Here is a 121,033-nt window from a genome sequence, read left to right as displayed (position 1 = left end):
TTGTATTGAAGAACTGAAATAAATTAACTTTTTGATATTCTAATTTTGTGAGAAGCATTTGTACATGTAAGTTTGACCTCAGCTCATCCTCCAAGCGTGAGAAACACATACCATACACAGTAAATGTGTAGTCCCTATATCAGTGTGATGGGATTGCAAACCCAGTTTGCTGTATCGTACCAGCCATAGAAGATTTAAGTGTTTGTATGTACAGTACTGACCAAAAGTTTGGACACACCTTCTCATTTAAAGAGTTTTCTTTATTTTCACGACTATGAAAATTGTAGATTCACTCTGAAGGCATCAAAACTATGAATTAACACATGTGGAATTATATAATTAACAAAAAAAGTGTGAAACAACTGAAAATATCTTATATTCTAGGTTCTTCAAAGTAGCCACCTTTTGCTTTGATTACTGCTTTGCACACTCTTGGCATTTTCTTGATGAGCTTCAAGAGGTAGTCACCGGAAATGGTCTTCCAACAGTCTTGAAGGAGTTCCCAGACATGCTTAGCACTTGTTGGCCCTTTTGCCTTCACTCTGCGGTCCAGCTCACCCCAAACCATCTCAAATGGGTTCAGGTCTGGTGACTGTGGAGGCCAGGTCATCTGGCGTAGCACCCACTCTCCTTCTTGGTCAAATAGCCCTTACACAGCCTGGAGGTGTGTTTGGGGTCATTGTCCTGTTGAAAAATAAATGATGGTCCAACTAAATGCAAACCGGATGGAATAGCATTCCCCTGCAAGATGCTGTGGTAGCCATGCTGGTTCAGTATGCCTTCAATTTTGAATAAATCCCCAACAGTGTCACCAGCAAAGCACCATCACACCTCCTCCTCCATGCTTCACGGTGGGAAACAGGCATGTAAAGTCCATCCGTTCACCTTTTCTGCTTCGCACAAAGACACGGTGGTTGGAACCAAAGATCTCAAATTTGGACTCATCAGACCAAAGCACAGATTTCCACTGGTCTAATGTCCAGTCCTTGTGTTCTTTAGCCCAAACAAATCTCTTCTGCTTGTTGCCTGTCCTTAGCCGTGGTTTCCTAGCAGCTATTTTACCATGAAGGCCTGCTGCACAAAGTCTCCTCTTAACAGTTGTAGTGATGTATCTGCTGCTAGAACTCTGTGTGGCATTGACCTGGTCTCTAATCGGAGCTGCTGTTAACCTGCGATTTCTGAGGCTGGGACTCGGATGAACTTATCCTCCGCAGCAGAGGTGCCTCTTGGTCTTCCTTTCCTGGGGCGGTCCTCATGTGAGCCAGTTTCTTTGTAGCGCTTGATGTTTTTTGCCACTGCACTTGGGGACACTTTCAAAGTTTTCCCAATTTTTCGGACTGACTGACCTTCATTTCTTAAAGTAATGATGGCCACTCGTTTTTCTTAGAATTTGTATTATGGCAAGAAAAAAGCAGCTAACAGTCTATTCAGTAGGACTATCAGCTGTGTATCCACCAGACTTCTGCACAACACAACTGATGGTCCCAACCCCATTTGTAAGGCAAGAAATCCCACTTATTAAACCTGACAGGGCACACCTGTGAAGTGAAAGCCATTTCCGGTGACTACCTCTTGAAGCTCATCAAGAGTGTGCAAAGCAGTAATCAAAGCAAAAGGTGGCTACTTTGAAGAACCTAGAATATAAGACATTTTCAGTTGTTTCACACTTTTTTGCTAATTACATAATTCCACATGTGTTAATTCATAGTTTTGATGCCTTCAGAGTGAATCTACAATTTTCATAGTCATGAAAATAAAGAAAACTCTTTGAATGAGAAGGTGTGTCCAAACTTTTGGTCTGTACTGTATAAGCAGGCCCTGTTCAGTTTAGAAAGTAACATCCATGTCCTTCTACCCAAGGAGCAGGTAGAAGAGTGCGAAATCAAAACCCCATGAAGGCAGGCAAGTCTGTGTCTCACACAAGTTTTCAAAAGGAGTTTTTGCAAGCGTAAATTCTGAAATGGAAAGGACGGATGTCAGAATATTTCAGAGGAGGATGACCTACAAACAACTGTATCAAATGTTGGCCCTGGAACTGGTTACAGCAGGGGTCCTGAACTTCGCAGCTGTCTCCCAGTTGGTCCATTAGCACCGGGTCTAGCAAACAGCTATGAATAGCAGGTCTTCAGATGTGACTGAGTAGCCCTACACAAAAGAGCAGATCTGGATGTGCATATACTGGCCTTTGGGGCTTTACAGAAAAAATAAAGGGAATCTGTGAGTAAGATCAACCCTCCGAAGCCCTTTATATTGGCATGTAGGTCACAGAGAGTTGAGTAAAATGATACTTTGATATCTGCAATCTGATGCCATATTACTGAGAAATTCATGGTTTTCTTACATCTAAAAGCTGTTAAGATCTATGGGCCAGACCTAAATTTTGAGAATCTGCCTCCAGAGCCTATTTTAAAAGAAGGGTACATAGTTAAATCTGTTAGTAAAGAGGGGTAGTCCACTACTAAGATAGTCCCCCCTTGCAGTAACGTAGCTACCGGGGGGGGGGGGGGCAGGAGGGGTGGACACTTGCACACATTACTATATTCTAGAGGGTTGCTTTGAAATGTAGAGATCACAGAACCACACAATAGGTGCAGTAATAGGGTCACACACTGTATGGCAGCAGCGGCTCAGCATTGGGGTATCGGTAGGATGAGGAGTTTGTGCAGGTTGAGAATAGTCCCATTGGTGACAGTGCTGAAAATATGAGAAGTGAAACGTGTCTTTGTTGTATTCTCTGCAGCCGAGTCCTGGCTGGAAGAAGTTGCAATGTCGGTCTGGGCCAGATGGAAAAGACGTGAAAAGTGAACGATTCCATCAGAAAGAACATCAGCTGTATGTCCCCATCTGTAACTGTACTGTGATCTTACATGTTCTGTAGGACTGGTATCTACCACTGACCATATGCCGGTAACATTCATGTTGGTCTTTATATAGAGATTATTTTCCGTAACATCGCGGTCATCTACTGAGGTTCTCCTCCACTATTACGGTGCATCACCCAGCTGTATTCAAGGTTACCTGGTTAGGGGCCCACTGAGCCAAAACCCTAGCTACGCCTCTGCCTTCTTGAACTAAATGTTTGGCCCCGATAAAATAAAAAAAAAAAAAACTATACTCACCTCTCATGCTGACTCCATTCCCACGGTGTCTGTACTCGAGGTCCCGGGGGCTCTCCTGCAGTGTTGTGATAGGTGAGGCCGGCACCCAATCAGCACTGGCATCACTGTCCCTGCATTGAACATGAAGAGGAAGTCTGAGATCAGCTGCAGCCCTAACTTCCTCTTCACGTTCAATCAGTACAAAGGCGGAAACAGTGAAGCCAGCACCAATGGGGCACTGGGTACCATGTGTCAACAACGCAGCAGAGCCCCAGACACAGGAGGGGAGTATAGACTTTTATCAGGGCCAAATATTAAAGTCAAGAAGGGGTTGTCCTAGTAGTGGACAACACTTTTAAGGGAATAACAAGGATGGAGATTGCAAAGGTCAGGCCTGGGTAAAATGGTAGGCGTCCACTTTCGCAATTTTAATAACCTAATATATTCTAATGGTTATCTGCATCGCGCACAGCATGAAAAAAAATGTTGCACATTTCAGTCATCAGCAGAATCCTCATCACTCAGACATTGTGGGAGAATGAACTGTTTTTACTTGTAGATAATGGCTGCTGTATTTCCCGTCATCACAACAAGGAGGACTACTGGAATGGATGGATGCAAACAAGTCACAGGTTACATAGTACAGTCAGTACAGTTTAGAGGAACTTCACATTTATTACCATGTATACTGATACCAAAATGGTGTCAAAGCTTGAACTCGCTAAAAAACAAGCAAAAAAACTTCTGAAGGTGAAGAAACACATGTTCTATAAAATAGTCTTACATTTTATTCAGCATAAATACATAAAGCCAAGAACCTCAAAACAAACAATAAAACAAAAATATGGGACCATAGTAATGGTACTTAGAAAATAAAGCTATTCTGTTCACATTGGAGGGACGCGATCATATTTTTTGAACATGCGTCCTCGGATAACACGTTATCCCAGCACATTTGCTCATCACTATCTCCAATCAATAGGATAGAAGATAATTTACAGATCCCAAGAACGGAGTTTGAATGAAGATGAGGTTGAGCTTGGGCACCATCGCTGCTTATTCTCTATTGAGGGTTGTACTTGGGCTGTATTCTTCAGGAGCAGAACAGCACATTCTAGACCGCTCCATTTAGACAGTCAACTGCAGAGGGATCTATGAGGTTCCCAGAAGTCAAACCTCCAAGCAATCAGTAAGCAATCTTCTATGCTAAGGATAAAGGACAACAAAAACCTTGGACAGCCAAGACCGGAGATGGTAAGTAAGCAGGTATCACTAAATTTGGGGAAAGCGGTCAGAGTTCCTACTCTATGTGCAAACTATATAAGTATTATGAGTTTACAGAAAATGTCACAAAACAATGGGACAAACAGAAAAACCCAAGTAAATAAGTCATAGCAAAACAGCTAGTGATTTAGCATGTTCCTTTTTTTTGTACCAATGAGAAGCAAACTCGCGTTGTCCTTTTTGTGATGGTGTAAAGCATATGACATAACTGGGGTACTATAGAAAGCCAAGTTTGTAAGTAGAAACACAAATGTTTGAGAAAAGAGAAGTCGAGAAACCACAGTGAAGCTCCACATACAAACACAATGAGGAAGCATTGCCTTGATTTCACTGCATCGTCACAAGTAAAAACATAAAACAGACCAAAATGGGTTAGCTTGACGCAACTTACATTTTCTATACGTCCACAGATATTATGAAATTCTTTTCTTCCTAAAACCAAGGAATAGAAATTAAATTTGTAATATTAAAAGAATTATGGTACTTCACGGAGCACAGGACCTGATGTCATGTACCCAAAGGGTGTACCCACTATATGGAAGAAAAAAAAATATACAGTTTTGTTCAAAATAATAGCAGTCCAATATGACTAACCAGATTATAATCACTGTTTTTGTATAAATTACATTACCATACGTCAAACAATTTACCAGTTGGTGCAGTAGATTCTAAGAAAACCAACAGACTCAGCATTCATGATCTACAGGTTTTTGATTCTGTGTATTAGAATAATTAATTGGAAGGTGGTGTGTTCAAAATAATAGCAGTGTGGGGTTCAATTAATGCAGTCAATCATAAGAAGCTGGTGGGAATCAGGTGGCCCTTATTTAACCCCTTTACCTCCAAGGGTGGTTTGCACGTTAATGACCGGGCCAATTTTTAAATTTCTGACCACTGTCCCTTTATGAGGTAACAACATTGGAACGCTTCCATGGATCCCAGTGATTCTGACTTTGTTTTCTCGTGACATATTGTACTTCATGTTAGTGGTGCAATTTTCCAACTTTGAATTTTTATGCCCTTAAAGCACAGTCATATCGCCCAAAATGCTTAATAAGTAACATTTCCCACATGTTTACTTTACATCAGCACAATTTTGGAACCAAAATTTTTTTTTGTTAGGAAGTTATAAGGGTTAAACGTTGACCAGCGATTTCTCATATTAACAACACTATTTTATTTTTAGGGACCACATCACATTTGAAGTCACTTTGATATGATAGAAAATACCCAAAAGTGACACCATCCTAAAAACTGCACCCCTGACGGTACTCAAAACCACATTCAAGAAGTTTATTAACCCTTCATTTGCTTCACAGGAATTTTTTGAATGTTTTTTAAAAAAAAAAAAATGAACATTTAACTTTTTTTCATAAAAAAATTACATCAGGTCCAATTTTAACTTATGTTCACAAGATTAACATGAGAAATTGGACCCCAAACGTTATTGTGCAATTTGTCCTGAGTACGCTGATACGTGGGAGGGAACCACTGTTTGGGCGCATGGCAGAGCTCGGAAGGGAAGGAGCGCGGTTTGACTTTTCAATGCAAAATTGGCTGGAATTGAGATCGGACGCCATATCTCATTTGGAGAGCCCCTGATGTGCCTAAACAGTGGAAACCCCCCACAAGTGACCCCATTTTGTAAACTAGACACCTCAAGGAACTTATCTAGATGTGTGGTGAGAACTTTGAACCCCCAAGGGCTTCATAGAAGTTTATAACGTACAGCCGTAAAATTAAAACATAATTTTTTCCATAAAAGTGTTTTTCACCCTCAATTTTTATTTTCCCAAAGGTAATAAGACCCAAAAAGTTATTGTACAATTTGTCCTGAGTACGCTGATACCCCATATGTGGGGGTAAACCACTGTTTGCGCGAATGGCAAAGCTTGGAAGGGAAGGAGCGTCGTTTGACTTTTTCAACGCAAAAATGGCTGGAATTGAGATCGGACGCCATTTCGCGTTTGGAGAGCCCCTGATGTGCCTGAACAGTGGAAACCCCCCACAAGTGACCCCATTTGTAAACTAGACCACCCCAAGGAACTTGTCTAGATGTGTGGTGAGAACTTCGAACCCCCAGGTGTTTCACTAAAGTTTATAACACCCGAGCGTGAAAATAAAAAAAAATCATTTTTTTCTACAAAAATTATATTTTCGCCCAATTTTTTATTTTCCCAAGGGTAACAGAAGAAATTGGACCCCAAGAGTTATTGTGCAATTTGTCCTGAGTACGCTGATACCCCATATGTGGGGGGGTAAACCACTGTTTTGGCACATGGCAGAGCTCGGAAGGGAAGGAGCACCGTTTGCCTAAACAATGGAAACCCCCCAATTCTAACTCCAACCCTAACACACCCCTAACCCTAATCCCAATCCTAACTTTAGCCCCAACCTTAACCCTTATGGGAAAAATGGAAAGAAATACATTTTTTTTATTTTATTATTTTTCCCTAACTTTAGGGGGTGATAAAGGGGAGTTTGATTTACTATTTATAGCTGGTTTTTATGTTTGGCTGCTGTCACACGCTAAAAGACGCTTTTTATTGAAAAAAATACTTTTCACATCACATTTTGAGAGCTATAGTTTTTCTATATGTTGTCCCAGAGTCATGTGAGGTCTTATTTTTTGTGGGACTAGTTGATGTTTTTATTGGTACCATTTTCGGGCACATGACATTTTTTGATCGCCTTTTATTACGATTTTTGGGACGCAGAATGAACAAAAACCAGCAATTCATGAATTTCTTTGGGGGGGGTTTATACCGTTCTGAGTGTGGTAAAATTAATATAGCAGTTTTATTCTTTGGGTTAGTACGATTCAGCGCTACCTCATTTATCATTTTTTGATGTTTTGACGTTTTTATACAATAAAAACAATTTTCTATAAAAAAATTATTTTTGCTTCGCTTTATTCTGCGAGCTATAACTTTTTTTTGCTGATGATGCTGTATGGCGACTCGTTTTTTTGCGTATAAGATGATGTTTTCAGCGGTACCATCTATAATAATAAATGCCCTAAGCAGCTTCCGGGTTGTAACAACTTCCGTCCAGTTGTAACTGGTGACGTCACCGCACACCTCTTGCCATGTTAACCCTCAACACACCACTCCTCAACACACACTCCTCTCACCTTTCACTATCTCCACTCACGTCCCCCCCTTTCACTCCACATACGACCCTTTCTCTCACTCCGTCTCTCATACTCACGCCGTCATCGCCGCTGCTCCACGATCCCCGACAACTTCTTCCGCCGGCGCCATCATGGATCCAGACGTTGTCCACGCCGGCGACATGTTCTTGTGGTGACGCCATCTTGAGTATCGTGAAATCCCACGATACTCAAGATGGCGTCGCCGCAAGAACATGTCGCCGGCGTGGACGACGTCGGGATCCAAAATGGCGTCGGCGAAATCTCGCAAGATTTCGCCGACGCCATTTTGGATCCCGACATCGTCCTCGCAAGATTTCTCCGACGCCATTTTGGATCCCGACATCGTCCACGCCGGCGACATGTTCTTGCGGCAACTCCATCTTGAGTATCGCGGGACTTCACGATACTCAAGATGGCGTCGCCGCAAGAACATGTCGCCGGCGTGGACAACGTCTGGATCCAGGATGGCGTCGGCGGAAGATGTCGGGGATCGTGGAGCAGCGGGGATGACGGCGTGAGTATGAGAGACGGAGTGAGAGAAAGGGTCGTATGTGGAGTGAAAGAGGGGGGGGACTTGAGTGGAGATGGTGAAAGGTCAGAGGAGTGTGTGCTGAGGAGGTGTGTGTGTTGAGGGTTAACATGGCAAGAGGTGTGTCACTATCCTCCCAATGCGATAGCATCGGGCCTTAATCTAGTGTATATTCATATCAGTCTTTTTGATTGTGTGTTTTTTTTTTGCCTTTAAGGGGTTCACTAAAGGGGTAAGGCTAGTGGGACAGTTTTATAGGGCGGGTCGTTACGGACGCGTCGATACTAAATATGTGTACTTTTGTTTTTTTTATTTACATAAAGAAATGTATTTTTTGGAACAATATTTATTTTTTTCTTTAGGAGTTTTTAAAAAATGTTGACACTTTTTTTTTTTTTACTTTGTCCAAGGGTGGGACATCACTATATAGTGTCAGATCGCTGATCAGACACTTTGCACAGCACTGTTTCAGATCAGCGATCTGACAGGAAGTGCAGGAGGCTTGCCGGTGACTGCTCTCAGCAGGCACTGACAAGCCACCTCCTTTGCAGGACCCCGTGACCATCTTGGATCCGGGGGCCTGCAGGGAGGAGGCCCTTGGAGCAACTCGATCACATTGCGTTGTTCGGAGGGTCTCAGGGAAGCACACAGGGAGCCCCCTCACTGCACGATGCTTCTCTATGCCACCGAAAAGCTGCAATCATGTTTGATCGCAGTATGCCGTGGGTGAAAGTGCCGGAAACGGTCCGTGACCGCTCCTGGCAGCTAATACCGGATGTCAGCTGTGATAATCAGTTGACACCTGGCTGCCATCAGCCGAACTCCCCCCATGAGCGCTGCTGTTCATGTATGACGTACTATTCGGTCCATGGGCATTAAGTTCCAGGGCACATGGACAGAATAGTACGTCCAATGTTAGGAAGGGGTTAAGGGTGAAGCCAGGACATGTCGTACATGCATTTCTCCTTGAAAGCCTGAGAAACATGGATTTTTGTGAGTACTCACCGTAAAATCCTTTTCTCCGAGACGCTCAATGGGGGACACAGAGACTGTGGGTGTGTGCTACTGCCATCTGGAGGCTGACACTAAGTATACAAAAAACAAGTTAGCTCCTCCTCCGCCGCATACACCCTCGTCCCGATAGCGGGCGGAAACCAGTTTAGTGCAAAAGCAGTAGGAGAACATAACAATAAATTAGCCTTAATGCAGAAAATCATATGTCTGAAAAAAGGACCACCCTACATTAAACAAGGAATTATACTAATCAAATAAACAAGAGCCAACTGGCTATCAGGGTGGGTGCTGTGTCCCCCAATGAGCGTCTCGGAGAAAAGGATTTTACGGTGAGTACTCACAAAAATCCATGTTTCTCCTTCGTCTCATTGGGGGACACAGAGACTGTGGGACGTCCTAAAGCAGTCCCTGGGTGGGAGCAACTCACCGATCCAAACCGCATGCCCACCTGTTTAAAGGTGTGCCACTGCTGCCTGGAGAATTTTCCTACCGAGGCTCGCATCTGACGAAGCCTGAGTATGCACATTGTAGTGCTTAGAGAACGTGTGCAGGCTTGACTAGGTCGCCGCCTTGCATACCTGCTCCGCTGAAGCCTGGTGCCGAAGCGCCCAAGAGGCGCCCACTGCCTGAGTCGAGTGCGCCCCTATTCCAGTTGGAATCGGCGTGCCTCTGATACGGTAAGCCTCTTAAATAGTTAGGCGAATCCATCTGGCTATGGTCGACCGTGAGGCTGCGAGCCCTTTCCTGCGCCCTTCGGGGATCACAAACGAGTCTGTTTGGCGAAAAGGTGCTGTCCTTGACACGTACCTCCTGAGGGCCCTTACTAGGTCCAGCGTGTGGAGCGCCTTCTCCACTCTGTGTACCGGAGCTGGACAAAAAGAAGGCAAAACAATGTTCTCATTAATATGGAAAGAGGACACAACCTTCGGCAGAAACGGCGGCGGTGGTCTAAGGACTACCTTATCCTTAAAAAAGGTCAGAAACGGAGCTCTACAGGATAGGGCTGCCAATTCCGAGACCCGCCTAATGGAAGTTATGGCTACCAAAAACACGACCTTCCTGGAAAGGTATGACAATGCGACTTCCTGCAACAGCTCAAAAGGAGCTTCCTGCAGGACACCCAGAACCAGATTAAGGTCCCAGGCGTCTATGGGCGCTTTAAAGGGGGGCACCAAGTGAGAGACCCCCTGAATGAATGTCTTGTGTCTTGACCTGCATATTGGTAGCGATCTTTCGCTGGAAAAGGACAAAGCCGATATCTGTCTCCTCAGGGAACTCGGGGCCAAACCTGCGTCTAGGCCTGACTGCAGAAAAGCCAGGATGTTGGGAACCGAGAAGGACAAAAGGCGCAACCCCGTGCTCTCGACACCAGAGAAAGAAAACCTTCCAAGTGTTATGATAAACCCTCGCCGAGGCCGGCTTCCGGGCGCTAACCATTGTAGCCACCACTTCACGCCCAAACCCCGCCTGGGTCAGAATCCAGGATTCAATGGCCATGCCGTCAAACACAGGGCCCCTAAGTTCGGGTGGTAGATCGGCCCCTGGGACAATAAGTCTGGCCGTTCTGGTAGACGCCATGGCACGTCTGCAAGGAGCTGTACTAGATCCGCGTACCAAGCTCGACAGGGCCAGTCTGGAGCCAGCAGAATTGCCGGGACCCTCTCTATCTTGATCTTTCTGATGACCCTCGGTAGAAGAGGCAGAGGGGGAAACAGGTATGGGAGCCGAAACTGGCCCCATGGAAGGACCAACGCATCCACTGCGATTGCTCGCGGATCCTGGGACCGGGCGACAAACATGCCCACCTTGGCGTTCTCCCTGGAGGCCATCAGGTCCAAGTACGGAGTCCCCCACCGTTGGCAAATCTGCTGGAAGACCTCGGGATGCAGGGACCATTCCCCGGCCATGACACCCTGCCGACTCAGGAAATCTGCTGCCCAATTTTACACACCTGGAATGTGAACTGCTGAGATTACTGAGTGGTGCCTCTCGGCCCACCGGAGTACATGCTCTATCTCGCGCATGGCTGCCTTGCTGCGCGTGCCTCCCTGGTGATTCACTTACGCCACTGCCGTGGCCTTGTCTGACTGGACCCGGACTGGGCGACCTGCTAGCCAGTGCTGAAAATGCTGCAACGCCAACCGCACCACTCGAATCTTCAACCAACAAGTTGATCGGAAGATGAGCCTCCTGGGGTGACCACTGCCCCTGTGATGACGAAATACTGCTCCCCAACTGAGAAGACTCGCATCGGTTGTGATCACCAACCATTGGTCTGGAGGAAATGGTTTCCCCTGAAGGAGAGAGGAGTCGCGCGTCCACCATTGAAGAGCTCGTCGGACCTGATCGGACAACCTGCACTGATGATCTAGGGAGAACGGACTCCTGTCCCACGCTGCCAAGAGAGCGTGCTGCAGGGGCCGAAGATGAAATTGAGCAAACGGAATTGCCTCTATTGCCGCTACCATTCTCCCTAGAACCCTCATCCCAAATCGAATCGTGTGAGGGCCTGGTTGCTGGAGACTCCGAACTCCCTGCCGGAGCGCCCGAGCCTTGTCCTGAGGGAGAATTACCAACCCTCGGGAAGTATCGAAAATCATCCCTAGGAATGGAATCCTCTGAGCTGGGATAAGAGATGACTTTTTTCCATTGACCAACCAACCTAGGCGAGATAGGGTATCCAGCGTGATTGCTGACATTCTCCTCGCATGCTTGAAAGGACGGCCCCTTTACCAAGAGGGCGTCTAAGTACGGCAAAACCACTATGCCCTGAGCATGAAGAATGGCCATAACGACCGCCATTACCTTCGTGAATACCCTGGGAGCCGTGGCTAACCCGAATGGCAGAGCCACAAATTGAAAATGCCGGCCATCGATTGCAAACCGAAGGAACTTTTGATGCGGGGGAAAAATAGGGATGTGCAGGTAGGCATCCTGAACATCGATTGAGGCTAAATATTCTCCCTGCTCCATGGCTGATATCACTGACCGGAGGGATTCCATCCGAAAGTGCCTGACTCTGATGAACCTGTTTAGCTTTAGGTCCAGAACCGGCCTTACTGTTCCGTCCTTCTTGGGGACCGCGAACAGGTTGAAATAAAATCCTTGAACCTTTTTGCCCTCTGGTACCGGGACAATGACCCCGTTGTACTGAAGAATCCTGATGGCTCCTAGCAACGCCTCTGCCCGGGACTCCGATTTGGGAAGCCGGGAAAGAAAAAAAATCGCCTTGGCGGATGTCCGATAAACTCCATTTTGTACCCGGATGACACTAATTCCGCCACCCATGCGTCGTGTGCCACCTTGACCCAGACGTGGCAGAACCTGAGCAGACGACCGCCTACTCTGCTGTCTTCGGGTACCTGAAGCCTCGAGTCATTTTGCTGAGGGCCTCTGGGACCTGGTCCCTCTTGACCTGGGTGGACGGCCCCGCATCCTCCCCAGCGGATTGGCTTTATACGTGACCTGGCGCTCTCTGTCTTGGTTGTAGCGAGCTGGGGCGGTAGAACTGGCCGCTGTTGCCCATCCGGGGGCGCGAAATGCTCGAAAACACGCAAAATGCTCTTTCCCCCTGTGGCATCCGAAATGAGCTTGTCTAATTTCTCTCCAAAAAGTCGGTTACCCTGATATGGGAGGGACGTTAACGATTTCTTAGAAATTGAATCAGCCCGCCATAGCCTTAGCCACAAGGCTCTCCTAATGGCGATAGTGTTTGCCGCCGCTAGTGCCGCGCAATTAGCCGCATCCAAGGATGCATTAGATAGTCACCCGCCATCGCGATCTGATTTGCTATCTCAGACACCTCTATCGGCAAATCTCTCTCTTGCAGGACTCTATTCAAAGACTCTGACCATGACATCATGGCCTTGGCCACCCATGTTGCCGCAAATGAAGGCAAAAGTGCTGATCCCGATGCCTCATACACCGAGCGGGTTAAACCTTCCATGAGCCGATCTGTGGGGTCCTTAATGGAAGAACCACTAGGCACTGACAACAATGATCTTGAGGCCAGGCGTGACACTGGGGGATCCACAATCGGAGATTCCGCCCATGTCTTACAGAGCTCTGGTACAAACGGGTACCTCGTCTCTAGCGTCTTCTGTCCCGAAAAGCGCTTGTCTGGACGTTCCCTGTGCCGTTGTACCATGTCCTCGAATTCTGGATGAGTGCTAAACACCCTATGAGGTCGCCTGGTCTTTTTAAAAGATATCTTATGCCCTGCGGTTAGGGAGACATCCTCCTCAATACCTAGAGTCTGATTGACAGCCTCAATGAGACTGTCTACCGTCTCCCGACACCCTGGGGTATCCAGGTCCAGGGATTCCTGCATGTCCTCATCCGAACTCTGCTCGCTCCCAGACAATGGTGACGGTGAGCGAGACGCCGGACTCACGGATGCTGAAGCACCGGAGGGGCCCGGAGACGCCATATGGGATCTCTCCCTGTACGTCTGTTTAGAGAGAGTGCGGCCCCTGCAGGCCGGCGGCTCTTGTGAGGTGGATGAACCTTCCCAAACAGGCGAGCCGTCATCTCTACCCTTATCCGGGGCCTGAAGGGTCTCAATCGCCTTCGTAAGCGAAACCATAGACCGAGAAAGTGATAACGCCCATTCCGGGGGGGGTCCGAACCCCTGGGCTACGTTGGAGGGGAGGGCTCCTGGGCGCATTCGGAACTATAGGCTTCACATAGCTTAATAGTCTGCGCTCGCGTGAACACCGCCCCGCAGGAAAAGCATGCGGTATAAAGGAATGTGTGCTTTTTCCCTTTTCCAGACATACTGCAGAAAAGGCCAACTTTCTCTCTCTCTCTCTCCCCTTTTTTTTTTTTTTTTCTAAAACTTAAGGGGGAATGAGAAGGAGGAACACTTGCCCTAGTGTGGCTCCGGGACGGGGTCGCACTTACCCGACTCCTGCCGTCTCCTCGCGCTCCTGATCCTGCTGTCGCTTCCTCTCTGGGTAGGCTGCGATGCTCTGCTGACCGCGGCCTACCCTGTTCTGAAGCCAGGGCCTCAATTTTATCCAGCGCCCGCCCTGGACATGGGGGCGGCGCCGGATCTGACGTCACATCGGGGGGCGTGCCGGATCCGACATCACGTCGGGCCCTCCCCCCATGGCCTAGGCATCCCCCCACGGCCTAGGCCGATGCCGCGGGCTAAATTTAACACTGCCCGCCAGCCCGAGCAGGGGCACGCTTGTGTACCGGAGCTGGATCTTGCGCTCCCCCGTTACCCCCCTGAAGCGCCCCCTTCCCCAGCTGGGGGATTTCCCTGCGCCCACTGGCTACAGGTATGGAAGGGAGGAAGGAGAAAGGGAGGCAGGAAGCGGAGAGGGGAGAGGAAGGAGGGAGCTGCTGCCCTTTGGTTACTCTGCAGCTCCAGCCCTGAGTTGCTGGGGCATACGAAATGTATTAAAGTGTTTGTCGCTCTTCCTAAGCCTGGAGCCTCTCGCTGCCCAGGGGCCCTCCCAGCCCAACCATACCTCCTTGAGGCCATGAGGTAATCCATTTTCGGACGGTGCAGGCACCCTAGCTCCGTCCGCCTTGCCTGGGTGAGGAGAGGGACCGTCTGCCGCCATGCAGCACCGCCGTCATGCGTTGGTGGAGCAGTGGGGGCGCAGACTAGTCTTGTGCCTTTGTGCAAGCCCATGGTTTCACTACCTAGGGGTGGACAGGGCTAAGTCTGGCATAATGTCCCACGTCGCGGGAGAGGAAACGTGGAGGGACACTCGCACGTGGTCGCCCGTTGTTGGTTTGGGGAAATCGGATCCTTTCAATAGGATGCATTGCCCCTGTCTTATCTTCTCAGAAAATAAAAAATAAAAATAGATGTCTGGGGAAAAGTCCCAGAGATGTCCCTCGGTGCGGGAAAGGATACGCGGAGGCGATACTAGCGCGTGCTCGCCCGTTGATGTTTTGGGGAGATCGGACCCTTTCAATAGGGTCTGTCGCCCCGTCTCCTCTTCATAGCGAGAAATATATATAAAAAAAAAATAATAATCTGGAGAGACCCAGACTGCGTGTGCCTCCATCAGACACTAAGCAAAAACTGGTTTCCGCCCGCTATCGGGGCGAGGGTGTATGCGGCGGAGGAGCTAACTTGTTTTTGTATACTTAGTGTCAGCCTCCAGACGGCAGTAGCACACACCCACAGTCTCTGTCCCCCAATGAGACGAAGGAGAAATATGGGTCGTTCGAGACATTGTTAAGAACACCTTACTTTGATTAAAAAGTTGATTGGAGAGGGTAAAACTTAAAGAAGTGCAGACAGTGATAGGATGCTCAGCTAAAATGATCTCCAGTGCTTTAAAATGGAAAGCCAAACCAGAGAGATGCAGAAGAAAAAGGAAGACTACCATTCGAATGGATGGAAGAATGGCCAGAATGGTTGATGAACAAAGACAGTCTCAAGTTACCTATACTGTGACAGTTAGAAGATGCCTGTGTGAAGCTAGTCTCTTAGGCCGGTTTCACATTTGCGTTTAGGGCCGCAGCGTCAGCCTGCGCATAGCCGCCGCTAAGCCCCGCACCCTGCCGCGCCTCCTCCGGTAGCTTCGCCTCCGGGCGCATGACGCTGCATGCGTCATGCGTCCCCTATCTTTATCACTGATGATGCAGGTCGTGCGCAGTAAGCGTTTAGCGGCGCCTGCGTCCTTTTGACGGTGCGCCGAGCGCAACCAAATTGCATCAGGTTGCGTTTGGCTACCGGAGGAGGCGTGGCAGGGGGCGGGGCTTAGCGGCAGCCGTGCGCAGGCCGACGCTGCGGCCCTAAACGCAAATGTGAAACCGGCCTTAGCAAGATGCCCCCGCAAAGTCCCACTGTTAAAAAAAAATTATAATAATAAAAGACGTACCGAAGCGGAAACAATTTAACAAAGAACACATCAACTGGCCTAAAGAGAAATGGAGAAAATTTTTTGGACTGATGATGAAAGTAAAATTGTTCTTTTGAGCCCAAGGGCCAACAGACCTTTCAGACATCCCCCAAACTCTGCATTCAAGCCACAGTACACTCTGAAGACCATGACGCATGGTGCAAGCATCATGATATGGCCATGTTTCTCTTACTATGATGCCGGACCTATTTACCGCATACCAGGGATCATGGACCAGTTTACATATATTAATATACTTGAAGAGGTCATGTCACCTTACCCTTGAAATGGGTGGGTTTTTTTTGTTTTTTTTAACATCATTTTTGTTATTATTTTTTTAACATAAAATCGGTAGGATAACGTAGCATAGAATAGGACGACCCTAAACACACCAGTAGGCGAGCAAAATATTGGCTCCAGTCCAAGAAAATTGAGGTTATGGAGTGACCATAAAAAATGCCGCTTCTGATGCAAAGCCAACAAATGCTAAAAAAAAATTGTGTCATATAGTCCACGCCTTCTGGGCTGGAATAACAGTTGACAGAAGTTGGTTGACTATGCATCTTAGATGTGAAGCAGTTCACAGGAATGCCAAATCTACAAAAAAGCCGGATTACTTACCGGTAATGCTCCACGACAGCACCCACTTGGAGAGAGGGATCCGCACATAGGAACAGGAAACCTACAGAGATAAAAGAGGGCGGTCCGCTTCTCCTCAGTTGGATTTCAGAGTACCCGGAGGACCGCCAATTATTAGGCCATTATATTATTCAGTATTCAAATTTTATTAATTTTACAACTAAGAAGGTGTACATACATTATGTTAACTTCTAGGGAGGGTTAGTGAACGGGTGCTGTCGTGGACTCATTAAAAGAGCATTACCGGTAAGTAATCCGGCTTTTTACTCTTCGCCACGACAGCACCCACTTGGAGAGACTTTCAGAGACCTTCACCTGGGAGGGACCACCGTTCCGAGGACCGCTCTACCAAAGGCTAGGTCAGATGAGCATGATAAATCAAGCCTATAGTGGTTATAAAAGGTAGAGGGTGTAGACCAAGTTGCAGCCTTACATATAGACTCGATTGCGACGTCTCCCCTCTCTTCCCAAGAGGAAGCCATAGCTCTGGCGGAATGTGCCCTGATAACCCTCTGGAGGATCTTCATTGCTCTCGGAGTATGCCAGACCAATCGCGTCTCTGATCCACCGAGACAGAGTACCCCTTGTGACCTCATATCCCTTCTTTTGGCCCTGGAAGGAAACAAATAGAGCCCTACTCTTCCTCCAGCTGCTAGACCTCTCGATGTATTGTAATACAGCTCTTCTAACATCCAGTGTATGGAACTTTTCTTCCTCTGGAGTAGAAGGGTTACTACAAAATGAAGGGAGGTGGATCTCTTGTGATCTATAAAACTTCCCTGCTACCTTTGGTAAGTATGAGGGGTCTGGTTTTAATATTAACTGATCCTGGAATGTCAACAGAAAAGGGGGTTCTATTGAAAGTGCTTGTATGTCGCTAACTCTTCTGGCTGAGGTTAGTGCAACTAGCAGTACTGTTTTGAAAGATAGGTGCTTAAGGGATATTGAGTCTAACGGTTCAAAAGGAGGACGTGTTAGGGCCTCCAGCACCAGATTCAAGTCCCAAGGAGGAACTCTGGGAATGTGCACCGACTCGCTCCGCTCACAGGCCAAGATGAATCTGGCTATCCATCTATTGCCTGCCACGTTATAACTATAGAGGGCCCTAGAGCCGACACCTGGACTTTTAGTGTGTTAACAGATAGTCCTAAATCTTTCCCTTTCTGTAGAAACTCTAGGATTGCTGTTATCGGAATTTCTCCGGAATCAGGAGCTGTGTGAAACCCTAGGAATTTTCTCCATACCCTGGTGTAAATTTTTGTCATAGCCAATTTTCGACTTTGTAGGAGAGTATTGACTAACCCCTCCGAGAATCCTCTTGCTCTCAACATTTCCCTTTCAAGTTCCAAGCCGTCAAGTGGAGATTGTCCACTTGAGGATGGAAGAATGGCCCCTGCGAGAGGAGCCTGGGGGTTGAAGGAAGCACCCAAGGGTCTGTCACTGACATTGCGTGCAGGCATGAAAACCATGGCCTCCTGGGCCAGAATGGTGCTATTAAGATTATTCGTGCTTCCTCTGCCCTGATCTTCCTGATCACCTGTGGTAGTAGTATGATTGGGGGAAATGTATATGCCAGTTTGAACCGCCACGGGGCTTGGAGGGCATCCAGAATTTCCGGATTGTCTGTCAAGTTTAAAGAGGCGAACCTTCGCACCTGCCCGTTTTCTCTGGTGGCGAAGAGATCTATTTGGGGAAGACCCCATAGTGACACGATGCGTGTGAATATCCGCTGGCTCAGGCACCACTCTCCTTGTCGCAGTGTATGGCGGCTTAGAAAATCTGCTTCCAAATTGTCTCTTCCCCTTATATGGAGGGCTGAGAGAGACAAAAAATGTTCTTCGGCTAAGGATAAGATCCTTCTTGCGGAAGACATTAAGGCGACTGATCAAGTCCCGTCTTGTCTGTTCAGATATGCGACCACTGTGGTATTGTCTGAAAGGATTCTCACGTTTTCCCCTTGTAACTGTGGAAGAAAGTGATATAATGCATGACTGACTGCTTTTAGTTCTTTTAAATTTGATGAATCCTGATCCTCGCCTATATCCCATAGGCCTTGGGTAAAGGTGTTCCCCATATGAGCTCCCCAACCTGTGGGGCTGGCGTCAATAGTAATTATACGGGAGGGTGTTATAACCCAAGGTACTCCTCCCGATTATCATCCTTTAGCCACCATGCCAGGGAGGTTAGGACCTTCTGGGATAAGGTGATTTTGTTTGTCAGATTCCCCCGGTCATGGGACTCCTCTAAGAGAATTTGGTGCTGTAGTTCCCTTGTGTGGAACTGGGCCCACCGAACTGCCGGGATGCAGGAAGTAAGGGATCCCAGGAGGGACATCGCCTCCCTTAAGGATATGTGTGGCCCATCTATTGCTAACCTGACCTTTTAAATTGCTGAAATTTTTACCTGTGGCAGCAGACATTTTTGGTATATGGAGTCTAGCTCGAGACCCAGGAAGGACTGAACGGACCGTGGCTCGATTCTGGACTTCTTGAAGTTTATTATCCACCCTAGAGCCTGTAGGGACAAGATTGTATCAGCAACTCGTTTATTACATTGCCGAGTTGAGTTCCCTACTATCAAAAAATCATCCAGATAGGGTACTATCAGTGTGTCCTTCTGGCGTAAAAAAGCCATCACTTCCAGCATCACCTTTGTAAATACTCGTGGTGCGATGGAAAGGCCGAATGGCATGGCTGTGAACTGGAGATGATGTATCGTGCCATCGAGGAGGACCGCCACTCTGAGGTATCTCTGATATCTGTAATGGATGGGAATATGATAAGCATCCTTCAGATCCAAGCCTGCCATCATACAATTGGGGAAGAGGAGCTTAATCGTAGATCTTATGGATTCCATCTTAAATTTATGATTTATTATAAATGAATTTAATTTCTTCAGGTTGATTATCGTCCTGAATGATCCGTCTGGTTTAGGTACATGGACCAAAACTTTTTTGTCCAGCAGACTCAAAATCTCAGCCTCCAGGGCCTGCTGTTGGATTGGCGAGCTGAAAGATGTTATGATTAGTGAATTACAGGGTACGTGATGGAACTCTATCATTAACCCTTCTTTAACAATGCCCAGAACCCAAGGGCTAGCCGTAACTTTCTCCCATTCCCGAAAAATTATTTTTAGCCTCCCTCCTACTGGAGGGACTGGCTCCTCAACTCCTGTCCCTGCGGAAGGAGGATCCTCTAAAACATGGCACCTTTGCCCTTTTCTTCCTTTGTGGCCCAGCGGTTTTGATTTTCTGCTGGTCTTCCTCTGCCAAATGGTCGTCTCCTAAACGCCCTCCTATAAAATGGGAGAGGAGGGTTAGGGAATCCTTTTTTCCTTTCTTTTGCCTTAGTAAGGATTTCATCTAAGGCTTTCCCAAACAAGAACTCACCCTCGCAAGGAATGGCACAAAGCTTTGCTTTGGATTGGGTGTCACCTCTCCAGCTTTTAAGCCATAGGCTACGTCTGGCGTTATTAAGCAACCCTGCTGTTCTGGCTGCCATGCGTAACGAATCAGCAGAAGAATCTGCTATATACGCAGCTGCGCCATGGATTAGTGGTATGGCGGCTCGTAGCTTGTCTCTGGAGATCTTTTGGTCTATTTGCTGGTCTAGTTGATCAATCCAGACCAGCATAGAACGAGCTGTGCAAGTACTAGCTATCGCCGGTTTAAACGTGCCGGTAGCTGCCTCCCATGCCCTCTTTAATGAGGCATCAGCTTTTCGGTCAAGTGGGTCTTTTAGAACCCGTGTCTTCCACTGGTAAGGTCGTTTGTTTTGAGGCGGAGGCAACTGCTGCGTCCACTTTCGGGACCTTAGCCCATGTCGACAATTCTTCGTCGCTGAAGGGGTAGCTTCTTTTTGAGGTTGAGGGAAGATACCCTCTCTGGTCCTGCCTCTCCCATTCCTTCTTCACTAGAGCTTTTATCGCTGGTATAACTGGAAAAACTCTCCTCTTTCTGTCTGTCAGACCTGCAAACATAATTGCTTGTGTCGTTTGCGGCTCCTTTGTGTCTGTGCACCCAATAGTATTCCTCACGGATTTAACTAAATTGTCCATATGATCTAAAGGAAAACAGGAACGCCCCTCCATATCTGAGGAGGATGCTGATGTGGATGCATTGGAACTATCAGAGGCTATTGCTTCGTCCTCATCAGTGTCTACGGTAACCGCCGTTGGCTTGTTAGTTTTGGTATTAATAGGCCTGCTAGACTGGGTTAGGGCCTGTAATTCTTCCCTAATTATAGCCCTTATGTCTGTGGCTGATGTTGATGCCTGTTTTGCTGTTTCATTAATGCATTTTTTGAATAGCCTTTTTGTGTAAGAGTCCGGTAGGGGACGTGTACAAAGGGCACATTCTTTATTTTTCTTTTCTCTTAGCCTGAGGTAGAGACATAGCGAAGGAGGGAGAGAGACACATTTTATCAGCTTGATAGGCAGTCGTCCACTCACCCAGAGAAGCTGTAGGTACCGGCTCAGGGGGCTGAGGAGGCTTGTTGGCGTGGCTTCTGTGGCTTCGATCCGAGGAACCTCGTCGTGCATGGTCCTCCTTGGCTGCCGCTGCATCGCCTGCCTGGGGATGCGTGTCCTGCCTTGGTGAAGACATGATTGCACGCCATATCCCTATACCCCAGGCTTTTTGTAAGCCCCTCCATTATCTGTTACCTCCCCCTCCAGGTGCGCCTGCTTGCGGCTAATTAGCATGCGCTTCGGTGCTGAATCCAGCCGCCCGCGCTCTAGATTAAATTGTCCTTTTTTTTTGCTCTCGGAGGGGGCGGGGAGCGCCTCTGCATGCCCGCAATGCTGTCCCAGCCGCGCATGCGCTCTGAGCCGAAGAACCTCTGGTAACCCGGAAGTTCCTCCTTACCACTTCCTGCCACGCTGCATGTGCGTCCTCCTGGACGCTGAAGCCTTTTAGGAATGCTGGAGGCTGCTGTTTCCTCCGGTTCCTGCGCCCCCACACGGACCGGAATGGATCCTTCCGCAATTCCGGTGTCGTGTAGATTTCTCAGAGGAACTCCCGGTCGGCCCCACCCGGTACCGGTGTTTCTGCCCGCTCTGTGCTATATCAGCCGAGGAGGGAGCTGGACCCCAGCACTCCCCCGTCGCTGCTTCTGGACCGGAACCCCTGCCATTCTCGCAGACACTGCACAGGCGGTTACTTGGCCCAGGTAAGACTGTAGCGAATCCTGCGGTTCCCATTAGGAACAGGAAACCAACTGAGGAGGAGAGGCGGACCGCCCTCTTATCTCTGTAGGTTTCCTGTTCCTATGGGCGGATCCCTCTCTCCAAGTGGGTGCTGTCGTGGCGAAGAGTAAAATACTACATATTGTGTTTGTAACGACAAATGCAGACACTTTTTTAGAACAGCCCAATGTTCATTTTTGTTGTTTTCTGTAAAGTGCCATATTTTACACATAAGACTTTTTTCCCCCAAATTTGGGGGGAAAATGGGGGGTGTGTGTCTTATAATGCGTATATATCTTACCGCTACCGTTGCTGTAGGCTGGTATGAGAGGGTGCACGGCGGTGATGCTGGGGTGTCTGGTGCTGCCGGGGGGGGGGCTCTGCCGACATTTCGTGAAAGGCCAGAGCCCCCCACAGTTCCATGGTTTCCTGTGCGGTGGACTCCGGGAAAATTGCCGCCGGGGCGCGGCGCATGCACAGATGTACATCTCGACATCAAGATCTCGGGTGATGAGATTTCAGCTCTGAAAACAGTGTGCAATGTTCCCAATGCAGGGAAATAAAAACTAGTATAAAGATTTTGGGATTAACTCAAATTTTTGAACACACTGCTATTACCGGTATTTTGAACACTACTGTACAGTCCCATGAAGCGAATAGGATTTTACAAAACTCATTCTTAATATAGTAAACGTTGCTGATGTTTTTTTTTCTCTCCTTCCAAATAAAAGAGAAGCGAGTGTGTATATTCACCATATGACGTACAAGAGTGGTGGATCAAAATCTATGGGTCTGTAAAAAAAATGGGGACACCCTTTCCACACTATTGTACGCAAGGAAGACTCTGTTTTTCTCATGAAGCATTATGACCAACCTAGTTTGTTCGGTTTCTTGGGAATTGCCCACATCGCAGTCCCAGGCAGACTACGGATGCCCCAGATTCCCTTCCACAAAGGGAAAGACACAAATATAGCACGTACCAATGCACTATAAAACAGGACCCTTTCCCTCAGCCAACCTGCCTGAAGTTTCATTTGATCTTCCGATAGTATCTTAAGTCATCTAGATCCCAATGAACTTCGGTTTGATCATGTGATAAGCATTTCAGACAATTTCCTCCAGTTCACTGATATCCTTTAACATATATGAGGGTCGTCTGGATTAAATTTTCTATAATGTTTTGCAAAATGGTACCTTTCTGTTCTCCATAGTTTTTTTTTTTTTAATATAATTTTGTCAGATATTATATATGACAAACTCACCATCGAAAACAAAAGTTGTACATTCACTGTATGGTTTTTATTCTTTTTTACCAGCAAGTGTTTCCTAAGATTGTGCTTTTCCTCACTTTATTGGTGAGGCAGTGATTCTTTTTTTTTTTTTCTTTATTCATGAGTCATTATACTTCTCCCTTCGTGGTATGCTACGTTCCCCATCTAATCCTTTAAGGATTTTTCTTGGCTGGTTCTAAGGTATTGTTGCTTTTTGCATTTCTAGTTTTCCCTTTTGCTTCCTCTTGGATCTTCTCATCTTTTTTTCCTTTCATTTAACATCTCATTTCTTCTCACTTTCCTACTTCTCCCCCATTACCTACCCCCCCTTTTTTCACTTCCACCCCCAAACAAAATGACCATCCTAACAAAAAAAATTGCAGGTACACATGGAGAACCGAGTGGGTTCAATGAATGTAAGAGCCTTCATTCCCCTGAGACACGCTCTATCCTGCTATATCTATTGAAGAGAAGCAGGATACAGATTGTCTTCCTCCAAGAGATTCATTAATGTTCAGATAAACCCTACAGACTTTGATACACATTCTCTTTCTCCATCATTCTCTAGCATTTTACTACTAAAGGGTCACATTGCATCTCAAATATACATGTTTGCATCATTTTATCTGCCCAATTCGGGTCAATTTACAGCTGTTGTGGGCTACCTTGATCTTGGAGAAGAGTTCTCTGAAGGAATGTTGGATTTGGTGGGTGGGAGGGCACTTTAATATGGCACTTGAACCACCACAAAAATGAGGCTAAAGACCAGCAGGCACAGCAAAGAAACTTTTACTAAAGCGATATCTTGACCAGAACCCGTGGCTCACTTTACTTGAGTGCTAAACTTCACGTCCTAGTGGACAAATCAAAGTTTGGAGAATGAATACCCATGCAGCACCATTGCATTCAGTTAAAAAATAAATACGCCCACACCGCCAAGGAATTTTGTTTTTCATATTTATTAACGTCCATGTTTGTCATTACGACTTACATTATATTTGGGTTCACAAAACCAAACCCAAAGAGGTTTAGAAAAAAAAAAAATTGAACTTACAATTACGCTGTAACATTTCATCCAAAGAAAAAACAAATAGGAGTTATGACCATAGTAAAGAAACGTCATAACTGCGCAGATCAACACATCAATGACATGAAATATATAGGAGCAGCATGATATACAGTACGTGAGGAAAACCACTCTGGTGCTGTATCATCCAGAACAATATCACATTGTGATCTAGGAGTGGGACTGGGATACATGTGGTACTTGTCCTCGGGTAAGGAACCATCACCTAAGTGTACCTTCTATACATAATGGCAGCCGTATTGAGGGGTGAGCTTAGAGTCATAAAATTGCAGGTATCCCATTTCAAGCCCAACATTTTTTTTTTATGACTAACCTAGTGTACCAACAACATGGGCATACTGTAACGTTATCACTGACATGGGAAGTTACGTGCGTTGTTCTACTTGTAAACCAGCTACTCCAATGTTATTGACGGTCTTAAGTTAATGGAGATTTTTGAACTTTTGACTCAATCAAATGCAATTTCCAAAGTTGCTTGCCTGAATGGAACCTCAATGAAAAATCTGCTTTTTTTTCAGTCCTTTCGTTACCATCAGTAATTGGCAATAAGTGATATAAGCCTAACGGCAGCTGTATGTACGTGGGGCAATGTGACGTGAAGAATGTCATTCTCTCCTACATCCTGGGCTATGAATGAAATGTTCCTACCTGTCACATTCATTGTAATAAAGGCATAGTGTTCATATTCCAAAGATTTTTGGTTTTACCGCTGAGGTTCACTGCATTATATAGACTTATGCATACTGCTGGCTTCATGTAGCGCCATCTGAGGGGAATGCTTGTGTTGCATTTTAAGCTTGGCATGTGGTCTATTTGTAGGCATCTCTCCTTTTTCTTCACTAACACAAGATTTTTTTTTTCTTTAAAATTTTGATTTGCTAATAAGATACATAAGACCCTAGTTTCCTGAGAAGATGACTTTCAGGCTTTACATTTACTAGTCATTGAATCAGACCTTGCACAAACCGTTGAGTTTCTTGAGCGTGAACCATCACCCCCACAAACAGAAGCACGTTCTCTTCACAAGTACTGGTAATTCCTAAAGACATGCTACACCACCTCCTCCTTGAGCTGTAATCACACATCCGTGTGTTCTCAACCTTCCAATTTTTTTCCCAGGTGTGATCCTAGTTATTTTCTGATATTTTTCAATGCTTCCAAGCAAATAAAAAGACCCCTGAAAATTATTTTTTTTTATCATAATTCTGTAGCCATGGAAGCAAAAGCAGAAACTTTACGATTGTCATCCATGTTTCACGGATCCCCATTGACCTATCCGATCCAAAGACAGAAACCATGATTTTCCCAGATTTTTTTCTTACTCAATTCAATAAGTCCAAGGACTGTCTAATAAAAATTTCAGACAGCTCATGGATATTTCACCCCAATGTTTGAATGCAACCTATTTTTGAAACCGCTACATCCCCAACTCTTCTGTCTGTCAGACCCTCTTCCTCCAGATCTGCAAAACGCCATACTCCCTCCATCTTCTGCTATGTAAATATGCAAATGTGATTACTTCCCTAGCTCTGCTACCTATAAAAAGTATCGCTGATCAAAACCAGGAAGAAACAAAAGCCCAAGTTTATTAAGGCTGGCTTTTAACAGGACAGTCTAGAAAGAAAATAATGCAGATCTAGAGGCCTCTGCTGTGTGATCGAGGCAGTCACACTTAAAAGGATGGAGATATATAAATAAAAATCACAAAAAAGAAGGTGAGAACTTGCATATAAAAAAAATACCAAAACTATTACTGTATTCATCAGGCAAATCCCCTCTACTGCAGTGGTCTCGCTGGGCTGGTTGACTTGTCCTTCAATAATGGCACCAATCACTGATCTTAGTGTTCAAGTGCCGTACGTGCAGACATGGAGGCCTGTGGTTGGCACGCAAACACTGAAAGACCAGATGAGACTTGTGGTACCATCAGAGCGGTCGGGGAAGTTTCCAGGTGAGTATAAGTTTCTCCATTTTACCACACCGTATCTAGAAAATGATTTTTTCAAAACCTGGACATCTACTACTAAGAAAACCTGTCTTTCCTACTAAATACCTATACAGTAGAGATGGGCGGACTGATTCACAAGACTCTGGTCCATCAGTCAGGTCCAGTAATCTCTGGCTGCCAGATGGGAAGCTTGCAAATCTTACCTCCCGAAATCCCTTGGCACAACGTCATCACGGCAATGTGACGTATAGATCATCAAAAGCCGCACCAGGGAACCCAGAATCAGAAAATTACCTATTATTTATATTACATTTTCTGTGTTAAATGTATATTTTTCAAATTTTTGGGACTGTCTTTCTTCTAGGTCACAATTTTTATTACAAATACAAATTAGGAATATTGCAATTTTCACACTGGCTACACAAATTTCCTGTTGCTTTAGGAAACAACCCATGTATCTAGTCACTCTAGTCATACCTCGACCCCATCTTAGAGAGCAGAAAGAATAGTGACATCACCTATTTTGATTGTGGGATCCTGTGTTATCAGTTGTGAATTAGAAGTGTTATCTGACATTGTAATCCCGCATCCGATAAGGAGCAGGCTGAAAAATTGTCATCAAAGTACAGAGAGTACTAATGTAAAAAAGCTCCACTGGTAACTGTGAAAACTGCAAGATTACTATTTTTTTTATATAATAAAGAATGTGCTATCGGGAAAAAATGTGTTTTTTTTTTAAAAAATACATGTAATGCAAAAACCTGATTGAAGCAGCAGGTAATTTTGTGACGACACTTCCTCTAAGGCTTGAGGGGCTACATATGGTATGGACACCCAGGTTTTAATTTATTCATGAATTTGAATAGTTGTCCCAGTTATTTGATGGGGTATACCATAATTTTCTGATACAATTATTTATGCCGACACCTATAAAAAATCATTCTGTGCTGCCCCCATCTTGTAACAACCAGGCATGAGATTTAACAAAGATTATCAAGAGACCCCCTATGGAAAAGATCGGGGATGGCTATTTTGGTCATTAAAAGTATCCTGGTAATGCTGCGTTATGACATGGATATGACTAAAAACTTGATAGCTCAAGACTATCTAAATGAATGTATGTAATAATGTGCTGGGTCCTCATATGCAAGGATAACTGTATTACAATCCAATGTGTCATCCTGAAGGTTTCGCATCACCACTCTCCCAGTGTTTCTTACTGTATGAGGTCTACATAAAACTTGCTCTGCTCAACTGCATTCTGAAAAGTCTTTCCATCAATGTGCTGGTTTACAAACTTGTGGACTGTTTTCAGTAGCCGACAGCAGAATTATGAGCGCCTGCTCTGGGATTTAGCACTTTACATGGGTATGTCACTGTGAGTTATAAGTGTTTAACCTATTCTTCAAAAAGGATCAACTGCAGCCTTTGATTAGGTGTGTTACTTACCTAATAAAGCCTAACAAAAAATACAGAGGATCCATAATAGGGATTCTGCTGCATTCATCACTTCTTTCACCAGAGACCGCTGGTTATCGTGTATCTGCATATAAACACAACAACCATCGACCACGATCAAAAAGGCTGGAAGGACTTGCACCTGATTAAACCCCTTTTTACTCTGGCCCCGATCTGGGGTCGTTCACGGGCCTGCTTACTCAGGTTGGTTAGACTTCCATGAACGCAGAACGATCGCCAATATGATCGTTCTGTGCCCACAGAATACCAAAATATTGGCAAGGCACAACTCCTGTTTACTCATGAGAACTTAAAAGTCATCACATCAACATCAAGTGTTTTGCTTGTTTATAGGGCGTTTAGAAGGGCTGATCGTTGGGAACAAGGGTCCCTACAAACATTTGTTCGGCAATTATTGGCTTGTGTATATAGACCAGTAGCAGTCAAACACAACATATTTTATGGTGGGCCAAGTCCTGTCCCCATAGTATACAGCTCCCAACAAGAAGGCAGAATATCATGAAGTCTCCAGCAGGGAAGCATACTAGTGTAGCAGGCCCACTTTAGTGGCCGTCCACAGCTTTTTAGGGTATTTACAACCATGTAATTTTTAACCGGAACAGGACTAAAACAATACAATAATATAAAAAACTCTTTACTAAAAATGCAGATACATAACAAGCCTGAAGCTGAAGGAAATATTTGGCTACAGATTACTATAGCAGAGTTGTTAGCGAAGGCCAACGGTGTACAGGCTTAGTGTAGAATTCATCTTATTACACACACATCATCAGAAACACAGGATACACAGGAAAATGTGTGTCAACATACCTGGATCATCAGGCACGTCAGCACGGGAAAACCATGTGATCAAAATGGTCAAAAGCAAAGAACATACAGAATTAAATAAAGGTAATAAGCCTTTTACAAAGTATAGGAACAATACACAAGGCAACACATGTTACACTGGCGATTTACAGGTCGGTGGACATGCTCGAAAAACAGCATACTTCGCTAAACGAAAAGCAGAGTAAATACATAGGTTGAATAGGTGTATCATGGGAATAAAGGGACAGTTAAAAACTCAATATAAAATCGCACTTTTCCATAGGAACAAATATTTGTCTGCACTAAAAGCCCTGGTAATAGTTTACTTACAGGACTGGTATAGAAACTTACAGCAGCGTACAGGCTTCTCCACGTATCCAGCCCCCACGAAGGATAAGGCAGCAGATTAAAGCAGATTACACCCCACCCCAAGAATATGACCTACGTTTTGTCACTTATTAAAAAAATATTTGGCATGAAACAGATAAGGTGTTAAATATTCTGCATTGTGGTGGGGGTGGGAAATGCAAATCTCCTGCAGGTACCACAAAGCACTAGAATAATAGCCGCAGCCATCATCTAAGCTCGCCCCATCACCGTATATACTAAAGGTAAGCAAGAACCCGTAGTGACGCCCGTACAATAATGCTAAACACTGTTCAAAAGTAAACTTGGCTCCAACCATAAAGTAATATTATACACCCCCTTCCCATGTAATAAATAAAGTGGTCATACAAAGCTCATTTATACACTTATTTTCTAGCTAAAAGGCAGCTTCCCAACGCCTCATCATTGCATTCACTGTGTGGCTGGCGTCTTCTTCACCCGAAAATCAAGTTTCAGTACAGCAGCAAATTTTGTGGTTCCCCCAAATTACACTTGTATGAACAAGGACGTGTAGTTTGTATTGTGGTGCCCCCTCAATTACGCTTTTATTAACGGGGTATGTTCACATTTGCATCGAGCCTCCTCTACAAATTCCATCAGATTTGATGAGAAGTTCAGCCATGCATGTTGCAATCTTCTACCCATCACATCACAATGGAATACCAATGTGCCGACCATATAAGAGAGATCGGGGTCTGCTGAGCACAGCGAAACCCATCATATGACAAAGATGGCACCATGTTTTGTCTCCATTATAATCGGAAGACTTGACGCAAATCTGAACAAAGCTCAAAGGAAAGAAACTATACATTTGTGAATCAGCCCAGAATCCTCAACTAGCACCTATTGGAGGGACGCTTATCAGATGTACCTTCTTCCATCAAGTGCTAAAAACCTTTTTAAGGCCGGGGTCACACGAGCGCATGTCCTCATGTGTGAGAGAATCGGGACAATTATGGTAGTGACACTCGACTCAACTCTGTCAGATCATGATCCAAGTGTCATCTGAGTGTGATCAGATCCTCTCGCATGAGACAATCACAGCACAGGTGTGGAGAAGATGGAGAAAGTCATTTTTCCATTGTCGCTGTGCATGTACATCTGCCCGATGTGTCACACGTACACACAGTTATATGGGCGAGTGCAATCTGAATTCCAGAGCTGCTCATGGCAAGCCTAATCAGCATAAGAAAATCACAGCTCTGCGGTGCCCAATAGCATAACATTGGGTCAAGTGCTATCCAAGGAAACATCGGATGGCACTCAGCCATGTTAGAACGCAGTCCAAAATCTGACAATTAGAGAACCATGTTGGATCTGGTTCCACTTAAAATCCAATCCTTCAAAAACCCCAATGGATCATGCTTTGATAACCTCTTACATGACTGACCACCCTTACTATTAAAAGGTTTTGTCCAGGATAGGAAAAATGGCACTTTTTTCCCCTTTAAAATATAGTCACATCTGTACATTGCAGGGTCTGGTTATAGAGCTCATCCCTAATCCAGTGAGTGGGGTCTGAACTGCAATACCAGAGGCATCCCATCAGCACACATGGCACTATATTCCAAGAAAGGAAGGTAGACCCTCGTCCTAGCCCAGAACCCCATTTACAGCACGTGTGCATCCCCTGATGGACTGGAGCCATTAGTGTTCCTTTACTGATACAAGCATTAGAGACACATCCCCTTGTGAAACCCATTGCTGCCAACACGCCAGAGGATCATTCAGACAACCTGTGAGGGAATTCAGGTATACTTGGCGTCAACCCTTCTCTTCACTCATTCAGTCCTTATCTACTTTACTAATATTCACAACTAAGAAAATGCCAAGAAATAAGTGCGACGTGTAAAACGACTAAAGCCACCCATTCATCGCAGGGAGATTCCTGCCCAGTGCAGGCAGGACAGAATGCCAGTAACTTACTGTACTTACCAAAAATACTTCATCTCATGCAACGAACACATGAAAAATAGAAAATGACAAGCGCTGTACGTTTCACAATACAAACACTAGCAAATACTGCCACAGAAGCATTCTAGTGGAACTTAATAATGCTTTTCTTTGCAGTGCACAATATACAAAATACTACAAAACACCAAGTGCCCATACTAAGATTCCTACTTAGGAACATAAAATCAATTTAAAGTGTACCTGATGTCTATCCGCAGTGGAGGCCGCCATGAAAATGCAGCAGCAACACTGGAAGGAATAATCTGCATCAACGTGGACACCGACGCGGCCACTGTGTGCAGGCGAGGACACTTTATGAATAGACATGTCATGTTTGCACAGGGTACCTGCACATCATCTGTACAGAGGTACTTATACATATACATTTACTTATAATAAAGTGATTCTGAAAAGGTCTTGTTTCTTTATAAACTACATTGCCCAGTCATAGAGGAGGATTTCACCTCCTCACTGCTGCCCGTACTTCACATAAAGGGCTGCAGGCACAATGGCAGTGAAGTGGCTTCCACACCATGGACTACAACAACGTGACACACAGTGTCACAGACATAGCAGTGAAAATGCATTGCTGTAACTATTCTACACTTCTGTCCGTATACAAGTTTCTTTTTGATTTTTCTTAGAAGGTCATATATGTACATTTATATATTTACACACACATTTTCCTCTTTTTTTTTTTAATACAATCAAGAAAAAAAGATACAATTTGTATCAACAAACAAAAGGTCAATTCTGGGTAAGTGAGGCGGGTATTTCGGCTGCCCATGATCCAATCTGGCATCAGACTGGTCAATGGTTTGGGATTTTTAGAGTATTAGATAAAAACAGGGAATGCTTTTAATAATCCGCTTTAAAAGTGTGTGCACAAATGGAGATAATGTAATAATAATTATATATATTTTATATATATATATATATATATATATATATATATATATATATATATATATATATATATATCACTTGACTGTTGAAGGTTTTTTTTTTATTGTATTCTATTAATGATCAGTGACTTCACTTGATCTACAGTACTGGGTCTCGGTGAAGTCCAATGGAGTCACAAGTACCCAATAATGGGAGAGATTAATGGTGCCCTCACACAGACTTTAGTTGACGAAAATATCAACCAAAACTTTCAGTCATGGGGTAGAATATAAAGAGTACATACAATTTTGACATTTGTTTCACATGTTATTGCCCTATAATTACAAGTAGATCAGTGAGAGTCTGGGTTCTGAGACCCTGATCAAATTGCTCAACTCTCTCACCGGCGCAGCTCAGGAGGCTATGCGCTCCCCAGTCTTGATTCGCTGCCCGCTCCCTCCCCAGTCTTGATTTGCTGCCCGCTCCCCAGTCTTGATCTGCTGCGCCCTCCCCAGTCTTGATTCGCTGCCCGCTCCCCAGTCTTGATTCGCTGAGCCGCGTCTCTCAAGTAGTGGAGGGTTGGAGTGATCTGTGGGGGTATTCATTAACCTATCTGCTTGTGATCTTTAGGGCAATGAAAAGTGAAAAAAATATTTTCAAAGCTTTAGTTATTCATTGAAATCAAACAATCACTTTAGACATCAAATTGCAGAGATTAAATAAGCAGCATTTGATTTATTTTTTTTTGCCAAATAGACAAACGCCGTTCATCAAAGAATGATCTTTTTCATTAAAAGAATACTCCCAGAAAGACTTGATCATTCTCCCCCCAGTATGGCTGAACATGTATATGGCCAAGGTGAATGACTGACGGCCAATATTGACCGGAATATGTATGGCTGCATCAGCATAACCGCTCACCAGACGATCTGTTAGCTCATGTGTATGGCCACTGTTACACTGCAGCTCCTTATTCAGACTGGCAGTTCATTTCAGAGATAACAGCAGAAATGTTCGGATTCAACAATCGGGAAGAGATGCAGACCCCCAATATATACTAAAAGTGACAACCATTATGAACATGGTGGGGACTAGTTCACTTAGGTGATGGGCAGGAACAGCTACATTTTACAGGGAATTCTTCTAGAAAATCCTAACAGCAATGTAGCATATACACGAGGTGACGAGGGAATTTGCTCTAAGTGTTGCAGATTTCAGGCCATCTTTGCAGTAAAAATGCCTGTCTTGCACATGGCCTATAAGTATCTAATACCAACTCTTTGAGAGATATTGACCTTTACATAATTATTTTGTAGGATTAGTATCCGTTTGAACAAATTTGTGGGATGCAATTTGTGCGCAGGAGTAAAGAGGAGCCTGCGCAGCGCTGTCCTGCCATCACCTGACTTTACACCATATTACCAAACAACAGCTACTTTGCATGGCACAATTGCAGAAAGTTACAAAGTGGGTGGGTATTAGACTACATGGACTCCTTAACAGCGGAATAAAAAATTATTAGAGCAGCCGAAGACCCGATCCTCAGAAAGCCAGAGAAAACCCTAACGGCAGCCTGACGTTCCGTTTGTTTCACAGTAAGAAACATGTAGGCAGTTATCACCTTCTCATGAAGAAACAAAAGGGCTCTAAGCTTGGCCCTTCTACGATTTCATGAAAAAACTGAAGCCGACTAAAGTCCAGAGCACAAGACTCTGGCTGTGAGCGGCCTCAACATTTCTAAAATATTATACAATGGGTTCCTTTAAAAAAAAATTAAATAAGATAGTGCTAAGGGTCAGCAACCTGAGTGCAGCAAAAGATAAGCGAGAAAACGTCTGGCCAGGTAACGCTATCTGCAGTATCTTTCCTTTAACTACATATTACACAAAAAAAAAACAACAACAACACAACCTTCATTGCTGAGAGTGTAAATCCAATTTCCCCAAAGTGATCCAGTACCTGCTGGAAAGAAGTGGGAAGGAGAGCTGCACCTTCTGCAATGCAAAGGTCACATACTGATGGCCGTCACTGAATGCTGCCTCGCGCTCTCTGGAGACTACCCCCAATCATCATGGACATGTATAACTCTAAGAAACCTTAAATATGAAAATTATATTTAGGAACATGCACATAATAAGAGCCTCATCATCATAGGACATGTTCTAATATGAGACATGATGTCTGTTTCTTTCCATCGCTCTTCCTGGTTTCTATGCCATGACCTGCAACATCTATTAATATATCCATCCACCATCTATAACAATTCTCCACAGTGGTGGATACTATCAAGACGTAGAGCAAGATCTTTACGCGTTCTTGCATGTAGGGATTCTAGATTTTAAAACTTTTGGTAGAGTTAGAATAGATTTTTTTTACAAAACAATTTGCATTTGGCCCCTCTAAATATGCAGGCCGCAGTATTACCACTCATTTAGTGGTTTCATTTAGAGGCATATGGCTATTACTGAGGTATGATAGACAATTCATTGTCACGGCAGAAACCTACAGGGGTTGGACAAAATAATGGAAACACCTAACGTTTTGGCATCATAATCTTCGAACGTGTTCTAAACATGCAAACCGTGACATATGGTAATGTTTTGTAGTTGATTATTTGTGTTATGTGATATGTGTATGTAAATTAACTGTTTGTTTTGCAGAATTGTAAGAACATTAATGAGAACCTGATACCAATGACAGACCTCTCGGATTTTCAAAGAGGCCAAATTGTTGGTGCTCGTATGGCAGGCGCTAGTGTAACAAAGTGCCCGAATGCTTGGCGTGTCAAGAGGTACTGTCTCCAAAGTAATGACTGCGTTTGAAAGAGAAGGAAAAACGTCCGCAGCAAAGCACAGGTCGGGCCGAAAGTCGAAGTTGACTGAGAGAGACCGTCAGACTCTAAAGCGAATTGTGAGAGAGGATCGCAAGACAATGGCTCCGAAAATCACTGCTGACCTCAATGAACACCAACAGAACACAGTTTCCACAAAAACGGTTTGTCGGGAGCTGCACAAATCTGGATTCCACGGAAGAGCTGCAATTAGAAAACCGCTGCTCTCAATGACAAATGTTTCCAAGCGTTTAGAGTGGCGTAGAAACCTCCAGAATTGGTCCCTCGAGCAGTGGAAACGTGATATTCTCAGACGAATCATCGTTTACCCTATTTCCGACCTCCGGCCGAGTGTATGTTTGGAGACAGCCGAAAAGAAGCATTCCATCCAGACTGCCTTCTCCCAACCATAAAACATGGTGGCGGTTCTGTGATGCTCTGGGGTGCTATTTTGTGGAGATCCGCCGGGCCAATGATATCCCTTCATGGAAGAATTAACAGTCGCGATTATTTAGGCATTTTGGGCAACCAAGTGCATCCTTTGGATCAAGCACTGTTCCCGGAGGGGAACGCCATCTTTCAGGATGATAATGCACCAATTCATACAGCTAGAATCGTTAAAGCATGGCAGGAGGAACATTCTGATGAAGTTGAGCATCTCATCTGGCCCCCACAATCCCCAGACCTCAACATTATTCAGCATTTATGGTTGATTTTAGAGATTTAAGTTAGACATCGATTTCCGCCACCATCGTCGCTCAAAGAACTGGGGGGTGTTTTAACTGAAGAATGGGCTACAATTCCTTTGGAAACAATTCACACCTTGTATGAATCCATACCTCGGAGAACTGAGGCTGTAATCGCCGCAAAAGGTGGACCTACACCATATTAAACTAACTTTTGTTGATGTTTCCAGGTGTTTCCATTATTTTGTCCAACCCCTGTATGTGCAAAAAAAATAAAAAATAACATGTATACTATACATATAAAACCTGTAAAATGTCATATGTGGTCTCTGAAAAGGTACAAACAGATCCAAGCGGCCGGGAATGGTGTCTTTGTGCAGTGAGGCAAAGACGTCCCATTGTTTTTTCTCTTTCTGTAAATCACTAGATAAAACTATACACAGATAGATGGAGGCATCTATCTCTACACATTTATATTGAATTCAACTGCAAGTACACAATTAGGCATGCAATATAATTGCTAACAATGTGGATAGGTGCTTCTATGAACAGCTGAAGAGACAACATAATGCAGCAACTCATGTGCTTTGATGATCTGCTGGGAACTCCAGCATCAGAGAGCTTAACCGGCCCTTCCATCGTCCTTATTAAGAATAGGAACGAGTGAACTTACCCCCCAAGGAACTGAGGTTTAACCTGTCATGCAGGTTTATCAGGGATAAATATATCTATACAATAAAATATGCACTCCTCCGGGAATGCTGTAAAAGATCACAAAGTGTATCTTAAAAAACAATAAATACAGGAAAAAGTTTCTTGTGTCCATACATAGATTACTTGGTGGCAGAAAAGTAATAGCTAGGTCATCCAAGTAAGCAAAAATGTGTAGAACACTGCCAGGTTTTATTCAGGCAACTTGATCAATAGATACTATTGTCCAGAAAATATAGGTGGGATTAACAGTGCTGATGACCTGATCTCAACTTGGATACAATGACAGCGGCGAGCTGCTGGGCATCCGTCATGTGCGGGTTCTTCTCCATGACTGACAGCACCACCCCTTGAGGAAAGATGTTGCACAAGTTCTTGTAGGTTTGATACTGATGCTCAGGAATGATGTGCTGCTCCCTAGGTTCACTGCTCATAATGGGCCAATGTGGCGACCTCCAGAGCTGCTCCATCTTTTCTGGCATACTCCTTACCATCACAGGCTCATAGCAGGGCTGCATCAGACTATTGCTCAATGGGTAGGAGTGGTAGTTATACGAGTCAGTGGGGCATGGTAAAGGATCCCAACTGGCATGCTGTTCACGGCATAATGGTGGCCTCCTTTGTCGCATGGGGTTACTCTCATAAAGACGAGAATCAGAGATACTATCCATTCTAGTCATCACTAAAGCTCTACCAGGCTGAGCATTGGCAGCAGGGTGCATACTCTCCAGTACTGGGTAATCTCCTGGACAGCTGGACCTTGCTCCTACCAAAGGATGTTGTATGTGAAGGGCCAAATGTGAAGATGACGGTTTACGAGGAGTTTGCATGGGTTCTTCCTGCCCATAGCTCTGCACCCGAGTTAGCGTTTCATGATAACCATGTACAAATGGCTGTAGCCTACCCTGTGGAGGTCTTTGAGGTTTTATAGTATCCTCATGGCCTTGGTCTGCAAAGCCCAAATAGAGGTCACTGTAAGAGGAGTAAGAATCGCTACTAGTGTGGCTCATGCAGCTGTCAGGACATGGGCTGGAGTTCCTGGAGAATCCTGCTCGGTCTTGTTCAGAGGTGTAGTAGTCCGAACTGTGCATAGTACTTATACTTAGGTTGGAAAAGTCACTAAGCATTGAGTAATAACCGTGGTCTCCAAGTGACTCGTATTTTGGATAATCCTCAGTGTAACTCACAGAATTGCCATGGCTGTTTGTCACCAAAATCGGTGGGTAGTGTACGCTTGCCATGTGTTCTAGAGAAGATTTCTGGTGAGAGAACTGAGATGACCCTGGTACAGGACTACTTGCTGAGCGGGTGTTCAAAGCACTTACTAAATGGCTCTTGGGAGGCGGCAGAGTGGGAACACTCAAGGCAGACACAAGCGATGGCACAGAGTTAGCCTCTGACTTGCGGGCCGCTGAAAGTCTCTGCTCTGGTTCAACCGCTGCAGAACGAATACTCGGATCAGACTGTCTTTTAGGAGCTATACGTTTAGCTTCAATGGACAAGTCTGCCTTGGAAACAGATGGGCCAGTTCCACATTTAACCAGAGCCCCTTCACTCATTGTCTTCACAGCTGACAGCTTGGCACTTATACGGAGCTCGTCGGCCACTGACCTCAGGGGCTGGTTCGCTCGCTCAGGGTGGTAGTACTTGCACTTGTGCCCATAGGTGCATTTTTTTCCTGAAAGGAAAAAAAGAACATAGACTGGTAAATATAAAAAATACAAATACTAAAATTCAGATTTATTTCTGTTCTGTCTATAATAATTTTACAGGCCTAAAACAAGTAAACGACACAAAATATCATACAATTATATCGCCATGCATTAACAAAAAGGTAAGACTCGTAACGAACCAAACCTCCCAAATTGACCACACAGAATGGCATTATTTTGAGACCAAGCTTAACTGTGAAGGCTAAAGTATTTACTATGTTACAGTTAATAAAAAAGCAGATTTAATGCATTGAGTCTTTAGTCTCACAATTTCAAATACATCACATGGGGAAAGAAAAAAAAAGCAAATAACACAGCAACTTATGTAACATCTACTTACCATACGGACAAGGTTGCTTCTTATGCTCCGGTACAACAGGTTTTTTACGCAGGAAATTTTCCAAGCTGGGGCCATGTCTTCCTAGAGGATCGTCAGGAGGCATAAACCTGGAAATTGGATTTAGTCACAACACATTAGGTCATGTTGTCACAAAGTGTACACACTGCATTTATCCTGCGGTGCTTTTACTGTGTGCAGAAAATTCCAAGATTGTAACAAAGTGTATTATTTAATGTAAACTTATGCCCATCAGACACGTAAAGACTATGTTGAATTGTACATTTCTGGGTGTTTTTTTTTCTTTTACCATAAATGCTTTTCTCATGAGCCTGTAAAAAAAGAATTTCCTTTTCAAGTGCACAATCCCAGTGATTCTGCGTTAATCAAACCCCCCCCCCCCAAAAAAAAAAAAAAAACCGCTGATTCAAATCTGCAATCTAAAAGCTTAAAAGGCAAACAAGCATAAAAAAAAAGAGAAGATTGCCATTGCTTATTCCGATGTGGACACCGGTCAAAAAAATGCTGTGTATTTTCTTGTGGAAACATGGGCTTAGGAAGGTTTGTGCATTTGATGAAACGTGTAAGTAGGTGCTCAATTGAAGAAAAATTTCTAAAGATTTAGAATATATTAAATGTTACTTACAAAACGTTCCATCTTTGAAATAAAGTGGAACTGCTTAGTACATTTTGCACAAATTGGTCACATCATGTTTATATTAGGTCTCTAAACCAACAATATAACTGCACAAAGGAAGATCATGTCTGAGCTCAAACCTCCTTTCATATGCAGTTTATTTTTATAGTGTGCAACACATCTAAACTGATGATAAAACAGACTCACACATCCGCTTAAAAGATGTACGTGCGTGACAGTCCTTTTTTACTATTAGTGTGGTTTTCTGTTGGCTGTCCATGTGTACCGTCATGTGACATGTACCAAAATAGAATGCAGAATAGAAATTACAAATTTTGTGTGTTAAAGACGTGCAAAGATAGAGATTAGAGGATTTATAAATAGGTATACGTCACATATATAATTTGTGTCTTGCTTGTGTAGCTTACTGTACATCTTTTAACCTAATAGATGAAAAAAAAAAAATATTCGACGTGGGGTCACACTATTTTTTGTAACCAGCAAAGATAAAGCAGACAGCTGATATCAGGCTGAGAAGGTCCCTGGTTATTGGGTGCTTCCCAGCCTAAAAATACCAGCCCACAGCCATCCCAGAATTGGAGCATCAGATGAGAAGATCCTATTCTGGCGCTGCGCCTTTCCTCTTCTCGATGCATTGGCAATTGGGGTAATGGTAGTTGGTGTTGATGTCACCAGTGAGCCCACTCTATGCACCCGCTACTGACTTTCGCCGTACATGTACGGCAGATGTCGGTAAGAGGGTTAATCTGTCCAGTCATATTGATTTAACAGAAACAGCATAAATGGCAAAGCAATTGTGCCAATATGTTTTTTTTTATTTGTATTTTTTTATTTATTTATTTTTTTTAAGTATACTACAAAGTACAGGAACAGTAAATCTCTCAGTATTAGAGGCAACAATTATTAGGGTGTAATTGCTAATAATTGGATTTCATTATTTTTGCAAGACACTTACTTGTCATTGACAAATGAATACATAAGAAGCCTTTCTTCAATAAACTTTTTCCATTCAGGTTTCTCATTCTGGAGGTCTCTGTAGTTGTCATTGGACACAATGATGCCATCAGAATCAAAGGCCAGCTTAACTATAAAGCGGTCATCGTAGCAAACCACTCTGCGGCCCTGCACCCTACGTGATGGAGTGAAGACCAAAATCTTCTCCTTTTCTAGTTTGCGAAGAATCTCTTGATCTAAGGAGACAAAAAAAAAAATATTAAACAACCTGATAAAATGTAACTTCTGGACAATGTTTGGACAGAACATTGTATCTTGCTATGTAATGTTAGCTTTCTTTGAATTAATAGCCACTAAATGTGATACTAAGATTTCTGCATATCAGCCTCTTTGGATGAAAGCTTCCCGCCGACGATTCCTAGGTGATAAAAAGACACAAACCTCTGCAGTATGTTATCCTAAAATTCACATTTCACCCCTGTTGCGTTGACAATAGAACGGGGTATCAAACATGCAGCGTTTATAGAGAACTTACACAAACAGGTGACAGATATACACATATGTAATAAGGGCAAGTACCAGTGATTGGGGCATCAGGTCGGGACTGTTCTTTTCTCCATGCCGGCACAAACACTGTAATATCCTTATGTCCTTTCTCAAGAAACCACTCTACAGCCAGCTGTATTCCTCGACAAGAAAAGACTTCTTTATTGCCATGGCTGGAAAAAAATTGAGAAACGAAATAAATAAGCAATGTACAGAGCATGACAATTTATTATAGTGCTCCTCTTCCTTCCACACTGCTTAGTAAATGATCAGTAAAGTCATTAACAATTTATTACTCTTCCTCTTTTGTAGTGTATTTGCACTTGCACTATATCCTGCCATGTGCACGAACAGTAAAGGAGGAACTTGGAGATTTTTTGTATCCGCACTAAAGAGATGGCGACATATTAGACTTCAGACAGCAGCGGGGGTCGGCATGAGAATGTTGGAGTCAGGAGAGACAGCTCTACATCCAATGTTTGCATGTGCATGGCCAACTTAAGAATGAAGAGATTTATGACTAGGATTTAGATTTACTCAAAGTTAAAAAAAAAAAAAAAAAAAAAAAGGCTGAAAGCACTCACTCATTCAAAGTTCCAAGCAACCCACTTGGAGAATTAGGAGCATGAAGACAAACACTGGACGCTGCTTGTTTGTCTCCATGATGACATTTATCGAGCTTCCATTTCAGACTTCACTATATAAATTCATTACAAAATCAGAATAATTTATGACGTTTGTTATGCAGGTTAATCTGACATTGTGTGAGGAGACGAGACAGCTGTATAACGCCCAGTAAGAATCATACACTGGCTCTATCCTAATCAGCAGGACCATTGTACAACACCGGCTGGGCGTCATACAGCTGCCATGGTAACTTTACCACCCAGCGTGCAGCTGCGTCTCTCCACGCTCACTGTTACACTGGGTAGGAAAAAACGCCTGGGGGTGAACTTTACTGGCACGGATGAGTTTGTCATAAGACAAAGAAGGATAAAAGTGAGAGTCAGATGGGTGGAAATTAGAATAAACAACCATCGCTCACAACCACTACAAATAGGAGACAGACCGATTAAGGAGACAGACCGATTAAGGAGACAGACCGATTAAGGAGACAGACCGATTAAGGAGACAGACCGATTAAGGAGACAGACCGATTAAGGAGACAGACCGATTAAGGAGACAGACCGATTAAGGAGACAGACCGATTAAGGAGACAGACCGATTAAGGAGACAGACCGATTAAGGAGACAGACCCAGATTCCAGCGATGTATCACTTACTAGGATGCTTGCTGTAGGTTTCATATAATCACTGTTTTATCAGCAGGTGATTATAACTAGATGACTAGTAAACCTGCTGCCAGGAAGTCCTCCATATTCATGAGATATGAGTCACCTGCCCACACCACTGATTGGCAGCTTACTGCCTATGTACAGTGTACTCAGAAAGCTGCCAATCAGTGGTGTGGGCAGAGTTTATACAGGGCTCAGTATTAGAGAACTGCTAGATCTGCAGCAGAGAAAACTGTGATTTATCAAAGCAGCCATGTAAGTGATACATCTCTGGAATCAGGATCTACGCCCCTACATTATGGTGTCCTCATATTAGGTGACGAAAACCTAGTGACAGATTCCTTTTAAGGTGCCCAGGTACCTTTTACAGAGTTGTTGGTTAAAAGCTAATGTGGGTGACATCTATTTCTACCAAATCCCCAGAGAAACACCCAACAAAGTGTTCAGGAGATTTCAATGTGGACAGCGGGATAAACTTCTACGAGATACATCTCACAGCAGCTGATCTCCAGGGAAACTATAGAATCGGGGGTTTGACTTCAGCATCATAATCTAATGCAATATCAAATGTCTGGGAGAGTAGACTTTAAGCTAATGAGGATCCCTTTGATCAGTTAGAATTAACCATTTTGGATTGAAATGTTTTATTTATTTTTTCTCAAGTGATCAATAAACGGCTTGCCATCTAAAGTAATAAATCTGTTTTACGTTTAAATATATTTGTAAACCGACCTCATCGCCACGTTACTTCCATCGATGACAATGGGTCTGAGGTTGTCCATGTTGTCAACAACTTCATCTTCTAGAGATAGCTCTGGACTTGCAATCTCTTTGGTGCAAGGGCCTCTTGGTACTAGGCTGGCAGTGACAATGTCTCCAGTGCCCTGTGCTTCTGACTCGCCCTTATTTCCCAATCTCACCAGCTCTGCCAGGATATCATTGATCAGGGCGTCTGCACCCAGCTTATTGAGGACAGCTTGGATTTGATCTCCACTGTATCCCAACTTTAGGGCGAAGTCCATCTTGGCTTGATACTCTTTGTCCAGGTGACTTTTAGTATCTACCAGCTTGGCTTGGTGCTCCTGCAGAACTTGAATGCTGCTTTGTGAAAAGCTGGGACGATCCAAGCACGGTGATCTACAAAGTTGTCTGTGTGGCTTACTTGCAATGTCTATACCTTGAAAAAGAGTATTGACATAACTCCCAATTCCACTCCGGCCTCCCTGTTCGGCTTCACTCTCTGAGCTGGTCCATTCATCAGATTCACTGCAGTCTCCAAGGTCTTGTGAGTAGTCCATTTCATTTGCAGCCGCCCTTTCTTCTTTGGACGGCCTCTTCTTTTCCATTTCCAGTTGTCTGACCATGGACCAGGCCGTCATCACGTTTAGCAGACGACCAAAGATCTTCAAGCTACCCCTCTTTCACTTAATTACGGGTGTAATTTGTGGCATCTTCCAGGCTGTGCGACACCACCTCTGCTTAGGGATGTAAGGTCTTGCAAGGTATTCTCTGGGATACAGATGATAAAAGTATTCCTGCAAAAGAGAACATACAATATTAGTGCAAGGGACACAGGAATAATAAGAGGCTGGAATAGCAATACAGGATAACCTGACGGCAAGCTAAGTCTTATAGAACTTTGACATAGTCATTCTAACCACAAACTGACAATATCACTACCGTGCTCCGGAATATGCTGCCGCTATTTATGCAGTGACAACTTTCTTATGACTTTGTGTGAAAACAGAAAACCGGTTCCTCTATTTCACGTAAGCCATGTTCGCAGCTTATGGGAGAATATTAAAGGGAATCTGTCACCCCTTTTTTGAGATGTCATATAATGATATCATTCATGTGTCACATAAGGATTCTCTTAGTACTTTTGCTTCCCCCTGACCCCGCACCTTTCATGTATAAATACCTTTTTTATATCGGTTCAGATGTATGTAAACTGCCACGGTCCGGTCCGCTGGACGGGGCTTATTCACCTGCTCCCCCTCCCTGTCTTGCTCTACACTTTTCTCCTTGTGTAGAGCAAGACAGGGAGGGGGGGGGGAGCAGGTGAATAAGCCCCGCCCAGCGGACCGGACCGTGGCAATTTACATACATCTGAACCGATATAAAAAAGGTATTTATGCATGAAAGGTGCGGGGTCAGGGGGAAGCAAAAGTACTAAGAGAATCCTTATGTGACACATGAATGATATCATTATAGGATATCTCAAAAAAGGGGTGACAGATTCCCTTTAAAGTGGAAAGGAAACGTACTAAATTGCCCCAAAATGTTCTTCGTTTGTCTCCTAAACATTTTTGGAAAGGAATGTAAAAAACTTGTATGTCTGCACCAAGTTTTATTCCAACTGAAGAAAGGACATCAGATGGATTGGGGGTGAGGTGTTTATTAATGTTAATATGTAGAGTAACCGGATCATAACATAACCAGTGGTTATCGTCCGTTAACAGGTCTGGTTAACCAAAGTTATTACAGTAATATTTAATATTAAAATTGACGTGATCTGTATAACAAAGATCCCAATCACTCCACACATTCTTATAAATGGTGTGCAGCTGGTCATTGGATTCACAATGTGCGGTGATAAAGCTGTAGCCGATAACCATGGAATTACAGCCATGACGTATTAGTCCACCTTATGGGATACAGACATTAAGCAGTTTGTTGTCATTTTCTATTTTTATTCACCTATTACTTCCTGAAATGTAAATTAGTAACTGAAAAATCATGTCTGTCTTTGAAACATTTTAAATCTCCATAAATCCAATGCCATACATGGATACAGCTAGATAGGTATATACCTCATGCAATAAATGAATCGGCACCTTCTTTGAGACCTCACGCCCAAGCCCTTACCACCTCCAACTCAATATATTTCCTGAACCTTTCCTCTACCCTGAGTCAACACAAATGTCACTACATGCCCTTATCTCCCACGGGGACTATTGCAATATCCTCCGTTGTAGTCTCCCATCTAATATTCTCACATCCGTCCAATCTATCCTATTAATCTGCCGCCTGATTAATACACCTCTTTTCTCTGCCAATCCCTTCACTGACTCCACATTAACAATGATTTACAAGGTTATAATCTGTACCCTCAAATCTCCCATCTAGTCTCCTGATACCTTCCCACCAGGGCTGTGGAGTCTGTAAACCAAACCACTGACCCCAACTCCTCAATTTCTCCGACTCAGATTCCAGAGTCCTGGTGACTACTGAGCATGTGCACCAAGTGCAGCACGGATTCATCTCATCTACAACCCCACAGCATTTGTCACTACTGAGCATGTACATAAAGTGCAGCACAGATTCATCTCATCTCCACCCCCACAGCACTGGTCACTACTGAGCATGTACATAAAGGGGAGCACAGATTCATCTCCATGACCACACAGCATCGGTCACTACTGAGCATGTACATAAAGTGCAGCACAGATTCATCTCATCTACAACCCCACAGCACTGATCACTACTGAGCATGTACATAAAGTGCAGCACAGATTCATCTCATCTATGACCCCACAGCACTGATCACTACTGAGCATGTACATAAAGTGCAGCACAGATTCATCTCATCTATAACCCCACAGCATTTGTCACTACTGAGCATGTACATAAAGTGCAGCACAGATTCATCTCATCTACAACCCCACAGCACTGGTCACTATTGAGCATGTACATAAAGTGCAGCACAGATACATCTCATCTACGACCCCACAGCACTGGTCACTATTGAGCATGTACATAAAGTGCAGCACAGATACATCTCATCTACGACCCCACAGCACTGATCACTACTGAGCATGTACATAAAGGGCAGCACAGATTCATCTCATCTACAACCCCACAGCACTGGTCACTATTGAGCATGTACATAAAGTGCAGCACAGATACATCTCATCTACGACCCCACAGCACTGATCACTACTGAGCATGTACATAAAGTGCAGCACAGATTCATCTCATCTACGACCCCACAGCACTGATCACTACTGAGCATGTACATAAAGTGCAGCACAGATTCATCTCATCTATAACCCCACAGCACTGGTCACTACTGAGCATGTGCATAAAGTGCAGCACAGATTCATCTAGTGTACGACCCCACAGCACTGGTCACTACTGAGCATGTACATAAAGTGCAGCACGGATACATCTAGTGTACGACCCCACAGCACTGGTCACTACTGAGCATGTACATAAAGTGCAGCACGGATTCATCTCATCTACAACCCCACAGCATTTGTCACTACTGAGCATGTACATAAAGGGCAGCACAGATTCATCTCCTCTACGACCCCACAGCACTGGTCACTACTGAGCATGTACATAAAGTGCAGCACAGATTCATCTCTACGACCCCACAGCACTGGTCACTACTGAGCATGTACATAGAATCATAGAATCGTAGAGTTGGAAGGGACCTCCTGGGCCATCTGGTCCAACCCCCTGCTCAAAGCAGGATTCGCTAAATCATCCCAGTCAGATGTCTGTCCAGCCTCTGTTTGAAGACTTCCATTGAAGGAGAACTCACCACTCCTCGTGGCAGCCTGTTCCACTCATTGATCACTCTAACTGTCAAAAAGTTTTTTCTAATATCTAATCTGTGTCTCCTCCCATTCAGTTTCATCCCATTGCTTCTAGTCTTTCCTTGTGCAAATGAGAATAAAGTTGATCCTTCTACAATGTGACAGCCCTTTAGATATTTGTAGACAGCTATTAAGTCTCCTCTCAGTCTTCTCTTTTGCAAACTAAACATTCCCAAATCCTGCAACCTTTCCTCATAAGACAGGGTTTGCAGACCGGTCACCATTCTGGTCGCTCTTTTCTGAACTTGCTCCAGTTTGTTGATGTCTTTTTTAAAATGTGGTGCCCAAAACTGGACACAATATTCCAGATGAGGTCTGACCAAAGAGGAGTAGAGGGAAATAATGACTTCACGTGATCTAGACTGTATGCTTCTGTTAATACATCCTAGAATTGCATTTGCCTTTTTTGCTGCTGCATCACACTGTTGACTCATATTCAGTCTGTGATCTATTAGTATACCCAAGTCTTTTTCACATGTGCTGTCACTTAGCCCTATTCCTCCCATTCTATATATGCTTTTTTCATTTTTATTGCCCAGATGTAGTACTTTGCATTTCTCCCTGTTAAAAACCATTCTGTTAGTTGCTGCCCACTTCTCCAGTTTATTTAAATCTTTTTGAATCCTCTCTCTCTCTTCTCTAGTATTAGCTATCCCTCCTAGCTTTGTGTCATCAGCAAATTTAATCAGTTTACCCTCAATTCCTTCATCTAAATCGTTGATAAAGATGTTGAACAATACAGGGCCCAGGACAGAGCCCTGTGGTACCCCACTTGAGACATTCTTCCAACTGGATGTGCAGCCATTTACGACCACTCTTTGGGTCCGATCACTAAGCCAGTTATGAATCCACCTAACAGTTGCCTTGTCCATTCCATACTTAGTCATTTTTTCAATAAGGATTGTATGAGAGACTTTGTCAAATGCTTTGCTGAAGTCAAGATATACTATATCTACAGCATTTCCTTGATCCACCCAATCAGTGATACCGTCATAGAAGGAAATTAAGTTAGTCTGACATGACTTATTAGTTACAAACCCATGCTGACTCTGTTTAATCACTTCATTCTTATCCAGGTATTGACATACATGTTGTTTAATAATTTGTTCAAAGATCTTTCCTGGTATAGAAGTCAGACTCACCGGCCTATAGTTGCCTGGGTCCACCTTCTTCCCCTTTTTGAAGATAGGAACAACATTTTCTCTTCTCCAGTCTTCTGGCACTTCTCCTGTTCTCCAAGAATTTTCAAAGATTATGGAGAGGGGTTCAAAAATTTCTTCTGCTATCTCCTTCAGTACTCTGGGGTGTAATTCATCTGGACCTGGAGACTTGAATTCATTTAGGTTAGCTAAGTGTTTCCTCACTATCTTTCTGTTTATAGATATCCTGGATTCTTCTATTCCCTTAATAGGACAGTGAATAACAGTTGATGTTACATTTCCTTTCTGAGAGAAAACAGATGCAAAATAGGAATTTAAAAGTTCAGCCTTCTCAACATCCTGTCTTACCATTTCATCATTTTCATCCTGTAAAAATCCTATAGCATCTTTGACTTTTCTTTTACTTTTGACATATCCCCAAAATCCTTTATTATTTCTTTTGACATCTCTTGCAAGCCTCAATTCATTTTCATCTTTAGATAATCTGATTTGTGCCCTGCAGGTTCTGCAGACAGCATTATATTCTTCTTTAGATATGCCTCCCTCTTTCCATTTTATAAACATTTTTTTCTTCCTTTTTAGCATGTGCTTAAGTTCTGTGTTCATCCATCCTGGTTTCCTTAAATGCTTCCTATTCTTCCCTCTTTTCAGAATTGTTAACAACTGTGCTTTGAGAATTTCATTTTTCAAGATTTCCCATCCTTCCTGGACATTTTTGTCTTTAAGGATATCCAGCCATTGGATCCCTCCAATTCTCTTTCTGAATCCCTTAAAATCTGCCTTTCTGAAATCTAACCTTGACGTCTGAGTCTTCACAGGTCTTCCGCCTCTAGTTATCCAAAATTCTAAAATAGCATGGTCGCTACCTCCTAGGGTCCCAGCCACTTTTACCTCCTCAACCATTTCCTCCCTGTTTATAAGGATTAGATCCAAGGTAGCAGTTCCCCTTGTTTTCTCCCTTACCTTTTGGAAGATAAAGTTCTCAGCAAGAGAGGATAAGAATTTCCTTGACCTGTTAGTTTTGCCTGAGAGAGATTCCCAACAAATGTCTGGATAGTTGAAATCTCCCATGACAACTATGTCATTTTTTGGAGAACTTGGCCATTTGATGCATAAAGAGTTCATCCATATCTTCAGCTTGCACAGGCGGCCTGTAGTAAATGCCTACAATGGTGTCCTTTCCATTGTTCTGTCCTTGTATTCTTACCCAAACAGTTTTCACAGAACTCCCAGCCTCTGAAGCTTCAATCTCTGTGCAGATATACGCGTTTCTAACATACAATGCGACACCTCCTCCTCGTTTATCAAGTCTGTTTCTTGCAAATAAGTTGTATCCTTCTAGTCTTCTATTCCAATCATGTGTATTGTCCCACCAAGTTTGTGATTCCAATGACATCATATTTCTTTTCCTGTGTTAGTAGTTTCAATTCTCCTTGTTTGTTGCCCATGCTTTGTGCATTAGTATAGAAACATTTTAGTTTGTGATTGGTTTCTCTTTCTCCAATATTTTTATTAATTAGATTCTTTCGTCTTTGTTCTTCCTTTCCACTTCTAATAGCAGAGTTCTCAATAGCATTTGTCAGGTGTATGGCTTTTTCTGGTCTTTTGCTTCCCTTCCCATGTTGTTCTAGTTTAAAGCTCTCCTTACAAGTGTAGCAAGGCGACTTCCAAATACATGTTTTCCAGTCTTCGTAAGGTGCACCCCATCTCTAGCAAGTAGTCCATCGTATAGGTAATTCACTCCGTGATCCAGAAATCCAAATAATCGTTGCTGACGGCACCATCGACGTAGCCAGTTGTTCACCTGCAGAATCTTATTCCACCTCCTTGTTCCATGGCCATCCACTGGGAGGATGGAAGAGAAGACCACCTGCGCTCCCAGTTCTTTCACTTTCTTGCCTAAGTCTTCAAAGTCTCTGCAGATGGTTTCCAGGTCGTTTCTTGCGGTGTCATTTGTCCCCACATGTAGTAGCAGGAATGGGTAGTCATCTGCAGGTCTGAAGAGTCCTGATATCCTGTCAGACACATCTTTAATTTTTGCACCTGGAAGACAGCACATTTCTCTTGAAGTTATATCTGGTCTGCAGATAGCGGCCTCTGTTCCTCTCAACAGGGAATCCCCCATGACCACCACTCTCCGTTTCTTCTTCACAACATTTTTCTTTCTCCATCCAGGAGGACTCTGAAGGCGTACAAGGTTGCTGTTTGTTGGCAAAGTCTTATCCTGATGTATTTCTTCATTGTTTTCCTGCGTGAGAGCCTGGTACTGGTTTCTGAGCAGTATGGGTGCTGACTGCCTCCTGATCCTCCTGCTTCTCTGGGTCACATGTCTCCATTCCTCTGTTTCTTCAGATGCACTTCGAATTTCTTCTCTTTCTGTAACATGAAGAGATAATTCTGCTCTGTCCAAGAACTCTTCACCTTCCTTAATGATCTTCAATGTAGCTAACCTCTCTTCGAGATTTTGCAACTTTTCCTCCAACAGGGACACAAGCTTGCATTTGTGGCATGTGAAGTTTGGCTTTTCCACTGGTAAGTCTGTGAACATGTAGAAAAAAATGCAGCTCACCAAATGGCTCCTGGCCTCTTCCATCTTGAGATTTCTTAAAAACGATGAAAGATGAGCCGTGGAGACTCTTCACTTATCCCAGAAGGCACTGGGAATATGCAAATGATCTCCTCAAGACTCTTCCCCTGGTTTTTAGGGGAAGAGCAGCACAGATTCATCTCATCTACGACTCCACAGCATCGGTCACTACTGAGCATGTACATAAAGGGCAGCACAGATTCATCTCATCTACGACCCCACAGCACTGGTCACTACTGAGCATGTACATAAAGAGCAGCACAGATTCATCTCCTCTACGACTCCACAGCATCGGTCACTACTGAGCATGTGCATAAAGTGCAGCACAGATTCATCTCTACTACGACTCCACAGCATCGGTCACTACTGAGCATGTACATAAAGTGCAGCACAGATTCATCTCATCTACAACCCCACAGCACTGATCACTACTGAGCATGTACATAAAGAGCAGCACAGATTCATCTCCTCTACGACTCCACAGCATCGGTCACTACTGAGCATGTACATAAAGTGCAGCACAGATTCATCTCTACTACGACTCCACAGCACTGGTCACTACTGAGCATGTACATAAAGTGCAGCACAGATTCATCTCATCTACAACCCCACAGCACTGATCACTACTGAGCATGTACATAAAGTGCAGCACAGATTCATCTCATCTACGACCCCACAGCACTGGTCACTATTGAGCATGTACATAAAGTGCAGCACAGGTTCATTCCATCTATGACCCCACAGCCCTGGTCACTACTGAGCATATGCATAAAGTGCAGCACAGATTCATCTAGTGTACGACCCCACAGCACTGGTCACTACTGAGCATGTACATAAAGTGCAGCACGGATTCATCTCATCTACAACCCCACAGCATTTGTCACTACTGAGCATGTACATAAAGTGCAGCACAGATTCATTTCATCTATGACTCCGCAGCACTGGTCACTACTGAGCATGTACATAAAGTGCAGCACGGATTCATCTCATCTACAACCCCACAGCATTTGTCACTACTGAGCATGTACATAAAGGGCAGCACAGATTCATCTCCTCTACGACCCCACAGCACTGGTCACTACTGAGCATGTACATAAAGTGCAGCACAGATTCATTTCATCTATGACTCCGCAGCACTGGTCACTACTGAGCATGTACATAAAGAGCAGCACAGATTCATCTCATCTACGACTCCACAGCATCGGTCACTACTGAGCATGTACATAAAGGGCAGCACAGATTCATCTCCTCTATGACCCCACAGCACTGGTCACTACTGAGCATGTACATAAAGTGCAGCACAGATTCATTTCATCTATGACTCCGCAGCACTGGTCACTACTGAGCATGTACATAAAGAGCAGCACAGATTCATCTCATCTACGACTCCACAGCATCGGTCACTACTGAGCATGTACATAAAGGGCAGCACAGATTCATCTCATCTATGACCCCACAGCACTGGTCACTACTGAGCATGTACATAAAGTGCAGCACAGATTCATCTCATCTACAGCTCCACAGCACTGGTCACTACTGAGCATGTACATAAAGGGCAGCACAGATTCATCTCATCTATGACCACACAGCACTGGTCACTACTGAGCATGTACATAAAGGGCAGCACAGATTCATCTCATCTATGACTCCACAGCACTGGTCACTACTGAGCATGTACATAAAGTGAAGCACAGATTCATCTCATCTACGAACCCCATAGCACTGCCTCACTACTGAGCATGTACATAAAGTGCAGCACAGATTCATCTCATCTACGAACCCCACAGCACTGGTCACTACTGAGCATGTACATAAAGGGCAGCACAGATTCATCTCATCTATGACTCCACAGCACTGGTCACTACTGAGCATGTACATAAAGTGCAGCACAGATTCATCTCATCTACAACTCCATAGCACTGGTCACTACTGAGCATGTACATAAAGTGCAGCACAGATTCATCTCATCTACAACTCCACAGCACTGGTCACTACTGAGCATGTACATAAAGGGCAGCACAGATTCATCTCATCTATGACCCCACAGCACTGGCCACTACTGAGCATGTACATAAAGTGCAGCACAGATTCATCTCATCTATGACCACACAGCACTGGTCACTACTGAGCATGTACATAAAGTGCAGCACAGATTCATCCCATTTACGATCCCACAGCACTGGTCAATACTGAGCATGTACATAAAGGGCAGCACAGATTCATCTCATCTACATCTCCACAGCACTGGTCACTACTCAGCATGTACATAAATTGAAGCACAGATTCATCTCATCTATAACCCCACAGCACTGGTCACTACTGAGCATGGACATAAAGGGCAGCACAGATTCATCTCAGCTACGACCCCACAGCACTGGTCACTACTGATCATGTACATAAAGTGCAGCAAAGATTCATCTCATCTATGACCACACAGCACTGGTCACTACTGATCATGTACATAAAGTGCAGCACAGATTCATCTCATCTATGACCACACAGCACTGGTCACTACTGAGCATGTACATAAAGGGCAGCACAGATTCATCTCCTCTACGACCCCACATCACTGGTCACTACTAAGCATGTACATAAAGTGCAGCACAGATTCATCTCATCTATGACTCCACAGCACTGGTTACTACTGAGCATGGACATAAAGTGCAGCACAGATTCATCTCATCTATAACCCCACAGCACTGGACACTACTGAGCATGTACATAAAGTGCAGCACAGATTCATCTCATCTATAACCCCACAGCACTGGTTACTACTGAGCATGGACATAAAGGTCCATTTTATACCGACTCCATCAAAATGGATACAGACTCCACAGCCCTGCTTCCCATATCATCTCCTTTTTCCAGCTGCCTCTGTATGCTCCTTGCACAACGGATTCCAAAATTTATCCAAAGCATCCCCCATCCACTGGAAATCAATACCTCAGCACATCTGATTGTCTTCCAGTATTTAAATATTTGGATGCAACCTGAAAACTCAGAAAAGCCTATAACCTGCACTAACCCTTTTACCACTGGAGCTCCAACCTCAACCAGTTGTCTCCTTCCCCAGTACTATGTAGACCAGGGGTGGGGAACCTCAGGCCCCAGGGCCATTTATGGCCCTCAATGACCTTTTATCAGGCCCCCGAGCAGATTCTCAGGGACTGCATTCTTGGGCAGGGAGCTGTATTTTGATTGCCACAAGCTCATTAATTTCTTCTTGCTCTGTTAGCACACACGCAGTGTTCACTACTGAACATTGAAGGGCATGCAATGAGAGATTAAGTCATGAAACCAGTGCTAGAGTCAGGATGTACTTTGTGGGCGGAGTTTGTACAGCCCCCGAAGGATGGTATAAATATCCAAATGGCCCTTGGCAGAAAAAAGATTCCCCACCCCTGATGTAGATGGTAAGCCGAGAGGGCAGAGTCCCCTCCCTCTATATACTAGTATACTATATATGGATTACATGTATGTAAGCCTTCTTCTCATGTACCGAGCCTTAGACTTTAAATTTACTAATTGTAAAAATACAAGATACCAGATAAACCCACGGATGAGTTCTTCCCTCTTCAAACATTGTGTGTCATTGTTTTGTTGAACAAAGCTTTCTAGCATCAATTGGATATGAAAACCCTTGACATTTTATCATCATCTACCACAAGAGATATTATTGAACCAAAGCTTGGGCTCTCTCATTTGGCCATTAACCACTTGGCAATAACATCCTGCAATCCATTATCGCTTACCCAAGAACGCCCCTCTACTTGCTCAAAAGGACTCTTCAAAACTTCAATTACAATAATAAAGCAGGGTCAAGTGTCTGAGAAACAAGGCAGAAGATGGAAAGCCAGGTCACCTCACCTTCTAGAGGCATGTTGACATCAGAACCAGCCTACGTCTACTTACTCTATGATGGCGCACTTCTAGCCATCTCGACAAGGTTTGACAATGATGCACTAAGGCGCAGCAGACATCAGATAGGGGAGCGACAAAGTGTCACATTTGCATGTTTATACATGGAAGTCATATTATACGTCTGAGTATATGCTACATCTTTGATAAACAGGAAAATAAGTACATGTTATAAGTAGCGGGATCATGCAATTACTCCAACAAAGCCGGTCTCCTGCAGGCGATTTTTCCTTTTATTCCGATTTCCAGAAGCTCAGAGCATTAGAGAGCTAGATCTCGTGTATACGGCAGGAACAACTTCCAGCGTATGCATGAAAAGTATCTATAGGTACAAAACGTGGCCTGATATATGTTGGTGTAACTTTTTATCAAACATAGGGAAGAAGAGCAGAATGAGCTTTTCTATACAGTGGGTCAGTACAATGGGCACGATTATACATCAGGAATCATTCCTCGTATACAGCAGACAATCCTGTGACAAAAGTCACTATCCCCCAATAACTTAACGAATTCTCTCTAACACAATCCTGAATACATAAGTGGATATCTAGCACCAGCTATGGAGACACTGACAAAGCACGTGAGTATATGCCCAGATTCACATTGCCTTTCCAATGCGAGTCATAAAGTCAGGTCACAGAGCGATTAAGTTCCCAGGAGGAAATTAACTTACGGTAGATTTTTTTTTTGCCTCCAGGTCCGGTTTACATACATAGTCATGTCATATTTATGGTTTATCAAGACGTGAACGGGCAATTAATCAGAGAAACAGCGCACTCTAGGGAGACTAAACAATGGAGGAACAATAAAGATAAAAGTCAGCACAAATATCTCCATAATGAAAGATAGTAAAAAAGAAAATAATAAAAAAACACATCATAAGATCACATCATATGTGAAAACTAAAGAAAGGATGCGGATAGTGTACAGGATATTTGCTGTAGTGTAGGTTATAATGGTTTGCAGTGTAGCAGGTGTTTTTGTGGCCCTAAAAATAAATATTTAGTAGTAAATATCTTAAATTTAAAATATCTTGTAAATGGCTCATTCATATATTTATATATATATTAGGTAGTAATAACAAATTAACTGGAGATATACCATAAATTCATTCCCTAACCTGGGGATTGATGATTTAGTATTTAATGGTAAAAATATAAATATAATCCACATAATCGGGTTTTCTGCACAACCAGGATATGGTCTCTGTGGGTATTTAAAGAAAAAAAAAAAATCTAAATTAAAAAAAAAAATATCCAGAACTGAGTGGTGTGAGGACTCCACAGAATCACATGGTGTGGATAATAACATCCACAATGCACTCATTGTATAGCGTTTCCTGCTGAGTGTTGGTGTGTGAACTTGGCCTTAGTGACCCTCACTAGTGTCAGCAAGCGTTGGCTCAGGAGCTTTCCTTAGACCTGATTGCATCAGACCTTCCAGCATCACAGGTGAATGCTGACATCACCTAGCTCAGCGAGCCTTGGGAAATCGGGTCCCCTGACTTTCTCTGTGAGGTCATTGCAGAATCTACCATATAGGTCACATAGCAGTGAATGCAAGTGTAATTCGCAGGATATGCTTGAAAGCAAAACTGGAAAAGTCCCTCATCAATTCATTTTTTTACAGGACTGTGGATTTAGTATAGAGAACGGAGAATGGCTCTCACTGGTTCCTGATCCCTATACATCAGACTTATACATCATATCTGACTGCACTTTAACATTATATGTTGATTATAACTTGTTCCATCCCTTCAAAAAGCAGCAGCAAAACATTCATTATTACATCAAAGCAGCTCCCACCATTCCATCAGCTTTCCTGCGATAAGTTCACCAGTTATAGGGGATCCTTCCCCAAACACAAAACGGTGAGGTCATGGCGACTGCATCAAAGATAGGTGAACGCTGACATGTTAGGGGACAATATATAACCGCCAATAAGACAATAGCCTGGGGCACAATGGGTTAATATGGAAAGCATCGGTAGGCACCAGGCAGAGGCTCGGTGGGAGCAGGGGACCATGAGAACGGCGCCATCATTGGGCCATTAGCTGTAAGAATTCCTCGTTCCTCCTCATGCAAACACTGGGAGATGTCAGCAATAAGGCTCCTTGTGACATCCCGAATCCTGCCCTCATTACTGTCACATCGGGCTTCATCTGACAGGTATGGGGGGGTCACACGGTGTGTAGTCTCATATCATGCAATAAGATGTGATCAGCAGGCTTCACTACAAAACATTACATCATGCAGAAAGGTGCGACAGAAGCATAGTAATGGAACATTAGCCAGTAGAATATGCCCACTCCGTGATCAGTGGGGGGCTGATCTCGGCTCGTTCACCTGGACGGAGTCCCTCTGCCCACTGGATTGCTGAGCAGAAAAAAACAGTGCCACTTCTTGACATATAACTTTACGAGTCGGAAATCCCCTCTGAAAAGCGAACCATGACACCATTAAACTTAATATCAATTATATATGAACAAACAGAATACAAAGTGCAGCGCTCATAACTAAGGGCACGCTGGAAATCACCATATAAAAAGGTGGCACAAATCCGAGATGACACCCATGATTTACCCTGCGGCACAGCTCACCATGAAATAATGAGGCACTAGGAGAAATCAATGGGAACTTATAACAATCCCACAAACACATTAAGATGCTTCTCCTGTGACTGTATGAGGATGGCGGGCGCAGCACAATAGCAATACTCAGTAAAAAAAAAAAAAAAAAAAGTGCACTGGTACAACTGAACCAGTTTTATAGCTTTTCCTCTCGGTCGGATACATAGGCGGTTTTACACATAGCGATATCGCTACCAATATCGCTAAAGCATCACTGATTTTGTGACGCAGCAGCGATATTGCTAGCGATATCGCTATGTGTGATACTTACCTCCGACCGGTTCCCCCACTGTCCATCGCTGATCGCGCGAGATTGGCCGGGTCCATTTCTCGTCGGGCGCTTCCTGCTGGCGCCGACGAGCAACGCTTGGACGCGGGCAGGAGGACGTCAGCATCGCCATGTCTGAAAGGTAAGTAACGACCGCTAGATTGCTGCTGCGTCGCTACATCACTGTGAGATCTGCCTGTTTGGCAGCTCACTAGCGACCATTTAGCGATGCACCAGCGATCCTGACCGGGTCATATCGTGGTCGGGATCACTGGTGCATCGCTAAATGTAAAGGGGCCTTTACACTGTGTGAACAGGGCATTTTTTTTGGCTGCTCTTCTACCATTATGAAAAGTTTCTACCGTGTACCAAGAGGTGTGCAGCAGCTCCTGATGTATCCACCGTGTACCAAGAGGTGTGTAGCAGCTCCTGATGTATCCCCCGTGTACCAAGAGGTGTGCAGCAGCTCCCGATGTATCTACCGTGTACCAAGAGGTGTGCAGCAGCTCCCGATGTATCTACCGTGTACCAAGAGGTGTGCAGCAGCTCCCGATGTATCTACCGTGTACCAAGAGGTGTGCAGCAGCTCCCGATGTATCTACCGTGTACCAAGAGGTGTGCAGCAGCTCCCGATGTATCTACCGTGTACCAAGAGGTGTGCAGCAGCTCCCGATGTATCTACCGTGTACCAAGAGGTGTGCAGCAGCTCCCGATGTATCCACCGTGTACCAAAAGGTGTGCAGCAGCTCCTGATGTATCTACAGTGTACCAAGAGGTGTGCAGCAGCTCCCGATGTATCTACCGTGTACCAAGAGGTGTGCAGCAGCTCCCGATGTATCTACCGTGTACCAAGAGGTGTGCAGCAGCTCCCGATGTATCTACCGTGTACCAAGAGGTGTGCAGCAGCTCCCGATGTATCCACCGTGTACCAAGAGGTGTGCAGCAGCTCCCGATGTATCTACCGTGTACCAAGAGGTGTGCAGCAGCTCCTGATGTATCTACAGTGTACCAAGAGGTGTGCAGCAGCTCCTGATGTATCCACTGTGTACCAAGAGGTGTGCAGCAGCTCCTGATGTATCTACAGTGTACCAAGAGGTGTGCAGCAGCTCCTGATGTATCTACAGTGTACCAAGAGGTGTGCAGCAGCTCCTGATGTATCCACCGTGTACCAAGAGGTGTGCAGCAGCTCCTGATGTATCTACAGTGTACCAAGAGGTGTGCAGCAGCTCCTGATGTATCTACCGTGTACCAAGAGGTGTGCAGCAGCTCCCGATGTATCTACCGTGTACCAAGAGGTGTGCAGCAGCTCCCGATGTATCCACCGTGTACCAAGAGGTGTGCAGCAGCTCCTGATGTATCTACAGTGTACCAAGAGGTGTGCAGCAGCTCCTGATGTATCTACAGTGTACCAAGAGGTGTGCAGCAGCTCCCGATGTATCTACCGTGTACCAAGAGGTGTGCAGCAGCTCCCGATGTATCTACCGTGTACCAAGAGGTGTGCAGCAGCTCCCGATGTATCCGTGTACCAAGAGGTGTGCAGCAGCTCCTGATGTATCTACAGTGTACCAAGAGGTGTGCAGCAGCTCCCGATGTATCCACCGTGTACCAAGAGGTGTGCAGCAGCTCCCGATGTATCTACAGTGTACCAAGAGGTGTGCAGCAGCTCCTGATGTATCTACAGTGTACCAAGAGGTGTGCAGCAGCTCCCGATGTATCTACAGTGTACCAAGAGGTGTGCAGCAGCTCCCGATGTATCCACCGTTTACCAAGAGGTGTGCAGCAGCTCCTGATGTATCTACAGTGTACCAAGAGGTGTGCAGCAGCTCCTGATGTATCCACCGTGTACCAAGAGGTGTGCAGCAGCTCCTGATGTATCTACAGTGTACCAAGAGGTGTGCAGCAGCTCCTGATGTATCCACCGTGTACCAAGAGGTGTGCAGCAGCTCCTGATGTATCTACAGTGTACCAAGAGGTGTGCAGCAGCTCCTGATGTATCCACCGTGTACCAAGAGGTGTGCAGCAGCTCCTGATGTATCTACAGTGTACCAAGAGGTGTGCAGCAGCTCCCGATGTATCCACCGTGTACCAAGAGGTGTGCAGCAGCTCCCGATGTATCCACCGTGTACCAAGAGGTGTGCAGCAGCTCCTGATGTATCCACCGTGTACCAAGAGGTGTGCAGCAGCTCCCGATGTATCCACCGTGTACCAAGAGGTGTGCAGCAGCTCCCGATGTATCCACCGTGTACCAAGAGGTGTGCAGCAGCTCCCGATGTATCCACCGTGTACCAAGAGGTGTGCAGCAGCTCCCGATGTATCTACCGTGTACCAAGAGGTGTGCAGCAGCTCCCGATGTATCTACCGTGTACCAAGAGGTGTGCAGCAGCTCCTGATGTATCTACAGTGTACCAAGAGGTGTGCAGCAGCTCCTGATGTATCTACAGTGTACCAAGAGGTGTGCAGCAGCTCCCGATGTATCTACAGTGTACCAAGAGGTGTGCAGCAGCTCCCGATGTATCCACCGTGTACCAAGAGGTGTGCAGCAGCTCCCGATGTATCCACCGTGTACCAAGAGGTGTGCAGCAGCTCCCGATGTATCTACCGTGTACCAAGAGGTGTGCAGCAGCTCCCGATGTATCTACCGTGTACCAAGAGGTGTGCAGCAGCTCCCGATGTATCTACCGTGTACCAAGAGGTGTGCAGCAGCTCCCGATGTATCCACCGTGTACCAAGAGGTGTGCAGCAGCTCCTGATGTATCTACAGTGTACCAAGAGGTGTGCAGCAGCTCCCGATGTATCTACAGTGTACCAAGAGGTGTGCAGCAGCTCCCGATGTATCTACCGTGTACCAAGAGGTGTGCAGCAGCTCCCGATGTATCTACCGTGTACCAAGAGGTGTGCAGCAGCTCCTGATGTATCCACCGTGTACCAAGAGGTGTGCAGCAGCTCCCGATGTATCCACCTTGTACCAAGAGGTGTGCAGCAGCTCCCGATGTATCTACAGTAGCTCCCGATGTATCTACAGTGTACCAAGAGGTGTGCAGCAGCTCCCGATGTATCTACTGTGTACCAAGAGGTGTGCAGCAGCTCCTGATGTATCTACAGTATACCAAGAGGTGTGCAGCAGCTCCTGATGTATCTACAGTGTACCAAGAGGTGTGCAGCAGCTCCCGATGTATCTACAGTGTACCAAGAGGTGTGCAGCAGCTCCCGATGTATCCACCGTGTACCAAGAGGTGTGCAGCAGCTCCCGATGTATCTACCGTGTACCAAGAGGTGTGCAGCAGCTCCCGATGTATCCACCGTGTACCAAGAGGTGTGCAGCAGCTCCCGATGTATCTACAGTGTACCAAGAGGTGTGCAGCAGCTCCTGATGTATCTACCGTGTACCAAGAGGTGTGCAGCAGCTTCTGATGTATCTACAGTGTACCAAGATGTGCAGCAGCTCCCGATGTATCCACCATGTACCAAGAGGTGTGCAGCAGCTCCTGATGTATCCACCATGTACCAAGAGGTGTGCAGCAGCTCCCGATGTATCTACCGTGTACCAAGAGGTGTGCAGCAGCTCCTGATGTATCCACCGTGTACCAAGATGTGTGCAGCAGCTCCCGATGTATCCACCGTGTACCAAGAGGTGTGCAGCAGCTCCTGATGTATCCACCGTGTACCAAGAGGTTTGCAGCAGCTCCCGATGTATCCACCGTGTAACAAGAGGTGTGCAGCAGCTCCCGATGTATCCACCGTGTACCAAGAGGTGTGCAGCAGCTCCTGATGTATCTACAGTGTACCAAGAGGTGTGCAGCAGCTCCTGATGTATCTACAGTGTACCAAGAGGTGTGCAGCAGCTCCTGATGTATCTACAGTGTACCAAGAGGTGTGCAGCAGCTCCCGATGTATCCACCGTGTACCAAGAGGTGTGCAGCAGCTCCCGATGTATCCACCATGTACCAAGAGGTGTGCAGCAGCTCCCGATGTATCCACCGTGTACCAAGAGGTGTGCAGCAGCTCCCGATGTATCTACCGTGTACCAAGAGGTGTGCAGCAGCTCCCGATGTATCTACCGTGTACCAAGAGGTGTGCAGCAGCTCCCGATGTATCCACCGTGTACCAAGAGGTGTGCAGCAGCTCCTGATGTATCTACAGTGTACCAAGAGGTGTGCAGCAGCTCCCGATGTATCTACAGTGTACCAAGAGGTGTGCAGCAGCTCCCGATGTATCTACCGTGTACCAAGAGGTGTGCAGCAGCTCCCGATGTATCTACCGTGTACCAAGAGGTGTGCAGCAGCTCCTGATGTATCCACCGTGTACCAAGAGGTGTGCAGCAGCTCCCGATGTATCCACCTTGTACCAAGAGGTGTGCAGCAGCTCCCGATGTATCTACAGTAGCTCCCGATGTATCTACAGTGTACCAAGAGGTGTGCAGCAGCTCCCGAAGTATCTACAGTGTACCAAGAGGTGTGCAGCAGCTCCCGATGTATCCACCGTGTACCAAGAGGTGTGCAGCAGCTCCCGATGTATCCACCGTGTACCAAGAGGTGTGCAGCAGCTCCCGATGTATCCACCGTGTACCAAGAGGTGTGCAGCAGCTCCTGATGTATCTACAGTGTACCAAGAGGTGTGCAGCAGCTCCTGATGTATCCACCGTGTACCAAGAGGTGTGCAGCAGCTCCTGATGTATCTACAGTGTACCAAGAGGTGTGCAGCAGCTCCCGATGTATCCACCGTGTACCAAGAGGTGTGCAGCAGCTCCTGATGTATCTACAGTGTACCAAGAGGTGTGCAGCAGCTCCTGATGTATCTACAGTGTACCAAGAGGTGTGCAGCAGCTCCTGATGTATCCACCGTGTACCAAGAGGTGTGCAGCAGCTCCTGATGTATCTACAGTATACCAAGAGGTGTGCAGCAGCTCCTGATGTATCTACAGTGTACCAAGAGGTGTGCAGCAGCTCCTGATGTATCCACCGTGTACCAAGAGGTGTGCAGCAGCTCCTGATGTATCTACAGTGTACCAAGAGGTGTGCAGCAGCTCCCGATGTATCCACCGTGTACCAAGAGGTGTGCAGCAGCTCCTGATGTATCTACAGTGTACCAAGAGGTGTGCAGCAGCTCCTGATGTATCTACAGTGTACCAAGAGGTGTGCAGCAGCTCCCGATGTATCCACCGTGTACCAAGAGGTGTGCAGCAGCTCCCGATGTATCCACCGTGTACCAAGAGGTGTGCAGCAGCTCCTGATGTATCCACCGTGTACCAAGAGGTGTGCAGCAGCTCCCGATGTATCCACCGTGTACCAAGAGGTGTGCAGCAGCTCCCGATGTATCCACCGTGTACCAAGAGGTGTGCAGCAGCTCCCGATGTATCCACCGTGTACCAAGAGGTGTGCAGCAGCTCCCGATGTATCTACCGTGTACCAAGAGGTGTGCAGCAGCTCCCGATGTATCTACCGTGTACCAAGAGGTGTGCAGCAGCTCCTGATGTATCTACAGTGTACCAAGAGGTGTGCAGCAGCTCCTGATGTATCTACAGTGTACCAAGAGGTGTGCAGCAGCTCCCGATGTATCTACAGTGTACCAAGAGGTGTGCAGCAGCTCCCGATGTATCCACCGTGTACCAAGAGGTGTGCAGCAGCTCCCGATGTATCCACCGTGTACCAAGAGGTGTGCAGCAGCTCCCGATGTATCTACCGTGTACCAAGAGGTGTGCAGCAGCTCCCGATGTATCTACCGTGTACCAAGAGGTGTGCAGCAGCTCCCGATGTATCTACCGTGTACCAAGAGGTGTGCAGCAGCTCCCGATGTATCCACCGTGTACCAAGAGGTGTGCAGCAGCTCCTGATGTAAGTGTCCCTGAGCGCTGGTTCTGCAGTCGACTGTCAGACACGTGGTGGTCCTCAGGAGGCCCCAGTGTATAGCCCTCCGGTATCAGTCAGGGCTCACTCATCACTCACAGGAGTGAGAGGCTTTCTTCCTGCCCCGCACAGCAGCGTCCCCTCGGCGAGCACAGGGCGGGCAGCCTTACCTGCTGATGCCGGGAGCCGCAGCGGACAGTGGCCGGCCGTGTGTGAGCGCCTCCGGTCCGGGCTGCCGTCCTGACATCGGTGTAGGGAGCCCGGCTCCACCTCCCGGGACAGGGGAATTCACCGTCATGTGACCCGCACGTGACTGAGCAGGGAAGTGCACACAGAGGAGCAGCCGATCCCGGGGCTTACCGGCAGCATCATGTGGAGTGGCGGGGGAGGGGACGTTCTCACATCAGGAGGAGAGCTCACAGCTCCCTGCTGCCAACATACCGCATAATTCATAGCTGCTGCTGGGAAAAAAACCGGGCTGCACACGGATGACAAGTAAGGAGAAAATCGCCCCAATGTTCCGGAAGAAATCGTTGTTTTTCGCTGATGTGAATCTCCCCCAGAGGATATAGCCACGCCAATGTGAAATCGGTGCAAAACACGCACATAAGATGGGGCCCGTGCTTTTCACTGAGAAAATCCTGATTCCAAAGCAAAGGATGGCAGCCAGTGGTCCGCCCCAGCTGTCAGCACACCCCAGTGCTAGGAGACGGGTATCCTCCCACCCTGTTCTGCCATCAGAGGTCTCAGCCACACTAGAAAGGACACGCACCCCAAAATATGCATGGGAGGAAGGGTGCGCTCACATCTGCCATATACCGGAGCCGAGACTCTCAGCCAGAAAAGTGTCAGGAGAGAGTGCGCTCACCCTCACCACCCGGCATCCATATGCCACTGGAGTGTGCGCTCTCCCTCACCACCCGGCATCCGTATGCCACTGGAGTGTGCGCTCTCCCTCACCACCCGGCATCCGTATGCCACTGGAGTGTGCGCTCTCCCTCACCACCCGGCATCCATATGCCACGGGAGTGTGCGCTTTCCCTCACCACCCGGCATCCGTATGCCACTGGAGTGTGCGCTCTCCCTCACCACCCGGCATCCGTATGCCACGGGAGTGTGCGCTTTCCCTCACCACCCGTCATCCGTATGCCACTGGAGTGTGCGCTCTCCCTCACCACCCGGCATCCGTATGCCACTGGAGTGTGCGCTCTCCCTCACCACCCGGCATCCGTATGCCACTGGAGTGTGCGCTCTCCCTCACCACCCGGCATCCGTATGCCACTGGAGTGTGCGCTCTCCCTCACCACCCGGCATCCGTATGCCACTGGAGTGTGCGCTCTCCCTCACCACCCGGCATCCGTATGCCACTGGAGTGAGCGCTCTCCCTCACCACCCGGCATCCGTATGCCACTGGAGTGTGCGCTCTCCCTCACCACCCGGCATCCGTATGCCACTGGAGTGTGCGCTCTCCCTCACCACCAGGCATCCGTATGCCACTGGAGTGTGCGCTCTCCCTCACCACCCGGCATCCGTATGCCACTGGAGTGTGCGCTCTCCCTCACCACCCGGCATCCGTATGCCACGAGAGTGTGCGCTCTCCCTCACCACCCGGCATCCGTATGCCACGAGAGTGTGCGCTCTCCCTCACCACCCGGCATCCGTATGCCACGAGAGTGTGCGCTCTCCCTCACCACCCGGCATCCGTATGCCACGAGAGTGTGCGCTCTCCCTCACCACCCGGCATCCGTATGCCACGAGAGTGTGCGCTCTCCCTCACCACCCGGCATCCGTATGCCACGAGAGTGTGCCGCTCTCCCTCACCCGGCATCCGTATGCCACGAGAGTGTGCCGCTCTCCCTCACCCGGCATCCGTATGCCACTGGAGTGTGCACTCTCCCTCACCCGGCATCTGTATGCCACTGGAGTGTGCACTCTCCCTCACCCGGCATCTGTATGCCACGGGAGTGTGCGCTCTCCATCACCCGGCATCCGTATGCCATGGGAGTGTGCGCTTTCCCTCACCACCCGTCATCCGTATGCGACTGGAGTGTGCCACTCTCCCTCACCCGGCATCCGTATGCGACTGGAGTGTGCCACTCTCCCTCACCCGGCATCCGTATGCCACGGGAGTGTGCCGCTCTCCCTCACCCGGCATCCGTATGCCACGTGAGTGTGCCGCTCTCCCTCACCCGGCATCCGTATGCCACGAGAGTTTGCGCTCTCCCTCACCACCCGGCATCCGTATGCCACGAGAGTGTGCGCTCTCCCTCACCACCCGGCATCCGTATGCCACGAGAGTGTGCGCTCTCCCTCACCACCCGGCATCCGTATGCCACGAGTGTGCGCTCTCCCTCACCACCCGGCATCCGTATGCCACGAGAGTGTGCCGCTCTCCCTCACCCGGCATCCGTATGCCACGAGAGTGTGCCGCTCTCCCTCACCCGGCATCCGTATGCCACTGGAGTGTGCACTCTCCCTCACCCGGCATCTGTATGCCACTGGAGTGTGCACTCTCCCTCACCCGGCATCTGTATGCCACGGGAGTGTGCGCTCTCCATCACCCAGCATCCGTATGCCATGGGAGTGTGCGCTTTCCCTCACCACCCGTCATCCGTATGCGACTGGAGTGTGCCACTCTCCCTCACCCGGCATCCGTATGCGACTGGAGTGTGCCACTCTCCCTCACCCGGCATCCGTATGCCACGGGAGTGTGCCGCTCTCCCTCACCCGGCATCCGTATGCCACGTGAGTGTGCCGCTCTCCCTCACCCGGCATCCGTATGCCATGGGAGTGTGCCGCTCTCCCTCACCCGGCATCCGTATGCCACGAGTGTGCCCCACTCCCTCACCCGGCATCCATATGCCACGGGTGTGTGTGCTCTCCCTCACCCAGCATCCGTATGCCACGGGAGTGTGCGCTCTCCCTCACCCAGCATCCGTATGCCACTGGAGTGTGCGCTCTCCCTCACCACCCGGCATCTGTATGCCATGGGAGTGTGCGCTTTCTCTCACCACCCGGCATCCGTATGCCATGGGAGTGTGCGCTTTCCCTCACCACCCGTCATCCGTATGCGACTGGAGTGTGCCACTCTCCCTCACCCGGCATCCGTATGCGACTGGAGTGTGCCACTCTCCCTCACCACCCGGCATCCGTATGCCACGGGAGTGTGCGCTCTCCCTCACCACCCGGCATCCGTATGCCACGAGAGTGTGCGCTCTCCCTCACCACCCGGCATCCGTATGCCACGAGAGTGTGCGCTCTCCCTCACCACCCGGCATCCGTATGCCACGAGAGTGTGCGCTCTCCCTCACCACCCGGCATCCGTATGCCACGAGAGTGTGCGCTCTCCCTCACCACCCGGCATCCGTATGCCACGAGAGTGTGCGCTCTCCCTCACCACCCGGCATCCGTATGCCACGAGAGTGTGCCGCTCTCCCTCACCCGGCATCCGTATGCCACGAGAGTGTGCCGCTCTCCCTCACCCGGCATCCGTATGCCACTGGAGTGTGCACTCTCCCTCACCCGGCATCTGTATGCCACTGGAGTGTGCACTCTCCCTCACCCGGCATCTGTATGCCACGGGAGTGTGCGCTCTCCATCACCCAGCATCCGTATGCCATGGGAGTGTGCGCTTTCCCTCACCACCCGTCATCCGTATGCGACTGGAGTGTGCCACTCTCCCTCACCCGGCATCCGTATGCGACTGGAGTGTGCCACTCTCCCTCACCCGGCATCCGTATGCCACGGGAGTGTGCCGCTCTCCCTCACCCGGCATCCGTATGCCACGTGAGTGTGCCGCTCTCCCTCACCCGGCATCCGTATGCCACGGGAATGTGTGCTCTCCATCACCCTGCATCCGTATGCCACGGGAGTGTGCACTCTCCCTCACCCGGCATCCGTATGCCACGAGAGTGTGCCCCACTCCCTCACCCGGCATCCATATGCCACGGGCGTGTGTGCTCTCCCTCACCGGCATCCGTATGCCACGGGAATGTGTGCTCTCCATCACCCGGCATCCATATGCCACGGGAGTGTGTGCTCTCCCTCATCCGGCATCCGTATGCCACGGGAGTGTGTGCTCTCCCTCATCCGACATCCGTATGCCACGGGAATGTGTGCTCTCCCTCACCACCCGGCATCCGTATGCCACTGGAGTGTGCGCTCTCCCTCACCACCCGGCATCTGTATGCCATGGGAGTGTGCGCTCTCCCTCACCACCCGGCATCTGTATGCCATGGGAGTGTGCGCTTTCCCTCACCACCCGGCATCCGTATGCGACTGGAGTGTGCCACTCTCCCTCACCCGGCATCCGTATGCCACGGGAGTGTGCCGCTCTCCCTCACCCGGCATCCGTATGCCACGTGAGTGTGCCGCTCTCCCTCACCCGGCATCCGTATGCCATGGGAGTGTGCCTCTCTCCCTCACCCGGCATCCGTATGCCACGAGTGTGCCCCACTCCCTCACCCGGCATCCATATGCCACGGGTGTGTGTGCTCTCCCTCACCCGGCATCCGTATGCCACGGGAATGTGTGCTCTCCATCACCCTGCATCCGTATGCCACGGGAGTGTGCACTCTCCCTCACCCGGCATCCGTATGCCACGAGAGTGTGCCCCACTCCCTCACCCGGCATCCATATGCCACGGGCGTGTGTGCTCTCCCTCACCGGCATCCGTATGCCACGGGAATGTGTGCTCTCCATCACCCGGCATCCATATGCCACGGGAGTGTGTGCTCTCCCTCATCCGGCATCCGTATGCCACGGGAGTGTGTGCTCTCCCTCATCCGACATCCGTATGCCACGGGAATGTGTGCTCTCCCTCACCACCCGGCATCCGTATGCCACTGGAGTGCGCGCTCTCCCTCACCACCCGGCATCCGTATGCCACTGGAGTGCGCGCTCTCCCTCACCACCCGGCATCCGTATGCCACGGGAGTGCGCGCTCTCCCTCACCACCCGGCATCCGTATGCCACGGGAGTGCGCGCTCTCCCTCACCACCCGGCATCCGTATGCCACGGGAGTGCGCGCTCTCCCTCACCACCCGGCATCCGTATGCCACGGGAGTGCGCGCTCTCCCTCACCACCCGGCATCTGTATGCCATGGGAGTGTGCGCTTTCCCTCACCACCCGGCATCCGTATGCCATGGGAGTGTGCGCTTTCCCTCACCACCCGTCATCCGTATGCGACTGGAGTGTGCCACTCTCCCTCACCCGGCATCCGTATGCGACTGGAGCGTGCCACTCTCCCTCACCCGGCATCCGTATGCGACTGGAGTGTGCCACTCTCCCTCACCCGGCATCCGTATGCCACGGGAGTGTGCCACTCTCCCTCACCCGGCATCCGTATGCCACGTGAGTGTGCCGCTCTCCCTCACCCGGCATCCGTATGCCATGGGAGTGTGCCGCTCTCCCTCACCCGGCATCCGTATGCCACGAGTGTGCCCCACTCCCTCACCCGGCATCCATATGCCACGGGTGTGTGTGCTCTCCCTCACCCAGCATCCGTATGCCACGGGAGTGTGCGCTCTCCCTCACCCAGCATCCGTATGCCACTGGAGTGTGCGCTCTCCCTCACCACCCGGCATCTGTATGCCATGGGAGTGTGCGCTTTCTCTCACCACCCGGCATCCGTATGCCATGGGAGTGTGCGCTTTCCCTCACCACCCGTCATCCGTATACGACTGGAGTGTGCCACTCTCCCTCACCCGGCATCCGTATGCCACGGGAGTGTGCCGCTCTCCCTCACCCGGCATCCGTATGCCACGTGAGTGTGCCGCTCTCCCTCACCCGGCATCCGTATGCCATGGGAGTGTGCCGCTCTCCCTCACCCGGCATCCGTATGCCACGAGTGTGCCCCACTCCCTCACCCGGCATCCATATGCCACGGGTGTGTGTGCTCTCCCTCACCCAGCATCCGTATGCCACGGGAGTGTGCGCTCTCCCTCACCACCCGGCATCCGTATGCCACAGGAGTGAGCGCTCTCCCTCACCACCCGGCATCCGTATGCCACGGGAAACTGCGCTCTCCGTCACCCGGCATCTGTATGACATGTATGCAATGTGTTTTTAACATCAGCTTTAACATACAGTAATCTTATATACAGATCTAGATAGATGATAGATAGAAGTCATTGACATATATAAACAGTGCAGTGCATGTGTAGCTTACTGTACATGTATTTAGCTAATAAAAGAAAAAATGACGTGGGGTCCCTCCTAATTTTAATAACCAGTACAGGCTAAGAGGACAGCTGCGGGAGGATATTAATAATAGACAAAAGAAGGGGCAATAGGTATTGTCCCCCTCCAAGGCTAATAACACCAGCTCTCAGCTGCCCCAGAAATGACGCATCTATTAGATGAATCAATTCTGGAGCTTGGCCTCACCTCTTCCTACTTGCCCTGGTGTGGTGATAAGTGGGGTAATAGTTTTAGTGTTGATGTCAGATTTGTAATGTCAGCTGACATCAAGCACAGGGGTTAGTAATGGCTAGGCGTCTAGAAGACACCCACATTACTAACACCGTAAGTTTAAGTAAAGGGAACCTGTCAGCAGGATTGTGCACAGTAACCTACACACAATGTAAGGTTGGCGCCGTTATACTGATTAAATTGATAGCTTGGTTGATGAAATCCGTCTTGTGGTTGTTGTTTAATCTTTATTTTCATTTTTTTTTTTGTTAATGATATGCCTGTGCCCCAGGGCAGCCTGTGGGGGTATTTTTATGTGGTGCTCTGATTAGATAGTCATATCGCAGACTGCTGACAGGTCACTTGATCCCTCACTGACCTGCCCCCTAGTTTGCATAATAAAGACCTGTACATACTGAAGAAGAAAAAAAAACCTTTGCAGGCAGGTGTCAGCTGTGGCTCCTGCGCTGCAGCATAATCTCATGTTTAGTGTCCTAGTAATAACTGTTCTTGATGTTATTGAGCAAATACAAAAAAAAATTGAAAATGGCGCCCGCAGCTCCTACACAGTAGCAGCTATCGGTGTGTATAGAGATCTGATAGCTGCTATTGCACAGGCACCGGTGGCGCCATCATGCTGGAGAAGAAAAAAATTCCTTCTCCAAGATGGCGCCGTGAAAAAATGGGAAAACGTATTGACTCGAGTATAAGCTGGGTATACATTGTCCCCTAATCCCTATGCTTGTATGCATGGCCCCCTCATCCCCATCCTGGTCTGCACGGCCCCTTCATCCCCATCCTGATCTGCACGGCCCCCTCATCCCCATCCTAGTCTGCACGGCCATCTCATTCCTATCCTTGTATGCATGGCTTCCTCATCCCTATCTCTGTATCCATGGTTCCTCATTTCTATCCTTGTATGCATAGCCCCTCTTCCCTATCTTGGTATACATGGTCCCCTCATCCCCATCCTTGTATGCATGGCCATCTCATCCCTATCCTTGTATGCATGGCCCACATGAAAAAGAGTATAAAAAAAACAAAAAAAAAAAGCATCCTACTTACCTTCCCTGCGTACCCTCACAGCATCTTTTCTGGTGCCAGCAGCTCTTGGGGTTGGGCGATCACGTGTCCCTGTTCATTAAGGGAATAAATATTCACCTCTCTCCACCCCTATGAAAAACTGCTGAAAAACTGCTGAAAAACTTGGCTTATCCTCGAGTATATACAGTACTTTATCTTTTTTTTGATCTTAATAAAGTGGTAAAAGAGGGTCAGGGAGTGTTTTGTTCAAATAAAGGACTTTGCTCTGTGTGGTTTTTTACTTAAACTTACGGGGCTAGTAATGGGGGTGTCTTATGGATGCATCCTAATAACTAATCCCTGTGCTTGATGTCAGCTGACATTACAAAGCTGACATTAACCCCAAAACCATTATACCCCACTTGCCAGCGCACCAAGGCAAGTGGAAAGAGTCAAGACTAAGTGCCAGAACTGGCACATCTAAAAGAATTGCTATTTCTGGGGTGACTGAGAGCTGGTGTTATTAGTCTGGGAAGGGGCCAATATCCATGGCCCCTTCCTAGGCTATTAATATCAGCCTGTGGCTATCTGCTTAACCTTTGCTGGTTATTAAAAATAGGAGTTCTCTCCTCGTTAATAATCAGTAAAAGTTAAGTAGGTAGCTGTGAGCTGATATTAATAGCGTGGGAAGCTCCATGTTTATTACCCCTGTCTGCTTTTCCTCAGCTGGTTAATAAAAATAAGGAGGACCCCACAACATTTTTTCTATTATTAGACAAATACATGCACAGTAAGCTACACACACTGAACTAATTCTATATCTCAATGACATCTTTGTATCTATTCTAACGGCTCACGCTATAAATTTACTGTACTTGGCTGATGAAATGTTAGGTTTCCTTTGAGATGGGTGAGTAAAAATCGCACTGCACAAGCATGGTCTGTGTGCTGCATGATTTTTTTTCTCGCACCCATTGACTAGCATTAGTGAGTCTCAGTCATTATACGCAGCCACTTATAGAATACTGCAAATTTTGCCTCACCCCAATTCCAGGTGAGGAAAAACTCGAAGATTAACACTGCCTAATTGAATAACATTGTGATTAGTGCAATGCGATTTTCTCTCACAGTGCACTCGTCGATTTTATATGCAGATGTGAGCGAGCCCATAGAGGAATGATCAAGAAAGAATCCTCCCAGATAAGTGATGTGATAGAGGTGACTGCGAATCCCCCATGTTATCAGACATTTATGGCTGATATGGCTAAAGTGGGAATACTCCTGTCATGAAGCAAGGGTATGTTCCCACGGTCAGTAAATGCTGCGGGTTGGACACTATGCGTGCTGAGACGGACATGTGGCGCGTCTTTCCAGACTTTAGCATGTCTATGTAGCGGAGATGCCCCGTCTCCGCTGCGTAAATTACCCGTTTCACTACCATTAGATGTGGTAAAACCGCATTATCTTCTTAGTCACATGGGCATTAAGTGCAGGAACGCAGATTACTATACATGTGTACTAATTTAAATAATTCAGCCTGACATCCAGACAAAGTGGAGCTTTAGGCTATGTGCACACGCTGCGGATTGGTCTGCGGATTTTTTATCTGCGGAACCGCATGTAAAATGACCTGCGGATTGGCCTGCGGTTTTGCCCTGCGGTTTATCACCTCTACAATGGAGGAGATGGTAAACCGCAGCAGAATCCGCAGAAAAGAATTGACGTCATTTCTTTCTGCGGATTCAAAACCGCAGCTTTTCCGCAGTTAAAAATCTGCAGCATGTGCACAGAAAATAGTAAATCCCATAGGATAACATGCTACTGTACACTGTCTGCAGAACTGCTGCGGCCAAAACCGCAGCGGAACCGCAGCGTGTGCACATAGCCTAAAGCTGATGACCAGAGATAACTCACTCCCCGGCGGTCACGTGCACTGCAGTTCTCGCGGTTAGCTGATTGTGAGAACTTAGCTAGTGACCGGAGATAACCCCGTCCCTGGCAGTCATGTGCACGGCAGTTCTCGCGGTCAGCTCAGCTCATCGCGAGAACTGCAGTGTATGCAAACTTCCGGCTGAAACAAGGTACCTTTATTTAAATTAGCACACATGCGTAGTAAGCTGCGTTCCCACACTTAATACGCATGTGGTTTTACTGCATCTAATGATAGTGAATGGGTAATTTATTCGGCGGAGACGGAGCGTCTCCGCTGCATAGACATGCTGCAGTCTGGAAAGATGCGCCACATGTCCGTCTCCGCAGGGAAGCCGGAGGCGTCCATGCACGCATTGTGAGCATGGAATTTCTTGAAATTCCATCTACTATGCTGTAACATCTGGCCACTGTGGGTTTGACGCTGCAGAGGTACGGAGCGTTCAACCGGCAGTGATTAATGACCATGGGAACATATCCCAAGATGTGGTTTATAGGGGGATGGCCACTACCTGGACAACCTCTTTTTAAATGAATTAGTCCCATTTGTATGAAAAAAACAAAAACCCCAACATGTACTCACATCCTGAACTAGCACTGTTTCAGCTATGTTGGCAGCAGGACTCTGGGAATCCTAGTAAATCAAATCATTGGCTTGGTACATTTCTCCTCCCCCCAAAAAAAATATTGCACTGGTGAACTTGGGAACTCAAAAAGGCCTGGACATCCATAGAAGACAACAGTGGTAGATGATCACAGACTTCTTTCCATAGTGAAGAAAACCCCTTTCACCACATTCACCCAAGTGAGGAACACGCTCCAGGAAGTAGGCGTTTCAGTGTCCAAGTCTACCAGAAAACAAAGACTTCATGAGAGGAAATACAGAGGGTTCACCACAAGGTGCAAACCATTAATTAGCCTTAAAAATAGAAAGGTGAGATTAGACTCTTTGCCAAAAAAAACATCTAAATACGCCCAGTTCTGCAAACACATTCCATGGACAGATCAAAGTAAGATTAACCTGTACCAGAAGGATTGGAAGAAGAAAGAATGAGGACGGCTTGGAATTGCTCATGATCCAAAGCATACCACATCCTCTAACACATGGTGGAGGCAGAGTGATGACATGGACATGCATGGCTCCCAATAATGGCACTTGGTCACTAGCCGGGTGAATTCTGAAGTGTACAGGGCAGGCAATACTTTCTGCTCAGATTCAACCAAATGCAGCAAGGTTGATTGGATGGCACTTTACAATATAAATGGACAATGGCCAAAACATAGTGTGAAATGTGGAATATTCTGCAATGGCCGAGTCAGTCACCAGATCTCAACCCCATCAAGCAGCATTTCACATGCTTAAGACAAAACATAACGCAGAAAGACCCACAAACAAGCAACAACTGAAATCAGCTGCAGTAAGGCCTGGCAAAGCATCACAAAAGGAGGAAACCTAGCGTTTGGCAACGACCATGGCTTCCAGACTTCAGACAGTCATTGCAGGCAAAAAACGTTTCACAGGATATTTTTGTTCAACCCCTTTAATTAAAACTTAAAGTCTACATTTCAACTGCATCTCAGTTTTCATTTTATACAAAAAAATATAGGCATACAGAGATAAAATCATGAAGATTCGGTTACTGTCCAAATATTAATGGACTTAACTATTCCATGTTCACTCCCCCCTAACAAACAGGGGATATAATGGAAACCTGTTTATATGGGATATATGTTCATCAGAATTGCTGTTTTTCATTTTTTACAACACAAAAAAAGCAATAAAAAGCTATTAAAGATGTCATAACTTAACAGAAATGGCACAAATAAAAACAACAGCCTTGCCATGTTTGGTATCATTGCATTTCTACTTCAAATCATTTTGTTATTTTCATTGCACAATTAAAACCGTAAAAATAAAAGCCAAAATAAACAAATGGTGGAAATTCAATTTTTTGTTATCTTTCTACAGCACTTGGAATTTTTTTTTCTTTTTAATTTTTCCTTTGGGTATTTCCACACTGTATTCGGTGTCCCCGTCAGGGCACATGTCCGACCCTCTCCACCCCCACCCCCGACAGTCTGTAGTGGTGATGGCATACCCAACGTGAGCTCTACCGTGAACTTTTTTCAGCCTCCTATAGGCGTACACTCCCCAAAAAAGTGCACAGCAGAGAACATGTTCGCTCTGCCGTCACCATTACAATCTATGGCCCAGTCAGTGAACGCATCTGGACCCTGTTTTGCGGAGGGAGGGGGAGTTAGGCTTGTGGGGGGTTTGCCCTGACGGAAACAAAGAACGCAATGTGAAAGCACCCTTACTCTATACAGTGAAATGGGGTAATTCAAAATTACAACTCATCCCACAATAAACAAGTGGTCAGAAGTAAGAATGAGGATGGTAGAAGATGGGAGGCGCCAGAGCGGACCGCAACACCTGTGTTTTTCTCATCTTTCAGGTTACATCTGGGGCTTATCTACAGCATTACAGAATGCTGTAGACAAGCCCCTGATGGCGGTGGCTGCAGCTGATGGGGATAAAATGGGGTGACAGATTCCCTTAAAATGGTAATGGTCTTTTCAGGTAAACTTGCAGCAAGAATGTCTGTGCAGCCTCCAGCTGTTCTCCCACATCCCTGCGCCTCCTCCATAGACTTTTATGCGGAGTACATGACATCTCCTAACTCAGTGATTATGGGGAAAACGGTCTTCACTGAAAACTGATTTTATGGATTTCACCCATAAACTGCGAGTGAATGATCAGTCCAGAAAGAAAAAGCAGATTTCTCTGAGAAGACACTATACTACAAAATTGCATATTTTCATATTGACTTATGGAATGATAATTAAAATGATGGTTACTCTTTAACTGCTGCTGTGTTTCTTTTTTTATCCTAGTTCTACGTCAATGGTATCACTCTCGATCGGTTCTTTGGAAACTCGAGACTGTAAAGAACATGTGAGCAAACTGCAATAAGGAACTAAGCTCTAGGTTGCACAATCACAAGCAGTATTACGAGTCTGTCACACATTACATAGTTTATGGGGCGGATTCTCTACACCATAATCCTGACTCTAAAATAATATGCAGGGCACGGTCACCCGTAACGTCACAGGGATGAAGGTGAGGAAGGAGGAAGCTTCTTTGGAGTCTACACTGTAAAAGCGGGATCACAGAGGTGACAGAAGCCGTTGTTACATGGTACAGTGCTAATTTCTATTAATGCCCACATTTAAACTGTTGTGGCTCTATTGAGCCATAGTATATTGGACTTTATTCCGTAGTTAACATCAATTGAAAAATTGGACTGAGATCACAAAGGACTAAGTGTAGTTCACAAAGTGGGATAGTGATTTATGAAGTTAATTTAAGTAACTTACTTTCAGACCCAATATATCCCAAACAACAACAAAAAAGCATATTCCACCATCATCTACAATCGTGTGTCCGTAAGGCACAGTAGCACATGTAGTCTTCTATAGACACAGTCCAGCACATCATCCCCGTGTAAAGGGCGCGTCGATGCCTCTACCTGCTACTAACACAAAGTAGGCTTCCATTGACATTGCAGTTAGCGGGTTATTGATCAGCGTTTCTGGAGACTTCAGAGCATGCAACACTCTCATTAAAGAGTTCTGCCTCATTTACTACAAATGAAGCAAACAACAGCCCATGAAATTGCCCAATCCTTGCTAGAACCGATCCTGTAATCTACCATGAAATCGATCACGACAACAACTGACATTCACAGGTTTATTACTCCTTATTCCATAAGGGTTCATTCAGACCCTCGTATTATCGGTCCATATGCTGTGCATGTGTGTCATGGACCGTGCATGGACAGCAGCACACGGCCGCTTTTCCATGTGGACTGATGGTTTGCATGGAAGGGAAAAAAAAATCACAGCATGCACAATTTTGGTTAATTTTTACAGATCGGAATAATGCATGCAAAGTAAAAGCAGCTCCAGCACCAGTCTGCAATGCTGAGCAGAACACGAAGCTGCACACAGAACCAGTCAAGTCTGCAATTTGCACACGAGTGGCTCGATTTCCAACGCAGCACACTGAACCCAGCCAAAGGCTGCATTTAAAGGGGTTGTCCCCTATTTGGACACCATCTCTAGCCTCACGTTTTTCCCTTGTAAAATAATAACACCTATACACACCTCCGGTGCGGTCACCGTTCCAGAGGAGTAAGCACTGGCTCTCCCCCTCTGTTTCATTCAACACTGTTACGTCACATGATCCCTGAGGCCAATCAGCACTGGCTCTCTCAGGGCTCATGCAACATTGATATGTCACGCAATCCCTGCAGCCACTCAGCATTGATTCTCCAGGGGCTCAGGTAACATTTTTATATCACGTGACCCCTGCAGCCAGTCACCTACGGACAAATCACATACATCTGGTGGAAGAGAGCACTGCAGCAACTGCATGTGATGTACAGTGAAGGAAATAATCATTTGATCCATTGCTGATTTTGTAAGTTTGCCCAATGAACAGTCTGTAATTTTAAGGGTAGGTTAATTTTAACACTGAGATAGAATATACAAAATAAAATCCAGAAAATCACATTGTATAAATTATATAACTTTATTTGCATTTTGCAGTGAGAAATAAGTATTTGAGCCAAGACTTGTTACTTGGTAGCAAAACTCTTGTTGGCAAGCACAGCAGTCAGACGTTTTTTGTAGTGGATGATGAGGTTTGCGCACATGTCAGGAAGAATTTTGGTACATTCCTCTTTGCAGATCATCTGTAAATCATTGAGATTTTGAGGCTGTCACTTGACAACTCGGAGCTTCAACTCCCTCCATAAGTTTTCTATGGGATTAAGGTCTGGAGACTGGCTAGGCCACTCCATGACCTTAATGTGCTTCTATTTGAGCCACTCCTTTGTTGCCTTGGCTGTATGTTTTGGGTCACTGTCTTGCTGGAAGACCCAGCCATGACCCATTTTTAATGTCTTGATTGAGGGAAGTAGGTTGTCACTCAGGATTTTACGGTACATGGCTCCATCCATTCTCCCACTGATGCAGTGAAGTAGTCCTGTTCCCTTAGCAGAGAAACACCCTCAAAAGATAATGTTTCCACCTCCATACTTGACAGTGGGGACGATGATCTCTGGGTCATAGGCAGCATTTCTCATCCCCCAAACACGCCAAAGACCTCAATTTTTGCCTCATCTGACCACACCACCTTCTCCCAATCACTCACAGAATCATCCAGGTATTCATTGGCAAACTTGAAATGGGCCTGCACCTTTAAAGGCGTAATGTGTTAGCAATGGTTTTCTTGGTGACTGTGGTCCCAGCTGCCTTGAGATCATTAACAAGTTCCCCCGGTATAGTTTTAGGCTGATCTCTCACCTTCCTCATGATCAAGGATAGCCTACAAGGAGAGATTTTGCATGGTGCCCCAGATCGATGTCGATTGACAGTCATTTTGTATTTCTTCCATTTTCTTACTATTGCACCAATAGTTGTCTCCTTCTCACCCAGTGTCTTACTTATAGTTCTGTAGCCCATTCCAGCTTGGTGCAGGTCTATGATCTTGTCCCTGACATTCTTAGAAAGCTATTTGGTCTTACCCATGTTGAGGAGGTTAGAGTCTGACTGATTAATTGAGTCTGTGGACAGGAGTCTTTTATAAAGGTGACTATGTAAGACAGCTGTCTTTAATGCAGGTAACAAGTTGATTAGGAGCGTCTAACTGGTCTGTAGGAACCAGAACTCTTAATGGTTGGTAGGGGATCAAATACATATTTCTCACTGCAAAATGCAAATAAATTTATATAATTTATTACAATGTGATTTTCTGGATTTTATTTTTGATATTCTATCTCTCAATGTTAAAATTAACCTACCCTTAAAATTATAGTGGGCACACTTAAAAAAATCAGCAAGGGATCAAATAATTATTTCCTTCACTGAATGCATGCTGTGAGTATTCTCTGGTCCAAGAATGGCGATTATGTGACCATAAGTATGTTATTTGCATCCTCATGGCTACATTCTGACTAGATGGGAGTGGACTCGCTCAACGCAAACATATTGAGCACAGTTGAGAACAGTCTAGTTAGAAAGTGGCTGGGAGTATGCATATTGCAGTAACATGACCTCCATCCTCACCGGAGAATCCTCACAGCGCACAGTGCAGGTGATGTAAGGATTCACAAGTATGAAGTCACAGTGACTGTAGACTTGATTTTAAAACCAGACAACCACTTTAATTAAAAAATTTTGATTTCTGCAGTGTTTTAAAGCCGTAGCATGACTGTTGAATATGAACGCAGCACAGATTCATCTCAACTAAAAGGCCAGATCCTCATATCAGAACAGAACAGACATTTATAGGACATTTCAGAACTTTGCTAAATTATTATGAAAACTTTTACGGCACAAACTGCATTGAACTCCTGTACCCAATTTATTAAATATTTTAGCAGGCGGTCCATTTTATACCGACTCCACCAAAATGGACATAGACTCCATGAGTCTGATTTCACAGCTCTGCTTAGGTCTCTTTCACACTTCCTTTTTTTGTTGTCAGCTAAAATCCGCCAAAATGGCGGAAAGCAGATCCGTTGAATGCAGAATTTTAAAGGAACCGCAGTCCGGGAAGGAGAGAGAAAGAGAACGAGAGAAAGAGAGTGAGAGAGAGAAAGAGAGCGAGAGAGAGAAAGAGAGCGAGAGAGAGAAAGAGAGAGAGAGAGAAAGAAAGAGAAAGAGAATTTTTTTTCCACCGCCAGAAAGGATTTCAGGGTTAAATCCCCGGCTGACTTCCTTTCTCCGGGCATGCGCACTGTAAAATGTGGATCCTACAGCCAAAAAAACGTTGCAGGGTCCGTCCAGGCATGCCGGCGGACGCAAACATTTTGGCGGATTCGCAAAAAAACGGATCCAACGGATGGCCATCCGTCAAGATCCGCCGGTAATGCAACTCAATGGGGAAAAAAACAGATCCACCAAAAAAATGGCGGATCCGTTTTTTTCAAAAACTGGCGGATTTTGACTGATGGTCAAAAACGGAAGTGTGAAAGAGGCCTTATGCTGATTATACACATAAGATAGCTGCCTCTCCCGACTCTCCCATACTCAGTCAACCATTTCTCCAGCAGGAGAGTCTTCTCTATCAGAGAACAAACAGGTCTAGAGTTTGAATTCAAACTGCTCGATCGTCATTTCCTCTGACATCATCAGTCAGGGAAGAGTAAGGAGGTAAACGGACCCCCCCCATACACATTAGTTGGTTTGCCAATCCTGCAGATATCTAAGGGTTCATCCATCTTTAATTCATTTTTAGGGCAATAACCGTGCAGGCAATCTATTAGGGTATGCACCTGCCATGGTCTAAAAGACCTATGAGACCTTTGTCAGGATCCCAGCATCCATGGAAACCTATTGGCACCTAAAGGAAAGTTGATGGGAAGAAACATAGAGCTTCCTCCCTACACAAAGCTCCTCAGATGACTGTCACTATTAACCCCATCATTTAAGGTTAAATTGCTGGACACTGAGGTTAATCGTGAGTCATGGTATCAGAAAAACAAAAGTCTGACCAAACAAGAAAGAAATTAAACAAAATCCTGGTCATGTTAATAAAATATATATACATATTCTTGTGTGGACATTCCCTCTAGGCCAGGATACACGGATTGTATACCACCTATGGAAATCAATGCATAGAACTGTATGGATGGCAATGAATAATGAGCGACACTTTTAGCAGCAGCTCTGCGCTCTAGGACCAAGTTATTCATTCTGGGTTTTCGAAAGAGAACTTCTCTAATCTTTTGCTCGGTCAATGAAAAAGTCACATTCTTCCTTGGAAACAGTACAAACACAGTTGTCATGAAATGCTGGGAATTTTTATGAACTTTTCTTATAAGGGTGACACGTGTATACTTAGAAGGTGACAGGTGAAACAAAGATGTAACATTCAGAATAGAACTCCCCTTAATAGTAGGAAGGAAACAACACAATGGCAGCCAAGTTCTCTGCCAACTTGATGCAATGTATACTACATAGGTCCTTGAAATAAAATTCTCACAATCCAGCATGAATACATAGTATAAATATTTGCTTCTGCGCCTTTGTTTCTCCCTACTTTTCTTCTAAGAGCCATAACTTTTTTTTCCTGTATATATTAGCCATTATTAATTTTTCTGTCTATGTAGCTGTATGATGGCTTGCTCTTTTTTTTTTTTTTTGCTGTTTGCAGGTCGAGTTGTAGTTTTGAATGGCACTATCCACTTTTCCACATAAAGTACTGAAAAACAAGGAAAAAAAATCTAACACTTTTTTGTGTTTTTTGGTCACTGTGCAGTAAAAATGACAACTCGACTCTACAGGTCATTAAAACTACAGGCAAAAGTGTTTTTTGGCTGACATTTATTGCTTTTAAAGTATTAAAATAAAAAAAACAAACAAAGGAAAACATTTTTACTTGGCTTGTCATTTTTGAGTCCTTTGCATTTCTTGACGAAGGTGCAAAAAACAGCAGACATCTGTGACTTTTTCTTTATGGTATTTATTGTATGGGTTAATTCTTATGGTATTTTATTTTACAGATAAAACATGTACCGTATTCATGTGGCTGTTCACATGTCCATATTATTTTGTGGACCGAGTGGTCTGCAAAATAATTATCCCAAAGACATGCCGCTTTGGATCCAAGTCACGGGTGAAAGTTAGCCATACAAGTGTGTATATATCTGTGAAAATCACTGATGGCACACGGACGGCATTTCTGTGCATTCCGGGATTAACATTGCAATGTATAGGAGAAGCTTTGTAGTTTTTTTTTTTTTCACCAGTGAAAATCATAGATGGAAAAAGCTGACCTTAACAAAAATAGTCTGTGTTTTTACGTAAACGCCGTATCTGCGGATATTCTAAATTGTCTTCTCAGTTTCATCTTCTTGGTCTTGGGAGATTCTAGATTCTGATGGTGCTCTGGCTTATTTGGCTCTTGGGATTATTACAAAAATGATACTGTATATGATAAACAATACAAACAAATATCTTAAAGGAAAGCAGTCAGGACGGTTTTACTAATCATTCTAGCTGTGTTCCAGTATTGGTCATGGAACAATAGGAGTAGTAACCCCATGTTCAATCGCTCAGAAATTGAGGATTGAAGATACATACATAAAGGTGCATTATGGACACATTAATGCCCTTGCAGTGAATCAGGCTAATTTGCAAATAGCTTAAAAGCTTGATCTCACGTCGGATTACTACAAGATAGGTATCATTTTTGTTTTTAGTCTAGGGTAGGTGACTCGACTTTGTAGTAAATGTCGACTGGTCATTTCAGATTTTTTGTGTCAGAGAACCTAGATTTATGCAACATTACAGAACACTCTTCTTATTCAAATGTGATAAAAGAAGCTAGAGGCTATGTGCACACGATGCGTTTTTGATGCGTTTTCAAGGTGTTTTTTTTTACAAGCGTAAAGGCTCCAAAAACGCAATGGAATACTAAAGCAAGGTAATTCAATAACAATCCTGAAGTGTTGTGCACAAGATCAGTAAATTTCCGTCCGCATTGCAGCATTTTATTTTCTGCAGCAGTCAATCCTTTTTGCGTTTCTGAAGTGTTTTTCACTCATTGGCTTCAACTGAGTCAGTCAAATCTGCAACAAAAACGCAGGTTTAAAAAGGTTTGCAGATTTGCTGCCAAAAACGCTGCGAATTGTCAAAGGAAATGATGTCAGGCAGAGAAAGGGCAGGTGGGCAGAGAAAGTGTGGGTGTCTGTCTGCGGGTGTCTGTCTGTGTACCCATGCTATGAATAGCCCATAGTGATTGTACTGATGGGACTACTACTCCCATCCAGCTATGTCTGCTGTCACATATAACAGAGACAGCATGAGCCGATGATGGGACAATAGTCCCATCATCCGGCGCCTGTGTTCAATTGTAAAAAAAAAAAAAAAAATCTAAACATTTACATAATTACATACATATTCACATACAAAATACATACTCATCAAAAATCAAAACTAATAAAACAACATATACTCCCTGTCCGCCGTAGTCCATTTAATACCGAATGTCCCACTTCGATCTCACTTGCAGAAAAGTCACATCGGGAGATGCCATGAGAGTTCATCGGAGTTCATCAGATGATCAGCTCCGGTTCTCAGGCAGCGGTGCCGTGAGAGCACCAGAGCTGATGAACTCTGGCGTACTCTTACGGAAGCAGTGATACAGTGCGGGAGCGATTACCTCCTGTCAATGTATCGCTGGAGACTGGGTAGAGCAGTCACATCTCCTGATGTGACTGTTCTACACGTGAGATCGCCGTGGGACACTCGGTATTAAATGGACTACATCGAACAGGATAGTATTATATGTTGGTTTATTATTTTTTGATTGTTTGCAGGAGACGAGGGCGTTGGGGATTAGGCGTTCAGTAAGTAAGGTAGATTTAAATTCAATAAAGGAGTCTTTATGATTGTTTCAAATGATTATTTCAAATAAAGGAATTTATTCTGGCTGTGTGTTTATTTATAAAAGAACTATAGTATTAGTAATGAATAGGCATCTTATAGACACCTCTCCATTACTAACCTGTGGGCTTGATGTTACCTGACAATACAAAGGTGACATCAACCCCACAAATATGAACCCGACTTGCCACGGCTACAGGGCAAGTGGGAAAAGCAAGGCCAAGTGCCAGAATTGGTGCATCTATAAGATGCGCCATTTCTGGTACGGCTGAGAGCTGATGTTTTTAGACTGGGGGGTGGCAATATCCATGCCCCCTTCCCAAGCTATTAATATCAGCCCGCTGCTGTCTGCCTAGCCTTTGCTGGCTTGATTTTATAGGGGGACCCCATGTCAATTTTTTATTGATGTTCCCCTGTAAACTAGCCAGGAAAGGCTAAGCAAACATATATTAATAGCCTGGGAACCTTTATGGCTATTGGCCCCTTCCCAGAATATTAACATCAGCCCTCAGCTTTCCCTCTGCTGGTTATGTAAATTACGTGAGAGGTCACACAATTTTTATAAAAAAATGTGTTGAAAAATAAACAAAGATACTGCGTTTCACGCAAATTTCATTTGTGTGTGTCTTTCATTTAACTCTTTATGTACCATTTTATTAATGAGGGTATCTGGCTGACATACATATATATATATATATACATATACACACACACATACACAATATATATATATTCACTTACATTTGTTTTGTGTGTGTAAACATTATATTTGAACATGGTATGTAATGATATTATGGTCTTCAATGGAGAATATAAAATAATAGCTCTGGCAAAAAATAAGATACCACTGCACAGTTTTATATAATTAGCTTCTCTACATGTCTGACAGCCATTCCTTTCCAGTGTCAGTTGAATTCCAAAGAGAGTACACCTCATTCTACCTAATGTGCTTCTGATTAGGTGATCACCTGAACCAAATCATATTTAGCGAAGGAAAGTATAAAAAACCCTGCTGTGGTGTTCACAATCCACTTGCAATAGGACAAGCTGGATGGCAAAACAAATGGTAGTAATATCCCAAAAGTAATAGAAATGAAAAAAATAACTTTTATCCATGCTAAAGGAGTTGAAAAGAAAAGTCTTGAGTGAGGAAAAGAAGGGCTCATAGCAGAGGGATACAGTGAGTGTCATGTTGCCTCCATCCTTAAAATTTCTATGATGGCAGTCCATTACAACAAGGTCAAGCAGCAGACAACAAAGCTACAGACCGGCAGAGGGTGAAAACGACTCTCCACTGACCGGGATGACCATCATGTTAGTCAAATGTCACTCAGCAAACGCAGGATGACATCAAGTGACCTACCAAAGGAATGTCAAATGGCAGCTGGGGTGAAGTGCACGGCAAGAAAAGTTCATAGCAGGCTCCTAGAGGCAGAGGTCAAGACATGTAAAGCTAGAAAAAAGCCTTTCATCAATGAGAAGCAAAGGAGAGCCAGGCTGAAGTTTGCCAAAGACCATAAGGATTGGACCATAGAAGACTGGAGTAAGGTAATCTTCTCTGATTAGTCTAATTTTCTGCTTTGCCCAAGACCTTGTCATCTAATGGTTAGACAAAGACCTGGAGAGGCGTACAAGACACAGTGTCTTGCACCCACTGTGAAATTTGGTGGCGGATCGGTGAAGATCTGAGGATGCTTCTGCAAGGCTGGAATTGGGCAGGTTAATCTTTGTGAAGGACGTATGAATCAAGCCACATACAAGGTTATCCTGAAAAAACAGTTGATTCCTTCTGTTCAGGCAATGTTCCCCAACTCTGAGGACTGGTTTTTCCAGCAGGACAATGTGCCATGCCACACAGCTAGGTCAATGAATGTGTGGATGAAGGACCACCACATCAAATCCCTGTCATGCCCAGCCCAATCTCCTGACCTGAACCCCACTGAAAACCTCTGGAATGTAATCAAGAGGATGATGGATAGTCACAAGCCATCAAAGAAAGCACTGCTTAAATTTTTGTACTAGGCGTGGCATAAGGTCACCCAAAAGCAGTGTAAAAGACTGGTGGAAAGCATGCCAAGACAGATGAAAGCTGTGATTAAAAATCATAATTATTCCACAAAATATTGACTTCTGAACACTTCCTGAGTTAAACATTAGTATTGTTGTTTCTAAATGATTATGAACTTGTTTTCTTAGCATTATTTGAGGTCTGCAAGCACTGCTCTTTTTTTTGCTATTTTGGTCATTTCTCATGTTTTGAAAATAAATACAAAATTTAGTGCTTGGAAATTCGAAGATATATTGTCAATAGTGTAAAAAATAAAAGAGCAATTTACATGTTACTCAAAAATATATACCTATAAAGAGAAAAATCAGACAAACTGCATGAAAACCGTGTGGATTTTCAACTGCATTTTCTGCCAAGAGAGGCAGAATCTGTGCAGATTTTTACAAAGGCAAATCCACAACATGCTCACATACACTTGGTTTAAGGCTGCATTCACACGTCGCGTTTTTTTCGCGTTTTCAACGCGTTTTTACTGCAAAAAAAAAAAACACAGCATCCCATGCATATGCGGTTAATCTGCAGGTTAACAGCGTCATTATACTGTCCAATGCCTACACGCAGCCCATCTTTATTCTCCAGCATTTGGTATGGAGTCACACGCTGACTATACAGAGCAACTGCTGTAACTGGGTGCCCCAGCCCTGACCGACACTGGCCATCTGACGGTCAGGGTCGAGGATGCGGTTATAGCGGACTGAACTGGCACCTCCTCCGCCCCTATGACTGAATACCGAATGCTGGCAGGAAGAATAAAGATGGTTTTCTCCCCTCTGAATTCGGCAGTGTGCAGGCGCCGGACAGCATAATAACGCTTTTAACCTGCAGATTAAGTCCATATCTGCAGGCTAACAGTGTTATTTCTGGTGACAGGTTCCCTTTAAAGAGGACCTGTCACTTGCTGATAATTAGCATTTTTAACAGGCGAGTCTGCTGTTATATTTTGCTTGATCCTGCGTCTCTACAGATACGGCATCTTCTTTTTATGGAAATCTAGTCTTTATAACCAAGTGGTCCTCAACTCTCCTCTATGGGGAGTTTTCATGAGGACCGCACCCAGTTAGCTAAAACAACTAGTTATACAGTTGTGGCCAACAGTATTGACACCCCTGCAATTCTATCAGATAATACTCAGTTTCTTCCTGAAAATGATTGCAAACACAAATTCTTTGGTATTATTATCTTCATTTAATTTGTCTTAAATGAAAAAACACAAAAAGAATTGTCCTAAAGCCAAATTGGATATAATTCCACACCAAACATAAAAAAAGAGGGTGGACAAAAGTATTGGCACTGTTCGAAAAATCATGTGATGCTTCTCTAATTTGTGTAATTAACAGCACCTGTAACTTACCTGTGGCACCTAACAGGTGTTGGCAATAACTAAATCACACTTGCAGCCAGTTGACATGGATTAAAGTTGACTCAACCTCTGTCCTGTGTCCTTGTGTGTACCACATTGAGCATGGAGAAAAGAAAGAAGACCAAAGAACTGTCTGAGGACTTGAGAAACCAAATTGTGAGGAAGCATGAGCAATCTCAAGGTTACAAGTCCATCTCCAAAGACCTAAATGTTCCTGTGTCTACCGTGCGCAGTGTCATCAAGAAGTTTAAAGCCCATGGCACTGTGGCTAACCTCCCTAGATGTGGACGGAAAAGAAAAATTGACAAGAGATTTCAACGCAAGATTGTGCGGATGTTGGATAAAGAACCTCGACTAACATCCAAACAAGTTCAAGCTGTCCTGCAGTCCGAGGGTACAACAGTGTCAACCTGTACTATTCGTCGGCGTCTGAATGAAAACGGACTGTATGGTAGGAGACCCAGGAAGACCCCACTTCTTACCCCGAGACATAAAAAAGCCAGGCTGGAGTTTGCCAAAACTTACCTGAAAAAGCCTAAAACGTTTTGGAAGAATGTTTCTGGTCAGATGAGACAAAAGTAGAGCTTTTTGGGCAAAGGCATCAACATAGAGTTTACAGGAGAAAAAAAAGAGGCATTCAAAGAAAAGAACACGGTCCCTACAGTCAAACATGGCGGAGGTTCCCTGATGTTTTGGGGTTGCTTTGCTGCCTCTGGCACTGGACTGCTTGACCGTGTGCATGGCATTATGAAGTCTGAAGACTACCAACAAATTTTGCAGCATAATGTAGGTCCCAGTGTGAGAAAGCTGGGTATCCCTCACAGGTCATGGGTCTTCCAGCAGGACAATGACCCAAAACACACTTCAAAAAGCACTAGAAAATGGTCTGAGAGAAAGCACTGGAGACTTCTAAGGTGGCCAGCAATGAGTCCAGACCTGAATCCCATAGAACACTTGTGGAGAGATCTAAAAATGGCAGTTTGGAGAAGGCACCCTTCTAATATCAGGGACCTGGAGCAGTTTGCCAAAGAAGAATGGTCTAAAATTCCAGCAGAGCATTGTAAGAAACTCATGGATGGTTACAGGAAGCGGTTGGTCGCAGTTATTTTGGCTAAAGGTTGTGCAACCAAGTATTAGGCTGAGGGTGCCAATACTTTTGTCTGTCCCATTTTGGAGTTTTGTGTGAAATGATCAATGTTTTGCTTCATTCTCTTTTGTGTTTTTTCATTTAAGACAAATTAAATGAAGATAATAATACCTAAGAATTTGTGTTTGCAATCATTTTCAGGAAGAAACTGAGTATTATCTGACAGAATTGCAGGGGTGTCAATACTTTTGGCCACAACTGTATAAACAGGGGTGAGTGGGGCCAAATCTTAGGACCGGAAAGACACAGGAACAAGAAAGACGTAATGCCAGATTAAGAAGAACAGCGGCATTTACACCAGATTAAACATTTACAAAATTAGGACAAATGAAAGCTACTGCAGAGAAATAAACAGTTTATCATGACTATGGCAAGAGGTTTTGATTTCTCATCATCGGCAGTTTTGCACTTTATTCACACTTTGTAATATAATGATTTCCTTATAGAATGTTGAAGCATAACAGCAACAAGCACTAAGAATTGCAATCAAGCCGAGAAAAGTGACAGAATTGAAAAGGTCAACATCCAAAGCCATGAATGCAACAGTGAGGTAAAAAAAACAATATTTCCCCCCACCCCAAAAAAAACAATTTCATTTTCAGAAATAAAAAAAGATGAATGGTACAGCTCTGGCAAGGCAGCCTGGTCGCCATCTCCACGAAAGTAGCGTTGTCTCAATAATAGATTCTACTAGCTGGGAGTCGGGAGGGGGAAGCCACAGATGCCCAGCGCTTAGCAACCGAACCTTTCTACCTAAATACTGCTTTTCATGAGAGTCACGACTGACTCCTAGGACAGATAACATCATGCAGAGTACATCATTTTTTTCTCAATACAGTCCAAAGTTTACATCAATAAAAGCCACAAGCCTTTATCCACGTCATAACATCATTTGCAATTTGGGGGGAAACCAATTTAGGCTATCAGGGGCCACAAAAGTCATCTTATTAAAAACACTGCACATTATAGAAAATAGAAAGGAGGAAAAAAAATAATTAAATATACATTACTGGCCTGAGGGCCTAGAAGCATTCATGTTTATGATCAGAAGATGACAATCGCGCCTAACCTGGTTATATGAACAATCAAACCCATTACTTATGTACACACACAGTCTAAGTCTAGGGTCATGCGACAGTACAAAAAAAAAAAATCAGTCTGCTTGTCGTCCAGAAAAGTGGGTTGATTTTTTTTCTCACTTGTGCATTCCGTATAAAATCTGTTGTTTTTCCACTCCGCAAGTACCGTGTTTCCCTGAAAATGGTTTTCTGGAGTATGCTTGAAAATTGAAGCATAAGCTCTACTCCAAAAACAATAAGCCTTAGTTACAGTCAGGGCCTGCGTTAGGGGAGGGGGTACAAAATTGGCAATTACCCAGGGACCCACAGCATTTCTAGTGTGAGGTTAATGGTAGGAGTGGCGGAAGGCACTAAAAAAAAAAATAATTAAAGTGCCTTCGCCACTCGGGGTCCACCGTGCGGCAGGTGATATGACCGCTGCTAGAGAGGCAGAGCACTATGCTATTAATGTGCATGGGGTTAACTGCACCCGGAGGGCACTGAAGCAAGCTCTATTAAGGACACAGAGCCACAACCTTAAAGCACACAAAAAATGCTGTGTCTGTTTAAGTCACAGAACAACAGCGACACGGTAATAAAGGGTCACAGGAGCAGTCTTAAATGTCAGAACTACTCAGACTAGACCTACCGTGAAAAAGAGGTGCGAGACATCGCAACTGTGAACGCTCGAGGAACTGCAATCGCAGCGCGGTGTGAACAGAGCCTGAGAGGAGACACCGCAATATCGCTGGCGCGATGCAGGACGCTAGCTGCTGAGACAGGAATAGCTGGAGCGCGCGGGCGCTGCTACTGGCGGCTGCCCAATCACTCACACAAGCGTATTATCAGAGGGAAGGGGTTTCTTAATAAGTCAGTCACCAGTCCAAGCATCCGTCACCATACATACAGCAGCAGTAGGAAAATACTAGCGCATGGCATAGCAGCCATGCGCACTTTTTATAGCGTACGGGACCTGCCAGAAATCTCCAGAGCCCTGTGCTAAGCCAATGAAATCAGGAGCAGGACCTGAGCACCTGACACCTGAACTCCAATGGGAGCTCGTCCCGTGGGCATGCTCAGAAGTTGGAAAAAAGGACAGCCTCTGGAGACAAATGTGAGAATCTGGATTCCCGCATAGGCAGCATAGAACCCAGATTCCTAACAGTTAAGGCTATGTGCACACGTCTCGGTTTTTTCGCGTTTTCGCGGCGGTTTTAAACACGCGATTTTGCCGCAAAAAATAAGCATCCCATGCAATCCTATGGGATTCCGCAATGCTGTGCTACTGCTGCGGTTTTCACCGCGGCGAAATCGCTTTGCGGTAAAAAACGCAGCATGCTCATTAATTTAGCGGAATCGCGGCGATCCTGCACCCATAGGATTGCATTGTTCCGCTTACTTCCCGCATGTGGCTGTGCCCACCATGCGAAAAGTAAGCAGAACATTTGCGGATGGTACCCACGGTCCGGAGGAGAGGAGACTGTCCTCCGGGCTGTGGGTACCATATCCCTGTAAAAAAAAATAGAATTAAAATAAAAAATATTGCTATTCTCACCTTCCGGCGTCCCGCGCAGCCTTCCCGCCTCTCTCCACGCTCCCGGTCCCAGTTATCCTTTGCAAGAATGACCACGATGACATTGAGATCTCGCGGGAGTGCGACGTCTCGCGGTCATTCGCGATGACGTCGCGGGAGTGCGACGTCTCGCGGTCATTCGTGCAAAGGATTACTGGGATCGGGAGCGTGGAGAGAGGCGGGAAGGCTACGCGGGACGCCGGAAGGTAAGAATAACAATATATTTTTTTTTTATTATTATTATTTTTTACATTTTATCTTTTACTACTGACGCTGCATAGGCAGCCTCAGTAGTAAAAAGTTGGTCACACTAGTCAAACACTATGTTTGACGAGTGTGACCAACCTGTCAATCAGTTCTCCAAGCGATGCTCCAGATCGCTTGGAAAACGCTAGCATTTTGCAAGCTAATTACGCTTGCAAATCGCTAGTTTTTCCACGGGAAAATCGCGGGAATTTAAAATGCGATTTTCCCGCGGAATGGAATTCCGGAATTATCGCGGTAACTTCCGCTACGTGTGCACATAGCCTAAGACTGCTCAAGGACCAGTGGTGACATCACGGTCATGTGGCCATAATGACACCAAAGGTCCTGTAACTGCAGGAGTCTAGATGAAGTGAAGAGGAGACAGGCTGGTATTTACCGTGCGTGTTTCTATACACATGTGTATGTACCAGTATATTTGTTTTTAGGATTACCAACAGACTCTTACTATGCAATTTGTGTAGACTGATACTTACCTGTATATTTTTATTATACCTATATATAACAGACATGGGATGTTTTTATGGCCTTCTTGAACCAACCTCTCTTCACCGTATATTTTTTATTTTTATGCCACATGTAATTCATTAATTGGAATAAACTTAGAATTTTATTGCATTCAGTGCTTCAATCTCATTTCTGTAGGTTTGAAAAAAATCACGAACGTTTGAATGAGTCCATAACCACAGAAGTCCTGTGTCACTGAGGTCTTTCCAATGCTTCCCTGCAAAATCACTAGATCTGCTGTATCTTGCAAGGAAATGGCTGTTATAGGCCCCCATCACACTTCCTGATATTTCCGCTACTGGAAAAACCAGTACTGGTGAGATCCCTGTGCCAGTATGACACCATCCTTGTGGCATGCGCACGTTTGTATGTACCATCCGTGTGTCGTTCGTGCGCACTAGGGTGACCGGATCTCATATGGGGGGGGAAAAAATGTCAGAATCTTGTTCGTCTGGACCCCACAAAACGATTCCCCTTTCCAGATATTGAGAGAGCCAAAATTTGAGCTCGAACAAACGACGTTAACCCGTGCCGCTCGACGCTCAAAGTTTGAAAAAATCCAAATTGAGGTATTTTAAGATTTAGGTATTTTGCATAGTCTGTTAGACTATAAAGAATGTGACAACAACATTGCAGAAATAGCCCTGACCAAATTTTCGAACCATTTGTGGTATTTGAATGCAGAGTTGGTGGGATTATCGTTTTTTGATCCCACCATTACAGACAATGAAAAGTTGTTAATGGCTAATAAATTGCTCAGTAGCACAGATGAACCATCAGAGCACGCTAACCTAGATGAGTTGATAATTTTACATAGTTATCTAATCTATTCTACAGCTTTTGTTAAAGTAGTTTTTGAAACGTCAGAATATAATGCTCGACATTTGCTTACAACTTGCAGGACATATTGCTTTTGTTCTTCATCTTTTGTCAGAAGGTCGTTAAAGTCGGTTACTTCCTACCTCTTTTAATTTTTCTTTCCTAACTTTTGCATTTACAACCCTAGCGTGCTCTGATGGTTCATCTGTGCTACTGAGCAATTTATTAGCCATTAACAACTTTTCATTGTCTGTAATGGTGGGATCAAAAAACGATAATCCCACCAACTCTGCATTCAAATACCACAAATGGTTCGAAAATTTGGTCAGGGCTATTTCTGCAATGTTGTTGTCACATTCTTTATAGTCTAACAGACTATGCAAAATACCTAAATCTTAAAATACCTCAATTTGGATTTTTTCAAACTTTGAGCGACGAGCGGCACGGGTTAACGTCGTTTGATCGAGCTCAAATTTTGGCTATCTCAATATCTGGAAAGGGGAATCGTTTTGTGGGGTCCAGACGGACAAAATTCCGACATCGATTTTTTGCGGTCACCCTAGTGTGCACCATCAGTGTGACAAGTACTGGAATAGAATGAAGAATACAAATGACAAAAGTTTAGGTGTTAGATGTGCGTAGATAGAGAACGAACGAACGATAAATATATTACAAATATGTCAGTGAGATATATATAATCATTGATTTGCTTGTGTCCTTTTCTGTACTTGTATTTATCTGATAATTAAATTAAAAAAATGATGTGGGGTCCCCCTTATTTTTAATAACCAGCTTAGGGAAAGCAGACAGCTGTGAGCTGGTGTTGTTATTCTGGGAAGGGGAAAATATCCATGCATCTTCCCAGCCTATTAACAGCTCACCACTGTCTGCATAGCCTTTACTGGTTATTAAAAAGGGGGGAACCCCCAGGCTGTGGGTTGATCTTAATAGGCTGTGATGGGGCCATGGATATTGGTCCCCTCAAGGCTAATAACATCAGCCCTCAACTGCCCACATCCAATACTTGCGCCAATTCTGGGGCTTAGCCTTTGCTATTCCTGATTGCGCTGGCAATCGAAGTAATGATTTTAGGGTTGATGTCAGCCATGTACTGTCCGCTGACATCATGTCCAGGGGTTAGTAATGGAGAGGCATCTGTCAGACTCCCCCATTACTAGCACCGTAATCAAAAGTAATAAACACACACAGAAAAGTCCTTTCATTGTAAAAAATCACTCCCCGACAGCTACCCTCATTTACCAATTTATTGGATGAAAACTGACTGAGTTTTCTTGATGAAACGCAAAAGATTTTTTACATACGCTCATCTGCAGCCGGTCCCAATCTCCACCTATAAATTCCTGCCTGGCTGCAGAGGTTAACACCCTAAATGTCTGCACAAATGTCTGGATGCCCCCAGAAGGCTGTCCCTAAAGTTTCTCTCCATATCCCTGATATACGGTACTCATAAGCAAACAACTAAGTTAAAAATAATTAATTCCGTAATAACATGCTAAAAACAAAATTCCGTAATAACATGCTAAAAACAATAAGGTCTCTATACAAACCCTATGGAAAAAAAAAAAATTAAAGCACCACTCCTGCATTTGTTTTTTTTATTTCAGCGCTGGAGTGGTGGCACTAGTGTAAATTCCCTGCTCCTAGTAATATAATTACCAGTCACCGTCTTTAGTTTTTGGTGCTGCTTCGCTTGTTTTTTGGAGGTTGTGACCTATCGGATGGCTCCAGTGTTTGCCGAGTGAGCCAGAAGTCACAACTTAATGCAAGTTTATGAGAGTCAGAACGCGACTCTCATAGATTTATACTGAAAGTTTCCGGCCAGTCAAGAGTTGTGGTCACAAGATGACGATGTGGAACCGGATCCGGCCCGGGCACAACACAAGGGGGATTTGTGCAAAAAATGTAAACTTTTGTACTGACACTTTTCTACAAGAGGAAAGAAAAAAAAAAAAAAAAAGATGGCAAGGCCAGCCATTGTGTAACAAATTTACTATGCCAGAAAAATGGTGTAATGCCCGTTTCACACCACCTTTTTGTCATTTTTAATAGCCTCCATTGTAAAACTGATGCATTTTAAAGCAAGTACCGTATCTGTTTTTTCAAACACACACGTTGTATCGGGGGGGTTTTTTTTTTTTCAGTAAATAAAAATATATTTTTTTTACATGACATGGTATGAGTGTCAGGAGATCATGTGACTTGTTCTCTGTAATTGATAACCATGAAAAAAATAGGTATGAAAATGTTTGCATCCGAAGTATCACTCAGCGGCAATAGTGTCCCTGATACTTGATTGTGTGAGGGGCCATAAGCACAAGTTATGGATCAAAATGGCTGAAGACTCGGTTCCTGCCCCGATCAGTGCGGTACTACATGCTCCCAAGGAATTTGTGTATAAACTGGGGATTCCTAATGTGGTGTTCAGAAATTTAGTGAACACATGGACAAAATATTCTACTATATTAGGCTAGTTTCACACTAGCGTTTTGAGTCGCAAGCAGTCGCTCGTCGTGAAGCTCCACCCCCTGCCGCGCCTCCTCCGGACGCATGTGCCAGCAAAAGCATACCTACGCACGGCCTGCACACCCAATGCTAAAAATAGGGTACGCAGGTCGCATGCAGCGTCATGCGCCCATAGGCGGAGCTGACCGGAGGAGGTGCGGCAGGGGGCGCCTCAAAACGCTAGAGTGAAACTAGCCTTAATGCCACTCACATCGCCTTGGGCCAGAGTTATGAACTTGCCGGGGATCTGCTTAGATCAGACTAAAACTAAATCCAAATTTCAAATACTGACCGTCACATCCAAGCATAAGCATAGTGTGAACAGGTGCTTAACCTAGAGTCACCAACTCATCTACATTCAAGCAAAAAAGGAAGCACACTGTAGCGCCAAACCATGCAAACATGAAAAATGAATAATGAATTGCCTTACTGCATTAGAAATATGAAAAATTGAGAAAGTTTAGCGCATAAAATGGCCTAATACCTATGAGGAATTCTGAAGAGACAAGGGCATCACTCTCCATGTAGCATGTTGGCAAAATACTAGATGTAGTAGTTTTTTGTGTGGGTTGCATTCATTTTTGTATCAACTCATTTGCGTGAATCTGAAGATTTTGTAAAGAAAGTTATATTATTAACCGTACTTTCATGTAATAGGTTAAAAAAGTTCTATTAGGCTATGTGCACACGTATGCAGAAAATTTCTGCATGAAAACCGGACACCTTCCCAGAAAACGCGCTTTTTTTCCCCGCACGTTTTTTTACGTGTTTTTGACACGATTTTTTCCGGAGCATCCCACACATAGAAAATAGCCAGAAATGCGGAATTTACCACGAAATTAATAAGCATGCTGCGCTTTTTACCGCGAAGCGTTTTTTTCGCGGTTTAAAACGCATCAATATGCACAAAAGGTGCAAAATGCATTACAATGAATGGGAAGCTTCTTTTAGGCGTTTTTTGGACCGGATTTTTTGGTAAATCCGCGGGAAAAACGCGAAAAAAAAATGCAACGTGTGAACACAGCCTCAAACTCAGCATTGTCAACATTTTTGGAAATTGTTCTTGTGTTCAGTGAGATATTGATTAAAATCTTATTCTTCAAAAGGGGCATATTCTTAGCTGCTGAACAATGTGTGTACGGCATATATTACTGTATATATATTCTCAACCCAGCAAAAATCAATACATTAAGGGCCCAATTCATTTCTGCATTTGTGCATGTTTGTTGTCTAGTTTTTCCAGTTTTCTGGTTGGCTTCTTGTTTTGTGAAATTGTGCCAAGTTGTTCCTTTTTTGTTTCCTGTGCACCAGCCTGTTTATTTTATAATCTAGACTTCTGCAGCAAATTATTTGCAACTTTAAAAAAAAAAAAGAAAGTTGAATTTTTTTTTTTTTTTTACACAAATTAAGTTATTTTTGGATAAGGCATACATACATGATGAGCTTTGGTGAGTTTTAGATAGGGAAGATTTTCTGCACCATTTAGTAAATTAGGTTTTGTGTGTTTTTGACGCTGCATTTTTGTCTCTTTTTGTTATGTCATGTTTTAAACATATTTTTATATCATGTTTTAAAAAAAGCTGCTTTGTCTTTAACACTTCCTAGTATTGGCTTTGATAAAATGTTATACTCATGTGGATTAAATTAATTGTTGATGAATTTCCGTTGCACGTGTGCTTTTCACCTGCTGAACTTTGGCCACATGGTCTAAGGCAGTTTTTGCATGTGACAGTTTAGCGGATCATGCGAGTTTCTACTTTAAAACGATGCAAAAAGGTCAAAAGGGAAAAAAAAAAAAAAAAAAAGCATTCATGATGAACCTGCATGTACATTTTGAATAATTTGACTCTAAAACAGGAACGAATGCCACAAGGGAAAAACTAAGTGACTTAACCACCCCTCTCCTGCAAATGATAAATCAGATCGCATGTTTCCTCGAAAGGGTTTGTGCACATGGTGTGTTTTAGGCTATGTGCACACGCTGCGGATTCACCCGCGGATTTGTGTATGTGGATCCGCAGGTAAAATGACCTGCGGTTTTACCTGCAGATTGGCCTGCGGTTTTCCCCTGCGGTTTGACACCTGGACAATGGAGGAGATGGTAAACCGCAGCAGAATCCGCAGAAAAGAAGTGACATGTCATTTCTTTCTGCGGATTCAAAACCGCAGCTTTTCCGCAGTTAAAAATCCGCAGCATGTGCACAGCAGAATGTAAATCACATAGACTAACATGCTACTGTACACTGTCTGCAGAACTGCTGCGGATCCGCAGCGGCCAAAACCGCAGCGTGTGCACATAGCCTTAGACGCCTGTGCTCACATAGCTTTACCAGCCGAAGTTGCTTCAGGAAAGCTCCAGAATGTATTTTTCGTATGTGAAAAATCACTGACATCTGGATGAAACCCTAGGGCTCAATCAAATGGTCAGTGACTTTTCTCATATGCAAAAAATATTAAGAAAAAAAAAAAAGATCAGAGCGTCAGTGTGTTTAATATGATTTTCAACAGTTTGGTGAATGCGTCAGTTTTTACCACCAGTTTGGTCAGAGTTTCATTTGATGAAAATAATAATATTGATTGAAAAAAAAACACTTCCACAGCCTTTCATACCAGTTTGTGAGAAAAAGGACCGCATGTAGTTGGCATCCATAGATCTGCATTGGACAGTTGGATCCGAATCCGACTGATCAATATCGGACAAGTCTCCATGCTTTTTTTATGGACTACTAGGTCTGAGGAAAAAAGCAGACATGTGAACAGTCCCATAGACCATGGTATGAGTGCTCTCCGTGAAGAACTTGACATGTGCATGAGGCCTTAAGGATACACCATAAGTTTGGTAAAGCTGTAAAGCCCCTTCATTATATGCATAACGGCCTTAGTAGTGAAGTTATTGTTGAGTCATTTGGGCAGCACTTTTGCCATCCGTACTCCCCATGAATTCTATTTTTCTGTTCCTAACACGAATCACCGAGCTGCAACATAATGAGGGACATTACAGTGACACCCTAAATTTTGCACAATTTGTGATATCTACCCTGCTTCCCCGTAAATAGGGCGCCCCCCGAAAGTAAGGCATGCTAGGGGGAGCACTGTGCCTGCTAACATAAGGCACCCCCTCGAAAATAAGGCATACCTTGTTCTGTGCATGGGCATGCAGTTGTGTCTCGCTCTCGCTGTCTGGTGCCCGTCACTGCAGCCGCGCTGTTCGCAGGAGTTAATCACAGCCTCGGAGCTGTGTGCCGATCTCTGCCCATGAGCCCTGCGCCAATCACAGCGCAGGAACCATGGGCCAGCTGATGTCATCCATAGCCTCTGATTGTTCCTGGGCTGTGATTGGCCCAGGGCTCCTGCACCACCAAAGCACTGAAAGCAGCACCGTGGAGGAAACCAGTAAGAAAGTGAAAGGGTGTGTGTAAGGGTGTGTGTGTGTGTGTGTCTGTGTATGGGTGTGTGTGTGTGTGTGTCTGTGTATGGGTGGGTGTGTGTATGTGTGTGTGTCTGTGTATGGGTGGGTGTGTGTATGTGTGTGTGTCTGTGTATGGGTGTGTGTGTGTGTGTATGGGTGTGTGTGTCTGTGTAAGGGTGTGTGTGTGTGTGTCTGTGTAAGGGTGTGTGTGTGTGTGTGTCTGTGTATGGGTGTGTGTGTGTCTGTGTAAGGGTGTGTGTGTGTGTCTGTGTGTAAGGGTGTGTGTGTGTGTGTCTGTGTGTAAGGGTGTGTGTATGTGACTGTGTATGGGTGTGTGTGTGTCTGTGTATGGGTGTGTGTGTGTGTCTGTGTAAGGGTGTGTGTGTGTGTCTGTGTAAGGGTGTGTGTGTGTGTCTGTGTAAGGGTGTGTGTGTGTGTGTGTGTGTGTGTGTCTGTGTAAGGGTGTGTGTGTGTGTGTGTAAGGGTGTGTGTGTGTGTGTAAGGGTGTGTGTGTGTGTGTGTGTGTGTGTGTGTGTGTCTGTGTATGGGTGTGTGTGTGTGTACGGTACACACATGGGAGGCTGCAGTGGGATAATGGGAGGCTGCAGTGGGATACCGGGATGATGGGACGCTGCAGTGGGATGATGGGAGGCTGCAATACTGTACTGTAGAATAATGGGGGCTGTAATGGAATGATGGGGGTGCTGTATTGGGGACTGTAAAGGGATGATGAGGGCTGCAATGGGATGATGGGAATATTTGGGGCTGCAAAATGATGATGGGGCTGCTACGGTAAAGGAACTGCTGTGGGTGATTGTTACGGTAGCGGTACAGTGTCCAGAAAGTGTGTGGGAGCCATTTTAGGGCCCTTATGTTTTGTGGCCCTGTGTGGGAGTCAGGCAATTACAGTACCGTACCGTAGTGTGTTACTTTGATTTGTTGTCTGCTTTTCTGCTGAACGGTCTATATGTCTGACTACTGGTTTTACGCTACAGAACGTTCCCTATGTAAGGGTAGAGCGTGCTGGAATGTTTCTCATGAAAATAAGACACCCCCCCAAAAATAAGACATGGTGCAACTTTCGGAGCAAAAATTAATATAAGACAGTGTTTTATTTTCGGGGAAACAGGGTAGTAATTACCTATGCCAAATGTTTCAAATTTTTTTGCCATTTAATACACTGTTTTTAAGTACCTTTAGCGGAACTAATGAGAAAAGAGACGTTAGCTACCTTCCATCATCAACAAGGAGTTTGATGTAGTTATGCACAAGTTGCAATTTTCACAAAACTCAACATTAACCTGCAACATTTGCCAAATTCTTCTTAATCTTTCCTAATATTGGGTAGTGTACTAACAAGCTTAAAAAGTTGCATTGGCGTAATTTGCACAACATTTATAATTGATCGCATTTCATCAATATAGAGTGGCAGAGATGAAGTGAACACGCTAGAGATTTTGCACAAATTATACAATTTTTGATATATGTGGGCCAATATCTTCATGTTACTTATCTCTATGTGTCCACTGAATCTTAAAAAGAAAGAATGTAAGTCTTCTGCTCCCACCTTCACTTGCGGCTTTAATTTACAAGCTGTTGGAACACAGTACAATGAGTGTTTTCATGTGCTTGCCCATGGATTTAAGAGGAACACGGATCCATACAGCATGGCTATTGATTTCTGGTCTCTCCAGTGTAGGGTGAAGGGACCTAATCCGATTCTTCAAGACTTGGCAATAAAGTCTGCAGATTTAAATGTGATGACAACTCTCAAGGAATTTGTGGTTAATAATTGATGGGATCAATTTAGCCAGTAAAGGATTTTTCTTGCTCGATCCTATTTGTTTTTGTAAATGTCGTCAGAGGTATTGACATAATGTAAGATGGTGCGCTCGATTAAATTACAATATTGGCTGTTAAGAGCAGAAACGTGAAGGTATTGAATTAAGGAGTATAGTTTCAGCAAGATCTACAGTGAAAATGTAGTAATATTAAAAAAAAAACACTGCAAAGTCAGGTATACAGTATATGGCTACCTTTGTGTGCAAGTAGGGTATGTTCCCATATAGTGGATGCACTGCAGAATTTCCGTCCAGATATGAAGACAGAAGATGTGCAGCGTTTTCAAAAGTGTAATAAAAAGTAGAACCGGACATGTGGAGAGAATCTGCAATATTCACCGTGTTCATTTATACTGCAGATTTCACCTTTATATGCATTAGTTAAATCAGCTCTAAATTCACAGAAAAATCTGCAACACATTCCAAAAGCACAAAGAATGTGTTACTATTTGCTACAGTTCCACAAGATTGTGTGTGAACATACCCTTTCTTTTTTTCCTTCAATTTTGCAATAGCCTCCATCATTAATGCAGATATATGAGGATGGGGGGGGGGTGGGTGTTGACAGAGGGGCTGAAGTTTATACTGGTGCCATTATTAGTGCAGTGCAAATGATGATATTGTGGCGGTTGGGGCACACACCTGAAAAAAAAAAAAAGCTACGCAAAACCGTCCCATAAAATGAAAAGAATGCACAGCGATGTCAAAACAACACTGCTGTGCGCTAGTTCCTCCTTATGTTTCGGAAGCCCTGAAACGGTTAAAAGAAGTGACTTCATCGTGGAAGCCACCTAACTTTATATGCTTGGAAATACACAGAGTTAAAGATGCCGGTGGAGAAGCTATAGCAAGAAAAACTGCAACATTTGCAACTGTTCTTGATTTAGTAAAACTGTTATTTTGTTTACAGCTCGTTGCCTAGGAGACCGACCACAGCTGTTGTCTTGCTTGTAAGTTGTGGCTTTAAAGCTGTGAAGAATTAGGAAATAACAGTGCGTTCCAGCGATCCCGACAGTTTCAAAGCAGTGCTTACAAGGTTAATTGAAAGAAAGGATTGCAAGCACTGTACATGTTCGGCCACCACTGTTAAACCAGAGTGGTGGTCGGTCACCTACAAAATGACGTGTATACAAAAGTAAAAGTAATATCTCCATAACAGATCATTTTAATAAAGAATTAAATTCAAAAGTATATGTTTTTACAAGCACTATCCGACAATTCTCATTTATGAAGATGGGAATATCCTCTTAACTGGGTACTACTAGAGACAGTGGAAGATATGAAGAATGAGGTGCAGGAAGATGGTGACCATGTTCTAAAGTTACTAAGCCTTGTGCACTGTATACATAAAATCATTAGCATGCTTTCATCTGGAGGAAATTACCGTATCTTTACAGTATATGATGATAACACTGCCACGTGGGTTCCAGGGAACAAAAATAGAGAGACACAGTTACTGGAATTTCCTTATCAGAGAGAAGTGATCCTGAAGCACAACCTTGTGGTTATTACTCATCATTACAGGAATCCCATTCCCGCAGTCATCGGATCACTCGTTTTACCTGGCAGAAATGATACTGCAATAAGGAGACAAAGTGTGTATCAAATTATCTCCAAAGAAAACAAAGAACAGTAGTTTTAGTCACGGTCAGTGAGGAAAAGGAAAATATCAAACATTTATCAAAGTTCAAAAGGTCCTTTCATAAAAGCAGAAAAATAAACATCTAGGGATAATTACATTTCCAGACCACAATCATTTTCTTTAGAAAAAACCGCACCACAACGGAGACCTAGTAATAGCCTGGGTTTTATTATTAAGCTTCATTCACAAGCAGCAGTCCTGCTGCCGCTTTTAACCATTGCAGCCCTGTGTGCTACCGTGGCCATTTTACAGTTTCCAATCACTTAGGGCCCGATTCATGAAGCCCCGTCTTGATGTGGGGACGTGCTGGAGTCAGACGCTCCTTATTCATGACTGGTTATGAAACATGAGCGTCGTGCGCCTCAACAGAGTTCTTATTCCAGTCAGGTACTGGAGTGAGATTTCTGAAATAGGGAACGCCACAGCTTCTCATGAATTAGGCCATGTTCAGTATTTTACGTTGGTATTTGTAACCTAAAACTGGGAGTGGGTGAGAAATGCAAAAGTGGTGATGTGTTTCTATTTCCTTTCCTCTGATTGCTCAACTACTGATACTGAAGTCAATTACTGACCATGAAAATGTGACCTTACCCGAACTGTGGCATCACACTCCCTGTCCATTTCGCGGAGCTGAGAGAAACTGGCAGAAGGCCCCCAAAAGCCACACAATTTAGGAGCAACTCTTTTCAACTGTTATATGGCAGAACACTGTTGTGAAAGGTTTAATGAATCGGGCCCCTTAGGCCGGGGTCACACTGGCGAGGAATACGGCCGAGTGAGAGGCGCTAAAAGCACGCATTAGACACGGATCAATGATTCTCTATGGGGTCCCTCGCACCAGCCGTATATTTCTCATCCGTATTCTACGCTCCGTGCCAATCGCAGCATGCTGCGATTGTCAGCGTACTACGCCCGTAGTACGCCAATGCAAGTCTATGGGTGCGCAAAAAATACGGATTACACACGGACCACGCGTGTGACTTGCGAGAAATACGCACCCGGTGTCTTTTAGCAAAGCCGGCAATTCAGTGCGCTATACAGTAAACTCACACTGACAGGTTTAATAAAGAAATGAAAGAATAGATATAGACACATAGAATACATATATATATATATATATATATATATATATATATATATATATATATATATATATATATATATATATATATGCATTCTATGTGTCTATATCTATTCTTTCATTTCTTTATTAAAACTGTCATAGGGCTCCATTATATGTCCATTTTGCAAGCCTGCGAGAAAATCTCACCATACGGATGCCATACGGATTACATACGGATGCTGACATGCGCAAAATACGCGACCTCACCTTGATTACGGATGACATACGGAGCACTGTTTAGGGGTCTGTCATCCGTATTACGCATGTAAAATACTGACTGTATTTTGAGCAGGTTAGTGTGACTCCAGCCTTAATCTTGCCAGGAACCTGTTGCTTCATCTACAAAACCACACAAAACATTTAGTATTGCCATGTCCATAGAAGTCTGATCTACCAAAATATCAAATTAACCCCTTCAGTAAACACCATAAAGAGAAAAAAAATTGAAACGCCTCTTTCACGCCAGTGATTTTTCACGTGTGCAAAAAAAACAAACAAAAAACAGTTCTTCATCATTGTGTCTTTTTTTTTAATCATTTTCACATATGGAAAAATAACTACCGTAAAGGCCCAGTCACACTAAGATCGCTGTGTGTGACGGGGATCAGCAACCGGCCCCCCTGCTGGTTATCGCTGATCGTTCTCGAGCGGCCTGGGCTGTTTTTCGATCGCTGGTCTCCCACTGCCCAGCGTGCACCGCTACGTGTGGCAGCGAGAGACCAGTGATCAGCGACGCTGGACGCTGGTTGCTAATGTAAACGTCGGGTATCCATGAGCCGCGGCTCCTGGATACCCACTGTTTACCTTGGAAACCGGCGTACACGCTGGTTTCCAAGGTAAACGTCGGGTATCCAGGAGTCGCGCGGCTCCTAGATACCTGATGTTTACCTTGGAAACCAGCGTGTACGCTGGTTCCCAAGGTAAACAGCGGGTATCCAGGAGTCGCGCGACTTCTGGATACCCGACGTTTACATTAGAAACCAGCGTCGCTGGGGCTGTCTATGTGACAGCTCACCAGCGACCAGCCTAACGATGTCCCAGCGATCCCATCATCTCGGATCGTTGGTAGGATCGCTGGGACATCGTTTAGTGTAACGGGGCTTAAGTTGCACATCTTCTCCTATTCATTGTAATGTTAATGACAGACAACACACTTATCCAGGAGCTGGCCGTGATTGTCACGCACGCATAGACTTGCATTCGGCGATTTTGTGTATTCGATCAAAAACAGACATGTCTCCGTGATTTTGTTTGTGGACACCCAGTCCTCAATAAAAGCATGGACAAATGAACAACTTCTAATATTGGAATTGGCACATTTTCCATCCCAATAAAGATCCAGAGGACGTAATGTAGGAATTAATGTTATTGGGAATATCTCCTCATCAGTGCAGATCACCACTCCTATCCTCCAAACAGTTGCTACACACGTCAGGTTTTCCTCTCCTGAGCGTGCTGCAGCAGCTGGTTCGTGCCTCAATTCCTCAGTTGGGGGTTTCACAGGTGAGCTGTTACCTGTTCCTTCACCTGTCATTTGCCTGCCAGATCAGACCCTACTGCGCCTGTTGTCTCCTCCTTTCTTATCCTGAAAATCTGATTTAGCATAGTGATGAAAAATTGGGACACTTTTTGTGTATGAGAAAAATCATTGCTGTATGACTATTAGTTATTGGCCAGCCTTACTAGAGACATTTGACCCTCCAAATCAGAAGAACAGCATTTTCGATCCCTTCATTTTAGTCTAAGGCTACCTAGGGGAACCCTTTCTTATAGATTAAAGAATTCCAATTATCTCAGTTCCCTAATACAGTATATAACGATTATCTGAATCACTCCTTTACTAGCAGATGCATGATAGCAATAGAGGAGACAGGACTTCCAGCAAATTAAATAAAATAATAATAGAGGTCTCATCCATCTCTAAGCCAGCCCTATTATAGGTAAACTGACAGGGTGTTCTCATCCTGGTTGACGGGAAGAGTGATTTCATCTTTATAAGAGGTCTGACCATACTGCATCTTCCTGCTCTTTTCCACTTCCTTCTGGTCTTTTCACTTTATTTTATTTCCTGTCTTGTGCTTTTCTTTCCTTTATCTTTTTGTTCACGCAAGATGTGCTTTTTCACACAAACTAACTTCTGTTTCATTCTTGCATTGTTAATGCCCCTGTAGGATGTAATTCTATACAGCTGCTTGCCTACTCTCTCCATTCCAGATGTCCTGATGCTGGATTTTATTTCATAGTGGTCTTTGGTGGCAGAGTTTTATTGAAAAAATAGATCTCATTTAACAGGTAAAATATATTGCACCATACACTGTGTGCAGAATTATTAGGCAAATGAGTATTTTGATCACATCATCCTTTTTATACCTGTTGTCTTACTGCAAGCTGTATAGGCTTGAAAGCCAACTGCCAATTATGTAAATCAGGTGATTTGCATCTCTGTAATGAGAAGGGGTGTGGTCTAATGACATCAACACCCTATATAAGCTGTGCTTAATTATTAGGTAACTTCCTTTCCTTTGGCAAAATGGGTCAGAAGAAAGATTTGACGGACTCTGAAAAGTCAAAAATTGTGAGATGTCTTGCAGAGGGATGCAGCAGTCTTGAAATTGTCAAACTTTTGAAGCGTGATCACCGAACAATCAAGCGTTTCATGGCAAATAGCCAACAGGGTAGCAAGAAGCGTGTTGATAAAAAAGGCGCAAAATAACGGCCCATGAATTGAGGAATATCAAGTGTCAAGCTGCCAAGATGCCATTTGCCACCATTTTTGCCATATTTCAGAGCTGCAACGTTACTGAAGTATCAAAAAGCAAATGGTGTGCCATACTCAGGGACATGGCCAAGGTAAGGAAGACTGAAAAATGACCACCTTTGAACAAGAAACATAAGATAAAATGTCAAGACTGGGCCAAGAAATATCATAAGACTGATTTTTGTAAGTTTTTATGGACTGATAAAATGAGAGTGACTCTTGATGGGCCAGAGGGATGGGCCCGAGGCTGGATCAGTAAAGGCCAGAGAGCTCCACTCTGACTCAGACGCCAGCAAGGTGGAGGTGGGGTACTGGTATGGGCTGGTATCATCAAAGATGAACTTGCGGGACCTTTTCGGGTTGAGGATGGAGTGAAGCTCAACTCCCAGACCTACTGCCAGTTTCTGGAAGACACCTTCTTCAAGCAGTGGTACAGGAAGAAGTCGGTATCGTTCAAGAAAAACATGATTTTCATGCAGGACAATGCTCCATCACATGCATCCAAATACGCCACAGCATGGCTGGCCAGTAAAGGTCTAAAAGAAGAAAAAATAATAACATGGCCCCCTTGTTCACCTGATCTGAACCCCATAGAGAACCAGTGGTCCCTCATAAAATGTGAGATCCACAAGGAGGGAAAACAGTACATCTCTCGGAACATTGACAGGCTGTGGTGGCTGCTGTACGCAATGTTGATCGTAAACAGATCAAGCAACTGACAATCATTGGCTGGAAGGCTTTTGAGCGTCATCGTAAAGGTGGCTATATTGGTCAATGATTTTTTTTTTTTGTTTTTGAATGTCAGAAATGTTTATTTCTAAATTTTGTTTTGTTATATTGGTTTACCTGGTGAAAATAAACAAGTGAGATGGGTATATATTTGGTTTTTATTAAGTTGCCTAATAATTCTGCACAGTAATAGTTACCTGAAAAAAACAGATATCCTCCTATGATAGCCAAATCTAAAAAAAAAAAAAAAAAACACTCCAACTTCCAAAAATATTAAGCTTTGATATTTATGAGTCTTTTGAGTTGATTGAGAACATAGTTGTTGTTCAATAATAAAAAGAATCCTCTCAAATACAACTTGCCTAATAATTCTGCACGCAGTGTATAGGGAATCTGTCGATAATATTCAAGTGTCTAAACTGAGGGAATAATGCTCTAAAGAATAGAATTACACTAGTTAAATGGGTTTTCTATATTTAATATTTTTAATCCATGTGTGAAAAAAGTAAGAAAACGGAGGCATACTAAACTTACATTGCCCGTTTGGATGCGGTGCTGCCAGCTTGAGAGGTCTGCGGAGGCTCCATGCGTGGTGTCTGCTCGGTCTCAAAGTCACAGCACCACTGCAGCCTGTGAATAGCTGCAGTGGTCAAGTGACTATAAGAGCAGGTTAGAGTTTGTGTCAGTTTATTATCCAGGGCTGTGGAAGCTGCAGCAAATCTGTTTGTAAGGAGACAAAGTTCAGTTCTACTGCACTGTGATAGTTATATAGATCACACTGGTAATGCCTCCTTTCATTTAAAATATAGTCCAGAACAGCTGACTTGCATATAAGAAAAACATGGATTTCTCCGGAATAAGACATGGGATCGCAGAGATCAAAGTATAAATTAATTCAGCTTCCTATGACCCACATGCCCAAATAGAGGGCGTAGGAGGGGTGATCCTACTGATAGATTCCCTTTAAGCAGGGGCAGATTTAGTATTGCATGACCATATACTACAGTAGCATCACCCTGGTTTAGATCAAGTATTAAAAGAAGGTCCAGCGTCACTGACATAAGATCTATGCCATGTGCACCAGAAACATGTCGGTGTTTCCAAACATGAACTAATGGTTGGATATATTAATGTTTTTATTTACTTAAAGTGGGTCTGGAAAGAATCCAGACCCCTTTAAATTTTTCACTCTTTGTTTCACTGCAGCCATTTGGTAAATTCAAAAAAGTTCATTTTTTTCTCATTAATGTACACTCTGCACCCCATCTTGACTGAAAACACAGAAATGTAGAAATCTTTGCAAATTAAAAAAGAAAAAACTGAAATATCACATGGTCATAAGTATTCAGACCCTTTGCTCAGACACTCATATGTAAGTCACATGCTGTCCATTTCCTTGTGATCCTCCTTGAGATGGTTCTACTCCTTCACTGGTGTCCAGCTGTATTTAATTAAACTGATCGGACTTGATTTGTAAAGGCACACACCTGTCTACTGTATATAAGACCTCACAGTTCACAGTGCATGTCAGACCAAATGAGAATCATAAGGTCAAAGGAACTGGCCAAGGAGCTCAGAGACAGAATTGTGGCAAGGCACAGATCTGGCCAAGGTTACAAAAGAATCTCTGTACCCACTGTATTAATAAAGATTACCGTATATGTCCATGAAGATGGACCTTCCCTTATTACGGTACTTTATAATTGCTTCCGCCCCTGGCAGTGACGTTTCTTCGTGTTGCGGACTCAATTGAGCCATTTATGGTAAGCTGCTTTTTCTTACGTTTGGCCCTGGTTTAAATACCCAAGTGGTGCAGATTGTTGTATTATTGTTCATTCACAGCACAATGTGGCATCTTCACTGGCTACATAGTAATAGTTGAGAATCTGAAATCTTTCTATGTCTCTGTTCCTCCTCCTTGAAACAGCTATCAGACTATTTGATAGAATATTAAAATAAACCCCCCTCCATGTTTTAGCCAAAGTACACCATATCTGGCTTAAGACATTTTCTTACAAAAAAAAAAAAAAAAAAATTTAACAACAATCAGCATTTGGAAGATTTTTTTTTGCTTTTTGCTTATTATATTAGGACAGTAACTAAGAATGGAGGACTACTTTTTACCTACACATTGGAGGTAAAACATGTAAAATATCTATTGTGCCAGAAAAAGCTGCCACCTGAGCTCCAGTGCAGAAATGAGTCATCTGTCAGGTAGTAAGGACTAGCATAAGGATGACTCACGGTATTATCTGCATGCTGGGAGATTTCTCTGTGTGTGGGGTGCTGGGGATCTATTTGCTGCTCTTCTCAGCAACACAAAATAACCAGCAACAATATAAGGGCAGGAAAACTGGCAGCACAAGTCCATAGTCATGTCCAGGCCAAAGAGAGCCATTGCATTACAGACTGGGTGATTGCAAACAATTACTCTGGAGATTTTGCCTTATGTAATAAAAATTAAGTTTTTAAAAGCTCTACACCATTTCACTGCTAATCAGCACATTTCTAATTATTACTACTGAGGTAGATGATTTTTTTGGGGGGGTACCGTAATCTTCCAAGGTTGTGCATACAAGGCAGGTTTAATATATGTGAAAATGGGGGAGGCTGATGTGGGGCTCAGGCCGCTTATGGGGGAGGCTGATGTGGGGCTCATGCCGCTTATGGGGGAGGCTGATTTGGGGCTCATGCCGCTTATGGGTGAGGCTGATGTGGGGCTCATGCCGCTTATGGGGGAGGCTGATGTGGGGCTCATGCCGCTTATGGGGGAGGCTGATGTGGGGCTCATGCCGCTTATGGGGGAGGCTGATGTGGGGCTCATGCCGCTTATGGGGGAGGCTGATGTGGGGCTCATGCCGCTTATGGGGGAGGCTGATGTGGGGCTCATGCCGCTTATGGGGGAGGCTGATGTGGGGCTCATGCCGCTTATGGGGGAGGCTGATGTGGGGCTCATGCCGCTTATGGGGGAGGCTGATGTGGGGCTCATGCCGCTTATGGGGGAAGGGAGCGCACAGCTCCCTGCCTCCACACTTACGGATTGCCTGGGAACAGCGAGTTCCTGAATGAGTGATAGTTTAGACCTGTGCACTCTGAAAAACTACAAGCCGAGGCAGCTTTACTTACTTTTTGTAGCATAGTGGGAGCACAGAAACGAAATGAAGCTGGCAAGATCCAGTGAACTTCAGAACAGGGCTTGCATTGCAAGCTCTATTGGAAAGAGCAACTTCATACATACAAACGAAAATCAGTGACATACATTTGAATGGGATTACTCTGGCTTTCTCTAAATATTTATGCAAGACCTATTAAACGGACTGTCTAGGACTTACATATTGATGTCATACCCTACTCTCTATTTCTGGGCCGCAACATCAAGTAACACCAATTCTTACCACCCTGTAAAAGACTTTTGATCAGTCCCTGACTTCTGTCAAACTAAATGACGACCCCTCTTTAAAAATAGTCAGTCCATCCCTTCTTCTACACTATTTGTCCAATTCTCCCAGAAGCTAGCTGATCATTGACTCTTCATCACAGCCTTACCAGCTTGGAGATGTAAGGACAGCAACACCATCACTCAGCTCTGTGGCAGAAAGCTGATGTCAGAAATATGTGGGACTTACTAAATAACATGTGTGTCACTTTGGATACTTTGTTACACCATGCCTGGCAAAGATACCCAAGTACCATAGCTTGGAAAGCTTGCCATTTAACATCAATCTTAGTTGTTATCCAATTGAAAATTTTTTGATTCTCCAATTGAGAGAAATAAACTTGTAGATTGTAATAGCGCAGAACAATAAAGATGCCTGTCACTCATTTAATCCATATTGTCCAAAGCAGCTTGACCTTCCAGGAAGTAATTAATCGTCTGATCATGGGTCTCAAGTGTGTGCAGCTTATTGCAGCTCTCTCTGTCTGCTTCCTCCTCTTCCCTGCCACCCACATAAGTTGTAAGAGGACAAGAATCTGTGACTTAGCACAATTGGGTTATATATTCAATGAGCGTGACGATGATTCAGTCTCCGATGCAAAGTGCTGCTATTATGTTTAAGGGCAAGAAGATGGTGGAGGTGGTGGGTAGAGGGTTTTTATATTACTGTGCTACCTCATGTGCCATGTTTAGGTTGCCATCTTGATTACTTCTTCCACTCTGATAATGTTCTCCTAATTTCCTATGATGTCAAAGTCTCATCACATTGCTCCCTCTTTAATAGCAGAATGTGATAGCCCAGTGACTTACAGCGGGTACGGAAAGAATCCAGACCCCTTTACATTTTTCACTCTTTGTTTCATTGCAGCCATTTGGTAAATTCAAAAAAGTTCTTTTTTTTTTCCTCATTAATGTACACTCTGCACCCCATCTTGACTGAAAAAAACAAACAAATGTAGACATTTTTGCAAATTTATTAAAAAAGAAAAACTGAAAAGTGTACGGAAAGTGTACACCAACTGCAAAGTTACTGCATTAACAAAAACCATAGAGATGAATCTCCCTGCGAGAAAAGCCATTATTTCTCAGGGCACATTGGGGCAGATTTACCATTGTGGATGCACAGCAAAAATACACATTTAGGCTATGTGCCCACGTTGCGTTTTCAAACGCTCAGAAAACCGGACTCCTTCCCAGAAAACGCGCAGTTTATTTCCGCTTGTTTTTTGCACAAAAACCACACATTTTTGATGCGTTTTTTTCTGCACGTTTTCTGGGAACATTGGGGATGGCTAAAAACGCTCAGCAATGCGGAACATAATGAGCATACTGCGTTTTTAGCCGCTAAGCGTTTTCTGAGCGGAAAAAAACGCATGCATTGGCACAAAAAGCCAAAAACGCATGAAATTTAATGGGAAGCTTATTTTAAGCGTTTCTGCAGTGTCTGAGCCGGCACATACATTGCGGAAATGCTTACAAAAACGCAACGTGGGCACACAGCCATAGCCTCAGACCTATTCTGTGACTCACACGGAGGGGGAGTAACTTATCTGTAAGGCTTAGGCTATGTGCACACTGCGGTTTTTGCTGCGGTTCCGCTGCGGTTTTGGCCCTGCGGAACCGCAGCAGTTCCGCAGACATGGTACAGTACCATGTAACCCTATGGGTTTTCAAAACCGCAGTGCTCACGCTGCGGTTTCTTCCGCATGGTTTTGCTGCGTTTTTTTTCCCGCAGCAGGTCAATTGTTTCTGCGGATTCCGCTGCGGTTTACCATCTCCTCCATTGTAGAGGTGTGAAACCGCAGGGCAAAACCGCAGGCCAAACTGCAGGAAAACCACAGGTCACTTTACCTGCGGTTTTACCTGCGGTTCCGCAGGAAAAAACCCACAGGTGAAACCGCAGCGTGTGTACATAGCCTAAGTGGACACGTAGCAGAAAATTTCTGTTGAAAAACCTGACTCCCTTCCCAGAAACCGCACTTTTTTTCTGCGCGTTTTCCGCGCAGAAAACACTCGTTTTTTATGCGTTTTTTTCCAGCGCGTTTTCAAAACGCATAGAAATAGCCAGAAACACGGAAAAATCCGCGTAATTAATGAGCATGCTGCGTTTACCGCGATGCGTTTTTTTTCGCGGTAAAAAACACATCAGTATGCACAAAAAGTGCAAAATCCATAGAAATGAATGGGAAGCTTATTTTTAGCGGTTTTATTGGAAAAAACGCTAAAAATACCGCTAAAAAAACGCTGTGTGTGAACACAGCCTAAAAGGTGCATGTCTTAAAATGTCCACCTGAACGTGAGCACAAAAAGTTAGGGTGTTATCCCATTGCATTTCTACACCTATTCAGTGGCCCGTCCTGGTTTACATCCGAACCCCCCAAAAAACGGAGTTCGGACGATTGTGCTGACGAGGCCATAGACTAAGGCTGGAATCACACATGTGAGAAACTCGGACGAGTCTCGCATGTTAATACCTGGCACTGCCGCCGGCACTCGGATTGGAGCGTGCGGCCGCATAGCAATACATGGAGCTGAACGATCCGAGTGCCGACGGCAGTGCTGGTTATTAACTTGCGAGACTCAGCCGTGTTTCTCGCATGTGTGATCCCAGCCTAATGGTGACAGCAGAGCAAATGTGCCCTCTGCCATGCATCAATTTTGGGAGTATATGTCTCCTGAAGGCATATACTTTCAAAAACTGGGGTATTCATCACATGACTTCTTTAAGAGGCAGCTCTACTATTAATAAGAGTGGATGGATAGTAACCAAAATGTGTGAGAGAGCTCTCGGTGTTTTTCATGGATACCACTGCACCTATGATAATGAATGGGACTCTTCACGTGTCTGTGATATTTTGTGTGGTGTTTTGATCATTATTATAATTAGTGAGGCAGACGTAGGATGAGTTGGATACAAATGAATACAGATATCATAGGTACAATGTTTCGGCCCATCATTGCCTTTTTCAAGAAATATCTGTGTATAGAAAACAACATATTACGTAAAATAGACTGAATAAAAACACTCATAAACAAACTGGTGCCTGGTGTGGCAGCAGAACTACCATTAATATTAGACTTGTACTTATTAGATCTGGTGCATCTTTTCTTTATATATAGCGCTTTCTTCATAAGTCTTTTCCTGTCCTGCTGTATCTTACACATTACAGTCATAACATATTTTGGGCATTGTATCCTTGTCACGTATTCACACAGTAGGGATTTATCCTCTATACATACTCTCTTTAATCTGTGGCAAACTGTTATACCACATTACCTGTCCACATGAGTTGTAGTTAATGCTTTTTTTTTTGCAATGCAATTCAAATGCCTCCATAGGACATTTCATGTAGGCCTCCTCCATATCATTATATACAAAATGCAGAATGAGATGACTTTATATGTATACAAACCAGTTTAATTATGAGTATTTTTAGTCAGTCTATTTTACTTAATATGTTGTTTTCTATACACAGATATTTCTTGAAAAAGGCCATGATGGGCCGAAACATTGAAAATATTATATCGGAATTCATTTGGATCCAACTCATCCTACTTCTGCCTCACCAACTATAATACTAATAAAGAATCTAAAAAAAAATCTCATCTACTTTTTTTTTTTTACTTCTGAGCACAAGGGTAATACAGTGAGCGTTCCATTGTTTTCTACATGTAAGGGCGGCACGGTGGCTCAGTGGTTAGCACTGCAGCTCTGGGGTCCTGGGTTCAAAGCCCACCAAGGACAACATCTGCAAGGAGTTTGTATGTTCTCCCCATGTTTTCGTGGGTTTCCTCCAGGTTCTCCGGTTTCCTCCCACACTCCAAAGACATACCGATAGGGAATTTAGATTGTGAGCCCCATTGGGGACAGTGCTGATGACGCTATATAAATGCGTAAAAAAAATAAATGTGATGTTTTGTGGACCATGCAAAATCGCGGAGACCAGTCTAGCGTATTAATCTGAATGTCGGACCACAATCGACAAAGCAAGTTTGTGGGTCAGTGAAAAGAATTGGACAGGACTTCGATACCATGAGAGTGCGGTCTAATTTTCATGCATTGTTAGATGGAAGGAGAGGGGGACTATGCCAACATATGATAAAAACTGAAGAAAACTGGGTCAAACTGATGAATTTCGGATAACACTGATGAAAATCGCTGCTGAAACTCTGTTTTTCTCATTAGAAAAAAGAACGGACGTCTGAATGAGGCCTAATGAAATGGAACAAATATGCAGGAGACTTGGCATTTCTCGCTATGCACAATGCTCCCCACCATGCATATCGCTAGCCAGGAGAGATGTCAAGTTCAGGGTTCGTACCAGACCGGTGTTTAACACAGACCTCTACTGGAAGTCCTTTTTACAGTTCAGGAGTCCGGAGAGAAAGACAGAGATTTTTCCATCTCCAAAGTTCGGGTCTCCATTTATTTAGATTAAAGCTTGGCTGGGTAGCAGAACTTCTACGGGTTCACTCATCCCTACTCAGCAGCAGGCCACAGGATGGCCATGAGGGTTCAGGTCATATTACTGGCAACTGAGATAGCAAACTTCTGAAAAAATATATATATATATATATATATATATATATATATATATATACACACATCTTTTTTAACTAAATCACCAACAAATCTCAAAACTAAATAGGAAGCGTTCGGCACCGGTTTTCTCCCCCACTGACTCATGCATCAATAGTTTTGGCAATGTCTGTTTACCAGTGGCCGGCATGTGACAGCCGAAGGTGTCGTCCCACTGTGTGTGCCACGATGCCAGTAGTGGGGTGGCACGCTGGACATCTGTATGCGAACACTTGGGGCCACCACAGTCCGCACTGGAGGACATAGTGAGGAATAGCGTCTCCTGCCTTACAGGAAAGCACCTGACCACTTGATCATATTTTCAACAAACTTTTCTCCTCTTAATACCTTCTGCAGCCCAGAAAAGTGGGGTCTCACAAGCTGCACAAGGGGGACCCTGCTGTCCGCCATCAGCGGCTCGACCCGACTTTATACCAGCGCGATGTGATGGGCACCGATTCCTCCATGTGTCATCACTGGGATGTGCCTTACCCTAGAGGTCAGGATGGAGGTGTCAATAGGGGGATGGGGGGGAACACTGACCATAAACTTCAGATGAACCAGCTGTGTGCGGACTGGTCTGCTGCCACACCGGCTGGCATGCCATCATACTGACTGGGGCAGCCTGCATAGTAAACACCAGGGCGCCCCCATCTGCAGAGCAGGGTACAGGGCAGCCTCATCACACACTGGCACTCACCACGGCCTGTCTGCGCTGCTCCTCATCCCCGATGTAGACGGATGGCGGAGACCAGTGCGGGGCGCCAGGCTGCTGTACATGAGGGCGCCGTATCCTCCAGTGTAGCCCTCCACCAGCGCACTACGGGGCACGACACAGGCCGGAAAGGCCTCAGCCAGACCCTGGAGAGGAGGGCACACGCCGGGAGCGGCCTTCATCCAGGTCCGGGCCCTGCAGCTCCCTCCTCCACATCAGCGAGCAGCCCGAGCCCGCGGCATCAGCTCCCCAGCGCTGCCTGCAGCTGCCCACACACCGCCCGCTCCAGGTCTCCTAGCAACGGCGGGCGGCCGGGCCTGGGAAACCTGCAGCGCAGCGCCATCTATGGAGGGGAGGTGGGAGTGCACGACTCCTGGAGCTGCTCCTGCCCAGCAGCGCTCGGTACTCAGTGTGGGGCAGCAGAAGATAGCAGAAACTTTACATGAGACGTCTGTCCCGTCCGACTGTATGGAGCGGAGCCTGGAAGTAATGCACCAGAGATGAAACCATAATCAGGGAGTGATAGTAAAAGCGCTGCCACCCACTTATCAGCTGGTGTGAACACGCGCCAATCGCACCAGGCGCCTGGATTGTCCTGGTCACTGTGTCTGTAATTATCACCGGGGTCAAGCGGGCAATGACTGTGGGCAACACCAAATAATCCTCTTCCCATAGGTTATCGCCAGGGAAGTAAATGAGGGCCGATCATATGTGGTAAATCAGCGCTCGTTACCGGGCCGATCATATGTGGTCAATCAGCGCTCGTTACCGGGACGATCATATGTGGTAAATCAGCGCTCGTTACCGGGCCGATCATATGTGGTAAATCAGCGCTCGTTACCGGGCCGATCATATGTGGTCAATCAGCGCTCGTTACCGGGCCGATCATATGTGGTCAATCAGCGCTCGTTACCGGGCCGATCATATGTGGTAAATCAGCGCTCGTTACCGGGCCGATCATATGTGGTAAATCAGCGCTCGTTACCGGGCCGATCATATGTGGTCAATCAGCGCTCGTTACCGGGCCGATCATATGTGGTCAATCAGCGCTCGTTACCGGGCCGATCATATGTGGTCAATCAGCGCTCGTTACCGGGCCGATCGTATGTGGTAAATCGGCGCTCGTTACCGGGCCGATCATATGTGGTAAATCAGCGCTCGTTACCGGGCCGATCATATGTGGTAAATCAGCGCTCGTTACCGGGCCGATCGTATGTGGTCAATCAGCGCTCGTTACCGGGCCGATCATATGTGGTCAATCAGCGCTCCATACCGGGCCGATCATATGTGGTAAATCAGCACTCCTTACCGGGCCGATCGTATGTGGTAAATCTGCGCTCGTTACCGGGCCGATCATATGTGGTCAATCAGCGCTCCTTACCGGGCCGATCATATGTGGTAAATCAGCGCTCGTTACCGGGCCGATCATATGTGGTAAATCAGCGCTCCTTACCGGGCCGATCATATGTGGTAAATCAGCGCTCGTTACCGGGCCGATCATATGTGGTAAATCAGCGCTCCTTACCGGGCCGATCGTATGTGGTCAATCAGCGCCCCTTACCGGGCCGATCATATGTGGTAAATCAGCGCTCCTTACCGGGCCGATCGTATGTGGTAAATCTGCGCTCGTTACCGGGCCGATCATATGTGGTCAATCAGCGCTCCTTACCGGGCCGATCATATGTGGTAAATCAGCGCTCGTTACCGGGCCGATCATATGTGGTAAATCAGCGCTCCTTACCGGGCCGATCATATGTGGTAAATCAGCGCTCGTTACCGGGCCGATCATATGTGGTCAATCAGCGCTCGTTACCGGGCCGATCATATGTGGTCAATCAGCGCTCGTTACCGGGCCGATCGTATGTGGTAAATCAGCGCTCGTTACCGGGCCGATCGTATGTGGTAAATCAGCACTCGTTACCGGGCCGATCGTATGTGGTAAATCAGCGCTCGTTACCGGGCCGATCGTATGTGGTAAATCAGCGCTCGTTACCGGGCCGATCGTATGTGGTAAATCAGCGCTCGTTACCGGGCCGATCGTATGTGGTAAATCAGCGCTCGTTACCGAGCCGATCGTATGTGGTAAATCGGCGCTCGTTACCGGGCCGATCGTATGTGGTAAATCAGCGCTCGTTACCGGGCCGATCGTATGTGGTAAATCGGCGCTCCTTACCGGGCCGATCGTATGTGGTAAATCAGCGCTCGCTACGGGGCCGATCGTATGTGGTAAATCAGCACTCGTTACCGGGCCGATCGTATGTGGTAAATCAGCGCTCGTTACCGTGCCAATCGTATGTGGTAAATCAGAAATCGTTACCGAGCCGATCATATGTGGTAAATCAGAGCTCGTTACTGGGCCGATCGTATGTGGTAAATCAGAAATCGTTACCGAGCCGATCGTATGTGGTAAATCAGCGCTCGTTACCAGGCCAATCGTATGTAGTAAATTAGCGCTCGTTACCAGGCCGATCATATGTAGTAAATCAGCGCTTTTTACAGGGCCATTCATATGTAGTAAATCAGCGCTCGTTACCGGGCCGATCGTATGTGGTAAATCGGCGCTTGTTACCGGGCCTATCGTTACGCGTGAGCCCATGAGAGGACCTCCAGTTGCAAATGGGCAGGGACAAAAGTCTTGCCCGGAGGCACCGACTCAAGGGCTAACAGAGCCACAGTCCTCAGACTCTCTGACGGGACAATGAACCGAGGCTCCTCATCCTTCTCCTCCGCTGATACCATGGAGCGAGAGAGAGCATCAGCCCGGACGTTGTCACCGGAAAGGAAATGAAGGGTGAAGTGGAACCGGGAGAAGAAAAGGGACCATCTGTCCTGGCGAGAATTCAGCCGCTGGGGTGTCTGTAGGTATACCAAGTTTTTATGGTCGGTAATCACCTGGGAAGGGAATCGAGCCCCTTCCAGGAGGTGTCTCCACTCCGAGAAGGCCAATTTCATTGCTAGCAACTCCCCTTCCCCGATGGAATGATTGCTCTCCGCCGGTGAAAAGGTCTTGGAATAGAAGATGCAAGGGTGCTTCCGACTCTGAGCGTCCTTCTGGAAGAGGACCGTTCCGGCACCGACAGAGGAGGCATCCACCTCCAAGTTGAATGGCTTATCTACATCGGGGCGATGTAGAATGGGAGCGCTAGCAAAGTGAGACTTGATGGAGGAAAAGGCCTTGGAGACCTGCTCCAACCATAACTTGGGGTTTGCTCCCTTCTTGGTGAGGGCAACCAAGGGAGTTACCAAGGTGGAGAAGTGGGGAATGAACTGACGGTAGTAGTTCACGAACCCCAGAAAGCGCTGCACCGCTTTGAGGGAGTGGGGTTCCTGCCAGTCCATTACCACCTGCAGTTTGGCAGGATCCGTAGCCAAACCCTGGGCAGAAATAATATAGCCCAGGAAAGGCAAGGACTCCAACTTGGCGTAGAGGGAGTTGGCTCGTAAGCGGTCGAAGACCTTGCAAACCTCTCTCCAGTGGGAGTCAATATCTGGTGAGAAGATGAGAATATCATCCAGATAGACCACCACCGAGGTGGAGAGCATATCTCGAAAGATATCGTTTACAAAGTCTTGGAAGACGGCAGGGGCATTACAGAGCCCAAAGGGCATGACAAAGGTATTCGTAATGGCCATCCCAGGTGTTAAAGGCCGTCTTCCATTCATCTCCCTCACGGATGCGTATCAGGTTATAGGCTCCCCACAGATCCAGTTTGGAAAAAACCCCCGCTCCTTGTAACCTATCGAACAGTTCCAATATCAGGGCCAGAGGATACTTATTCTTAACGGTTATGGCATTAAGACCCCTGTAATCGATGCAGGGACGTATGTTATGAATGAGTCACCGTAGGAGGCAAAAACAGAAATACTAGCTAAGTCCAGAAAACCAGAGAAGTTGGTAGCTATCGGATTGCAGACCCCTGAACCTAACAACAACAACTAGCAGTAGCCGTGGGGGGTTCCTACGGTGCCCTAGACCCCTCTGTCACAGCCGGAGAACTACATAGCCTAAAGACAGAAAGGGAAATCTAAACTGCCCCAGAGCAGACCCCAAAGCAATAGGCAGCCCCCAACATATAATGGCGGTGAAGCAAGATGAAAAAACACTCACACAGATAGAAAGATAGGCTGAGCAAATGATGGGGCCCAAGCTAACTAAATAGGACAGAAAAGAAAAGCTGCTGTCTGCACTCCGCCAAAACCCTCTCAAAAACAAGAGCCAACAGACTGATAGGGAAAAAAAGCCCTGAAGACGCTAGGCTTCAAAAAGACTATATCAGTACTCTGGTATTATCTAAAGACAGAGCAAAAAGGAATTCAGCTCACCCAGCAGGGAAAGGCAGAAATCCAGAAAAACAAGGCAAAACAAAACCAAAACACAAATGCAAAAAGTAGAGCAGAAAACTTAGCTTTTGAGGAGCAGGAATCAGACTGGTCTCCAAGAATCCCTCAGAGTAATCTCCCGCAAGGCAGAAGGGCGTCGGCTGCCTTATATCCAGTCAGCAATCCTAGTCACCCAGTCATCATCATTCTGCTCAGGTGCTTTGTAATCAGCCTCACTACCTTCCTTCACCAGAAGAGGGAGTTCATCTGACCTCAATGGTGAAGGGGAAAATGAACTCACAACAGTACCTCCCCCTTGAGGAGGGGTCACCGAACCCTCATCCACGCCACCAGGGCGATCAGGGTGAGCCCGATGAAAGGCACGCACCAATCTTTTGGCATGAATATCAGAGGCAGAGACCCAGGAATTATCCTCCTGACCATAACCCTTCCACTTAACCAAATACTGGAGTCTCCGTCTAGCCAGACGGGAATCCAGTATCTTCTCTACCTCATATTCCATGTTACCTTCAACTAATACAGGGTCCGGAGGTGCCACCCCAGGAACAACTGGTTCAACAAACCTCTTCAACAAGGACTTATGAAACACATTATGAATTTTAAATGTGTCAGGAAGAGCCAAACGAAAAGAGACCGAATTAATAATCTCCAAAATCTTGTAAGGTCCAATAAATCTAGGCTTAAACTTAGGAGAAGCCACCTTCATAGCGATATTTTTTGATGATATCCAAACCATATCACCAACCTTAAACTGGGGACCAATGGTCCTATGTCGGTTGGAAAACCGCTGGGCCTTTTCCTGGGAGAGAGATAACTTATCCACCACTTGGTCCCAGATCTGGTGCATTCTCTCCACCACAGTGTCAACACCTGGGCAGGCAGAAGGCTCCACCTGCCCTGAAGAAAATCGAGGATGAAACCCAAAGTTACAAAAAATAGGTGACATCAAAGTGGCAGAACTAGCTCTATTATTTAAAGCAAATTCGGCCATGGGCAAAAATGAAACCCAATCATCCTGATCGGCGGAAATAAAACATCTCAAATATGACTCCAAGGTCTGGTTTGTTCTCTCCGTCTGCCCATTGGTCTGAGGGTGAAAAGCAGAGGAGAAGGACAACTGAATTCCCAGCTTGGAAAAGAAAGTCCTCCAAAATCTAGACACAAATTGAACTCCTCTGTCAGATACAATGTTCTCAGGAATCCCGTGCAAGCGAACCACCTGTTGCAAAAACAGGGGCACCAACTCAGAGGAAGATGGCAGCTTATGGAGTGGTACAAGATGAACCATCTTAGAGAACCTATCACAAATCACCCAAATAACAGTCATTCTCTGAGAGACAGGCATATCAGAGATGAAATCCATTGAAATATGGGTCCATGGCCTCCTGGGGACCGGCAAAGGCATCAACAACCCACTAGAGCGAGAACAAGGTTTAGACCGGGAGCAAGTCCCACAGGACTGCACAAAATTCCTGACATCACGAGACAAGGCGGGCCACCAAAAAGACCGACTCACCAGATCTCTAGTACCAAAAATACCTGGATGACCAGCTAATGCAGAGCAATGAACTTCAGACATCACTCTCTTCTTCCACTGGTCAGGAACATACAACTTTTCACTGGGACAACGCTCAGGTTTGTCCTCCTGGAACTCTTCCAGAGCACGTCTCAAATCGGGCGAGATGGCAGAAAGAACTACCCCTTTGCCTAAGATGGTAGCAGGCTTGGTCACCACAGGAGAATCAGCAAAGAAGCTCCTAGAGAGGGCGTCTGCCTTGTCATTCTTAGTGCCAGGAAGAAAAGAGACCACAAAATCAAAACGTGTAAAAAACAAGGCCCACCTAGCCTGTCTAGGGTTCAAGCGTTTGGCCGACTCCAGGTAAATCAAATTCTTGTGGTCAGTGAGGACCACGACTTGGTGTTTAGCTCCCTCCAACCAATGTCTCCACTCCTCAAATGCCCATTTCATGGCTAACAGTTCCCGATTCCCCACATCATAGTTACGTTCAGATGGAGAGAACTTTCGGGAAAAGAAAGCACAGGGATTCATTTTAGATGTTACAGGATCCTTTTGGGACAAAACAGCTCCTGCACCAATCTCAGAAGCGTCCACCTCTACCTGGAACGGGAGTGAGACATCAGGTTGCCGCAAAACCGGGGCAGAAGTGAATCTTCGCTTCAGCTCCTGAAAGGAAGAAACAGCCTCCGGAGACCAATTCAACACATCAGCACCCTTTTTAGTCAGATCAGTCAATGGCTTGGCAATACTAGAAAATTTTGCTATAAATTTCCGATAAAAATTAGCAAAACCCAAAAACTTCTGGAGGGCCTTCAAAGAAGTGGGCTGAACCCAATCATAAATGGCCTGTACTTGGCCGGGTCCAATTCAATAGTTGACGGAGACAAAATAAATCCCATAAATGAAATCCTCTGTACCCCAAAAAGGCATTTCGATCCTTTGACATACAGGGAATTCTCCCTCAAGATCCGGAACACAGTCCGAACATGTTCCACATGAGAATCCCAATCCTTGGAGAAGATCAAAATATCATCCAGATAGATAATCAAAAATTTATCCACAAAGTCTCGGAAAATGTCGTTCATGAAGCACTGGAAGACAGAAGGGGCATTAGTAAGCCCAAAAGGCATCACCAGGTACTCAAAATGTCCCTCTGGAGTGTTAAACGCCATCTTCCATTCATCCCCATGCTTAATGCGGATAAGATTATACGCCCCCCCTGAGGTCAAGCTTGGTAAACCAGCAAGCACCTTTAACTCTGGAGAATAGATCCGAAATCAGGGGTAACGGATACTGATATTTAATAGTAATTTTGTTGAGGGCACGATAATCAATACAAGGCCTTAATAAACCATCCTTTTTGGCCACGAAAAAAAACCCGGCACCTAAGGGTGAAGAGGATGGTCTAATATGACCCTTCTCCAACGCCTCCTTAATATAGGATCGCATAGCCTCGTGCTCGGGTACAGATAAAT

The 121,033-nt window shown here is 45.1% G+C and overlaps 1 protein-coding gene and 1 long non-coding RNA gene across 3 annotated transcripts; one reads left to right on the top strand and one right to left on the bottom strand.

The window, feature by feature from the left end:
* Window positions 1-32,294: 32,294 nt before the first annotated feature.
* ZC3H12B (zinc finger CCCH-type containing 12B) lies at window positions 32,295-114,412 on the bottom strand. Of its 2 annotated transcripts, none has more exons than XM_073547576.1 (6): window positions 113,684-114,412; window positions 42,049-42,851; window positions 40,056-40,195; window positions 39,478-39,712; window positions 37,868-37,974; window positions 32,295-37,493 (listed from the first exon to the last, which is right to left on the bottom strand). In XM_073547576.1, exons 2-6 carry the CDS (start codon window positions 42,693-42,695, stop codon window positions 36,061-36,063), a joined length of 2,562 nt encoding a protein of 853 aa, XP_073403677.1. In that variant the 5' UTR covers window positions 42,696-42,851; window positions 113,684-114,412; the 3' UTR covers window positions 32,295-36,060. The 2 variants fall into 2 exon arrangements, with proteins under 2 accessions (XP_073403677.1, XP_073403679.1); XM_073547578.1 differs by lacking the exon at window positions 113,684-114,412 and adding an exon at window positions 62,496-63,272.
* On the top strand, window positions 74,761-112,005 carry LOC141050902 (uncharacterized). Its single transcript, XR_012220556.1, has 3 exons — window positions 74,761-74,888; window positions 87,169-87,272; window positions 111,881-112,005. It is a non-coding gene; the product is annotated as an uncharacterized lncRNA (long non-coding RNA).
* Window positions 114,413-121,033: the final 6,621 nt, after the last annotated feature.

Source organism: Dendrobates tinctorius, unplaced genomic scaffold (assembly GCF_039654945.1).
Source record: "Dendrobates tinctorius isolate UK_male_01 unplaced genomic scaffold, ASM3965494v1 ptg000154l, whole genome shotgun sequence".
Taxonomy (NCBI): Eukaryota; Metazoa; Chordata; class Amphibia; order Anura; family Dendrobatidae; genus Dendrobates; species Dendrobates tinctorius.
Note: the sequence above shows the minus strand (reverse complement) of the source record. Positions and strands in the feature narration are given on the sequence as shown.

What these genes read in the sequence shown, in the direction of transcription:
- ZC3H12B (XM_073547576.1), bottom strand. Translation starts at nt 42,695, where the DNA reads ATGACGGCCTGGTCCATGGTCAGACAACTGGAAATGGAAAAGAAGAGG. An exon ending in GGAAGTAACGTGGCGATGAG is followed by an intron (nt 40,196 to 42,048) that starts GTCGGTTTACAA and finishes ATTTTTTTCCAG; the next exon opens with CCATGGCAATAAAGAAGTCT. An exon ending in ACCTGATGCCCCAATCACTG is followed by an intron (nt 39,713 to 40,055) that starts GTACTTGCCCTT and finishes TTGTCTCCTTAG; the next exon opens with ATCAAGAGATTCTTCGCAAA.